General features: G+C 41.1%; 2 long non-coding RNA genes across 6 annotated transcripts; one reads left to right on the top strand and one right to left on the bottom strand.

Annotated features, from left to right (window-relative positions):
* Positions 1–53,455: 53,455 nt before the first annotated feature.
* Positions 53,456–113,945, bottom strand: LOC119869839. 2 transcript variants are annotated; one of them, XR_005354838.1, is made up of 4 exons: positions 113,798–113,945; positions 111,282–111,723; positions 81,298–81,389; positions 53,456–54,506 (listed from the first exon to the last, which is right to left on the bottom strand). It is a non-coding gene; the product is annotated as an uncharacterized LOC119869839 (long non-coding RNA). The 2 variants fall into 2 exon arrangements; XR_005354839.1 differs by lacking the exon at positions 53,456–54,506 and adding an exon at positions 69,877–70,356.
* LOC111098499 lies at positions 94,389–131,972 on the top strand. 4 transcript variants are annotated; one of them, XR_005354835.1, is made up of 7 exons: positions 94,389–94,502; positions 95,396–95,502; positions 120,340–120,387; positions 123,665–123,937; positions 125,297–125,604; positions 127,253–127,443; positions 128,133–128,817. It is a non-coding gene; the product is annotated as an uncharacterized LOC111098499 (long non-coding RNA). The 4 variants fall into 4 exon arrangements; XR_005354836.1 differs by lacking the exons at positions 127,253–127,443; positions 128,133–128,817 and adding an exon at positions 131,030–131,972; XR_005354834.1 differs by having other exon boundaries at positions 125,297–127,443.
* The last annotated feature ends 12,207 nt before the right edge of the window (positions 131,973–144,179 follow it).

Raw genomic sequence — 144,179 nt, 5'->3', positions numbered from 1 at the left:
AAAGTGACAGCTGACTGCTAATGGATACACAGCTTGATGTAGACTTGCACAGAATGCACACAACAGTCCTACAGAGACCAGTACTGTATTACCATCATGCACATTTTACAGGTAAGGAAGTGGATGCATAGCAAGATAAACAGCTTTCCCAGGGGCTCATGCTCAGTAGGTGTTACCAGAATCCAAACAAAGGCTGTCTGACTCCAGAGTCTTTCTCTTCCACTAAACAACCAACTCTTCAGGTGTCACCAGAAGCATCTCCAGTTATCCTTTGCTGGTACTGGCCAGCCTGGAGTTAAGGGAGCCTGGGACAGACAGGTTTCAGATTCTTGCAACTCATCTAAACACATCTTCCTGAACTTTATGAAACACCTAAAAGACAAATGCATTCCCTGGACTAAGGGAAAAATCCCTCAATAGCCCTTGGTCTTTCTGGAGATATATGGAAGCTTTTTAACAGTCACATTAATGCAATCTTTGGGTAATAATTCTCTCACTTAAGAAAACAAATGGGAAAAGGAGCTTTTGCTTATAGTATGTTAAATTACTTTAAATTACTGGAAGCCATTTTGCCAATGGATTTTCCTGGCAAATTTGAATATGAATAAGGACATTTTACTCATTTCCCTGACACTTTCATAAAATACTTTCCAAATGGAATACCAGAAAGCAGAACAGCCTATGTTTTCTTCTCTGATATGGACTTTTTAATGAAATGTAAGCACCACATCATTACTGATCCCTAAAAAAACTTAATAAACTTAAAAAGTTGAGTCTTAACAAACTAATAAAATTGAAAATTAGGTTTTAAAGAAAACTTTGCTTTTTAGCCCCAACCTCATCATTGAAAATTATTATTATTATTATTATTATTATTATTATTAGATTTTATTTATTTATTCATGAGAGATAGAGAGGCAAGAGGGAGAAGCAGGCTCCATGCAGGGATCCCGATGTGGGACTCAATCCTAGGACTCCAGGATCATGCCCTGAGCTGAAGGCAGGCACTAAACCGCTGAGCCATCCAGGGATCCCTCATCATTGAAAATTAAATAAGAAATTCCAAAAGCCAAAATCATGAGCAGGAGGCATCCCATGAGTCTAAATAGAAATGTCTGTTGATTTTCCGGAAATAAAAGCACTCATCACAGAAAGAATTGTGTAGCTATATTATATATGAAAGTAGATTTTATAAGTTATTGGCTAAGACTTCATGACACCAAACCATTTAGACAGTGCATTCAGAGACCCAGTCAGTCAACCACATGTTTGACAGATAAGACAATGAAAACAAATTTCCTTCAAAAGTCACAGCTGCTGAGGCTATACAGATATCAACCCTCACTACCCATCATCATCACTGGTAGTGCACGTTACAAATAAGATGCCCAGGAGGCAGTTCAACACGGTGGTGTAGGAAGACCTTGAAATCCCATTCTCCCATGAATGCACTAAATCTATATTCACATATAGATCAATTTTTCTGAAGAAAAACTGAGAGCTAACCAAACAGCAAATAATAGAGGGACCACATAGAGAAGGGTAGGAAAGGCACAGATATGGTAAAAGTTAGAACCCAATCCCCAACACAGTAGGGAGGGATATCACAGAGAGACTCATGTGAAGACTTATGCGCCCTCAGTCACAGTCTAAAACAAACAGTAGTTTAAAGGCAACAAGATGATAAGTGGACATCTATTTACTACCTGCCAAAAGGGTAGGAAACTGCTGGATTATTCTCCAGGGCTGGAGGCACCTGTGAGCACCAATTTTACATTCTCCCTCCACTGTGATAGTGTGGAAAAGAGAAGGGCCCAGGTACTCTAGCCAGCTTTCTAGGGCCACCTCAGTGTACCCCAGGTCCTTGACCCATACCAGTTCCAGTTGTCCCCCCAAGAAAGCCCCAATGTGGTGCACCCCAGGACTTCCCTGGCCCATGAACACTCTAGCTCCAGCCAAGGCAACTCCAACACAGCACAGCCTGGGAACCCCTGGGTCTGCACCTATCTAGCTCCAGCCAGCCTGCCAAAGCCACCAGCTGCACACAGTCTACATAGAGGCCACTCTACATAAATAAGGCCACTCCTTCAAGACCAGGAAAGGTTGCTGTTTTGCTAAATCATAGAAAAAAGTCACAGAAAGTCAAACAAACATTTCATTTCTTCAAATGAAACAAGATAACCCCCCCAAAAAACCCTAATGAAACAGAGATAAATAATTTATCTGTTAAAGAAGTCAAAGTAATGATCATAAAGATACCCATCGAACTTCAGATAAGAATGGAGAAACACAGTGAGAGGTTCAACAGAGTTGGAAAATAGGAGAAAGAGCCAATCAAAGCTGAAGAATACAATAATTGAAATGAGAAACACACTAGAGGGTATCTGTAGCAGATTAAATAATATAAAATAATAAATGAATAATCTAAAAGACAGGACAATGAAAAGAAAAAAAAAGACAGGACAGTGGAAATCAGCCAGTCAAACAACAACAACAACAACAACAACAACAACAAAAAAGAATATTAAAAAATTAGGATAGTTTAAGGGACCTCTGGGACAACATCAATCATATTATCATATCATGAGGATACTGTAAGAGGGGAAGGAGTAGAAAACTTAGAGAAATAATGGCTGAAAACTTTAACCTGGGGAAGGAAACATATCTGTATCTCGGGAAAAAAGAGTCCCAAACAATATGAACCTGAGGAGATATACCATGATATATTATAATTAAAGTGGCAAAAATTAAAGATAGAGACTCTTAAAGGCACCAAGAGAAAAACAAATAGGTACATTCAAGAGAAACCCCTATAAAACTATCAGCTGATTTTTTCTATGGAAACTTTTTAGGCCGAAAGGCAGTGGCAGGATATATTTAGACTGTTGAAAGGGGGATACCTGGGTGGCTCAGTGGTAGAGTGTCTGCCTTTGTGATCTCCGGGGGGCCTGGGATCTGGTCCCACATCAGGGTTCCTATGGGGAGCCTGCTTCTTCCTCTGCCTATGTTTATGCCTCTCTGTGTGTGTGTTCTCTCAGTCAAAGTGATGGGGGAACAGAGGACTAGCTGAGGACAAAGCATACTGACAAGTCCCTGAAACAGGCAGAGGGATATTCCTCTAAGGACTCAACTGCCTCCATGTTAATACTGTGCTAAGGGCAAAAGGCAATCCTAGCCCGACCCCCAGGATCCTGTGAGTCTACTTTAACATACAAAAATTCCTTTAGAAATTTCCTTTATTTTTCAAAAAAAAAAAAAAAAAAGAAATTTCTTTTATCTCTAAACTCCCAAGATACGTGTTGGTGATCATCCATAAGCACATGGCCCACCCATAAACATCTGAAGGGCTTTATGGCTCAGGTTTTATTAAACGGTAATAAGTGACTCTTTCCTAAATAGCCAGCCCCCTCAAGGTCCTGGAGACCTTGCCTCCAAAATTGCTTGGAGAGGACACTATCCTCAAACCCCTCCCAACTTCCAGGTATATAATCAGCCACCCCTCACAGGCCTGGGGCAGCCGCTGTTCCAGCCCATGCATCCTATTCCCGCGCTTTAATTAAACCACCATTTTGCACCAAACATGTCTCAAGAATTCTTTCTTGGTCATCGGCTCCAGACCTCACCCTGCCAAACCTCACTTATATTCCAAAACTTCATCAATTTTATGAGACCAGCATTACCCTGATACCAAAGGCAGACAAAGACACAGGAAAGAAGGAAGAAGGAAGGAAAGAAGTCAGGAAAGAAGGAAGGGGAGGAAAGAAGGATGAAAGGAAGGAAAAAGAAAAGAAAATAAAACAGAAAAAAGAAAGGAAAGGAAAAGAAAAGAAAAGGAAAAAAAATACAGGCCAATATCCCTGATGAACTTAGATGCAAAAATCTTGAAAAAAAAATAGGCAAACAAAATTCAAGAATACATTAAAAAGATCGTACACCATGATCAAGCGGATTTATTCTGGGGTTGCAAAGATGTTTCAATATTTGCAAATCAATCAACGTGAATCTGCATTTTTATGAAGTGCTCAACCCATTCATGTGCAGATGGCCCGAAGACTAGCAACCAGGGGTCTATACATCTAGTCAATCTGCCAGAGAGGCAGCTCTGGCCTGAACACCTGCCGCTGTGCTATTTACTGAAGTCCTAACTTATTTGGAGACCAGTCCACATGGATTGCCTCTCTCTGCCTTATCCCACCCTGCCTACTCCACCTACTGCTGAGTCTACAACCACTGAAGGATTTAGGATCTTATATTATTTTTGTGTTTGATATTTAAAATATTTTTTCCTCAGTTTTCTCATCTTTAAAAAGAGAGAGAGTGATAAACATAGTGTCTATCTTATAAGGTGTTACAGGGCTTGGACCATAATACATGTTTAATAAATGTTGGCTATTATGTTCCTCTTGTTTCTATCATTTATGAGGAGAAATTTGGAATGTGAGCTTGCTTATCTTTCAGACTTGACATAAGAGATTTGGTTCACAAGTCCACACCCTGATAATCTTCTAGGCCACTCAGAAAGGGCTTGCTAAATATCCAATATTTCAGTAGCCCTTTTATTCAGAGTAGCCAAAAACTGGGGAAAAAAAAATGTATACAAGTAGGAGAATGTTTGAACAAACTTGATATATTCATATAATGCAATATGGCATAGAATTTGTTTTTAAAAAAGATAAACCACTAAAATTAACAACAGATGTTGGCGATGATGTGGAGAAAGGGGAACCCTCTTACACTGTTGGTGGGAATTCAAACTGTGGTGCAGCCACTCTGGAAAACAGTATGGAAGTTCCTCAAAAAGTTAAAAATAGAGCTACCCTAGGACCCAGTAATTGCACTACCAGGTATTTATCCAAAGGACACAAACATAGTGATTTGAAGGGACACATGCACCCTAGTGTTTATAGCACATGCACCACAATAGTCAAACTATGGAAAGAGCCCGGATGTCTATTGATAGATAAATGGATAAACAAGATGTGATTTATATAGATATAGATATAGATATACCACTACTACTAATAGTTCACATATACTAATAACATAATATAATAAATATATATTATACTAATATATATTATATATATATAATAGTAATATTCAGCCACCAAAAAGAATGAAATCTTGCGGGCAGACCTGGTGACTCAGTGGTTTAGGGCCGCCTTCAGCCCAGGGTGTGATCCTGGAGACCTGGGATTGAGTCACATGTCAGGATTGAGCCCCATGTTGGCCTCCCTGCAGGGAGCCTGCTTTTCCCTCTGCCTGTGTCTGTGCATCTCTCTCTCTCTGTCTTTCTCTCTTTCTCTCTGTGTCTCTCATGAATAAATAAATAAAATCTTAAAAAAAAAAGAATGAAATCTGCTATTTGCAGTGACATGAATGGAACTAGAGGGTGTTATGCTAAGCAAAATAAGTCAAAGAAAGATGAATATCAGATGATTTCACTCATATGTGGAATTTAAGAAACAAAACAGATGAACATGTGGGAAGGGAAGGAAAAATAAAATAAGATGAAAACTGAGCTAGAGGAAAACCGTAAGACACTGAACTCGGGAACAAACTAAGAGCTGCTGGAGGGGGGTCAGTGGCGGGGAGGGGTAACTGGATGATGGGTGTTAAGGAGGGCACTTGAGGTAGTGAGCCTTGGGTGGTATGTGCAACTGATAATCGCTAAATTCTACCTCTGAAACTAATTTAAAGAAAGGAACAAACGAATGAAAGAAAAAAAAAGGGTAAGCCACTAACATGTAGTAACATGGATAAATCTCACAAATATTAAGCTAAACAAAAAAAGCCAGACACGTAAGGACATACTGTATGATTCCATTTATGTAAAGTTCAAAAACTGACAAAATTACTCTCTGGGGATAAAATTCAAGACAGTTATTATCTCTGGAGATTAACAAGAAAGAGGCAAAAAAGAGAGCTTCTGTGGTGCTGGAAATGTCTTTCTTATGGTGCTTCTTATGTCTTTCTCTGGGTGATTCTTATATAAATAAAAATTAATTGAGCTTTATGTTTAAGACTAATGCAGTTTGTAAACTTTACCAAATGCACTTTACCTTAATTAAAAATTTTTTAAAGCATAATATGTATTTTAATACCAGTTTTAAGTGAGATTTTACACTCTTTTAAACTTATCAACGTGTGAGCTTCCGCTTCCCTTTGAAGAGGTTGATGATAGAAACAATGCAGAATGACAAAATTTTTTTGTCTCCTCTTCTCCCCCAATTTCTCATTCATTCTCCCTTCAGTGTCTCTAGCCCTCTTTACAAAGCATCAAATTATTATTTCATGTTCATTAATCAGATCATTCCACTGCCTGATTTATCTGACAAAGCACTTTTTTTTCCCCCAAATACCTAAACTAAATTTATCCTTTTCCAATCCTGGCCAATTACTCCTCTTCACACACTGTCCAGCACACACAATGAATTGCTCTTGGCTCAGCGTTGGATGCAGCCTCCATGCAGAAGCTAATTAGGGCATTGCATTTGTTTAGTCTCATGTCAACCAAGATCCACCACAGACCGTCTGATGACTTATAAAATAGCCAAAGTAGTGGGCTTGAAAATTTTGCCTCAGAAATGATTTTCAGTTGGAGTTGAGGAAAGCAGTAAAATTCTCCTTTTATCCCCCACCAAGTTGTATCCCTTTTGACTTAATTTAAAACTTCCCTCATCTCAGGGGCCTCTCTGAAAGAGAGAGTCTGAGCTAGAGTCTCAAAATTGGCCTGTTGGATTGGAAAACAGACCCACCTGACCAGCTGTCTCTGTGATGACAGGCATGGCCCCTGCAGTTCATTCATTTACTCAATCATTCATTCACTCAAGAAATATATATTGAGCATCTACTATACTCAACATACACGGAAAAACACAGAGTATCTGGCTTTGCAGAGCAAATATTCTAACTGGAGAGATGTAAGTGAGATAATTTCATAAATGATAAGTTACGTGACTAAATAAAACTGGGAAGTAGAATTGAGAATGTGCAAGAGGATAGAGACACTTTCTATAAGGTGGTCAGAGAGGGCCTCTTTGAGGAAGCAACATTTGAGCAGAGACTTGGATGAGGAGAATCAATCATCTACACTAGGACTGAGGAAACCATCCGAAGCAAAGGAATAGTCAGTTACAAGAATCCAAAGGTGAAAACACTATGAGTTCTAGGAACAGAGAAAAGGAGAACCTAAAGGGCAACTCCTGACCTTGTCCCATTGCCTGGTCTCCCTACCAGGATCTTCTCCTTTTCAGATATTGAGCAGTGACCCGTGACAGGACCATGGCATCATTGCCTCCAGAAAAACAAACAAACAAACAAACAAACAAACAAACAAACCAACAACAACGACTGAAATATCAGCATCTACCATGATTCCTTTTCCAAAATTCTATTGGAGAAACCCCTCCTCCTCTTATCCCAGTCAGTCTCGGCAGAGATCCCTGCCCTCTGGAGACCAAGTGTAAGGCTCCAATTAGGCTGGCTTATTTCTGCAGGTGCCCCACATAAAAAGAGCTTTCTTTGAAGGAGGTGCTGACTGAAACAAGCTCTAAGGCTGGTCAACACAACAGGGGAGATCAATAAACAAGCCATGAATTAGGATACCTTTGTTAAGACTAACTGTAGATTCACTCTAAGTTATAGGCCCTTTCTGAGTAGAAGCCTTACTGCCTGGAAGATAACATGCTGGGGTTTCACATCAGACATTTCACATAATTAGGATTTCACAGTTCAAACAACTGTTTGATATTTTATTCTGGAAATCAATGCTGTTGGTCAACGAAACAGAATTCACCCAGGGCTGTGGTCATGGACGTATGCTTAGCAAGGATTTGATGACATGACTTGTTCAATTTCTAATTTTTCTCACCAGTTCTCAGGTCTTACAGAGACTGGCCAAAATGACTTTGTGTATTGGAATGAGAGGATTGCAAAAGAAATAGAAAGGTCAGTCTTGGTGTGCAAAGAATATCTAAGCCCTAGGAGGGAAAGAAGTACTGGAAATCAAAGCAGACTTTATAGATAGAGAGATAGCATTAAGAGCATAGACCTTGGGGCTCCTGGGTGGCTCAGTCAGTTAAGAGTCTGCCTTTGGCTCAGATCATGATCTCAGGATTCTGGGATCGAACCCCCGCATCAGGCTCCCTGCTCAGTGGGGAGTCTATTTCTTCCTCTCCCTCTGCCCCTCCCCACCATTTGTACTTTCGCTAGTTCTCTCTCTTTCTCTCAAATAAATAAAATGTTTTAAAATAGAGCATCAACTCTGAGGTCCATATTCTAGCTCTATCCTTTACAAGCTGCATGACCTTATTCGGGTTATATCTCTTTATCTATCTCCCCATCTGTAAACAAGGAACAGTAATAGTACCCACCTGTGATGGTTCTCCCTTTTCCCCTACAGATTGGCCCTCCACCCTTCTCTGCCCAGCTTTCTGTCCCAGGAAGCTTATCTTCCAGAAATGCCTCACTCAGGCTCCCTCAAACTCCAGCTTCCAGTTGTATTGGGCAGATGCAAGACAGTAGCAGAAAGGTGGAGAGTGAGAAGAAAAAGAGGTCACGGTATAGGGTATTTGTTTCTCCTTCCACTCCCTGAAGGTGCAACATGGACAGTCACTGAGTTGGTTGTTTGTTTTTAGGGTTTGTTTGTTTGTTTGTTTGTTTGTTTAATCTGTGACCAAAACTTCTATCATGCAGTCCCTCTTACAACGCTACAGCATTCACTGAAATTTGGTACTTTATCTTCAGGCCAAGAGGATGCTCTAAATTGGGTTCTTTAAGAAGAAGACTTTGAAATGTAGATTCATAATAAGTAGCTTAATGGAAAAAACTCTTAGGATCAACCTCTGTGAGGAAAGAAATGAATCAGGATTGGGCAGAAAGAGTTTGCAGTTGAAGATTTCTGCTGACTCTATGGACATCTCTGAAATTGGGTTGAATCTTCAGTTGTCAGGAAGGGACCAAGCCGCTATCCTTATTCAGAGCAGATATTGGATGCAAATGGCTGTCTTCAGCTAAAGCAATTCCCAGCCACCCTATTAGTTAGTGGCACTGCCATCAGCCAGGGGGATGAGTCCTCCAGGTCTGAACAAGGGACTAGGGCAGAGCATCATGCACCCTACAGAGTGATGACATCTCTCTATCACTGTAAATACCTCAGAGGTCTCCACATAACTTTTTATTCCCTTAACTTAAATCACTGTAAGTAGCCAGTTATTTAAATTCCTTTTGCATTACCATTGATTTCTTGCTGGGACTCAGATGAATACAGCCCCTCATCAACTTGTTGTGACACTTATAAAACGCCTGGCACATATTCAGGACCCATACATATTATTATCCAGAAATGATTCCTAACCATTTTCTGACAGTGAGTGCTCCTGCATCCCCAGGGTTTCCATGAGTTAGTGGCCAGATTGACAAGAAGTCCCTAAAGGTAACCCAGCGGTGGGATAACTTGAAATAGAGAATGTTTTCTTGGAGGAACTGATTTTTTTTTTTAAGATTTTATTTATTTATCATGAGAGAGAGAGGGGCAGAGACATAGGTAGAGAGAGAAGCAGGCTCTATGCAGGGAGCCCGACGTGGGATTCAATCCCAGGACTCCAGGATCATGCCTTGGGCCGAAGATAGGTGCTCAACTGTGGAGCAGCCCAGGTGTCCCAAGAGGAACTGATTTTTAACAGGTTTTTAAGTGACCAAAATAAAAAGTTAAAAGTTATGCTACCAAAACAATGCAGGCACTTCATTTACTCAAAGATGAAATTTAAAAGAAAGACATGTCTCCTGCTCTCACTAAGTTTATAGTCCAGTGGGAAAGACAACATATACCAGGAATCAAGCAAATATGTGCTTTCACGTTGTGGTGCAGGCAATGAAGGAAGTGTGGTGCTTGCAGAGAATAGCAAGGATAAGGGGACTAAATAGACAGGTGGACAAGGCAGCCTGTGAGGAACTGATGTTTAAGCCAAGATAACTGGGCAATATGCTAGTTTCAGGGCCACATGGAGTGACATTGGGGAGGAGAGAGGACTCGGAGGAGTGGGATGAATGTGGGGCTATGATTTGAGGTAAAATCACAGAAAGAGGCAGCACCTTCTAGGACATCACTGGAAGGTTTTAAGCAGGGGAGAGATGTCATCTGATTCATATTTATAAGAAATAATGGTGACTATTATATGGCAAAAGGACTGGAAATAGGCAGAGCAGAGAGATTTGGCAGGTTGTGATTGTGAATCAAAAAAGCAGTGGCAGTGGTTTTGATAAGCATGGTGGCATTGAGCTTGGAGGGAAAAGGACAAGTTCACCATATATTTGGGCTTGATAATTACTTGAGTATGAAGGGAGGTGGAAAAGGAGAAAACAAAGACAATTTCCTGGCTTAAATAATTAAGTGGAGGGCGGTGACATTTACTGAGATAGGAAATGTGGGAAAACAAGTCTGGGAGGAGTCAAAGTCTTCATTTTGCACATACTGACTTTCAGATGTCTCCAGGCAGACATGGCAAGTAGGTAGATATGTGTTTTTTGTTGCTCAGAAGACGCTTCCAGCCTGGCAATGTGGAAGCATCAGTGGTGACCAGAAGGTGTCAAACACCACAAGAATGAACAGTATAAACTACTAAAAGGGTAGAAAAGAAGATAACGAAGAAACATGCTTGAGACCTAACCCAGAGGAATTCAACAGTCAGCAGTTTAGTTCAATACTTACTATTATTTATGTTCAAAGCTTAAATGTTGCTCTATGAATACTTTTATCACACATATTTAATACACATTTTTATTCTTTTAACCATTTTTCTGGGCTACAAACAATTCAAATGTGATTGCCTTATATCTGTCATATTGGAGCCACTCCTGGCAGCCATGCCACATCCACACCTTTCACAGCTGATTATGCCCTTGCAAACCATCATCTTCAGTATGATACAGAAAGCCATAAGGAGTGAGACCAAGAGGAAGATCTCTGTTTCTAGCCCAAGAGGCAGGTTTTTTAGAGATACCCCACTGACCAGAGGCTGCGGTGGTCATTTCTGGCTGAACAGGCCCCCAAAATGGGTGTGTGGCTCAGCATGAGCCTCAGAGCTTTTAACGGGTCAGAGTCTATGGTCCTTCTCTCTGTTAATGTTCCCCTTGCTAACAGCCCCCTGCTTGTCTCAGATGTTCATGCCATATGGTTTCTGGAGGGTTCCTGTAAGGAAGGCCATCTGCTTCTTGTTATAGTGTCATTAGAACAATTATGACAAAGGTGAAATACAAACTTGAGTAAATCAGGACCCTCTGGCTTGTCTTTACCATGGAGGATATGTACTGTCTTCTTGGTGATTTTACCCTCTAACTCCAAACTCCTAACTCCAAGCCAGCCTGGAAATCACCCAAGCCACTTCCAAAATTCAATCAAATGCAATATCAGAACAGGTCCTAGAAATGAGAGGAAAGGCCCTCCCAGGAGCATTTGAAGCCTATATGAGATCTTGCTTAGAAGGAGGCAATAAATGCAAAGAAATAAATTGCAAGTTGAGGACTCTCAAATATCAGTTTGTCAATAATTTAAGATCTAGAATACTATTTAATGCCCATTAATCACAACATTCAGGGACCACCAATTTTCAGATAAAATTAATCTCAGATACAACATCTCTCCAAGGGTTGGGCCTGAGACATGCAGAGGACCTACCCTCTCCAAATGTCTTAGACAAATCAGCTTTTCAGAATGCAGAGGTGAAAAGTTAGAGAAGAGAGTTTACCTTTCTTTCTTACATACCTGAGATTCATAAAACCCTTCTGACCACCCAGGAGGCTTCAGTGTATTAATTCTAGACTGAAATGGAATGATATGCAAAGATATTTCACAAACACCTTGCTAGCATGGCAGGTCTTCCTCCCACTTCAATCTAGTCCGAGACCAAACACTAAAGTTTCCCAACACCCAGGAGCAACCTGCTTACCAAAGGATGAACGTTTGATATGAGGTATTATCTTTTTTAATAGATAGGCAATCAAATCAGGCCTGAATTATCTAGATTTCAAACATTTTAGCATAAAATTAATTAGTTCAGAGAATTATGCAGTAGATAAACACACCAAACAGCCAGGCCTCCCTAATTGCATGTTTACATTTTACACTCAGCTCCCTTCATTATCCCAAGGAGTTGCCTGTAGCATGACTTTCCCATTAAGGGAGAGGAACCCACCAAATGATTTCATTTTTATGTCTGAAGAGCTCTTGATAAACTGACAGTGGCATCGAAGCTCTCCAAATACATTTTATTTTCATTAAATGGCTAATCTAAAGCCAATCAACCAAGACATATACAGAACGGCTGTTCAGAATAAAAATGTGTGGCTCTTCTAGAATGCATGTTAAAACAAATCCACAATAATTATTCGGGCAGACAATCACTATTAAAGAGAATCTGACTTTGTAAATGTAGTTGATGCTGTATTGTGTTCACAGCAATGATGGATAAACTGTAAGCTTGGATCTCTCTCACCAACAGCGCAACATTAAGAATATGGGTGTTTGCATGTTAATTTAATTACTCGTTGCAAATAGGCCAAATATAAAGAGGATTCAAAATCCTAGAGGAATGAATCAAATCTCATTGCCTAATGTAACCTGGCTACTGTTGTGCCAGAATGAACCCAGCAGCACACTAGAGCCAAGCTTAAATCTACAAAGGAAATTAGTAATAAGAAATCATAATCAGAAATGAGATGTCAAACTGGGTGTTGATGGTGCAAATTGGTATATGGTTATATTATAAAGAAGGTGAAAATGTTAGTCCCTTTCGTGTCAACAGATGGGCTCTTTGAACCTGCACACTCAGTGACAAGTCTCCAATGATAACTTTAGTGTTGGTCAGAATTTACAAATAGAGTTAGATTGTTCCCTTTGGGATCCAACTGAAACTCTCCACTTCTGTGATCCCTAACTCAGACATGGTAGAACCAAACACAGAGTACAGAATGATCCTACTTCCCACTTGAACTTGACCACAATGTTCCATTTTTTTTTTCCAACTGTGCGCAGAATAGAACCCAGAATTCCTGGAAATACTCTCACTTCAGTGTCCGACATGAGAGCATTTACTCTGTCTCCAGAGTGGCTTAGGCATTAGTGGAAAAGCTCCTACAGAGTCAGCCCAATCCACCCCTTTCATGACTGTGTTCACCAAACAGGCATGTTTATGAAGCACGTATCCTCTCTAAGAGCAAGTCCCCTCAGCAACAGATCACCCAGAAGGAAAGATGAAGGACAATTATTTCTCCTTCTGATATAGAGTCATCGTCATACTGACAGGCCCAAACACCATTTTACTTGGCTTGTGACCCTGCCGACTTCTTTGCTCTCCGTGGTTGTCTGCAGATGAAATACAGTCAAAGGGAAACTCAGTGGAACAATTAACTCTCCACATACAGGAAATGCTTTGAGGGAAAGTAAAATTGTATAAATAAGCCTTCCCTGCACAGGTCACTCTCCTTGAGCTCAGCAGATAAGCTGAAATGGATTTTCCACCTCAGTATTTGGAAGGAATTATTTATGTTCTGAAATAAAGCTAATGCATGTTATAAATAAAATCTGAATGTGTTTTTCTTCCTGTTTTTTGTTACTTCCCATAAGCCTAGGAAGGCTCTTGCCTGAACCAAAAGCAGTTGGCCCTGAGAATAGGATGAACAGCACGTATGCTCCATGGGCCATCAGCTTGTCCCTTCGAAAGTCATTTGAGGATGCCCTGGTCTTGGTCATGTGAATCTAATCTAAAACTCAGATCTTCTTGTTAAATAATAAATAAAATAAAAAAGTTTTTTGCATAGTAAAAATCCAGATATCGGCCGCCTTTCTTAGGGCTCCTTCTTGGAGGGACTTTGGAGGCGAAGCGCCATATTCTAGGCAAAAATGTCTTCCGAAAAAATAAAAGAATCCGACCGCATAGATAATACCAACTCATCTCCTACTTCTTCTCTATCGTCTTTCTTCTTCTTCTTCTTCTTCTTCTTCTTCTTCTTCTTCTTCTTCTTCTCTTCCTCCTCCTCCTCCTCCTCCTCCTCCCGCCTCGTCCTCTTCCCCCTCCTCCTCCTCTTCTTCTTCTTCTTCTTGAACACTGGGTCCATGTTCTTTCTTGACTACAAATTGCTAGACATGAGTGGTGGGCACCCCTTCAGGTGACCCTGAACCCTCCACATCCAACTGTCTTCCAGTATCAATTATCCAGTGTCAATTAACATTTATCATTACACTTGTCCTACTGTAAAGAAAAAAAGGAAAAGTGACATATTTTTGTTTCCTAATTCTCTCTATTGTAAACAGAAAACCTGACAATGTTGTATGAGTCAATCAAATTGGGAAAGGACGTATTCTTAAAAGGTGAAATGCTGCCCCTACTGTCCTTTTTCATCACTATGTCACTTTCCTGGGGGAAGTGCATGTTTCTGCTGGAGCAGAAATCACAAAGTTTGCACCAACTCAGAATTTAAGGGACATTCACAAACACACAACTTCTAGTCGGAGGTTAGGGACAGAAAGAACCAGGAAAGGTTGGGAGAGGGAGAAATGATTTCTAGCTCGTTTTTTCATCAATCTGGCTTGTCTTAAGCCAAGTCCCCTTTTTCACTCTCAGCTTTGATGTCCTACAGTTTGTATCCAAGTGCATGATGTGGTTCACCACTATTACAATTTCACTATTGGGGCACCTGGGTGGTAAATGGTTGAACATCTGCCTTTTGCTCAGGGCATGATCCTGGGGTCCTGGGATCGAGTCCCACATCAGGCTCCCTGCAGGGAGTCTGCTTCTCTCTCTGCCTGTGTCTCTGCTTCTCCCTGTGTGTCTCTCATGAGAAAATTAAATCTTTAAAAACAAAACAATTTCACTATTTAGCAGTTACTTTCAGCCCATCTTCCAGAAGTGAAATATGGGTCTTCCCAGGTGCAAGGTGAAGATAATGCAACAGAGGGACAGAGAAATGCACTAGAGGATGGAGATACTGAGACTCTTCTCTTCTGCATATGTAGTCTCAGTAGGATTAAAGACTAAACAAATGCAAGAGCGACTTCAGAGGGAGTCCTGATCTTATTTTCCTAATCTGAAAAAGGCTTCCAAATGGAAGAGGCCTCTTGATAGCATTCCTTCACTCTCTCTGTCTCCCAGTCCCTTTCCTTTCCATTGTGTTTTTCCTTCCTTACTCTACCATGGGCCACACAAATCCTACTGATTCCTAACACCTTTTATAAACACTTCATCAAAATCTGGAAGGCTGATATGTTGCCAGAGGGACTTAGGCCATGAATCTCAAAGTCCTAATGATTTAAATTACATTTGCTGACAGTGAAAACAAACCCACATTTCTGGCACTACCAGTAATGAAATCTTCCTTTCAAAGCATATATTCCAAGCCTTGCTAGAATTTACAGATACGAAATCTATTGGATTTTTCCAGATGCTGTAGGAATGGAGACTGGAGAGACTATGAAGTTCAAAAGGGATGAGACTTGTAACTGTTTGTCATGTTATCCAATTCTCTGCTTCTCACAGCAATTTTGGGGGTGGGATCAGGACCCCAAACCATTATTTCAGGCATGAAAATCATCTAGCTATCTCTGGGAACTGAACTACAAAAACTGTATTTGAAAATATTAATAAGGTATACATTATGGTGGTGTATTATGTCTCAAAGAAAAGCAGAAAAAGACATTTGTCAGAGCTTGGTTATAAATTTCTTTCCTCCAGAACATCTTCATTCTATCCACGTATGCAGATAGATCACAGATCTTGGCAGGCCATAGCAGTAGGGAAACAGACAGGCACAACTCAGCACTTCCTAATGACATCAGTGGAAATATATCTGCTAGTTTTTGGCATATAATAAACTATCCCAAAGTTTATTGGCTTGAAGCAACAAATGTTTATCAGTTCCCATCAGTTCTCATCAAACCCATGGTTGACTGGGTAGTTCTTCTGGTCTACATTAGCTTGGCTGATTCCTTCCGGGCTCTCTCATCTGTTGATGGTCTAGGATGGCCTCATTCAGATTGCTGACAGACCAGAGGCCAGGGACTTGAGTTCCCCTCCATGTGGCCCCTTATCCTCCAGCAAGCTAGCTCAGGCTTATTCACATGGTAGCCTCAGGATTCTAACAACAGCAAGAGAAGAAGTTGTAATGCGCAGTCACTTTTCAAGTCTCAGGTTGTATCACTTTTTGGCCAATATCCCATTGGCCAAAGTAAATTATATGGCGAAGGAGTTGCATAATTTGTGGCCGGTTTTGCAGTTTGCCACAGGAAATTCTCAAATCACTTTCTATGGATTCAGAGAGTCAGAAAACTGAAATATGAAGTGTCAAAAAAAATATTCAAAGAGAGAGATAGAAAGGATTGGCAGAGTCTATATCTTGGGCTGGGTTTCCCACAAAACAGACTGAGACAAGGATTTGTGTGCCAGGAGTTTATCTGGGAAGAAATCCCTGATGATGCCTATAGGGAAGTAAGGAAGGGAAGGAAGGGAAAGGGGAAAAGTGTGTTAGTGAGCAGGTTATTATGATTAGCAACTGGGTCTCCGTCCTGTTGGATACCTCTGAGGGATGATGCAGAGAACATGCCTTAGCATTCTCCAACCTGGTGGGTAAAAGCACTGGACTATTTATCCCCACTTTCTATCTGTAATTAATTTAGGGATGTTCCAGAGGAAAACTCCCAAACAATTTTGATCAGTTTGTAACCCAAGCATGTTAATGGTCAACAAAGCCCTCAGGGGAAGAATTTGCAGTAGGAAGTCCTCAAGGTGAGTCAGTGTGCAGGGATCCAGCTGAGACACTGATGCCTCTGCTATAGTGGGATGATGTGAATGACGCTACGGGGTTCACATGCTCGCTCCAGGGCTTACTGGGTGACCTTGAACAGGTTGCCTTATCACTCCACACCTCCATTTGCTCACAACACTGTCCATCTCACAAAACTGTTAGGAGAATTCAGAATCAGAGAATTAGATTCTTCTGTCTAAAGTGCCTAGGACAGTGCTTGGCAACATGCTAAGTGTAGTTAATGCTGTTATTCATATAAATGTTTTTTATTGTGATGTCAAAACCCACCAGAATCTGTTCACTCGGAACAGACCTCAGTTCCAGGAAAGCACTTTAAGAGCCCGGAGGGAAAGAAATTTAAGAGTGCTACTGATGTCTGAGCTGAAAGAATTAAGCTCTGAAGTATAGAAATTAAGACCATTTTTCATTAATGTTTTCTGAAGTGGTGAGAAAGAAGTTGCAGAGCACAGGTAAGTATGCAGGAAAGAAACCTGATATGAGGAGAGAATCTTAAATTTCAGTAAGATTCACCATCTCAGCCCTCACATCCTGGGGCCAGACAAGCTGACTGGATGCAGCATGTGGCACCTGCGCCCCATCTGTATCCTGTGCTGGTTTCCCTGGCATTTCCCCTTGTTCCTTGCTCCCTCCAGGAAAGTATTCCCTAAGGGCTGGATATGCTGCCATTCACACATCTCAGCACTTCGCCCCACTGAACAGCCAAAGCCCAAGAGGCCTTTCACATGCTGTTTGCATTAACTTGGCCTTAGGAGAATTTGTTTGGGATGAGAAAGAAGTCTACAAATAAATCTAGCCTAGACTCGGAATTGGAAGGAAGCACTAAACAGACCATGAGAGGAGCCCGTCCTTTTCAGGGCTCTGCTACCTGAAGTCTTTCCTGCTTCCTCCCCACTCTCCATTCCCAGCCAGACTACTTGGGAACAGAAACCCGAAGCCCCACTTACTGCATTTTTTTCCTCCTTATTTTATTTATTTTATTTTATTTTTTTTATTTATGATAGTCACACACACAGAGAGAGAGAGAGAGGCAGAGACACAGGCAGAGGGAGAAGCAGGCTCCATGCACCGGGAGCCCGACGTGGGACTCGATCCCGGGTCTCCAGGATCGCGCCCTGGGCCAAAGGCAGACGCCAAACCGCTGCGCCACCCAGGGATCCCCTTTTTCCTCCTGTATAACAATATTAATCCCCAGCCCTGTATGCCAAGCTCTCTGCTGAATGACTATGTGGTTGCTATCACTACAACCCTGCTTTACAAATAAAGAAACTGAGGCTCAATGAATTGAAGCAGGCAAATGATCAAGCCAAGATTCAAGCCCAGGCAGACAAATTCTAGCAGACACGTCTCTACTACCGGAACACATTCTACCTTTTTTGACATCGGTGTCTCTTGTGCACCTGCCTTACATCCCAGGGGGTGAGTTGCTTGAAAGCAGCGTCCTTGGAATACTTCAGTGTGAGGGGCACCGCACGGTAATGTAATTGAATCCAGTCTAGTCTTCCACCAAATCCAACATCTCTTATCTGTTATCATTTAATTTTTGCTTGAATAATACCGCAAAAAGATAGACTGTTCCTTGGTGGACAAATTTCATTACTAGGAGTTTCTGCTGTATTCTGAGCTGAGAGTCACTTTCCACTGAACTCAGCATGGCTTCCCCTTCCCCGCGTAAGTCCTTCAGGTACGTGAAGACAGAAACCTTATCACCTCGTCGTTTTCACTTCTCCATTCCAGAAACCTTCTTCATTACTTGGAAGGCATGGCATTGCATCTCTTCTCTATCCTGGCCACCCTTCTCAAAATATCTTCCTGATAACCAATGACATTTTTAGAGCCTGGAGCCCAGAACTGAGTAAGCCAAATGCACTCTGTTCAGAGCATAATGTAATGTTTTCTCAACTGTACCTACCACAATGACCAGACCTCAGAATATGTTTATAAAATCATGGTGTAATATGGATGAGTGGCTGAGCAAATGGCAACCATCCCACCACTAATCTTCTGAGCATGGGGTTTGTCATCAGCAAAATAGGAGTGACAATCTCAGCCTTTTCCACTCTAAAGGTTTGTGTGGAGGAAAAACACAGAACAATATATATGGAAATTGAAAAATACAATTAAAAGTCATGTAATACATCAAATTAATCTGTTCACTGTGAAAATTAGAAGAACCAGACTTGGCCAACAATTTGGGTGGAGAAAGGTAGATACATCCTCCAATAAAAAGTCTTCTGTCTTGATCAAGTCCCAAAGACCTGATCAGCAGTTTGGTGAGAACAACAGCTCTCATTTTCCCCATCCCTGTAGTCAACATAAGTCGTTCTGGCTTCCCATCATCCTCCCATCCTCTTTTTGATAAAATAGTCTCAGTGACCCTCAGGTAACCACCCTTCCCTCACTTTCACTCCATGTCAATCAAGAGGGATTTATCTATCCCCCAACCCCAGAGGAGGACACTGATGGACTTTAGCCAAACAGCATATCCCATTTTCTTGACCATAGTGATTAGTTCTTGGATGGGCACTAGACCTAAATTGGACCAATGAAGATCAACCTTAAAATTCCTTTTCCACTCTCTCTTTTCTACTAAATATGCAGAAGAAGACTATCACCTGTGAAATGGTGGCATCTATGAGGAAAGCCTCCATGAGAATGGAGCCATCAGCAATGAATTTGAGCCAAGAAAGAGAAGAGTAAGTCCTGAGCATAGTGTCTGAGGTTGGATCAAACTATCCCTGAAGTAAGATTAGCTCTGTATTTTTCAATTACACAAGCCAGTGAATTCTCCATATTGCTTAAATCAGCCTGGATTTAAATATGCACCTGAAATCGTAAGAATTCTTCTGGATAAAGTCCTCTATGGCACTACTCACGTTTTCTTCCTTTCTTTTGTGGCTGCTGAAATAGATACATGGGGAATAGGAGCTTAGGCATCCCCAAGGAGTCTGTAAGACCCCACGAACACGGCGCTAATCATGAAGTCCCCTTTCTTATAAAGTGGAGAGAGCAGAATCTGCCTTTCAGAATTGCTTTCTGAGGATGAAAGGAGGCGGCGTGTGTAAATTGCTCTGCACATTGCATGACACATAAGTATCGGCAGTACGTTTTTCTTTTCTTTTCCAAAAGCATAGTTCTACTGTGTCCCCAGCATGTGACAAAGGCTTTGAACCGTAATCACAGGGACTCAAGGGTGCAGAAATATAGTAAGTTACAAGAGTAAAATGAGAATTAGGATCTAATCACAACGCAGCAGCCTACGGGGAGGGTGGGCAAATGAGAAAAGGCCCTTTAGTACAAAGTTACCTTTTCCTGTAGAGTGCCAGTCCTAGCTCCTGGAAGCTAAACAATCTCCATAAAAGGCTGTCATTGCCAGAAAACATCTGTTTGGGGGGGCCTCTAAAAGACTTAGACAATTTTTATAACTTTGGTTTAACCAGCTTCTCCTCCTCTCTTCCAGTGCCCCTGAAAATGCCCCCTTCTACCCTTTCCTAGTTGCAGAAGCACCTAGGAAGTTACCACCACCCTTCAGACGGCTTTAACCAGATAAGGAGACTGAAGAGGTACTTCAGAGCATCTAGAGGGTGAAGAAGCCTGTGTATCCCAGGGTCAGGATGCCAACATTCCTCTGCCTGTCCTTTCCAAATAGCTTTCCCTTCTCCTCAGGAGATACCCGAGTCCACAGATATCACCCCCACACCTCCAGTCTGTCTCAGTGCCCTTCTTTCCTCCAGAAGCCTTTCTGGCTCACAGGACGTATAATAACTGCCCCTGCAAAGATCACTGACCACTTTGCTAGACACCACTTGGCACAGTGAGCTGATAATAGTGTCTAACTTACCTCCTGGGGGCAGAGACCACATCTTCCATGTATTTGTAAAAGTGCCCAGCATTATAGGTACTTGAGGAGTAAATTTTAGGGATCCCTGGGTGTCTCAACAGTTTACTGCCTGCCTTCAGCCCAGGGCATGATCCTGGAGTCCCAGGATCGAGTCCCACATCGGGGTCCCTGCATGGAGCCTGCTTCTCCCTCTCTCTCTGTGTCTCTCACGAATAAATAAATAAAATCTTCCAAAAAAAAAGGAGTAAATTTTAAATATGTCTTAACATCATGGTAACCATAGTCACTACAATTTCAGAGTTTCATCAAATCCCCCCCACATCATCACCATCATCCTCATCATCCTCATCACCACCACCACCACCACTACTACTACTCTCATCACCATACCTACTTGGGCTTCCCAGAAAAACTGCTTTCCTCTCAGCTCTGACTGAAGTATTTTCAGTATTTTCTATTTCCATTTGCTTTGACCCTCTATGGAGAGATCTACTTTACCCAACTACTTCACCGAATCAAACTTCTACAGTTCTACAGGAGATGTTCAGATGTATCATCCACTTAAATCTTCTCTGAGCCCTTCGAAAAAAGAATACTTTCAGTAGCAAGACCTATTTTCTAACTGGGAGGATTTGCTCCTGAAATCTGTATACAGAGGAATTAGGGAAAAGAAAGAGGAGAAATGGAGGAAGGAAAAGAAGAGGGAAATGAGAAGGATATGGAGGATTTTTTTTTCTTGAACATTATTATGTTGATGGAAGGTTAATAAAAGTGCATCATTGGGATCCCTGGGTGGCGCAGCGGTTTGGCGCCTGCCTTTGGCCCAGGGCGCGATCCTGGAGACCCGGGATCGAATCCCACGTCGGGCTCCCGGTGCATGGAGCCTGCTTCTCCCTCTGCCTGTGTCTCTGCCTCTCTCTCTCTCTCTCTGTGACTATCATGAATAAATAAAATCTTTAAAAAAAAAAGTGCATCATTTTTGAGAGTATACTTTTCATCATACACACTTTCACATAGCCAATTATGATGATTCCATCGTATTTGTTTTCATGGGAGCAAATAATAGGCTTAAGTTCTTTTTAAGAAATTATCAAGCAAAAGGGCAGTAATGAGATAAAAGATAATATTCTAGGACATCAGCATCCAAATACTCCAATCTCAGAAATCCAGGACCATAAGCAATTGGGAGCATTTTTGTTAATTGAGGTATAATTGACAAATAAAGTTGTATATATTTAAAATTTACAATGTGATGATTTTATATACATCATGAAATGAATACCAAGATCAAATCAATACATCTATCACCTCACATAATTACCTTTTATTGTTTTGTTAAGAACACTTAGGATCTACTCTCTCAGCACTTTCAAGTGCAGATTACAATATTATTAACTGTAATTACCATGCTGTGCATTAGCTCATCAGCACTTATTCTTCTTATAACTAAAAGTTTGTACTTTTTGACAAATATCTCTCCATTTCCCGTATCCTCTAGTCACTGGCAATCACAATTCTACTCTGTTTATATGAGTTCAATTTTTTGTTTATTTTTGTTCTTGTTTTAGATTATACATTTAAGAGATACAATATTTGTCTTTCTCTATTTTGGCTCATTTTACTTAGGATAATGTCTCCCAGGTCTATCCATGTTGTTACAAATGGGAGGATTTCCTTCCTTTTAAGGATGAATAATATTTTGTTGCATACAAATATCCCATATTCTTTATCCATTTACCCATTGATGGACACCACATTGTTTCCATATCTTAGCTATTGTGAATACTGTAATTAACATGGAAGTGCAAATAACATAGAATACTGATTTTGCTTCCTTCAGATATATTTTCAGAAGTAGAATTGCTGGATCATGTGGTAGTTCTGTTTTTAATATTTTGAAGAACCTCCATACCATTTTCCATAATGGCTGTGCCAATGAACATCCCCATCAGCACTGCACAAGTGTTTCCTCTTCTCTACATTCTCACCACCACATACTATCTCTTATCTTTTTGATAAAAGTCATATTAACAGGTGTAAGATGATATCTCTCATTGTGTTCCAGTTTTTATTTCCCTGATGATTAGTGATGTTGAACACCTTTTTATACAGCTATTGGACATTTCTATTTCTTCTTTGGAAAAAATGTCTTTTCAGATTCTTTGCCTACTTTTAAACTGGATTTTTTTACTATTTAATCGTATGAGTTCCTTTTATATATTGGCTATTACGCTTAATCTTATATATGGCTTGAAAATATTTTCTCCTATTCTGTAGGTTGCCTTTTTCTTTAGTTACTTGTTTTCTTTACTGTACAGAAGTGTTTTAGTGTGATGTAATCCTATTTATTTTTGCTTTTGTTGCCAGTGATTTTAGTGTTATATCTAAAAATATTGTCAGTACCAATATCAAGTAGTTTTTCCTTATGTTTTCTTCTAGTTTTATGGTTCCAGGTTATGAAACTAATCTGTTTTGAATTAATTTTTGTAAGTAGCATAAGATAGGGTTCAGCTCCATTCTTTTGCATATGTATACCCATTTTCCCAACACTATTTATTGAAGTGACTATCTTTTCCCATTTTATAGTCTTGGTACTATTGTCAATCATTAGCTGACCATGTAGATGTGGGTCCATTTCTGAGCTGTCTATTCTGTTTCATTGGTCTATGTGTCTGGTTTTTTTTTCCAATAGCATGATATTTTCATAACTATAGTTTTATAATGTAGTTTGAAATTAGGATGTTAATATGACATTATTTACAATAGCCAACACATGGAAACAACCTGTGTCCATTAGCAGATAAATGGATAAAGAAAATGTGAGACAGATGATAGATAGATAGATAGATAGATAGATAGATAATTGATAGATAGAATACCATTCCTACAGGTTAAGGGCTCAGTCCTATAAGATTGCCCTGCCCCCCAGTTATCAGATACCAATCACAAACCCAGATTGTCACCTGCACTTATGACTGACCAACTATAGAGTGGAGGTTCCAATGACCCCCTCTGTGGACTTAATTAATTTGTTAGAATGACTCACAGAACCCAGAAAATGATTAACTTATGGACTTATTACAAAGAATATTAAAGGATAAAAATCAACAGCCATACCAAGTGAGCATTAGGGCAAGATCCTGAACAAAGGAGCTTCTGTCACCATGGAGTTTGGGGCCTATCATGGCAAAACATGGATACATTCAGGTTTACTACTCTGGAAGCTCTCCAAACCCCATCCTTTTGGGTTTTTATGGAGGTTTCATTACATAGTTAAGATTGATTAAATCATTAGTCTTTAGTGATCAAACTCAGTCTCTAGCTACTCCCTACTCCCTGGAGGTCAGGGGTGGACTGAATGTTCTAACCCTCCAATCAATCACATGGATGTTTCTTTTGACAACTAGCCCCCATACTTAGACACTTTCCAAAAGACACTTCATTAACATATACTCAAGTGTTCATTTCCCAGAATTTGGTGTCTCTCACAACTTCTTGCAAGATACACCCATGAAGGCAAGGGAAACAAAAGCAAAAAATGTATCCTTTGGATAAATACCTGGTAGTGCAATTGCTGAATCGCAGAGTAGTTCTATTTTTAACTGTTTGAGGAACTTCCATATTGCTTTCCAGAGGGGTTGCACCAGTTTGCATTAACAACAGTGCACTAGGGTTCCTCTTTCTCCACATCCTACCCAACACCTTTTCTTTCTTGTGTTGTTGATTTTAGCCATTTTCACAGGTGTGACATAATATCTCATAGTTTTGATTTGTACTTCCCTGAAAATGAGTGATGATGAGTATCTTTTTTTTTAATTTATTTTTTATTGGTGTTCAATTTACTAACATACAGAATAACCCCCAGTGCCCGTCACCCATTCACTCCCACCCCCCGCCCTCCTCCCCTTCCACCACCCCTAGTTCGTTTCCCAGAGTTAGCAGTCTTTACGTTCTGTCTCCCTTTCTTTTTTTTTTTTTTTAAAGATTTTATTTATTTATTCATGATAGTCACAGAGAGAGAGAGAGAGGCAGAGACACAGGCAGAGGGAGAAGCAGGCTCCATGCACCGGGAGCCCGATGTGGGATTCGATCCCGGGTCTCCAGGATCGCGCCCTGGGCCAAAGGCAGGCGCCAAACCGCTGCGCCACCCAGGGATCCCCTGTCTCCCTTTCTGATATCTCCCACACATTTCTTCTCCCCTCCCTTATATTCCCTTTCACTATTATTTATATTCCCCAAATGAATGAGAACATATAATGCTTGTCCTTCTCCGACTGACTTACTTCACTCAGCATAATACCCTCCAGTTCCATCCACGTTGAAGCAAATGGTGGGTATTTGTCATTTCTAATGGCTGAGTAATATTCCATTGTATACATAAACCACATCTTCTTTATCCACTCATCTTTCGTTGGACACCGAGGCTCCTTCCACAGTTTGGCTATCGTGGCCATTGCTACTATAAACATCGGGGTGCAGGTGTCCCGGCGTTTCATTGCATCTGTATCTTTGGGGTAGATCCCCAACAGTGCAATTGCTGGGTCGTAGGGCAGGTATATTTTTAACTGTTTGAGGAACCTCCACACAGTTTTCCAGAGTGGCTGCACCAGTTCACATTCCCACCAACAGTGTAAGAGGGTTCCCTTTTCTCCGCATCCTTTCCAACATTTGTGGTTTCCTGATTTGTTAATTTTCCCCATTCTCACTGGAGTGAGGTGGGATCTCATTGTGGTTTTGATTTGTATTTCCCTGATGGCAAGTGATGCAGAGCATTTTCTCATATGCATGTTGGCCATGTCTATGTCTTCCTCTGTGAGATTTCTGTTCATGTTGATGAGTATCTTTTCATGTGTCTGTTACCCTTCTGGATGTCTTCTTTGGAAACATATCTATTCAGCCTTCTGCCAACTTCTTAATTGGATTATTCGTTTTGAGGGGATATTGATTTTTACAGGTTCTGAATTTTGGATACTAACCCTTTATCCAATATATCTTTTGGAAATATATTTTCCCATTGTGTAGGTTACCTTCTCATTTTTGTTGATGTTTCCTTCACTCTGTGGAAGTTTTTTTTTTAATTATTATTTTGATAATGTCCCAATAACTTATTTTTGCCTTTGTTTCCCTTGCCTCAGGAGACATATCTAGAAAGAAGTTGCTATGGTTGATGTAAAAAAGATTGTTGCTTATGTTCTCCTCTAGGATTTGTATGGTTTCAGGTCTCACATTTAGGTCTTTCATCCATTTTGAATTTATTTTTGTTAAAAAGTGGTGCAGTTTCATTCCTTGTATATTGCTGTCCAGTTTTCCCAAAAGTTTTGTTGAAAAGGCAACATTTTTTTTCTATTGGATATTCTTTCCTGCTTTGTTGAAGATTGATTGACCATATAGTTGTGGGTTCACTTCTGGGTTTTCTATTCTGTTCCATTGATCTATGTGTCTATTTTTGTGCCTGTACCATACTGTTTTGACACTACAACTTTTTTTTGGTATTTTTTTTATTGGACTTTGATTTGCCAACATATAGTATAGCACCCAGTGCTCATCTCGTCAAGTGCCCCCCACAGTGCCCGTCACCCAGTCACCCCATCCCCCATCCACTTCCTCCCCGCCACTATCCCTTGTTCATTTCCCAGAGTTAGGAGTCTCTCATATTTTGTCACCCTCTCTGACTTTTCCCACTCATTTTCTCTCCTTCACCCTATGATCCCTTTCATTATTTTTTATATTGCCCATATGAGTGAAACTATATGATGATTGTCCTTCTCCAATTGACTTACTTCACTCAGCATAATACCCTCCAGGTCCATCCACCTCCAAGCAAATGGTGGGTATTTGTCGTTTCTAATGGAATATTCTATACATAGACCACAGCTTCTCTATCCATCATCTGTTGGACACCGAGGCTCCTTCCACAGTGTGGCTACTGTGGACATTGCTGCTATAAACATCGGGGTGCAGGTGTCCTGGCGTTTCACTGCATCTGTATCTTTGGGGTAAATCCCAAGCAGGGCAATGGCTGGGTCGTAGGGCAGATCTATTTTTAACTCTTTGAGGAACCTCCACATGGTTTTCCAGAGTGGCTGCACCAGTTCACATTCCCACCAACAGGGCAAGAGGGTTCCCCTTTCTCCATATCCTCTCCAACATGTGTTGTTTCCTGTCTTGTTAACTTTAGTCATTTGCTTTGGTGTGAGGTGGTGTCTCATTGTGGTTTTGATTTGTATTTTCCTGATGGCAAGTGAAGGAAAACACAGGCAACACCCTTTTTGAAGTTGGCCACAGCTACTCCTTGCAAGATACATCCATGAAGGGAAGGGAAACAAAAGCAAAAATGAACTATTGGGACTTCATCAAGATAAAAAGCTTCTGCACAGCAAAAGAAACAGTCAACAAAACTAAAAGACAACCCACAGATAGGAGAAGAGATTTGCAAATGACACATTAGATAAAGAGCTAGTATCCAAGATCTCTAAAGAACTTCTTAAACTCAACATCAAAGAAACAAGCAATCCAATCATGAAATAGGCAAAAGACATGAACAGAAATTTCACCAAAGATGACATAGACATGGCCAACAAGCACGTGAGAAAATGCTCCGCAACACTTGCCATCAGGGAAATACAAATCAAAACCACTACAGCTTTGTAATATAACTTGAAGTTTGGGATTATGATGCCTACAGCTTTTTTTTTTTTTGCCTTTAAGAAAAAGCTTTATTAAAATATAATTAATATGCTATAAAATTCACCCTCTTAAAGTTTACCGTCTAGTGCTCTATCATATATTCAGAGTTGTGCAACTATCACCAGTATCAATTTTATTTTATTTTATATTTTTTTTTTTGAGCAGGATAGATTTATTTTTTTAAATTTTATTTAAATTCAATTAACATATACTATATTATTGATTTGGGAGGTAGATATCAGTGATTCATCAGTCTTATATAATACCCAGTGCTCATCACATCACATCACATCCCCTCACTAATGTTCATCACCCAGTTACCCTGCCCCTCCCTCTGTGACCCTCCGTTTGTTTCCTATGATTAAGAATCTCTTAAGGTTTGTCTCCCTCTCTGATTTCATTTCATTTTATTTTTTTCCTCTCTTCCCCTATGATCTTCTGTTTTGTTTCTTAAATTCCACATACGAATGAAATCATATGATAATTGTCTATCTCTGATTAACTTATCTCACTTTCAAGGTTACTTTGGCCATTCTAGGTCTTTTGTGATTCCATACAAATTTTAGGATTGTTCATTCTAGCTTTGAGAAAAATGTTGTTGGTATTTTGATGGGGATTGCATTAAATGTGTAGATTGCTTTTGAAGTTATGGCCATTTAAAAAAAATATTTGTTCTTCCAATTCATGAGCATGGAATGTTTTTCCATCTCTTTGTGTCATCTTTAATTCCTTTCCTCAGCATCTTATAATTCTCAGAGTACAGGTCTTTCACTTCTTTGGTTAGGTTTATTCCTAGGTTTCCTATTGTTTTTGGTGCAATTGTAAATGGGATTGATTCTTTGATTTCTCTTTTGCTGATTCACTTTTAGTATCTAGAAATGCAGTTTTCTGTATGTTGATTTTCTATCCTGTGACTTTATTGAATTTATCAGCTGTAGCAGGTTTTTGGTGGAATATTTTGGAGTTTCTATATAGAATATTGAGTCATCTACAAATAATGAAAGTTTTACATTTTCCTTGCTGATTTAGATGCCTTTTATTTCTTTTTGTTGTCTGACACATGGCTAGGACTTCTAGAATGTGTCGAATAACAGTGGTGAAAGTGGACATACCCATCTTATTCCTGACTATAGGGGAAAAGCTCTTAGTTCTTTCCAATTGAGGATAATATTAGCCGTGGGTTTTTTATAGATGGCCTTTATTATGTTGAGGTGTGTGCCCTCAAACCCCACTTGGTTATTATAATGAATGTTGTACTTTGTTAAATACTTTTTCTGCATCTATTGAAACAATCACATGGTTCTTATCCTTTATTAATGTGGTGTGTCATGTTGATTTATTTGTGAGTATGGAACCACCCTGGCAAAACAGAAATAAATCCCACTTGATTGTGGTAAATGATTCTTTGTGTGTGTGTGTGTGTGTGTGTGTGTGTCTGTTAAATGATTCTTCTAATGTATCACTGGATTTATTTTTGCTAGTATTTTATTCTGAACTTTTACATCTATGTTCATCAGGGATATTGGCCTGTACTCCTTTTTCTCAGTGGAGTCTTTATCGGGTTTTGATATCAAGGTAATGAGGGACTCATAGAATGAATTCGGAAGTTTTCCTTCCTTTTCTATTTTTTGGAATAGTTGGGAAGAATAAGTATTAACTCTTTTAAAATATTTGGTAGATTTTGTCTGTGAAGTCATCTAGTCCTGAGCTGTTATCTGTTGGGAATTTTTAAATTACTGATTCAATTTCTTTGCTGTTTACCAATCTGTTCAAGTTTTTATTTTTTATTTTTTTTATTTTTTATTTTTATTTTTTTATCTTTCTTCCTATTTCAGTGTTGGTAGTTTATATGTTTCTAGAATTTATCCACTTTTCCCGGGTCATCCAATTTGTTGGCATATAATTTTTCATAATATTATCTTATAATTGTTTGTGTTTTTGTGATGTTGGTTGTTACATCTCCTCATCTGTGACTTTACATATTTATGCCTTTTCTCTCTTTTCCTTTTGGTGCAATTGGCTAGCAGCTTATCAATTTTATTATTATATTTTCCCAAAGAACCAGCTCCTGGTTTCATTGGTCTATTCTATTATTATTATTTAGTTTCTGTATCCTTTATTTCTTCTCTTAGCTTTATTATTTCTTTCCTTCTGCTAGCGTTAGGCTTCATTTGTTGTAGCTCCTTTAGATGTAAGGCTAGATTGTTTGAGTGTTTCCATTTTCCTGTATATCCATATTTTTAAAAATTTCTTCTCTAATATCCTGGTTAGCATGTGTTTAACCTCCATGTATTTGTGGGTCTTTCCAAATGTTTTCTTCAGTTGACTTCTAGTTTCAAAGTGTTGTAGTCAGAAAAGATGAATAGTATGACTTCAATCTTTTTGTATTTGTTGAGGTCTGATTTGTGACCTACTACTATGTGATCTGTTCTGGAGAATGTCCCCTATGCACTTGAAAAGAATGCATATTCTTCTGTTTTAAGATGGAATGTTCTGAATATATCTGTTAAGTCCATCAGGTCCAGTGTGTCATTCAAAACCACTGTTTACTTACTGATTTTTCTGTTTAGGTGATCTGTCCATTGATGTAGTGTGGTTAAAGTCCCCTCCTACTATTATAGTATTATCAACTAGTTCTTTTATATTTATTATTACTTATTTTATATATTCGGGTGTTCCCATGTTGGGGGCATAAATATTTACAATGATTAGATCTTCTTCTTAGAAGATCTATTATGACATAGTGCCTTCATCTCTTGCTACAGTCTTTGCTTTAAAGTTTAGTTTGTTTAATATTAAGTAGGACAACTTCAAGTTTCTTTTGACATCTCTTTGCATGACAAGCATCTTCCAGCCCCTCACTTTCAGTCTACAGGTGTCTTTAGGTCTAAAAGTAGTCTCCTGTAGGTAGCATATAGATGGGTCTTATTTTTTTTAATCCATTCTGACGCCCTATGTCTTTTGATTGGAGTGTTTAGTCCATTTACATTCAGAGTAATTTTTTAAAGATTTTATTTATTTATTCCTGAGAGACACACAGAGAAAGGCAGAGACACAGGGAGAGGGAGAAGCAGGCTCCCTGCAGGAAGCCTGATGCAGGACTCAATCCCAGGATCCTGGGATCACGACCCGAGCCAAAGGCAGATGCTCAATCACTGAGCCACCCAGATGTCCCCAGAGTAATTATTGATATCTATCTATCTATCTATCTATCTATCTATCTATCTATTTATTTATTTATCTTTAAAATTTTACTTATTTATGATAGTCACACAGAGAGAGAGAGAGAGAGGCAGAGACATAGGCAGAGGGAGAAGCAGGCTCCATTCACCGGGAGCCCGACGTGGGATTGGATCCCGGGTCTCCAGGATCGCGCCCTGGGCCAAAGGCAGGCGCTAAACCGCTGCGCCACCCAGGGATCCCTGATAGATATCTATTTAGTACCACTTTATTACTTGTTTTTCCTTTCTGGAAATTTTCTCTGATCCTTTCTTGTCTTTGTCACTTTTGGTCTCTCCTTTCAACTCAAAGAGTCCTCTTTAATATTTCTTGCAGGGCTGGTTTAGCAGTCACGAACTGTAGTATTTGTCTGAGAAACTCTCTCTCCTTTTATTCAGAATGGTATCCTTGTTGGATAGAGTATTATTGGCTGCAGATTTTTTCCATTCAGGACTTTTTTTTTTTTTAAGATTTTATTTATTTGTTCATGAGAGACAGAGGGAGAAAGAGAGAGAGACAGACAGACAGACAGTCACAGAGGGAGAAGCAGGCTCCATGCAGGGAACCTGATGTGAGACTTCATCCGGGGACTCCAGGATCACACCCTAGGCTGAAGGCAGGCGCTAAACTGCTGAGCCACCCAGGCGTCCCTCCGTTCAGGACTTTGAATATATCATGTCACCCTTTTCTGGCTTGCCAAGTTTCTTTTGCAAAATCTCCAGCTAGCCTTATGGGTTTTTCCCTTGTAACCTAAGGACTTCTTTTTCTTTTTGCTTTTAAGATTTTTTTCTTTATCACTCTATTTTACATGTTTAATTATAATGTCTTGTTGTTGTCCTGCTTTTGTTGATTTTGATGAAAGTTCTCTGTGTTTGCTGGATATGGATGTTCACTTCCTTTCCCAGATTAGGGGAATTTTCAGTTATTATTTCCTAAAACAAATTTTCTGTCCCCCATCCCTTTCTCCTCTTCTGGGACTACTGTAATATGAATGTTATAACATTTGTGGGAGTCACTGAATTTACTAAGTCTTTTCTCATGTTCTATAAATCTCTCTTTTGCAGCTTCATTATTTTCAATTATATTGTATTCTATATCACTAATTTGTTCCTCTGCTTCTTCCAGCCTGTTCTTTATTGCATCAAGGATGTTTGTAATCTCATTTGTTGTATTCTTCATCTCTGATTTTTTTTCTTTAATCTCTGTGGTAAGGGTCACAGTAATGTCTTTAGTTCTTTTTCTCAATCTCAATCTTTTCAATTTCTCAATCTCAATCTCAATATCCTTATGATTTTTGCTTTAAGTGTTCTATCTGACATGTTGCTTGTATCTGTTTTGCTCAGATCTTTGGCTGTGGTCTCATCTTATTCTTTCATTTGGGATAAATTCCTCCATCTTGGCATTTTTTTTTTTGGTCTAAATATGTATCTTTTTCTCTGTGTTAGAAAAGCCAATTATGTCTCCTGCTTCTGAAAGTAATGGCCTTATGAAGAAGAGGTCATGTAATGCCCAGGGCCTCATGTTTCAGGGAGTATCCCTGGTGTGTGCTGTGTGAGCTGTGCTATTGTGTTTTTGGCTGCTCTATTCTTCAGGCCAGTCCTCTAAAGAGGCTTGTGTTGATTAGTGTTTGGTCCCTGGCCTGGATTCAGCTAGTCATAACTAGGTGTGCTGCTCTGTTTGTGAAATGAGACCAAACACCACTTCCACCAGAACTGAGGTCCTGCAGAACTCTCTGGTCAGGAGACGGTGTCAGCAGATATGGTTTGTGTTGGTCCTCTGGGAAAGGGGCCTGTCATGCTGGGACTGAGGCAAGCTTGACTGAGAAGCGCAGTCCTGCCACAATGTTTGGGGGGTGAGGGGTGGAAATGGGTGGAAGCAAGTTAGGCAACCAGTGTTGGTGGCGTGCTGTTTTCTACAGATGACTCTATTCATGGAGAAAGAGAGTGGAGGGAAATGACACCTATCAGGGTCTTTGTTCATAAAGAGGCATATTTGTGAACACTTCCTCTCAGTTATGTACTCAGAGAATAGTGAATAACCTCCCCACTGTGTGCTTCAGGTGTACTTCAAATTGCTGTGTCCATACTGTCTGCCCCTGGGTTACTTGCCTGCCTTCTCTCCAGGAGCAGCACAGTTCACTCCAACCTCTACCCCAGCCAAGCTACCCCATTAAAACTCCAGGCCTTAAACCCCACTGGTTGCAAGAATTCACATAATTCAGCCCCTCATTTTTCAAGCTAATTGCTTTGGCAAAACATTCTCCTTGTGCATTTCCCTATGTACTCCTCTCTCTCTTTCCTTTCTCTACAACCACAACTCCCTCTCTCCCCTCCATAGCACCTGTGATACGTTTTTCCCCAAAGACCCATCTCCATACTCGTTACCTTCCTTGATGTGGCCTCTCCTCTCCCTTTAGCTGTGGAGTTTGTTCTGTCAGTCTTCAGGTTGATTTCTGGGATATTTAGGGTAATTTGGTAGTTATCTAGTTGTGTTCATGGGATAAGAAGAGCCTAAGGTCTTCCTGTTACACCACCATCTTCCCACTCCTACACTATAAACTAGTTTTGATAGGATGAGATCGTCACCTGTGAGTTGGCACAAGGACACTAGCTGCATAGATTTGGCAGTTTCAGCTTTAGGGAAGGCCCGGTGGTGTGGCATGTCTGTCAGCTGATATTAGCATTGGCAAAATTTGCAGGCATCATCAATGGTCAGGGCTGCAGGTGTCTGTAGCGGCAGCAAGGGCTTGGAGTTTTCAGAGACAAAGACTGGGGACCACTTGAATTCTTTTTCTCCCATGGGGAATTTTTTTTGGCCAAGGGTATTCCTCTTAGCACCAGATCTAGTTTGTGAAAATCCTTACAGCATTGGTGGCATTTATATCAATCCACAACTGCCTGTGTAGCAGCTACAGAGCCAGGAACTAGAGTGTAAGCACTCATGGAGCAACTGTGACTTCAAAGTCTAAGGTTTCTGGCTAGCCCACAGAGGAAATAACATGTGAGACACAAAGATGCATGCCTAACAGTCATGAAGCTAAAGTCTGAATTACAGAAACATGCAGAGCAACAGTGGTTCTGAGTTCTGCGGTGCCAGGTAGACTGCAGCAGTGTTGGCTCTGGTACCTGATACACAGGTGCACGCAGAGCAGCCATGGGGTCAGAATCTGAAATGTGCACAGTCTAGATGCATGCAGAATAGTCACAGAGCTGGAGTCTGGAGCTCAGGTGCACATGAGGCAGCCTTGGAGCTGAGATCTTAAGTGAGGGTGTATGCAGAACAGTCATTGAGATGCACACCAGTGACCACTACAGGTCCTTTTGCTGTGGCTGTGAAAGCTGCATGAATCTAAGGCTATTAGAAGGGCTACTGAGGTCTTCTGCAGAGTAGGCCACTGGGGACCATGATGACACCTGTCATGTGGATGATAGCCTCCACCCCTCATCTTTGCTCCTAGCTATCTTCAGACACCTCCACTACAATGATCTCCCTAGTGATCCTTTCTGTGTGGTTAGTCTCCTTTTTTGCTCTATTTTGTTGCTGTAGGTTCTATTTTTTTTATTTTTAAGGTTTTTCTAAGTTTTATTGAGAAATAATTAAATATATCATTGTATAATTTTGACGTACAGCATGATGGCTTGATTTGCATATGTTGTGAAACAATGACAATAGGTTCAGCTAATATTCATCTTCTAATAAAAAGAAAAAGGGGAAAAATTGTCCTTGTGATCAGAACTCTTTGAATTATTCTTTTATCAACTTTCCTATATATTACACAGCAGTGTTAGCTATAGCCATCATGTTGGACATTGCCTCACTAGTACTTATCTTATAACTGGAATTTTGTACTTTTTGACTACCTGCAGCCAATTTCTCCTTTTCTACACAAGTCACAGTGTTTGTTTTTCGTGTTTTTTTTTTCATATTTCACATATGGTGAGATTATACAGTATTTGTCTTTCTCTGATTTATTTCGCTTAACGTCTCTGCCTTCGAGGTCCATCTATATTGTCACAAATGGTAGGATTTTCTCATATTTCTATGGCTGAAAAAAATATATACTTTATTAAAAAATATATATATATATATACCTTTGGTTGTTTCCATACCCTGGTTGTTGTAAATAATGCTGCTCTGAACATGGAAGTAAAGATCTTTTTGAGTCAGTGTTTTGGTTTACTTTGGATATATTCCCAGAAGTAAAATTGCCAGATCATATGATAGTTTTATTTTTAATTTTTGAAGATCCTCCATATGGTTTTCCATAGAGGCTATATCAATTTACAATCCCACCAACAGTGCACAAAAGTTACCTTGTCTCTATATCTATGTCAGCATTCGCTATACCATCAATTAATATTTGACAAGGGAGCTAAGGATATTCAATGGGGAAAGGATATTCAATGTCTTCAATAAATGTTTCTGACATAATTGGATATTCACACATAAAAGAGTGAAACAAAATTCATAGCCAATACTACTCACAAAAATTAATTCAAAATGAATTCTAAAACACCAAAGTGGATTAAAAACTTAAACATAAGACCTGAACCCATAAAACTTCCAGAAGAAATCACAGAGGGTAAACTGCTTGGCATCTGTTTTGGCAATGATTTTTTTGGATTTGAAGCCAAAAGCACAAGTAAAACAAAATTTAAAAAATTGAATAGACTGAAAAATAGAATATATCAGACTAAAAAGTTTCTGCACAGCATAAGAAGCCATTAATAAAGTGAAAAGACAATGTATAGAATATGGAAAAAATATTTGAAAGTCATATAGCTGATAAAAGGTTAATATCCAAAGAACTCATACAAACCAATAACAACAGCAACAAAAACAAAACAAATAACCCAATTAGAAAATGGACAAAAGACCTAAATAGACATTTCTCCAAAGAAGATATATGAAAGGCCAACAGGTACATGAAAAGATGCTCAACATCACTAGTCATTCAGGAAATGCAAATTAAAACTGCAATGAGATATTAACTCACTCCTATTAGAATAGACTTCAACTTGTTTTCTCATTATGTTCTTAACTAGATTCTTGAGCTCTCTTGGGGTCACTTTCGTTCACAGATAGCTTTCTAAGTCTATGTTTTGTTGGGACATGAAGGCTGGTATCTCCATTTTGTTGACATTACCTCCCAGGGGTGGGAACAGATCTTTTAAATACCTGAACTTAGTGGAAATGACAGAGAGCAAAATACCACCTTTGGCAGGTTCTGAGTCTACTTTCCAACTGCTGTCTAACTATAATTCAAGAACTAGAATTTAGACGCACACTGCCAAGGTGGTCTATAGTCACCTTGACTTTAGAGTCTTCCTGGTAAAAGAAACTATTTAGAGAAATAGGTAATTGATGTGATGTAGAGGACTTACTCTTTTTAGGACTTAGCTCACCAACACTTGTAATCAAATAGCCAAAGAAATCCCCATTTCCAGTCAGAAATGTCCATACTCAGTGCAGCCTGATGAAGCCACTGTCCACTGTCCACTGTCCACTGTCTCACAGCCTGGGAGTTTATCACAAAAGACTGTCAAAAATAATCATGTTAGGAGTGGTCAGGTCAAGCCATATAATTATATATTATATGGTGGTAGTGGTGGTTTGTTGTTGTTTTAAGAAACAAGAAGAAAGAATTCAGACTCAATCTTCAGCTTTTTAACACCTCTTAACAAGTCACTAAATAGAAATTGAAAATACCTGTGACCAACCCAATACTGGCTATTTTGTATCACACAGAGCCAAAGATAGATGCAAAAACCAGGGTGTGCAGCAAGATGCAAGGATTTGCTCAGGGCCTCAAGATTGTAAACACTTAGCCTGAGAGATGATGCCAGGCAGGCAGTGTGACACCATGAAAAGAGCTGGATTCCAAAATGAAGGATTAGTAAAAATCCAGCACATGACAGTTAACTTGACCAGAATCACGACACAATTCCTCATTACAAGAGACGGGAGCTGCCTTTTGCTACAATGAGTATTTTCTATTCAACAAGCACTATTGAACCCTGTTTACTCATTTGTGGAGATACATCCTACAATGACCTTACAGACAGCAAGACTCAAACCAACTTTTTTTTTTTTAAAGATTTTATTTATTCATGAGAAAGAGAGAGAGAGAGAGAGGCAGAGACACAAGCAGAGGGAGAAGCAGGCTCCATGCAGGGAGCCCAATGTGGACTCGATTTTGGGTCTCCAGGATCACGCCCTGGGCTGAAGGCAGTGCTAACCCACTGAGCCACCCAGGTGTCCCAAGACCCAAACCAACTTTACGGACAATGGCATGCTGAGATGTATGCTCCAGGAAAAAGAGAAAATGCCATTGCTTCCTCTGGAAAATAAAAAATGTCAGTAATCCAGAGGGGAAAAATAGAATAGTGGCACAGAACCTATCCAATGTATTACAGTTATGATAATTCTTACTGTGTGGTACTGATACTGAAGTCATCAAAAGAGACCAATGGGATATAATTAACCATCCAGAAGCAGATCTATGTGGGAATTTAGCATGTGATAAAGATGACATTTCAAATTGATAGGCAAAAGATTCAATACATGCAATAATTTGCCATCCACTGCGAAAAGTTAAATTTAGATCATATGCTTGATACCATAAATGAAACTGAATCCTAGATAATTTAATGAGATAAATGCACAAAAACCATATAAGTAATAGAAGAAACTATATTTTTAATGTTTTATAATCTTGAGGTTGGGAAAAAGCATGACATAAAATCCAGGAGCTATAATAGAACAAGACTGAGTGACTTGATGATCATTTGCATATTTTAAGCTTATATATGGCAAGTACACCAATGAAAGTTACCTCTTATTGTCATTATAATATGGTTTCACTTACACATGGAATTTAACAAAAAAAAAAAACGAACCAAGAAAAAAGACAAAACAAACAAAAACCCCAAAAAACCAACCAAACAGCCAAACAACAGCAACAACAACAAAACAGGACTCTTAACTATAGAGAACAAACTGATGGTCATTAGAGGGGAGGTGGGTGGGGGATGGGTGAAATAGGTGAATTCGGTGCTTATCATGAGGAGCACCGAATTATGTATAGAATTGTTGAGTCACTATATTGTACACCTGAAACGAATGTAACACTGTATGGTAACTGGAATTAAGATAAAATTTTAAAAAATGTATAGCTCCGCCAGGACTATCCCAGAGGCAGCTAAGAGTCCAGGCCTCACCCATTCACTGCCCCCACTTCAATGACTGGCAACAGTTTCCTGAAACATTCCTCAAGCATAAAAATTTCCTCCCTGAAATAAGGGTTGGGTAGTAAGAATAGTAGCTTGTGTTCCACCATCCACAAATTATTTTCTCTATTATTACCTCCCTCCCCTCCAATTGCAGCCCTGTGTGGTGGGAAAGCAGGACAGCTACAATCATCTCCATTTCACGGACCAGAAGCTGAGGTCTGACAGTAGGCAGCTGGGCCAGGTCACAGGCTCTGGAGCAGAGATGTGGCTGGACTCCGAAGACCCTTGTTCTGGTTAAAAGCTTCCTTCATTCTACCCCATGTTCTCTCTGGAATGCTTGCTTGCCAATGTTTTTGTGTCTTCAGCAACAAACATCTAAACATTCATGGTCCCAGACATTTAAATGTAAACCAGAACATCTGACAGGAGAATAAGATCATCCCCCCCGACCCCGAGAAACCCAAATAGCAGGTTTCCTACCTCTGCCTTCTAGCTCCACACTTAATTCTATAGGTAATGTTGCTGATAAGCCAGCTCTCAATTAACTTTCAAGAGGAAAGTGTTTTCTTTTCTTTTTTCTTTTCTTTTCTTTTCAGGATTTTATTTATTTGTTTGAGAGAGAGAGAGAGAGAGAGAGAACAGCAGGGGGAACAGTAGAGGGAAAGGGAGAAGCAGGCTCCTTGCTGAACAGGGAGCGGATGCGGGACTCCATCCCAGGACCCTGAGATCATGACCCGAGCCAAAGGCAGATGCTCAACCCGCTGAGCCACCCATGTGCTCTAAGAGAAAAATGTTTCAACAGCATTTCTCGTAGTGAGTGGAAGGGAGGCGTGGGCTGGGGGCTGGGGGTGGGAGCAAGAAGAACTGGTATTGTGCTCACTATTCATCTCTTTGTGTCTCCAAACATTTAATTCCTCTGTATTCACTCTTCATGTAACACTTGAATAGATTCTAACAACTGATGTAACAAGCCGGTTGGGTGTACATATATATTCCCTGTAAGGGTACAGGCAGTTCCACTTAATCTATAATCATTTCATTGAAAGACTCAGTGTCATAAGGTACTATTAACTCAAGTGCTCTATGGTATAGATTCCCTTTATTGTAGGTAATAGAGAGAAACAGTTTCTCACGGATCACTATGGAGGGCCTTTCCTCCTGGAGTGACAGTTATGCATGGTGTCATGAGATGGCATCATAAAATGGGCCATGATCTTGACATAATTGTATTTTATGGATTGTAAAGGGATCTCCTTCCTGGAGCCCACCATTAGCAGCTTTCTCAAGTACGTGGCCATGTCAGAGCAGAATGATTCACTACTGGTTTCTATAAAAACACAGAAGATTGGCCAGCCAGAGAGGTCAGCAGCTCAGGCTCCGGGTCATAGATCTTTACCACTGACTTTGGTCAAGCTATATAATTCCACTGAGATTATTCACTTGCAAACTAGAGAAAAATAAAAGTACCCACCTGTTTATGTTGGGAGGGTTGAATAGGAAAGAGCATGCAACACATAGGAAGCCCTCAGCAAATGTTAAACATTGCCATTATTCTTATTTATTATCCTTACTTTATTTTTTATTATTTTTTATTTTTTATTCTCCTTACTTTAGACTACAAATTTCAGCATACATACTTGACAGGTTAAAAAAAAAAAGAAATTCACATTTTTTTCAGTGGTAAAAGTATAATCCTATTTCTCACCTTGAAAAATTTTACAAAAAAGGAATATATTTCTAAACATTTGTACAATAGATTTTTTTTTTTTACTCAGACAAACCAATAAAATGCCCACAAATGTTGTGTGCTAACTGTCCATCAACCAGCTCCACATTTTTTTTTTTTTATGATTTTTCCCTTCACCATTTCCATCTTTTCTTTGTGAAATGAGCTTCACACTCAGGGCCGGTGTTCTGCAGGCTTACACGTGGGCTAGACATGTTCTACTGGCTCCTCCTCACTCATCATCCTCTCCACTCTGCTTTCTGATGAAGGACTGCAGGCTCCCACATGCTCTGCTTACCAGCAACACAGCAAGGAGGAGACCGAGGTCGGATATAAATCCCAGGGCCCCTTAGCTCAGGCTGAGCATTCCTCAGTGGAGGCACTGCTCCTCTCAGGCAGAGCTGCTCTGCAGAACTCCTTCCAAGCTTCTGTTCATTGTTCCCTCCTTTTCTCTCCCAGGATCAAAAGATAATAAGAGCTCCCCCTGGAGCTGGTCCCATTACCCTACACCCTAGTCACACTAAAATACTCTTTCCTTGAATTATCTAATTATGTTTACTGATGCATTTTACTTTGTTATGTGCCAACAAATTTCTAGTCCTATAATTATGACTCTTTGTTCTTCCCTTTCCTTTTAATATGACCTCTGTTGTATTAATCAGCATTCTTATGGTTGAAAATGGCAAATATCGGGGATCCCTGGGTGGCTCAGCAATTTAGCGCCTGCCTTCCACTCAGGGTGTCATCCTGGGGTCCTGGGATCGAGTCCCCTATCGGGTTCCCTGCAGGGAGCCTGCTTCTCTCTCTGCCTGTGTCTCTGCCTCTCTCTATCTCATGAATAAATAAAATCTTTAAAAAAAAAAAGAAAGTAACAAATATCTAATTTAAGCTCTTCTAATTAAAATAATAATTAGGAAAATACAATCTTTAGACATAAATCCAGAAGCTAAAACAATGTCACAAGGAATATTTCTCTCTCCATTTCTTGTTTCTTCTTTCCTCAGTAATGGATTCTCCCAAAGCAAGTTCATATAGCAGCAAAGATGAACACCAATAACCATGGACTTAACACCATCTTCACAAAACTAATTTTAGTAAAACCACCACAACAAAAGTGTTTCTTGCCTAGGTAGAACCAGCCATACCAGCAGAATTTGGTGAGAGAAAAGTAGAAGTAAAAAAAAAATAAAAGATAAATTTTAAAAAAACACCCGCAGGTTTTAGGTTGAACAAGTAGATTGAGCTGGAGTCTTATGTGGTGTGAGTGGTGTTGAGGAACGAGGCGGGAGAGGTATTCAAAAGCCAAATCCTAAGGCTCCTTAGAAGTTCCATGAAGGAACTGCATTCTTATGAGGGCAATGGGAAGCCCCTTGCACAGTTTGAAGAGATTATTTCATTGTTCCTACTGTGGTTGTTTGACACACATTATTCTGGAGATCTCACTAGAAAGGGGCAAGAATGGTGAGAAGAGGAAACCTGGGGTGAGGGTGTTGATCTACTGCTGCAGGCGGGAATAGTCATACCCTCTGGAATTTCACGTGTTTTGTTGTTTGCTTCTTCTAGTGACAGTAGAGCACTTAATGTCGTCGTACCCTTAGCACCTGAGAACCTGCCCTACTGCTCATATGTTTCCCCAGCTGGGAACTAAGGTGGAGGGAGGTCCTTGCAGTGTCTCCATCCCCATCCCTACATGCAGACCAGAATTCTACCTCCTGGCAAGCCTCACGTGACTCCACTCTCCTACCTGGGCTGACAGTACTTAAACTCCCCCAGGAAACACCAAGAAAAAGATCAAGCACAGCAAGCTACTTGGGGAGGGGAGTAATGCTAATTTATGCTATTTTCAAGCTTCAGTTTCATATTGTATTTTCCTTAACAATTAAATTTCTCTTTTAAGAAAAAGCACATTGGGATCCCTGGGTGGCGCAGCGGTTTGGCGCCTGCCTTTGGCCCAGGGCGCGATCCTGGAGACCCGGGATCGAATCCCACGTCGGGCTCCCGGTGCATGGAGCCTGCTTCTCCCTCTGCCTGTGTCTCTGCCCCTCTCTCTCTCTCTGTGACTATCATGAATAAATAAATAAAATCTTAAAAAAAAAAAAAAAAAAAAAAAAAAGAAAAAGCACATTAATGAAACACTGTGCTTCTGCTCCCAGCAGTCTAATTATCACAACCATGTAATCTGTTAAAAGAGCTGGATTAAAATGTTTGATTTTTAACACACGGCTTTATAGGACAGTTTCCTAAGTGCCCAACACTTGCCAATAGAAAGGGAAAAAATATGGCCTAAGTACTGCCAGAAAATAAGGGCCTTATCCTGCCTTCTTGCACCCTACCCCTCCATCCTTCCCGCAGCAGCAGACCTCCATCAACACTGAGGTCTGCAGCTGGTTTTGGGAGCTCTGCAGCTGGTTTTGGGAACTCCACAGCACTGCCTCGCACCAAGCCCCAGCTCCAGCTGCCACGTGCTCTTATGTGCTCTGCATAATGCAGAGGTTAGGGGCACATGCAAATCAAAATCTTGGCCTTGTTACTTATCTGTCCAGGCTTTAATTGCCCAGAGCTGGTATTTCATATGCATTAACATATTTACACACTTAGGATTTGGAACATAGAGCTGTAGAAGAGTTTGCTATTATTATTATTATTATTAAATTATTATTAAATCTCTGCTACTGTCCAAGGCCTACTCAGAAGAGGTTCTGATTGATCATCTGCTCCATGGTATAAATTTAAGACGCTGATTCATTCTCTTAGAGGAATTTGCAATAAAGTGCTGGTCCTAATAATGGTAAAACAAAGACATTTCAGACTGAAGGAGAGGTGAAGGCCCTCTAAGTTCCTGAGAGAAGCTTCCTAAGGGAGCTCTGTCTGCCCGGCCCCCTGGCACAGAGCAAGCCTGGCCTTAGTCAGAGGCAGCCCGCAGCGGGTTCTCTGATGAGCCAAGTGTTCCAGGGCTAAGGCACCAGCAAGGCAGGGGCTCTGAGGCAGAAAGAGTGAGAGGAGTGCCCCATTCCCATTGATTGTGCAATCAGGAGATCTAGGAAGGAGCTATTTAATTTAGGCACGCATGTACATTTGTATCATCCGTATACACACACACACACACACACACACACACACACCCCTGACCTAGCTCTGAGCAAAGGTGCCCAGAGGAGAAGGAACACTTGTGGGCTGTGAGCATGTAAGCAGGCAGGAGGTTGGGCCCCTTATGTGTCCAGCATCCCGGAGCGTCGCTGACAGCTGTGCACCCAGCTCACTAGCAAAGTCCCCACCCCTAGGGTCTGCAGAGACAGGGTCGGGCAGGGCAAGTGGGAGGCAGGCCAGCCAAGCTCGCCCCGTTCTTGGTGGGCACCGAGACGGAGCAAAGCCCTGGAGCAGAACAGAAAAAAACGTATAGACAGAAAGTTGGGTACTTTTATATTGATGAGCCCAAGCCATGTTAGATCGCTGTTTAGAAAAATGATTTGGTTTTTCTCTCGCTTTTTTCTTTTCATTCAGTGATTTAATTATGAGAAAAATGAATAGTGTTAAAGCTGCAAAAGGCACCAATCGTCCAGGAGGACTGGAAGGGTAAATACAATCATACATTGTAATGAGAGCTCGCAAAGCGCCTTCCAGCCGCTGGTTCAAAGCACTCAGCCATGCTCTTGGAGAGGCAGAAACAATGCAAAAACCTATAATTGCCGTGTCTGTCACAGCATCCGTGTGGAATGCCAAGCAGCACTCCAGCTGCTGGGGTCGGACGGGGGCGAACGACTGCACTGTCTGTGGGCAGATCCCAAGGAGCGGCCAGTCGCTTGTCCCCAGCACCTCTCCAGGCTTCCGTTACTCCCTCCAGAGCTGTTGGCAACACAAGCCACCCAATCCACCTGTTACCGGGTCCTGAACCTGGAGGCAACCGAGGCTGAGGGCAGGTCTTGCTTTTTAGCTGCATCCAAGGGGCCCCAACCAATGGCTTCACGGATGTCATTCTCCCTAAAGCAGCACATTTTGATAGAAGCACACTGTGAACCACATGTACTTCGTTTTGCTTTCCTCTTCTTTTTTTTCTTCAAATTCTTATTTAAATTCAAATTAGTTAAGGGATTCCTCGTGGCTCAGTTTTTTTTTAAGATTTATTTATTTATTAGAGAGAGAGAGAAGGGGAGGAGCAGACAGAGAGAGGGAGGGGTAAAGAACTGGAGTGGCTCGGTCCATTAAGCATCTGACTCTTGGTTTCAGCTTAGGTCATGACCTCAGGGTCGTGAGATCGAGCTCCGAGTGGGGTTCAGTGCTCAGTGCAGAATCTGTTTGAGATTCTTTCTCTCACCCTCTCTCTTCCTCCACTGCTCCTCCCTCTTCTTGCTTTCTCTCTTTTTCTCAAATAAATAAAATCTTTTTAAAAATTTTTAATTAACTTACAATGCGATATTGGTTTCTGGAGTAGAAATCAGTAATTCATCACTCACATCCAACACCCAGCGCTCATCATAACAAGTGTCCTTCATATCCATCACCCATCTGACCCATCAAACCTCTGTCCATCAAACCTCAATTCATTCTGTTGTTAAGAGTCTCTTACAGTTTGTTTCCCTCTCTCTTTTTTTCACCCGTCTCATATACCCATCTGTTTTCTTAAATTCCACATGAGTGAAATCACATGATATTTGTCTTTCTCTAATTTCTCTTAACATAATAAACTATAGTACCATCCATGTTGTTGCAAAAGGCAAGATTGCATTATTTTTGACGGCCGAGTAATACTCCATTGTATATGTACTACATCTTATTTATCCACGCGTCTGTCAGTGGACATTTGGGCTCTCCCCATAGCTTGCCTATTGTTGATAATGCTGTTATAAACATCAAAGTGCATGTGCCCCTTTGAATATGTATTTTTGTATCTTTGGGTAAATACCTAGTAGTGCAATTGCTGCATCATAGGGTAATTCTCTCTTTTTTAAAAATATTTTATTTATTCATGAGAGACACAGAGACAGAGATATAGGCAGAGACACAGGCAGAGGGAGAAGCGGGCTCCATGCAGGGAGCCTGATGTGGGACTCGATCCCAGGACCCCAGGATCACGCCCTGGGCCAAAGGCAAACGCTTAACCACGGAGCCACCCAGGGGTCCCAGGTAGTTCTATTTCTAAACTTTCTAAGGAAGTTCCATATTGTTCTCCAGAGCGGCTGTACCAGCTTGCATCCCCCGTTGTTTCTTGTATTGTTAATTTTAGCCATTCTGACAGGTGTGAGATGGTATCTCCTTGCGGTTTTGACTTGCATTTCCCTGACAAGTGATGTCGAGCATCTTCTCATGTGTCTGTTTGCCTTCTACATATCTTCTCTGGAAAAATGTCTATTCATATCTTCTGCCCATTTCTTAACTAGATTATTTAGTTTTGGGGTGTTGATTTTCATAAGTTCTATACAGATTTTGGATCCTAGCCCTTTACCTGATATGTAATTTGCAAATATCTTCTCCCATTCCATCAGCTGACTTTTACTTTCATTGTTTCTTTCCTTTGCCCTGCAAAAGCTTTTTATCTTGATGAAGTCCCAATAGTTCACTTCTGCTTTTGTTTCCCTTGCCTCCTGCAATATTCCTAATAAAAAGTTGCTACAGCTGAAGTCAAAAAGATTGCTGCCTATGTTCTCCTGCAGGATTTTTATAGTTTCAGGTCTCACATTTAGGTCTTTCATCCATTTTGAATTTATTTTGGGGTATGGTGTAAGAGAGTGGTCCAGTTTCATTCTTCTGCGTGCAGCTGTCCAGTTTTCCTAACATCATTTGTTGAAGAGACTGTCTTTTTTCTATTGGATATTCCTTCCCACTTTGTTGAAGATTAGTTGACCATATAGTTGTGTGTCTACATGTGTAATTTTTAATCTTCTAGTAAGCACATTAAAAACAGTAGAAAAGGGGGCAGCCCAAATGGCTCAGCGGTTTAGCGCCGCCTTTAGCCCAGGGCGTGATCCTGGAGACCGGGGATCGAGTCCCACATCGGGCTCCCCGCATGGAGCCTGCTTCTCCCTCTGCCTGTGTCTCTGCCTCTCCCTCTCTCATGAATAAATAAATAAAATCTTATAAAAAAAAAACTCTCTTAGAAAGATGCTGTGCTGGAGAGTGAGGTACTTTCAGGTGAATCCATTCAGCTAACTTTCCCCCAGCACTGGGACAGATATGCTTCCTCAGTTGGCTTATGTTTTAGGAAACATGCAATATGAAAAATCGGTGTTAATTACTAGTGTCACAATCACTGAAGTGAGATACTTATATCTAGAGGTGGATGAGACCAATCTGAGCAGAGAAATAGTAGGTCCATGACTCTTACTCTCTCCTTACTTGGAAAATGCTCACTGGAGGTCATGGGCACAACTGTCAGGAGTATTTGACCTGTTTTTGTTTTTTTTGTTTTTTTTTTTTTCCTCTCACTCTCTTGCTCTCACATTCTTTCAATTAAATTTTGTCACCTAAACTTTATGCTTGACTTCTTTGCCCAGCTACATATGTGGTCCACTTGTGTATGTCAGTCCCACCTCTTAGTTATATTTCTACACTACCTGCTGTGTCTCCAGAATGTTTGTAGGTGACTACAAGCACTTTGGGAGTGAAGGGAAAGAGTCTTCTCCCAGTCTGGATCCCACTCAACATGCACCCAGTCCAAGGCGCAGAGCAAGGCCCCAAAACCTGCTTATTAGTGAGATCCTCCTGGTACAGGAGCTCTCTGAGGTCGTTCCTTGATTGTTAGACAGAAGAGCATCCAAGACCTTTTCTGGAGATTTGTGCTGCACTCAGCTCAGCTCTGCAGCCTCTTCCTAAGAGTTTTGCCTCTGAAATAATGTGTGTTCTGTCCTTCTGTGAGGGAGGCTGATTAATACCATTCCCTTCCTGTAACATGAGCCCTACCTGATGCAATGTTTCCATCTCAGGCAGATTTCCTGAAGAAGGGATCAGGAGAATGAAGCAGGGCATGGGTAACCATCATACCACCAGGCCCTGCTCTTAGAGGAGGTCAAGGGCAAAGTGAGATCACAAATACCACATGATTTCACTCATACATGGAATTTAAGAAACAAACAAACAAACTGAGAAAAGGCCAGAAAAAAACAGACTTAAATACAGAGAACAAACTGATGGTTGCTGGAAGGGAGGTGGGTAGGGGAATGGCAAAGTAAATAAAGGGGATTAAGAGCACTAAGAGATGTATAGAATTGTATGGAGGGAAGGAGGCAAGATGGTGGAAGGGGGTCCTTGTTTCATCTGGTTCCCCAAACTTACCTAGAGAACTTTTTGTTTTGTTTTTATTGAAGTTCGATTTGCCAACACATATAACAGTCAGTGATCATCCCATCAAGTGCCCTCATCAGTGCCCATCACCATTACCCCAACCCCCCTCCCACCTCCACTTCTGTAACCTGTTGCTCATTTCCCAGAGTTAGGAGTCTCTCATGGTTTGTCTCTCTCCCTAGATAACTTTCAAACCACCTTGAACACCTACAAATTCAACCTGAGATGTAAAGAGAGAAAGCTGGCATGCTACAGAGAGAAAGGTGACCACTTCTAACAAGGTAGGAGGGCAGAGAAGAGGAACAGAGGGGCTATTTCAGAAGATAAACAGCTGGGGAGGGATCCTTGGAAAGCCACTGCAGGAAAGTAGAGCCGTGGACACTCAGGAACTTTACAAATGTGCTCTAGAGAGAGTCTTCCTAACTGAAAAGTGCTCAGTGGGAATATAGGGCAGCATCACAGGAGGGGCAGTGGAGTCTCAATATTCCCAGAGGCACAGTAAGAGTAGGGGCATCCCAGAGAAAGAGCACAGCAAATTGCTGTCAGATTGTGGTAAAGAGCTGGAACTAGCAACCCTCCTGGGGCATCTGGGAGAGGTGGGTCGCACACACAGGCCAACAATTGAGCTCTCTCTGCCCCAGAGCAGCGGACAGAGCAGGCTATCCAACCTTCCCTCCAGGACAGGCAGAGTCAGGGAGGGCACAAGACAGCAAAAGACCTCCTGCCACTAGGCGTCCTTCAATTTGCACAAATCAGTGCCCCTACGCCTGCCCCCAGGAGGATCTAAGCCAGTGGCACTAAGAGACTGCAGTTTGGTAAATGTGGGGAGCTCTTGGCTCTGGGGCTGGAGTTCTGGCCACCACCATTTTTTCTTTCTTCCTCCTTTCACCTGGGAGAGGCAGGGCCTCCAGGGAACAAAGGCCTCACAGTACAAACAGCTTTACAGGGAGCCCAGCAACCTGACAAGGGGTGGGGAACCTGGACCCAGGCACAGACACCTGAGAATCAGCACAGCAGGACCCTCCTCAACAACAGCTGGAAGAACATGGGAACAGAAAGTTTACTGACCAAGCAACATTGGAAAGTTCCAATGTGGAGGGAAAATAGTATATAGAACTCGAGGTTTGTTGTTGTTGTTTTTATGATTCATTTATCTTTCTGGTTAAAAATTTCCAACATTCTTTCTTTTTTCATGCCTTAACTACAATATTGTATCAACGCTTCATTTTAAAGTTTTTTTTCTCCTTTTTGACATATATTTTAACAATTACATATCATAGATAAATTCTTCATTTTTGGATACCTTTCAATATATCCCATTTATTTTTTTAGATATGTAAGTTATGGGGGGGGAGGGTTGTCTTGTTTTGCTTTATAATTGTGGAATTTAGTATCTTCTGACATATGGACCAAAATATACTCAGAACCAAGTGGAGCACCATGTTGGTACACTCTGTGAGATAATATTCTCTCTTCCTTCCCATTCCGCCCCCTTCTTTTATATTGTTTTTGTTTTTACACTTGCTATTGCATATCTATATAAGTTTTGTGGGTTTATATAAATTTGGAATTTAGCACCTTCTAACCTACAGAACAAAATGCACTCACAATGAGGCTCACCCTCTTGGTCCACTTTGTAAGACCATATTCTCTCTCCCACACCACTTCTTCCCCACCATTTTTTAATTTTTATTTTTACTATTTTTTTAATTTGTTTTTCACTTTCATGGAGTTGCTTCTTCTTCTTCTTCTTCTTCTTCTTCTTCTTCTTCTTCTTCTTTTTCTTCTTCTTCTTCTTTTCTATTTCTTTTATTTTCTGGTACCTACCTCTCTGGAATTGTCTAGGGTGTATTTCACTTAGGTTGTGGTTGATATTTTTGATCCTGCTTGCTTGTATAGCCATTCTGCACTGGGCAAAATGACCAGAAGGAAGACTTCACCACAAAAGAAAGAACCAGAAGCAGTATTCTCTGCCAGAGACCTAATGGATATGGATTTATGTAGTATGTAAGAGATAAAATTCAGAAGTACAATTAAAAATTATTGGTGGCTCTGGAAAAAAGCATAAAGTACTCTAGAGATTCTCTTACTGCAGAAATGAGATCTAATCAAACTGAAATGAAAAATACTTGAACTGGTATGCAGTCTAAACTGGGTGCTCAAACTCCTAGGGTTAGTGAGGTAGAAGAGTGAGGGACATAGAAGACAAGTTGATTGAAAGGAAGGAAACTGAGGAAAAAAGAGAAAAACAATTAAGAACCCATGAGGAAAGGCTCTGGGAAATAAATGTTAATTTCAAAAGTAATGATATTCATCTTATTGAGATTCCAGAAGATGTAGAGAGAGAGAGGGCCACAAAGTATATTTGAACAAATCATAGCTGAGAACTTCCCTAATGTGGGGAAGGAAACAGGCATTCAGATCCAAGAGATAGAGAGGACACCCCCAATCAGCCAAAACCAATCAACACCCTGACATATAATAGCGAAACTTGCAAATTTCAGAGATAAAGAGAAATCCTAAAAGTAGCTTGAGACAAGAGATTCCCAACCCATAGAGCATAAAATATCAGATTAACAGCAGACCTCTCCACAGAGACCTGGAGGGCCAGAAAGGGCTGGCATAATATATTCAGGGTCCTAAATGAGAAAAACATGCTGCCAAGAATACTATATCCAGCAAGGCTGTCATTCAGAATAGAGGGACAGATAAAGAACTTCCAGGACAGACAGAAGCTGAAATAATATGTGACCACCAAACTGGTTCTGCAAGAAATATTAAGGGGAATCCTATAAGAGAAAGAGGGAGCCCAAAGAAACAATCTGGAGAAACAGGGACTGTAAAGGTAATACTATGACACTAAATTCATAACTTTTAATAGTTACTCTGAACGTGAATGGGCTAAATGATCCCATCAAAAGACTCAGGGTATCAGACTGGATAAAAAAGCAAGAGCCATCTATATGCCATCTACAAGAGACTCATTTTAGGCCAAAGGCCACCTCCAGACTGACAATGAGGGAGTGGAGAACCATTTACCATTCAAATGGTCCTCAAAGAAAACTGGGGTAGCAATCCTCATTGCAGATAAGTTAGATTATTTTAGATTATTTATTTATTCATTAGAAACAGAGACATAGGCAGAGGGAGAAGCAGACTCCCTGTGGGGAGCTGGATGCAAGACTCAAACCCAGGACCCTGGGATCATGACCCAAAGGCAGATGCTCAACCACTGACTCACCCAGGCATCCTCAGATAAATTAGATTTTAAACCAAAGTCTGTACTAAGAGATGAAGAGGGAAGACCTAACAATTATGAATATTTATGCCCCTAACGTGGGAGCAGCCAAGTATATTGATCAATTAATAACCAAAGTAAAGAGATACATAAATAATAATACAATAATAATAGGAGACTTCAAAATGGCACTTTCAGCAAAAGACAGATCTTCTAAGTAGAAAATCACCAAAGAAACAAGGGCCTTGAAAGACACACCAGACCAGATGTATTTCACAGATATATACAGAGTATGACATTCTAATGCAACTGAATACACATTCTTTTTAAGTGTACATGGAGCTTTCTCCAGAACAGAGCAACTACTGGGTCACAAATCAGGACTCCTGATTATCCCCTGCATATTTTCAAACCACAGTACTTTGAAGGTAGAACTCAATCACAGGAAGAAATTTGGAAAGAAGACAAATACTTGGAGGTTAAAGAGCATCCTATTAAAAAATGAATGGGACAACCAGGAAATTAGAGAAGAATATTAAAAATTCATGGAAACTAATGAAAATGAAAATACAGCTGTTCAAAATCTTTGGGATACAGCAAAGACAGTCATGAGAGGGAAATGCATCACAACACAAATCTCCCTTAAAAAAAATGAAAAAAATCTCAAACACATAAGTTAACCTTACACCTAAAGGAACTGGAGAAAGAATAGCAAATAAGGCCTAAACCAAGCAGAAGAAGAGAGATAATAAAGATTAGAGCAGAACTTAATGAAACAGAGATCAGAAGAACTGTAGAACAGATCAACAAAACCAGGAACTTGTTCATTGAAAGAATTAATAAGATAGAAAAACCCCTAGCCAGACTTAATGGAGAAAAGACTCAAATTAATAAATTCACAAATGAAAGAGGAGAGCTCACAACCAAAACCAGGAAAATACAAACTATTTAAAAAATGTATTATGAGCAGCTATATACCAAAAATTAGGCAATCTGGAAGAAATGGATGCATTTCTGGAAACCTGAAATTACCAAAACTGGAAAGGAAGAAATAGAAAACCTGAACAGGCCAATAACCAGCGAGGAAATTGAAGCAGTCATCCAAAGCCTCGCAAGGAACAAAAATCCAGGGCCAGATGGCTTCCCGGGGCAATTCTGCCAAATATTTAAAGAAGAAATAATATTTACTCTACTAAAGCTGTTTCAGAGGATAGAAATGAAGAGACTACTTCCAAACTCGTTTTATGAGGCCAGCATGACCTTAATCCCAAAACCAGACCCCATCAAAAAGGAAAATTGCAGACCAATATCCCTGATCAACATAAATGCAAAAATTCTCACCAAGATACTACCCAACAGGACCCAACAGTACATTAAGAGGATTATTCACCACAGCCAAGTGGGATTTAACCCCGGGATGCAAGGGTGGTTCAACATTTATTAAACAATCAACGTGATAAATGACATTAATAAAAGAAGAGACAAGAACCATATGATCCTCTCAGTAGGTGCAGAGAAAGCATTTGACAAAATACAGCATCCATTCCTGATCATAACTCTTCAAAAGTGTAGGGATAGAGGGAAATTTCCTCAGTATCATAAAAGCCATTTGTGAAAGGTCCATAGAGAATATCATTCTCAATGGGGAAAATTCGAGAACATTTTTCCTAAGGTCAGGAACACGACAGGGATGCCCCCTCTCACCACTGCTATTCGACATAGTACTAGAAGTCCTAGCCTCAGCAACCAGGCAACAAAAATAAATAAAAGGCATTCAAATTGGCAAAGAAGAAGTCAAACTCTCCCTCTTTGCAGATGACATGATATTGTATGTAGAAAATCTAAAAGACTCCACCCCAAGATTGCTAGAACTCATATAGCAATTCAGCAATGTGGGAGGATACAAAATCAATGCCCAGATATCAGTGGCATTTCTATACACTAACAATGAGACTGAAGAAAGAGAAATTAAGGAGTCAATCCCATTTACAATTGCACCCAAAAGCATAAGATACCTAGGAATAAACCTAATCAAAGAGGTAAAGGATCTATACCCTAAAAACTACAGAACACTTCTGAAAGAAATTGAGGAAGACACAAAGAGATGGAAAAATATTCCATGCTCATGGATTGGAAGAATTAATATTGTGAAAATGTCTATGCTCCCCAGGGAGCAATTTACACGTTCAATGCAATCCCTATCAAATTACGTGGACTTTCTTCACAGAGTTGGAACAAATAACCCTAAAATAAAAAGCTTCTGCACAGCAAAGGAAACAATCAACAAAACTAAAAGACAACCTACAGAATGGGAGCAGATATTTGCAAATGATCTATCAGCTAAAGGGCTAGTTTCCAAGATCTATAAAAAACTTATCAAACTCAACACCCAAGAAACAAACAATTCAGTCATGAAGTGGGTAGAAGACATGAACAGACAATTGGAGGAAGACAATCATATGGTTTCACTCATATGGAAAATATAAGAAATAGTGAAAGGGATTATACAGGAAAGGAGGGAAAATGAGTGGGAAAAATTAGAGAGGGAGACAAACCATGAGAGAATCTTAACTCTGAGAAACAAACAAAGTGTTGCTGAAGGGGAGGTGGGTGGGAGGATGGGATGACTGGGTGAGGGGCACTAAGGAGGGGATCTGATGGAAAAAAATATTGGGATATTATTTTATATTGAGATTTTAAAGTATTGAGTGCTTAATCTTAAGATAAATTGTTAGCAAAAAAAAAAAAAGATAAAATGTTAGCCTTGACATCAAAACTTAAGTCACAGCTCTATAATTTTTTAAAAGATTCTGTTTATTTATTCATGAGAGACACAGACAGAAAGAGGCAGAGACATAGGCAGCGGAAGAAGCAGGCCACATGCAGGAAGTCCGATGCAGAACTCGATCCCAGGACCCTGGGATCACTCCTGAGCTGAAGGCTCAACTGCTGAGCCACCCAGGCGTCCCAATCACAGTATCTATATTAAAAAATAATACTAAAGTGCCTGGGTGGCTCATTCTGTTAAGAGTCTGCCTTTGGCTCAGGGAGTGATCCCAGGGTCTTGAGCATCAGGCTCTATGCTCAGCAGAGTGTGTGTCTTTCTCTCTTAGCCCCTTATCCCCCCCCCCCTTTTTTTCTCTCCCTCCCTCCTCCTCCTCAAATAAAATAAAATAAAATCTTTATATAAGTTAAAAAAATAAAATTGTCACATCACTATATTGTGTACCTGAAAGTAATATGCACTGTTTGTTAATTTATTAAGTAAATAAATAGACAAGTAAAAATAAATACATTTAAAAGTGGGATGGACAGACTGGGAGAATTTAAGGACAAAATTTCTTTTTTTTTTTTTTTTTTAAGGACAAAATTTCTGAACAGATTTTCCTAACTTATTTATATATAGGTTTGAATAGCCCTATTCCAAGTAAGTCAAAGTTCAGCTTCCTCCATCCCTCGCATTACAGCCAAACTAAAACCTATAGAGGGAACTCGTTGGAACATGTCAGTTTTTCTGTTCTATCAAATGGGAATAATACCAATATCTCATAGAATGGTTTTAGGGATCAAACAAAATGTTAAATGCACAGCCAACTGTGCTATGGGCAAAGTCACCTTCTAGGAGAGATGCTAAGAAAAGCAAGCAGGAGCTATGCCTAGAGAGGTAGTTGGTGTGGTATCTAAGAAAGCAGACCTGGGAGTCAGAGCTGGGCTCAGTCCACCCGGGAGGAACCTGGAATGTCTGTTTCTGCCTGTACAGCTTCCATTAAAACCCTGGAAACTTTCCTAAAAGCAGGCACTCCCTTTTCCACTCTTGGTCCATGTATTTGGATATGAGGGGATGTTATAAGTTGTCCTGAGCCCCAGTCCTAGGACTTTCCCATTACATAAGCAAACAAATGCCCTTTCTGATTAAGCCAGTTGGTGATGGTGATCAGGGGTCTTCTCTAACACAGCATATTGTGAAAAGTCATGGTATACAGGGTGGGGCCCAATCATCTAAGACCTTGCATGTCAAGAGAACTGTGCTAAGCACAGAGACTGTGCCAAGCACAGAGAGCTCTATGAATTTGCTCCACCAGTTGTATTCAAATCCTTCTCAGGCTGACTAGTAGGCTGAGCTACAGGCCAACTGGTAGGCCGAGACACAGGCGGACTGGTAGGCCGAGCTAAGGCCAACTGGTAGGCCGAGACACAGGCAGACTGGTAGGCCGAGGTACAGGCAGACTGGGAGGCCGAGACACAGGCGGACTGGGAGGCCGAGACACAGGCCGACTGGGAGGCTGAGACACTGGTGGACTGGTAGTCCGAGACACAGGCAGACTGGGAGGCCGAGACACAGGGCCACATAAGCACTCACCTCACCTTGTTTCCGTCTTGCTCTCCATCTAAGGGAACCAATAAAAGTCCATGGAAAATGTGAACACAGCATGTTCTTGGAGGATTCACACTGGGTCTCCAGAGTTAAGGTGCCTGTGACAAAGGAATCCAAGTTGAGGCTCTAGTCTCACCAGGAGGAGAAAGATCACTCTTATTTTAGCAGTTGCAGAGATTCTGCCGACATGCCAAGTGGCTACTTAGGAAAATATGGGCAACCATAAGCAGTTCTGAGTGTGAAGTGCTCTGCCATGACTACGAGAAGGAGACTGTTTCCGAGCACATAATGACCCCATAAAACAGTGTCTTGTTTCCTCCTGGGAACCTGGTCCATTCCAGGAAGAAACCTATTCCATTTTCAACTCTTGTAATCAGATCTCCTGGGTCGCTGGTGCCAATCACAGCAGTTCTGGGTTTCAGGATGACAAGCACTGGCTGCCTTGGGTTTTTCTTCCCTACCTCTGCTACATTTCATTTCCAACCTCCTGCAAACCAAAGAGGTATTTTTATCAAGCCGTGTTTTATAACCATTTGGGCATTAGAAGGAAAAATCAGTACTGTCATCTTATTGCACTTTCATAAACTTCTGCCATTTCTTTCTGTCCAGAAGAGCTGCATCCTTCAAGCTGGGAATCTTAAAGGTCACATAATCATGTTTCAATGATTTATGTATTTGCCAGAAACACTCCCCTTTAGTCCAGTCTGAACGTATGGAAGGGAGAAAATTGAGAGTTTATTCAGACTCTGGAGGTTTCTCCTCAGTTACATTTCTTGTGCATTATTCCTCTTGTCAGGAAGGCAGGTTTGAAAGCTGCAGGTAATCAAGAAGCCGGCAAAAACCACAGATGCTCGCAAATACCCCTCACTCCAACTTTGCTTTAGAAGCACAGACACCAAGCAGACACTCCAAGTTTAGTTTCAATGCAGGAGAAAGAGGATCTTCAGCTATCTAGGAATATGGTCTCCTTCCTTGGAAAAATGATGAAAGCCACAAGTCTTGTTGTTGTTTTATTTTGCTTTTTAAGAGAGGAGAGTGAGGAGCAAAGGGAGGGGAAGAGGGAGAATCTTAAGCAGCTCCAGACCCAGAGCAGAGTCCAACATGTGGCTCAATCTCCGAACCCTGAGATCATGACCTGAGGTGAAATTAAGAGTCAGAAACGTAATCGGTTGAGCTACTCACATGCACCCAAGTGTATTTTTTTAATATCCTCATGATGTATTATTTTATAACTTGAAATTCATACCTTTTGATACTCTTTACCTCTCTACCTATTTCACACACTCCCCAGCTTCCTTCCACTCTGGTAATCACTATTCTGTTCTATGATTTTGTTTTTTGTTTGTTTGTTCATTTGTGTTACTCTTTAGATTACACATATAAGTGAAATCATATATTTGTATTTCTCTGTTTGACTTATTTTGCTTAACATAATTCCCTCAGGGTAAATCCATATTGTCACAAGCAACAGGATTTAATTCTTTTTTATGACTGAGTAGTTTTCTGCTATATATGTATACATACCACACGTTTTCTATCCATTCATCTATCAACAGATCCTTACATGGTTTCTATATCTCGACTATTTTAGATGACATTGGGCACATTCAGGGTGGTATGGCCGTAGACTCAACTATTTTAAGTAATGCTACAGTGAATACGGAGGTGCATATATCTTTTCAAATTACTGTTTTTGTTTGCTTCAGATAAATACCCAGAAGTGGAATTGCTGGGTCATATGATAGTTTTATTTTTAGTTGCTTGAGGAATCTACATACTGTTTTCCATAGCGGGACACATATTAACATTCCTACTAACAGTGCAGAAGGACCCCTTTTCTCCACATTCTTGTCAGCACTTATTTCTTAGTGTGTGTGTGTGTGTGTGTGTGTGTGTGTGTGTTTTATAAAAGTGATTTTGACAGGTGTGGGGTGTTACTTCTTTGTAGTTTTGATTTGCATTTCCATGATGACTAGTGATGTTGAACATCTTTTCATGTATCTGTTGGCCATATGTATATCTTCATTGGTTAAATGTTCATTCAGATTCTTTTCTTTGCCCATTTTTAATTGATTGTTTTGTTAGTATTGACTTTCATGAGTCCTTCATTTATTTAGGATGTTAGTGTCTTAACAGATATGATTTGTAAATATTATCCCCCATCAGTAGGCTGTCTTCATTTCATTGGTGTTTTTCTTCCATATGCAGAAGCTTTTTAGTTTCATGTAGTCCCACTTACTTTTGCTTTTGTTGCTTTTGGAGTCAAATACAAAAGTTCATCCCCAAGACTGATGTTAACATCAGTAGCTTACAATCTACATTTTCTCCTAGGAATTATATGGTTTCAGATTTTGCATCAAAGTTTTCATCTATTTTGAATTATTTTTTTGTATATGGTGTAAGATAGTGGTCTAGTTTCATTCTTTTGCATGTCACTGTCCAGTTTTCCCAACACCGTTTATTGAAGATACTGTTTTTCCTTCCTGTATATTCTTGCCTCCTTTATCATAAAATAATTGGCCATGTATATGTAAGTTTATTTCTGGGTTCTGCATTCTGTCCCATTGATCTATGTGACTGTTTTTAGGTGAAACTTCCAGACTCATTTTATAAAGACAGTATTACCTTGATTCCAAAACCACAAAGACCCCAGTTAAAAAGAAAATTACAGGCCAATATCACTGATGAACACAGATGCAAATATTCTGAATAAAACACCGGCAAACTCAATTCAACAGGATATTAAAGAATTATTTACCACATTAAAAGAATTATTTACCACAATCAGGTGGGATTTATTCCTTGGCTGCAGGAATAGTTCAGTATTCACAAATCAATGTAATACACCACATTAATGAAAGTAAGGATAAGAACCATAAGAGTTTTTATGAACCATAACATGGATAAGAACCATCAAAAGATGCAAGAAAAGTACTTGACAAAATATAGCATCCATTCTTGATTTAAAAAAAACCTCAACAAAGTAGGGATAGATGGAACATACTTCAACATCATAAGCCATATACGAAAGACTCATATTAATATCATCTTCAATGGGGAAAAACAAGAGCCTTTCCCCTTAGGGGAAAGGGAAAACAAGACAAGAATGTCTACTCTCACCATTACTATTTAACATAGTACTGAAAACCTTAGCCTCAGCAACCAGACTATGAAAAAAATAAAAGGTATCCAAAATCAGCAAGGAAGAAGTCAAACTTTCACTATTTGCAGATGATACGATACTCTATGTAGAAAACCCAAAAAATTACTGGAACTGATACAAAAATTCAGCAAAGTCACAGATACAAAATCAATGTGCAGAAATCTGCATTTCTATATGCCAATAATGAAGCAACAGAAAAAGAAATCAAGGAATTGATCCTATTTGCAATGGCACCAAAACAGTAAGAGACCTAAGGAATACACCTAACCAAAGAGGTAAGCGATCTTTACTCTGAAAACTATAAAATACTACTGAAATAAATGGAGGAAGACACGAAGAAATGGGAATACATTCCGTGCTCATGGATTGGAAGAACAAATATTGTTAAAATGTCAATACTACCCAAAGCAATCTACACATTTAATTCAATCCCTATCAAAATACCACGAGCATTTTTCACAGAGCTAGAACAAACAATCCTAAAATTTTTATGGAACTAGAAAAGACCCTAAATAGCCAAAGAAATCCTGAAAAAGCAAAGCAAAGCTGGAGGCATCATGATTTGGGACTTCAAGCTGTATTACAGAGCTGTGATCATCAAGATAGTATAGTACTGGCACAAAAACAGACACATGGATCAATGGAACAGAATAGAGAACCCAGAAATGAACCACAACTCTATGGTCAATTAATCTTTGACAAAGCAGGAAAAATTATCCGGTGGAAAAAAGACAGTCTCTTCAACAAATGATGGTGGGAAAACTGTACAGCCACATGCAGAAGAATGAAACTGGATCACTTGTTTTAAAGATTTTATTTATTTATTCATGAGATACACACACACACACACACACACACACACACACACATACACACACACACAGAGGCAGAGACACAGGCAGAGGGAGAAGCCAGCTCCATGCAGGGACTCTGACGTGGGACTCGATCCCAGGACCCCAGGATCACGCCCTGGGGTGAAGGCAGGTACTAAACCACTGAACCACCTGGGCTGCCTGAAACTGGATCACTTTCTTACACTATACACAAAAATAACTTCAAAATGGGTGAAAGATGTAAATGTGAGACAGGAATTGAGCAAAATCCTAGAGGAGAACACAGGCAGCAACCTCTTTGGCCTTGGCCATAGCAACTTCTTTCTAGACACATCCCCAGAAGCAAAGGAAATAAAACCAAAAGTGAACTAACTATAGGGACTTTATCTAGATAAAAGGCTTTACACAAAAGGAAACAATAAAAAAAAGCAATCTATGGAATGGGAGAAGATATTTGCAAACGACACATCTGATGAAGGGTTAGTATCAAATATCTGTAAAGAATTTATAAACTCAACATGCAAAAAACAGTGATCCAATTAAGATATAGACAGAAGACATGAATAGACACTTTTCCAAAGAAGACATCCAGATGGCCAACAGACACATGAAAAGATGCTCAGCATCACTCATCATGAAAGAAATACAAATTAAAACCATGATAAGATACTACCTCACACCAGTAAGAATGGCTGAAATTAAAAACACAGGAAGCAACAGGTATTGGTGAGGATGGAGAGAAAGGGGAATCCTTTCGCACTTTTGATAGGAATGCAAACTGGTAGCACCACTCTGGAGAACAGAATGGAGCTTCCTTAATAACTGCCTCTGATGCAGCAATTGCACTAGTAGGTATTTACCCAAAGGATACAAAAATATGGATTTGAAGGGGTACACGCACCTCAATGTTTATAACAGCATCATCAACAGTAGCCAACGTATGGAGAAAACCCAATGTCCATCAACTCATGAATGGATAAAGAAGACGTGAGTTATATATATATATCTCGGATTATCACTCAACCAACAAAAATGAAATTTTGCCATTTGCAATGATGTGAATGGAGCTAGAGTGTATTATTCTAAGTGAAACATGTCAGTCAGAGAAAGACAAATACCATATGGTCTCACTCATAGGTGGAATGGAAGAAAGAAAATAGATGAACATCTATTTCAAGGGGGAAAGAAAAAAAAAGAGAGAGGGAAACGAGCCATAAGAGACTCTTCACAATAGAGAACTCACAGAGTTGATGGAGGGACCTGGGTGGGGGATGAGCTAAATGGGAGATGGGTATTAAAGAGGGCACTTGTATGTAAGTAATGAGTCATTGAACCAATATTGCATTGTATGTTAACTGAAACTTAAAAAATAAAATTGAATGAAATCTTCTAGTTTATATTCTATGTTAAAATATTAATTAATTCTATGAAATTATAAGTATCCATTCCTGAAGTAATCAATGGACTTTGGCCTCCTTAGAAGAAGTGTCTATGGCAATGGAAGTCAATGGCAGTGAGAGCAGATGAAATGGTCTCTAACGACTATTCACTTCGCTCTCTCTCTAAGCACACATATTTTCCAGACAGCCCTGCTTTGTAGGGAGCTGGGTTAACTGCAATAATGATTGATGCTTTCTGAATGAAATCCACCTTTCTAAATGCTTTTATGAATTTCCTATTGAGTTCTCCCAACTACTGTCTCTTACTATCTCATTTTTTTTAGATGACAGTAATGAGGCTTTGGGGGTCCCCAAAGTCACTTAATCAGATTAAGTTTCAATCTGTACTGCATCATCTACTGTTCAATTCCAAAACCTAATGCTCTCAATTAGTATGCCACCAGGTGTTAAAGTTGGTATAAAGTCCCAACATTTCTGACCATGCCACACATCTGTGCCATAGGACTCCCACTGAAATAACTTGAATATAGGCAGCTGATCTAAATGTGAGTTACTGTCCCAAAGACCCCAGCACAATTCAGTTTTGACAGACTTTAAGGAATAGGACATAGAAGTCTGTTAATGTCTTTAGTTTTAGCAACTATGTAAAATAGTCAATGAATGTTGTCTTTCAAAAGTGTTATGCTGAAGACCTGTGCACTTGTTCCAATGGTGTGGCCTTTGTACATGACATTTTAGGACCTCTTCTCTTGACACAGCTTACATACCAGCTTTCATCCTCATAAAAATCAAAATATTATCCCACAGTCAATCCTTCTGTTAAATCAAACACAGCATTATGCAGTTTAGATAACCTTTGTGAGCATTTTGACTATTATCTAATATTAAACCCTCTCTCAAATGATAGATATTTATCTTCATGGATAAAAGGCCCCAAAACAGCCAGTAGGCAATGATATACTTCACAAACTCACTACAAAAATCTATTCGGAGCAAGAGTTGTATGCTAGTTACAATGCTTTGGGGGAAAACCCAACATGGTTTAAGGAATTTTATACTATCTTATGTAGCAAGCAGAATGGTGTAGAGAAGTTCCTAAATTGGGTAATTCAGATGTACAACAGATTATCAAAGACCCAGTTTCCTTCCACCTTAATATTCTGCTATTCTCATCCTATTGGCTTTGACTTCAGCTTGTTCCCTTCATGGCTCCAAGTGTCTGCTTCAGGCATCACATTGTCACCCTCCAATGTACAGAGTCTGGAAAGGGCATATTTCTTCCATATATCTCCGTTTAAGAGCCAAGAAACCTTTTCTAGATGTCTGCAGGCCACCATAACTCCTTCATGCCTCACTGTCTGTGTATATGCCCCATGCTTTCCTAAGCCTGACGCTAGCAAAAGGAATGGAATTAGCATGATTGCCTTAGACTAATAAAGTTCAGACTGTGAGATTGACAGAAGAATTCCTTCCTTAATGAAACCACCATGTGAGAAAAATAAGCACCTAGACAAAAGTGTAAATGAAGATGGGGAAATTATAAGGGTACTGACAGACCACCTATAGTTTCTGCCATAAGAGTCAATAAGAGATTATACAATATCCTATAATTTATAAAAACCTTTAAGGAAGACATCCATGGATATTTAAGTTCTAGGAAGTTTCTCTTGAAATCAGCCAAATTTATGGTTACAACACATAAAGTCCCAGCAATCATCAAAATGAAAGAAGTGATTTAGTCAGGATTACAAGGTGGTAAACAGTAGAAATTGACCGTGGCCAATTTAAACAGAATAAAAAGGTCTATTGGAAGGACATGGTGGAGCTCACAAAACTGAAAGCTGGAAATCCATATCAGAAAAGGACAAGCACCAAGACTGTCTACAGGCTCTGCGGAGAGTATTGGATTGTCTGTGCTTATACTCGGTGCCCAGTGGTTCACCAGGGAAGGGTGATAAGCCCATCAAGATCACCCTCAACAACTGAGAAGTGATTCCTCAATAGGAAAGCAAGAGATTGTTGCAAAAGAAGGGGCTTGGAGACCAGGAGTCCCTGGGATTCTTTTTTTTCTTTTTATTTTATTTATGATAGTCATACAGAGAGAGAGAGAGAGGCAGAGACATAGGCAGAGGGAGAAGCAGGCTCCATGCACCGGGAGCCTGACGTGGGATTCGATCCCGGGTCTCCAGGATCGCGCCCTGGGCCAAAGGCAGGCGCCAAACCGCTGCGCCACCCAGGGATCCCCAGGAGTCCCTGTATAACAAATATTCAATACAAACACCAAAGAGTCTTATATGGGAGGGCAGATCCTAAAGACACTTGACAACAGATCTAATCTTGGGACATGAGAAGATTAAGGTGTCAGGATCAACTAAGCCTTTTTTTTTTTTTTTCCCAGCTCCAGAGACTGACCATCAATTTTCCAGAAATCCTGCTTGGTAGATGCTGTTGAGCCTGGGGTCGCTCCTTTATCAGGCCAGTTCAACTGCACCACTGCTTCCAGCTGGGCTCTTCTTTGGAGAGCTGCTCTTGTCCGGTGGGGTTCACCTCACCCAGAAATGCCAGAGCAGTTGTGCCCTGTCCTTGGATGCATTCATGTCATTCAATGGAAAGCCAGAAGTGAAAAGACCTTTTAAACATTTACTCCCAATGAAGATAAAAATAGAATCTATAGTTTTAAGAATCGATGAGTTAAATTAAATATTTATAATCCTATAGAGATGTTTTCACATTCCAAATAACATAAAGGGCTAAAAGCTAACATTTGGACCCATTTGACCAGCACTGAATGGAGTAATCAAGTAACTGTCACTTTGGGATGCAGCCTAGAAGGCTATCACACATAACTGATCTGGTAGCTATAGCAACCTAGATACATCTCACCCCAACTTTAACCAAATGGTTATTTGAATACGATAAAAATAATTATGGGATTCACTTTAACATCAAGAAACAACAGGTTATTTTTGTTGACTTTGAAAATAGTCTGTAGAAGCTTAAGAAGGGTCGTAAGAAATTGATTTTTATGAGAATAACCTCCAAGGACAGACATTTTCAGAAGTAAAAGTAGGACAATGGCATTTCCTGGTGCCTGACCCATAGCATCTCAGAAGTGCGGAGCATTTAGTACATGCTGAGAGAGACGTATTTGTTAAACATCCCAGGAAACCAATAGAGTTCTCCAACTCCGCGTTCCCTCTCCTCAGTGTAAAAATTCAACTGTTTTGGCATCAAAAAAGAACATCCTGAGTTATCCACTTGGCACATTCACGATATTAATTTTTCAGAGGAAAAATAATTCCCAGTCCTCTTGTTACAATGATAAAGGAGTCTGTTGTTTCAGCTGGAATGGATCCCACAGAAGTTTGATGTTTCTGACTTAGCTAATGGCGCGAGAGGGCAGCAGTTCTTTCTGCTGGTAAAGTAAAGCAACGCTGCCACCATCACTCAGTCGGAGTTGGAGCCGGGCCCCAGAGATCCCCTAGGGCTGCTTGCCAGTGCCAGGAATAAATAATTTCCCCTCTTTATTTGCTGTGCCAAAGAAAGATAATGTAGCACATTCTGTTAACATTTGTCACTGAAGCACAGTCCCCTCAAGGGATAATATGTGGGAGTATCAAGGACCGAGTGTTTCCAATTAATCAGGGCCAGGATTACTCATGCAACAAGCAAAAGGAAATTTTTAATATTTTGGAAATGGAGTGAAAGCAGTAGCCAGGTCTAATTAAAGTGCACTTTCTGCTTTTAATTTACATGGCAGCTTCCATTTTATTAGCCACCTTAATTCCTTCATTTCTCTAAACCTCAGGAACCACCCTAGGAGTTTACACTTGTGTGGGGTGATTGCTTCCCAATGCACTCAGAGAGAGTCCAAAGGCAAGCCTGGTAAAGGAAGAGGAGTTCTGTGGCAAGTCTCCCTCCCTAGTAGACCCATTCTCTCTCTTTCTTGGATTTAAACGTGGCCCTGAATGGCTTCTCTATGCTTTATTTTGTGCCCTGCTGTCTTGTGCATCAAGCATGGTTGTTCATTGTCCAAAGCAGCACCTAGAACTCTGCTGTTGGTTTCAAAGTGCAAACCTGACAGCCTTAGGCTGGGGAACAGCTCTGCTTGGGATTACTCAGGGGCTCAGAGCAGGCTTTTACCTTGTATGCAGCATCCCTTTCCCTGGGGCCCTGGGGAATTGCAGCAAAGTCATGCCACAGCCAAGAAGCTCCTACCAAGAGGCAAACTAATATACAATATCGTAGTCCTGAGCAAACTAAGGATAGATAGGATTTGTTGTGGCTAATTAGTTTTATTACTAATTAGTTATAAAATAAAAGCCCAGGTCCATGGTTTTCAAGGAAATAATTATAATTACAAGTGAAGTGGCATCTCTGAAGGCAAAGTTGTTCATGCAAAAGTAACTACATACCCCACAGCCTGGCTACCGCAGTTCAGGATCTGCCAGGGATCAGCCTTTGGCAATTGGAAGCCCTGTTACCTCCTGGGGTGCCAAACACACGTAGTGGACGATGCACAAATCCATTAGCCCTTGTCTCTCTCTCTCTGAGTTCACAAAAGATATCTCAGAAGGTGAAATCCTTAATACAGAACTGGACCGGGTCCTTGATTGAGCCCCCAGAGTCAAAACACAGCAGGCATCTACAGACGTGTGCAAATGGAAGACCCTGGCCTTGAGAAGGGTATAGAAATTTCAGCCAGTGACCAAGGCCAGGGGCAGGGTCATTTCCCGTGTGACCTATGAAGTTTCCTGAGTTTTCAGGATTGTAAGGGGTGAAAAAAAAGACATACAAGAAAAAAGAAATAAGCTTTTATTTATTTATTTTTTTTGGCTGAGTAAATTTAGACATTTAAAAAATACCCTGACTATAAATATGTGGACTGCAGGAAGCTGAATAACTTAAAATGAATTTTTACTCTTCAGCTGATGCAAGGACTATGAAGAGAGGGAACAAGGGAAAGGATGCCTATAGATATCAATTTGTGACGATACATGGATATCTGTATCTGTATGTGTGCACCTATATAGCTATATGGATATTGATAGATACCCATTTCCGTGTCAGTATAACTGTGTGGATCCTCTCAGTTAAAATTATTGATGCCGCCTCCAGGCACATCTTTAATGATGCCTGCGTTCAAGAACACAGAGGCGCTGTCAAATCTTCCAACGTGAGTACATCACTACGCTGGGTTATAATTTATTTATTTTTATTTTTTGGGGGGGGTTGTAATTTAAAATGAGTCATGGTCATTTATTTTTCTCTCAGAATCTTAGGAGTAGCTCCTTTGCTTTTTATTCGGACCTGGCCCAAAGCTAGTTTTTCTCCTGGTTTTAAGCAGTAACATCAGACCCTTGGACCACTGCTTTACCCCCACAAAGACTCACTAGTTGAAGACTAGCTTCAACAGCCCAGAAGACACCTTGACCCACTCTGGTTGGTTAGAGGTGGCACTGGCTCAGTAGAGAAGGGCACCCAGGGGCCTGCTGGTCTCATGGTTGGCATAAGGAGTTGCATTGACCACACACTGCCCCCAATTAGAGAAAACCCCACATCATTCATTGGAATACAGAAAAGGCAGAAATAAGGACATTGACATTCAGTATCCCCACATATGGGAAAAGGCACAGACTTTGCCCCATCTTCCCTGGACAGAAAGCAACTTCCTTATTGCCCCTTTTGTAATTAGAGGTGATTGCTTATGCTGCACGTGCTCATCATCTAAGGCCTCAGGCCTGATTCTCTCCCAAAGCAAAGTTCGTGAGACTTCCTTGTGCCCCAAACCCACTGGCCCCTTGGCACCAAATCCTCAGTGGCCGCTATCTCTTAACATCATAGAAATCATTGTCTCATTGCCCTATTTGCTCCACCCTGAGATGGGGCAAGGGATCATGACTTCCTCAGGATGCGCCTTCAGGGAGCACAGCCCTTGAGGCAGAGCTCTAAGAATCACCCAAATCCTGCCCGTGCCAGGGACCAACAGAGACAAAGCAGATAAGATTTGCTCTTGGCACGTATCTCTGAAACGTCCCACTAGAGAACACTTTTTAGAGGGGAAAATGAAAAAAAAAAAAAAAAACTTGAAGGTTGGCGTTTAAAATCTGAATATGATAAAGAATGTTGGAAAAACTCATTATCTTTTATTCATAACACTCATCCCATTACCTCAGAGCAGCCAGTATTACCCTCCTTAACATTTCAGTGTCTGGACACAGATCTCCGTGGGGATTTTCGAGTGCCGACGTCAAAGTTTCCAGATGATGTCCACTGGGGTGGCCAGGAGCTAATTTGTTCCCCATGTTTTCATAGATAGACATCTATCTATTAATAATTTGTTCCCCACACCTGCTCACACAGGCTACATTGCAGCATCTGCCACCCATAAGCCTGCCATGGTCCACTCTATTTCCAATCAAATCTCAGATCTTGTCTTTGTCAAGTGTCACCATCCTCCTCCATGTACCACTCCCACCTGCTAGACCTTAGCGAGGTACCACCTGGGAGCTGAATGTCCCAGATGACCCCTACCACTCTTGCTCTACCCTTTCCCTCTTCTTCAAAGTAGGTTTCATCTCTCAGATGGAGATGCACGGCGGCCCACACCAGCCCTGGAGTTCCCTCCCAGGTCACCTTACACGCTCTGACCTCATCTAGAAGCTCTATGGTGTCTATCCTCCAACCACATACACCCCCATGGTTTTGGCCCATATTCCAGAACATGCAAAAAAGGATCATGTAATAACAGAGGAAGTGTGAAATATGGGGGAAGTACGCAGAACCATGCTTATGAGGGCAGAGAAGTACTTCAGGCAATTACATACACTCAAACACACAGACACAACCACATAAAGCCACACACACACTTACACACAGAAACGAACACATACCCAGCTTTCATGGACTCCTTGAGAAGTTTTATTTTTATGACAAGATGACATTCCTCCTCTGAGTCCCTGTATAAGAGATATTTGTCCCTTCTGGCACTTGTTTTTAGCCAAGTACGTAAGAAAATATTATGCTTTCCCAATGCAACTTGTATTATTTTAGTCATATGCCTTCTGAGCCACCTCTTGTCCAGTCATTCTCAATCTAGCAGCTCTTACATATATATATTTAATTTAGATTTAAAAAGATAATAAAATTATGCCTTCTCACTGATGTCAATGACCACTTAGGCTGCATAAGGAATGACCCCTAAGGTCTGCCTCCAGCTGCAGGAAAGAGAATAGGCCTCACATCCTCTTGGTTCCTCTATACACACTACTTTGCTCTACAATGCTGCTCTTGGGATCAACAAATTGCTCTGTTCTCTCAGTCAAAGTGATGGGGGAAGAGAGGACTAGCTGAGGACAAAGCACACTGACAAGTCCCTGAAACAGGCAGAGGGATATTCCTCTAAGGACTCAACTGCCTCGATGTTAATACTGTGCTAAGGGCAAAAGGCAATCCTAGCCCGACCCCCAGGATCCTGTGAGTCTGCTTTAACACCCAAAAATTCCTTTAGAAATTTCCTTTATTTCTAAACCCCCAAGATACGTGTTGGTGATCATCCCCCAAGCACATGGCCCACCCCCAGACATCTGAAGGGTCTCATGGCTCAGGTTTTATTAAACAGTAATAAGTGACCCTTTCCCAACAATAGCCAGCCCCCTCAAGGTCCTGGAGACCTGCCTCCAAAATTGCTTGGAGAGGACACTATCTCAAACCCCTCCCAACTCCCAGCTATATAATCAGCCACCCCTCACAGGCCTGGGGCAGCCGCTCTTCCTGCCCATGGGTCCTGTCCCCATGCTTTAATTAAACCGCCATTTTGCACCAAAGATGTCTCAAGAATTTTTTCTTGGTCGTCGGCTCCAGACCTCACCCCACCAAACCTCACTTATATTCCAAAACTTCATCAGTAATGATGCATCTGTGCATCCAGGCAAAGCCCAGAGTACAATGGCCTATCCAGCCATGGCCTATTGAAGACATGGCCACAAGTTAGAGTAGCGTAGCCATTGGGTCACATTAGAGGACAGTCATACAATTTTGGGCCTCCTTAAATGTATCATCCAATCCAATCAGTTCAAGAGAACTTTTTGAATGTAGAGAAAGCAGACTTTTCATTTTCTACCTGTGTACTTTTAAATCCATTCATCTCAATCCTAGTCCGTCCTGACCATATCTAAAACTCCTCTCCAAAGACTTCCTTTCACAGACCTTCTACAACTTTCTTTTGCATGCAGATTTTGTTCCAAGCCATTTCTTATCAAACATCCAGACTAATTTAGGACAAAATTACCTTCTTTTACCTTTAACAAAAATACATTCCCATTCTTAGATCTTTCTTAAATATCTCCAACTGTTCTACATACAGAGTTGTTTCTCTTATTCTTCATCAGTCTTAATTACATTTAGCAGAATTTTCCAGTCTTAGAAACCTTAGTCTCCAGTGAAAACTAAGTAGTAACCAATTGTGAGCTATTATACCAAAACTCTTTAGATGGCAAATTTATGGTTTTATTAAGCACAAAACATATTTACCAACAGACTCAAATATCCTTAGTTTCTCTGCAATGAGGCACAAACCTATGTCCTAGCACTTTATCCTACTGAAGTGAATCTCAATTACCATCCAACCAAAACTTTAAAGTTGTAGGTTACCAAAAACTTTGAAAGCTGTCTTAACAATTGCTTATGAAAACTTTGAGACAGACAATTAACCATCATTTCATCTTTTTTTCCTAACAAATTGCAGCAGAGATAACATGAGCTTATTTGACCTTTAGCAAACCTTGATAAAATAGAAGTTTCATATTTAACGCTGATAACTTTAAAGACAGGTCTACCTTAAACCAACAAACTTGTTAAATACTGAATATGAGTCACCTGGGCCCACTCTTAAAAGTCACTTTGTCCCCCATTGCCAATTTTTACCTGAGACACTGGTGGGGAAATCTGGAGTGAGCGGTGTTAATTCCAGGGGTGCTCTTCTTTGCTCCTTGACAGAGAGGGTGGGAGCCAATGTGCCAGAGGCACCAAGGATGGTATAGAAGCCAGTTTCGTAGGCTGCACCCAAGGTGGTGCTGAAACAGGAGGGGGAGGGGGTCAGAAGAGGTGAAGTAAAGCCAGAGGCAGAGAAAGGGTTCCTGGTTCTAGAGCTCATCCACTTGGACAGATGAGTAAATGCCATGTTCTTCCACAAACAAGTGAAATGAAGCAGTCCATGTCAGGCTGGAGAGGATAGGGAATTTCCCCAAAACAAAGAGTGTTTCAACAGCAGCTTGGGAATATTCCTTGATGTCTCTGACCTGAGGCGGACTAACCACAGTTGGCTCCAATTATAGCCATTAGCCTGGGAAATGAGTGAGGGAGAAGCCCCCACATCTATTAGGAGGAAGAATGAGAGAGTAAGAGTCAGAGTCCTCTTCATCTGGGATGGCCTGTGTTTCCAACACCCTGGGTTACTTGGAGGAGGCCTATTTAGATAATTATTATCCAACGTCAGGAAGGAGTTTACTAGCCAACACATTTGGGCCATTTCCCTTATTTCCTGCAGAGGCGATCTAATGGGTAGACCCTACCGAGGCCATGCATTGTTAGAAGAGCTCAGTCCTTTCCTAAATTTTGTAATCCTAACTGTCTCTAGTGGGTAAAAAGGCACTCCCAGGGAGAGTCCTTGGGGACTGAAGAGAGGAGGTCCTATGTTCCGAGAGAAGAGTAAAGAAGGTCCATTACTAGAGAAAATCCCCCCTAACTCTCGGGGGACATTCCATGCTCAGGATATGTCAGAGATTCCTGGTATCAAAGAGACCTGAGGCGTCCCCTGAACAAAATTGCAATGATCACTGCAGCCATTAAAGTCCCCTGTAGGAGGGAGACCTGCCCTTGCCCCGCTTCCCCATCACATCCTAGGCTATGGATGGGTTCTGGCATATGGACCAAAATACTGTGCCTTGAAGGTCGTGCTATGAAGGTCATTATTTTGCCTTGCCTTGAAGGCAAAACCTGCCATTTTTAACCCATGGGAACACCAGGAAAGTTTTACAAGGGAATTGCCTAATTTTTTAGTTTATGTATTTATTAGAGGACAAAAACAGAAAACAGTAAAGATAGAAATCCATCATGGCTAAGCGACATTCCAACACATGTAGTCTTTACAGCCAACTTCCCTAAGAAATGGTCTTCGGTTGGGTTTAACTCAATCAGGTACTGGTTTTGGCTGGCTCCCAGTGGAGGTCACACAGCCAGAAGTGGCTAGACCAGAGATGTGGAGGAGATCACATTAGATCAATGAGGAGGAAACCTCACATGGGAATCTTAAGATTGGCTGTCATCCTGGTGACTTAGGTGGCTGTCCCATGCCCATGACAGACAACTTTGTATAAGGACAGGAATACAGAGAAGGCATCAAGTTTCAGGGTCATTACAATTCCAGCCAGGTATGAACTTCTAGCCAAAAAGCAGGCTTTTTCCTCCCAGTAGAGTAGGACAGGCTAAAGGATTACAGCCTGAGCAATCAGCATGAAACTGTTCCAATAAGACCGCACTCCTCGAAGGGCCTCTGGAATGAGAGTAAAGGAAGAGAAGAGGAAAGTACTTACCAACTTTGCACCGAAGCATAGAGTCCAGACGTAAAGACTCAAAGCTTCACGTTGGGCACCAGATGATGAGGTTTTGGAATATAAGTGAGGTTTGGTGGGGTGCGATCTGGAGCCAATGATTAAGAAAGAATCCTTGAGACATCTTTGGTGCAAAATGGTGGTTTAATTAAAGTGCGGGAATAGGATGCATGGGCTGGAACAGCGGCTGCCCCAGGCCTGTGAGGGGTGGCTGATTATATACCTGGGAGTTGGGAGGGGTTTGAGATAGTGTCCTCTCCAAGCAATTTTGGAGGCAAGGTTTCCAGGACCTTGAGGGGGCTGGCTATTGTTGGGAAAGGGTCACTTATTACTGTTTAATAAAACCTGAGCCATGAGACCCTTCAGATGTCTGGGGGTGGGCCATGTGCTTGGGGGATGATCGCCAACACGTATCTTGGGGGTTTAGAGATAAAGGAAATTTTTAAAGGAATTTTTGTATGTTAAAGTAGACTCACGGGATCCTCGGGGTTGGGCTAGGATTGCCTTTTGCCCTTAGCACAGTATTAACATCGAGGCAGTTGAGTCCTTAGAGGAATATCCCTCTGCCTGTTTCAGGGACTTGTCAGTGTGCTTTGTCCTTAGCTAGTCCTCTGTTCCTCCATCAAAAGGAGCCAGGCCCAGAGTCAGCAGTGGGGGTGGGGGATGCATACAATTAAGGCAGAGAAAGCCAAGCAGGGGAAATCAATCCTTAACGTATTTCTTCTATCAGTCTATTCATTCAGTCAACAACTATTTACTGGCATTAACTATGTTCAGGATTGATCTGACCCCTGAGGATAAAGGAGTAAGATAGACAGACAAGGTGCCTGGTCTTGGGGATTCATATTCAAATAGAGGTAGGGACAGAGAACAAGGGGAATAGAATAAATAAGAAGTGGACACAGCATTTTCAGATGACTTCATCTAGAGTTCTAAGAAGTTCTAGGAAGATAATGAAAAAGCAATGTGGGGAAGTAATGGGGAAGGAGAAGCTGTTTTAGATTGGGTAATCAGGAAGGCCTCTCTGCAGTGAGAAGTTACCCAGGTATGTGAGGCAAGAGCATGGATGATAGCCTTGAGTAAGGAATATAATACCCCCAAAATGGCTTTGCCCAAACCCATTCGGTCCAGCTGCCACTTTGTTCAGGGGGTCCCTCCAGGGTACTGTGCTTCCCTTCCTCTGATGAAGCACTGGACCCCTCTGCAGCCCATGGCACCCTGTTGCCACCCTCACTCTCTCTAGATTACTGCAGTGATTACATCTTCTCCAGCTCTGTTTCTTCCTCATCACCAAGCATGGATACCAGGTGTTCAACAGAAATTTACTGAGTGAATGAACCAATGACAACACTGGACTAGAGTGGCATTTCTGTCCTTTAATTGGTAATTATGGCAACTATAACTTTGGAGCACCCTCTATTTGAGGCTTAATTTAGGGTTATATTTCTCCCTTATAAATTGATTATAAAATAAAAGTTAATTTTGTTTTGGAGATTTTTCTGCACCTTTAGGAGATAATAAGATGTAGGTGGCTGCATCTTGTAGCCAAAATCAGTGTTCTATCACTCCCACTGGCCTACACTGACAGGATCTCTGGTACTATGTGGACTTGTCCCCAACATGGCCAGATAGGGCTCATAGCAACATCAAAAGGAAAAGAATAAGTGAACATCAGTGAAAATGATACAGCATAGACCTCTGACAGTTATAGACCTCACTCCTCCATAAAAGCAATGAAAAAATCCTCAAACATTGTCAGAATGAACTTTTTCAGAGCTCTAAAAACTAGCTCAATGCTTGTAGCAACCCAGGGAGCATTTATAAGAGAAAAACAGCTGAATCTCAGTAAGAACAGGGAGCTTTATAGCGTTTTAACTTACCTTAGTCCCACCTCCTTTCCAGCCATGCAATCCCATATATTGCTGCATTGTATTATATTATTTAAAATATCTAGTTTTCTTTTTTTAATTGAAAGGATTTTAATTTTTTTATTTTTTAAAAGATTATTTATTTATTCATGAGAGATACAGAGAAAGAGAGAGGCAGAGACACAAGCAGAGGGAGAAGCAGGCTCCATGCTGGGAACCGGATGTGGGACTCCATCCTGGAACTCCAGGATCAGGCCCTGGGCTGAAGGCAGGCGCTAAACCACTGAGCCACCCAGGGATCCCTAAAATATCTAGTTTTCAACAACAAAATACTTAACATGCAAAGAAATGAGAAAGTATGGCCCATAAATTAAAACAACAACAACAACAAAAAAAAACAATAGAAATTGTCCCCAGGGAAATGCAAATACTGGACTCACTAGACAAATATTTTAAATCAATAATAATTTTAATTTAAATAATAATAATTTAAAATAATTTTAAATGTATTCAAAAACCTAAAGGAAATCAGGTCAATAAATTAAAATATATATAAGAATTATATCAAATAGAAAATATCAATACAGACACATTATGAAAAGGAACCAAGTAGAAATGATAGAGTTGAGAAACACAATAACTGAAAGGGAAATCCACTAGAGCGGCTCAACAGCAGATTTGAGCATGCAGAGGAAGAATTAAGCAAATGTGAAGACAGAGCAATTGAAATTATCCAGCCTGAGATCCAGAGAGGAAAAAGAACGAAGAAAAATAAACAGAACCTCAGAGACGTGGGGGACACTATCAAGTGCATGGGGTTTTATTTGGTTCTGGAATTAGATAACATCTCTATGTATATACTAAAATGTACATTTTTAAATGGTGAATTTTTTAGATTATGTGAATTATATCACAGTAAAAAATAATTTTTAAAATAAAGGAACAAATAGTTCGATTTTACAATACCTGCAAATGCCAAACACATCATAGCAGGTGTGTCCTTTCCTCCCTTGCCACCTGCAAGTCTTCTGGCTTGTAAGCTTGTGCAGTGAAGTCTTAGTTTATTGTTATTGGTTGCATTTTTGCTTTCTATTCTCTCTTTTTATAAATTAGGTGCAAGTATACAATAGGGAAATGTATCCAGAATAATGGCAGTTATACTTTTATTAACATAGTATTGGCAATTACATGGTGCCTTCACCTTTATTTATACTCCTCCCATGAGAAAGAGGAATTTTCTTTTGTTCAAGGCAAGAATCAAAAGCTCAGAGAGGTGTTTGACAGGCCCAGGCTCACACAACTGGTAAATGGTTTAGCAGGGACTTATTTGCCCAGGCCCACAGACTTCACAGCCTAGAGGGGTCTTGTAAGGCTCTGTTTGGACAAGGTGGAGTAGAGAGTAAGCTGCTGTTCAAAGCACAGCAGATTGTGCCAGGAAAGCTGGTTCTAGAGCTCTAAGGATCCAGGTCCTTCCATGGCACAATGTTAAATAGGATATGAAGATGACTTGATAATTATCTAACCCGGGGAGTGGAAGGAATCTTCCCCAAGCCCCATAGCAGTCAGTTCTCAGGGTTTATTATTGAGGGAAAGGTCGGTATCTTACTAATTTTGTGGCTATCATGCCTGCTCTTCCAGAAAAGAGCTTCCCAGCCTTTCCCACTCCCCAGAAACCAATGTGAGTGCCCTACTCTGCTGTAGGGTAAGGTGAGGCACTTGGCAGCTTCACTGAAACAGGATGTTTGGGAATTCCAGAATCACAAAGGGTCTGGGGCCCCTGCCATGGCAACCCTCTTCTAGGTTTGGAATGAAAGTAATCCTTCCTGAGGCGTCTGGATGGCGCAGCTGGTTGTTGATTACGTGCCTGCCTTCCGCTCAGATCATGATCTCTGCGTAATGGGATCCACCCCTGCAACAAGCTCTCTGTTCAGCGGGGCTTCTGCTTCTCCCTCTTCCTCTGTGCTTGCTCTCTCTTGCATGCATGCATGCATAAGTTAATAAACAAATAAAATCATTCCTATTGAAAAAGAATTGGAAAAGAATTTCCCCACTAGCATAACTGGGGAAGACATGTTAGTCCCAGTTTCAGAAAGACAAAATTTCACTCCTACTTTCCAACCCAAGTAGGGCCAGAAACCTAGCAAAATTACATGATGCAACATCGCCATCAGGCGACCAAATGAGGAAAATAGCCAAAGCCTGAAGAAATTGTTTCTAAGAGTAAAATTCTGGGTGGAAGTGCTTGGATGAGAATCATTCCTATCACCCTGATTCTCCTCTTTGTCCATGTGGAGATATCTAAACTCCACATTTTTAACTTTTCTTAGATCACTCAGTTTCTTTCAAGAAACTATGCACAATCTCATCTCAGGGCGTTTGCACTTGGTTTGACCTCTGCTTGGAAGGCATTTTCCTCAGAACTTTTAATAATGCATCATTGTTATCATTCAGATATTGGGTAAAAGTCAGTACCCTCCAAATAGTCTCCTCCATTCATTCCACTTAAAGTGCCACCCCACCCACAGGTCACTTTCTCATAAGACACAAGTTTAATTTTTATTCATAACCTTTTTAACACTGAAGTTATTTATTTATTTATTTATTTATTTATTTATTTATTATCTGCATACCTTCATACCCCACACCTTCCCTACACCTTCATACCCCAGAATGAAATTTCATGAGATTAGGGTTTTATCTGTCTTTATCAACCCACCTTCTGGAACACTGCCTGGATGAAAGGAGTCTCCAATGCAACACATGCAGCTTGGATGGATGGATGGACATATAAAGGGATGGACGGGAAGATGGACAGATGGGTGGGGGGATGGATGAGTAAACAAGTGGTTTCGATGAGAAGACGAGTGGAAGGATGGATGGGAGGATGGAAGGAAGGATAAACTCATAAGGGGAAAGGCCAGCATTTTACACTGAAAGATCAGGTAGTACCACCTCCATTAGCAATTCCATGACCAACATTTGGGTTTTACTTTTTAAGATTCTTTGGCGTTGAATGCAAGGACAGTCTGTATTACTTACATTCAGAGAAAACCTGAAATCAGTTAATTTGGCTTTTTAAAAATTTTTTTAAAAAACCCTCAAGTTTTCTACAAGATGCAGAATTACCCCAGGTATTGTACACAGGCCATACTTTCCTTTAAGCTGCCTCTATGCTCATAATGTTGCTATTGACACGAGTCTTTAAATGAGTCTTTCCTGCATAAATTGAGAGCATTTGAGCTAAAATGTGGATGATCTCCTGCAACTAAAAACTAATGCACATTTGCCTACTGAATGTGACAATTTTTCTAGACTCAAAGGCTTCCCTCCTGAAAGTTTGCTGATGTTTTATGTCTGTGGATTTAGCTTGCAGATGTGGGTTCCTCAATGTACTCTGTCAACAAGGAGTATCCACTTAAATAAAATCAAAGCCTACAGCAAAGTTGCCAGAGGTAGTGTTTTGCAGGGACCTTTTCTCCAGGAGAACTGAAATTAAGCTACTGTTGATGTTGAATTATGCTCTCATTCACATATTAATAGGTTTGGCAGGTCACAGTGGAGGTGACATTGCTCAGGAACTGTGCAGCGTTTCCTCAAATTGTCACACGACTTAAATGATGAACAGGTAGTCTATAGCAACTATGCGGAAAACTTCAAGCTTCTGGTTACATGCTCTGGATAAGTAGGTGGGAAAATTTGCCCTCTGATGCAAATAAAGATGATAGAGCTTTTAGGGTGAATTACATGGTAAATCTGGGTGAAACTTCCCCCCAAGCTAAGAGAAAATGCACTTAGATTTGCTGCCAAGCAGAATTTTCAGGAAAGATTTGGGGAAAGCCACGGAAATTTGCAAAGATGCTATTTAGCCCCAGGAGTGGAGAAATACCCTCCTATCTAGGGACAGGCATCCTAGCTTCACTGTAAGTGTTTGTGAATTTCTTGTTAGCTTATACCCAAAACCATAATATCTGCCAATCCTCCCCCTATCTTCCCAAGTAAATATGAACTGTGAACACACCCCACCTTCCCATGTGTCTTTTCCTTCACTCAACAAACATTTGCGAAGCACCTACTAAGTGTCCGCCTGTCACTGTGGAGAGACAGTCACGGGGGAGAGAGGTGATGCTGAAGTAATACCCAACCCACAAGGTCTAGAGGAGTCACAGCACAGGGGAGACTATAACTAAAAAAGAAAATCTGAAGCACAGTTAAGAGCTCCACCAATTACCCACTATGTATGTTAGGCAAGTAATTTAAACTCGGTAAGCCTCAGTTTCCTCATCTACAAAATGGGGGTAATAGCCCCATCTACCACTTAGGGATGCTATCATCCATGTAAACTCTTCAGGATATGTCCACATTATAGGAAGCACCCAGTAAACTGGAAAATTCAAGAGTTCAGACTGGAGAGAGGGAGGATTTCCAGGGAGGCCTGGTCATATAGCTGGTGAGTAGGGTCAGAAATGCCTCATGAGGGGATTCCTGGGTGGCTCAGTGGTTTAGCGCCTGCCTTTGGCCCAGGGCGCCACCTTGGAGTCCCGGGATCGAGTCCCGTGTCGGGCTCCCCGCATGGAGCCTGCTTCTCCCTCTGCCTGTGTCTCTGCCTCTCTCTCTCTCTCTGTGTCTCTCATGAATAAATAAATAAAATATATATATATATAAAAAGAAATGCCTCATGAGAGTCTGGCTCTTTGATCGAATCATTTCCTGGATCCAGGACTAGGTTTCCTCATTTTTTAGATGAGGAAGTTGGATTAGAGTTGATCCCATCCAGCTCTTATTTTCAGCTGTTTGATCTGGTCACAAGAAAATGAGTAAGATTCGGACTTACAGAGATAAAGGAGGGAAGATATTCCCAGTGGAGACGAGAAGAGAGGATGCTTTAACTTAAAATATCACCCCTGTTGATCTCTATCCATAGAACATTTAATTCAATAATTATTTCCTGGATACCTTCTCTTTCCCATCTTTTCTTACAAGGGCACTAATCCCATCCATGAGGGCTCTATCCTCATGACCTAACTACCAACCACCTCCCAAAGGCCCCGCCTCTAATACTGTCACATTGGGCGTTAGAACTTCAACATAGGAATTTTTGGGGAGACACAGACCTTCAGTTAATAACATACCTCTACTCCCATTAATAACAATAACCAAAAAAAAAAGAAACAAACAAACAAACAAAAACCCCCCCAATAATCTGCAGAGACACTGGCTATAAACAACCAATCCCTATCAGCTGAAAATGGGCCTTTATATCCGACACTGATAGAAGATCCACCGTGGGCCTGATGCTGCCTGTGCCAATACATTATCCAAATGTGTTACCTCATTTGATCTTCAAGACAACTCTATAAGGAAGGTGCTTTATATTATGTTAGAGAAAAAGAAATTGAGGCTTTGGAGCCTTTATATCCAACAAGATTGTGCATCTTGCCCTAGTTCACAGAGCAAGTATAGCTTGAGCCGGGGCTTGCCCTGAGGCCCAGCTTACCGGAGCCTCATTCTTAACCACAATGCTGAACCACCTTCCTAAACCTGAAAAGTGAGCGTGTCACCGAGCCTTTAACTGGGAATACACGTGCCCATGCACTGGCTGACGGCCCCATGCCCCCGCGGGCACCATGAACACTTGATCACTCTGTACTTTTCCAGACCCTAAGAATAGAATATGAAAACATGGTGCTTCTGCCCATAAAAGATGCTGTTTGTTTTCTCAATAAGTAAGATTACTGGGATAACATTTTAGCATACTGACTGAGCATTTTCCCCACAGAACTTTACTGTCTCCCCTTCCTTTGACCCTTCCAAACAAGTAGGTCATTTTCTGTTAGCTGCCAGAGGGAAAGGACAGATGGATGAACGAGAAAGAGCAAGATTGCTGTGGGTGCCTTATCTCCGTCCTTCAGAGCTTCACCTTTTCCACTGTTGGTTCCATAATTGCATTTCTTTACCTGAGAGCTGAATATCAGGGAAGCCCCAAAGTGTTGAGGAAGTAACAGTTTTCCACCGAGTAATGAACAGCTGCCTCCCCTTTGGCCCCCGTGTTCTCCAGTAGGACTAAACCCCAGGTGCCTACAGTGGTTCCTGGTTTGATAACACACTTTGCTGACTTCTCGTTTCACTTCCCCACTACGCTATGGTGCTTCCTGGAATCCACCCCCATATAAACTACGCGTGATCCTTGAGCTGCACGGGTCCACTTATATGTGGATTTTTTTAAATATATGAATACAGTATAGTACTGTAAATGTATTTTATCTTCCTCATGATTTTCTTTCTTTTTTTAAGATTTTATTTATTTGAGAAGGAGAAGGAGAGCGAGAGAGGGAGAGAGCAATGAAGAGCGCAAGAGCAGGGGGAGGAGAAGCAGACTCTCCACTAAGCAGGGAGCCTGATGAGGGGCTCCATCCCAGGAGACTTGGATCATGACCTGAGCCAAATGCAGATGCCCAACCAACTGAGCCACCCGGGCACCCCTTCCTTAGGATTTCCTTAATAATATTTCTTTCCTCTCGCTTACTTATTTATAAAAGTCTAGTATATACTACATATATAGAATAGGTATCGATCAACTTGATGTTATCGTTAAGGCTTCTGGTCAATAGCACTTGAGTTTCATTTAGTTTGGGGGAATTCAAAAGGTATAGATGGATTTTCTTTTTTTTCTTTTTTTTAGATGGATTTTCAAATGCAGGTGGCAGGTGGAGGCACTTCTGACCCCTGCATTGTTCAAGGGTCAACTGCACTTGCACTTAAATCCTGGTCTCAGAGTCTGCATCTCAGAGGAAGCTAGCCCAAGGCAGGAGTGAAGTCTTCATTTTTGAATCTTAAAGTTTAAGCCACAAAGAAGTCCAGGCATGGAGTAATAGCAATCAGAGAAGGGAGTTTTTTGCCCTGAGAACTTAGAAATTTAGAAAAGGTCCTTTGTTGTTGAACAAAGAAACACCAGGACCTTGGGATAGCTGAGAGAGTGTCAGGGAACTATCCCTGTCACAGCCTCCTTAATTCTTGTGCTGATCCAAGTAGAGAGAAAAATAGAAATGCCAGAGATTTGGGGGTTTCCAAGAGAAAGGTGACCTAGGTTGCTTCCTCTGGTGAGAACCAGGATGTCTCAAAAAAGAAATAATATCTGTCTGGGATGTCCAGCCTGACTACCAGGCAGGCTCATAGAGCTCCAGTGAACACAAAACCATCACCCTCAGAGCCCAGAACAGAGCCTTCTCCTACCTTGTGTGGTATTTGGCACAAGACACTTAAGACCCTGAGACAGGGCCCAGACAGGCACGCAGATCACGTATGCTGACTAGGTCACCCTATGTGCCTGTCTCATACCCACTTGGCTTCACCTCTGATTTCACTGCAACTCTGACCCACTTCTGGCTGACAGCATTTTGGCCCAAGTGCACACTACACTTCCTTCATTTCATGTGCCAAACTCCTCCAACACTGCCAGCAAGGGGAGGGTGGAGGCTAGTAAAAGGATAGCCTGGACCAGCAGCATGAATAAGGAGCAGCCAAGAAGTGGAAAGGAGACTTGCACTTGCACACACCCTCAAAACAAGCCTCAACCAATGTAGAGAGAGAGAGAGAGAGAGAGAGAAAGTATTTAAGAAATGGTCAGTGTTTAAATAGTTCTGGGAGGCCTTTCTCCTATTCCTCAAAGTGCCCTGATGGGACTGAGTTCTACTGCCTGCAATGTGACCAACTCAATAATACACCATTCTCTCTGATCCTTCCCCATGTTGTTTATTGGTTGGGATCAGCTCCCAAATAAACCACCTACACACACAGGTCTGCTTCCAGGGGGAACCTATGCTAAGACATGCTCAGAAGAGGCCAAGTAGACAATGGCCACGGTGAGAACCCTATCCCTTAACTCTATAGAAGCCCCTCAGAACTAGACTCAACACCTTGAAAGTGCAAAAACCCTGATTGACTGGAATTTCCATCACCTTTGAGAATGGAAATGCATAAAATAGTTTATTTTTTAAAAAAAGACAAAATTGTGTTTATAGCACATATGAAAAAAATGACCTGCAATCCAACCAGGAAACAAGACTAAATGGCAGTCCTGCTCATCCTTCCCATGAAGGGCCAGTTAGACAGTCTTTAGTGAAGACCTAGAGAACCTACCCTAACTCTTCAATCACAAATGACTCTGAACATGATGAGTTAAGCAGGCTGCACCTGCCCATAGGTGTTCAAGAGAGCATTTGAGCTTGTGTGGCTGAGTTCCTCCACTAGCCCCTGTCTACCCCTACCCAGTTCTCCTGGCCCACTTGACCAAGCCCAGCACGGTGTCTTTCCTTAGCTCACCACCGTGGCTACCTTACCATGCCTGGTACATGGGGAGCTCCACGTGACACTGGGGACACCAAGGCTGCTAATGCTTCTCAGCTTCTCACTTTTACAGGATCCTGGGAAAGAGCTGGTGAGGCCCCAGGACCCTGCAGTCTGATCTGGGGCTTCAGGGTCCTGGTATGGGGCCACCTGCTGACAGAGGTGGAGGGAGAGCTTCCTTCTGTCTAAACTTCGCTTTTTAAAATTTATTTATTTATTCATGAGAGAGAGAGAGAGAGGCAGAGACACAGGCAGAGAGAGAATCAGGCTCCATGCAGGGAGCCTGATGGGGGACTCGATCCCAGGACCCCGGAGTCACACCCTGAGCCAAAGGCAGATGCTCAACCGCTGAGCCACCCAGACATCCCTAAATTTTGCTTCTGAGAACAGTCTTCCCACTGTCCTGTCCCTGCCTGAACACCAAAGGAGGGCCCCAGGTGGCTATATCTTGCCCAATCCCAGATGCCGAGCATTGCCCATTTATGTGGGCATATTGGTGTTGGAGAGCTTGGGGGTCATGAGTGAGAAAGCCAGTTACCTCAGATGTGAATTCTCAAGGCTCCACCCCATTTTCCTGGTCCCAGGTGGCTACTGGCATGAAGAGCATCAGAAGGCAGGACTCTGGGCCAAAGGTGGGGGTAGGCTGGAAGTGTCTGTACAATTACCACTTACCTTCCCTTCACTCAACTCCAATTTGGAGACAGGTCCATGGCTACACCCCTCATGGAAGACATAAGATTGGGTTTTCTGATTAAACTGCATTTCTATATTTTCCGAGAGAGAGAGAGAGAGAGAGAGAGAGAGAATATTTGAAGACATTCTCCAGGTCTATCTGGATGGAAGAGATTTTAAGTTTTAATTTTAATTCCAATTATTTAACATACAATGTTATATTAGTTTCAAGTGTATAATAATGTGATTCAACAATTGGATTCAACAATCCATATCACTGCACTCATCATGGTAAGTACAGTCCTTAATCCCTATCACCTATTTCACCCATGCCCCCACTAACATCCCCTCTGGTAACCATCAGTTTGTTCTCTCTCTTTTTTTTTTTTTTTAAGATTTTATTTATTCATGAGAGGCACACAGAGAGAGACAGAGAAACAGGCAGAGGTAGGTAGGCTCCCTGGGGGAAGCCCAATGCAGGACTTGATCCCAGGACCCCGGGGTCACGCCCTGAGCCAAAGGCAGATCCAAAGGCCATGGAGCCATTCAGGCATACCAAGAGTCTATTTCTTGATTTGCATCTCTCTTTGTCTTCTATTTTTTCCCTTTACTTGTTTGTTTGGTTTCTTAAATTCCACATATGAGTAAAATCATATGGTATTTTTCCTCTCTCTGATTTATTTCGCTTACGTTGTACTCTGTAGCTCCTAGATGGAAAAGATTTTGATTAAGCAAGCAGGTCAAGGGACATTGCTGCTTACACAATGTGCAAATCTGACCAGGTTTTCCCTTTCTCTTTACTTATGTCAGGAGCTTGCATGAGCTAGTGTCCAGAAATCTCCATTTTTACCCAGAAAGGAGTCCTGGTTCCTGGGTGTTTCATATGGCCCCATCACTAATTGAAACAGACCCTGATGGGCTCTGTCAGTAATGGGGTATCAGGGCTTTCCTGCATTTCCATGTAAAAATGGAAAAGATATAGGAGGAAATGATGAATGGCAAATGGCTTAAAGTATTGATGGCCAAATTCTAGGTAATTGAGCCAAAGATGGAGGGAAAAAAATGTTCTTAAAGGTACTATTAACAAAGAGGGAATTTTGGGTTTCCTAACTTCTGTTTCACTTTTTCTTAACCCTGGAGACAAGGAACAGATTTGGGAGATGCTGAGGACTGCCTCCCAAGCGCAATTTCATCTTTGTTTCTTTTTGTTGAGCAATGATTCTGCCGAAGGAAGGGCTAAAGTAACTCAATGGCTCCAAAGGGTGGTTCTACCAACCATTCGTAATTATTTTATTATTTCATTTACCTTTTCAGAGACTGGCTAGAACTAGGTCACATGCCCACCCTTAAACAAATAAATGGTGGAGGATCATGTGACCCAGTTCTCGCAATAGTATGTGAGAGGTCTGCTAGGTTGCTTTTAAGGAAAATTTTCTTTTCTGATACAAAGAAGTACATTTAAAAATCTCTCTTTTGCAGCTGAAAAGTATTGTGTCTATGGGTAATGCCTGGAACAGCAGCAGTCATTTTTGTGTCCTTGATGGTGGAAACCCATGGAATAAGCCAATATGCTCTGGATGGCATAATAGAAACATGAAAAAGCCTGCATTCTTGAAATCATTGTTGAGCCACTGAATTAACTCTGTAACTGCCCTATTTTTGTTTACTTTATCATTAAGAAAACAAGTCCAGTATTGTTTAGATCATTTTTAGTTGAGGTTTCAGTTCCATCTATGATCAGATAAATTCAGAAAAGAGTGGTCTAAATAAAATTGGACAACTTATGACTACCAGTGCTTCAGAACCTAAGTATTAAACACAAATGTGCATATTGAATTTTCAGGAATAAAAATCAAGTAATCAGGCAGCCCGGGTGGCTCGGCGGTTTAGTGCTGCCTTCAGCCCAGGGCGTGACCCCGGGGTTCTGGGATCGAGTCCTGCATTGGGCTCCCTGCATGGAGCCTGCTTCTCCCTCGGCCTGTGTCTCTGCCCACGCCCCCCCCCCCCCCCGTGTCTCTCATGAAAATAAATAAATAAAATCTTTTTTTAAAAAAAATCCAGTAATCTTGCACATCTAGCTTGGGATAGTGCTGGGTTACTGGATTTTCTAGGCCAATGTATTAATTCCCCAAAGCATCTTAATTTCAGTTATATATAATTAAAAATCTATAGCATAATTTAAACAGAAATTCTTATTTTTCATGGAAAGTTTTCTATACTACATTAATTAGAACAAATTATAATTTCTTTTAAAATTAAAAGTTTAATTCACTTTTTAAAATTTACCTTTTAATGTAAGAAACATTATTTTGATACAAATAACATTCAATCACCAAAAATTGGTAATTTAAAATGACTGTTGGAGGAGGGTTAAAGATAATGGAGGAGTAGGGCTACTCTAAGCTTGCCTCCTCCCTCAAACACAGCTAGATAAATATCAAATCATGCTGAACACCCATAAAATCAATCTGAGAACTGAGAGAACAAAGCTGCATGTCTACAAGCAGAAAAAACAACCACTTCATAGAAGGTAGGAATTGTGGAGAGTAGGCCTGGGGAAGAAAAGAGTGATGGGCCATGGACGTTTGGAAAGGAGGGATCCAGGACCCAAAGAGAGGAGTGAAATAAAAAGGGAGAGAGAAAGAGGAAAAAAGAGTAAAAATGTGTGCAGGGGATTACACAAGAAAAACTCTTACCCAAAACAGTTGACTGGGAAAAAGCAGATGGTTGAAATACCACAAGTATTTGTTTTTTGTTTTTTGTTGCTTGTTTTTTTTTTTTTAAGATTTATTTATTTACTTATTTATGATAGACATAGAGGAAGAGAGAGAGAGGCAGAGACACAGGAGGAAGGAGAAGCAGGCTCCGTGCCAGGAGCCCGACGAGGGACTCGATCCCGGGACTCCAGGATCGCGCCCTGGGCCAAAGGCAGGCACTAAACCACTGAGCCACCCAGGGATCCCCTGTTTTGTTTTTTTTATAAATAGCAGAGCACTGAGTCTGAAGTTCTGCAGGTCAGCACCTTTGTCAGAGTTGCACCTGGCAAGCTGAGCCAGGCTCCAGTGGGGAAGGAGGGTGGAGGCTCAGGAGCAGGAAGCATGTTCTGAGGATCTCTTGAGTCACATGGACAGAAACAGACCCCCTGTTTGGGGTGTGGGGTAGAGGTGATACAGCATCTCCAGGGGCAAAAGACCTGGCAAGTGACATTGACCTGCCTCATTACCCAGCATAGGAACAAAGACACAGGCTGAGGGCAGCAAACGTTAGCAGGGGGATTGTGTGGCAATTTATAGTAAACTCTGAACCACTGCGTGGCCATGCAACCATTTTCTGGGAAAAGCTGACACCAACCACAGCTCAGTGAGGCCCTACCCCAGAGGATCAGCATGGGTCCATAATGTAGAGGTCTCTGAAGTTTGGAGTTCTGAAACACAGCCTTGTCTGAGATACAATACAGTAGTGCTGGGCCACCTGGCAGGCAGCTCAGACACAGACAGGATGAAGGTAGGGGTTTACAGAATTCTGGATCCCAGGAAGGGTGATTGCTCATCTGTGAGGTCTACTGAGGAGTGCTAGGTATGAGGTCCCTGCTCTGGAGACAAGAGAGTGGGGAAAAGCCATTTTCATTCCTCACCCACTAGCACTGACCTTACTCAGTGAGACAAACAGCACCACCAAGTGGAGACCAGAGCTGGTTATACCAAGGCCCCATCCTTGTCTTTACAAATGCAGCTCCACTAGGGCAGGCAAGCCTACTGGAGAATCAGAGCAAGAGGCCCATCCTGCAGAAGGTGGAAACAAACCACTCACACACACCAAGTCTAGTGATCATAGAGTGATGCAAAGCTTCAGCTCCAGTGGAAACAGAATCTACTTTCTTTAGATTTAGGAAGGAGAGGGATACAGGAAAGGCAATTTTTAAAAATTTTTTTTGATTTTTAAAAATCTTTTTATTATTTATTTTTTGGATCAAGTTTCTCTTAACAAGCAGACAAAAACACACCTAGGTTCTAACTTCCTTTTTATTATTATTTTTATTTTTTATCTATTTTTATTGTTTGTTGTTTCCTTTACTATTTTTTTAATGTATGCTTTTTTTTGACCTCCAAAATGACAAGGATTCATTCCAAAAGAAAAAACAAGAAGAATTGATGGCCAGGGATTTAATCAAACATACATAAGTAAGATGTCTGAACCAGAATTTAAAACTATAATCATAAGAATACTACCTGGGCTTGAAAAAAGCAAAGAAGACACCAGAGAATCCCTTACTGTAGAGATAAAAGAACAAAAAACTAGTCAGGCTGAAATTAACAATGCTACAACTGAGATGCAAAATCAAATGGATGCAGTGATCATAAGGATTGATGAAGCAGAAGAATGAATCAGTGATAAAGATGATACAATTATGGAAAATAATGAAGCTGAAAAGAAGAGGAAAAGAAAGTTATTAGTTCATGAGTGTAAACTTAGGGAACTCTGATGCCTTAAAGTGTAAAAACATTTGTATCATAGGATCCCAGATGATGAAGAGAGAGAAAAAGGGGCAGAAGGTTTAATTGAGCAAATCATAGCTGAAAACTTCCCTAATCTAGGGAAGGAAACACACATTGGAATCCAAGAAGCACAGAAGACTCCCATTAAGTTCAACAAAAGCTAGCCGTCACCAGGACATATTATAGTCAAATTCACAAAATCCTGAAAGCAGCAAGGGAAAAAAAAGTCCTTAATGCACAAAGGAAGGCAAATAAGGTTCACAGCAGATATGTCCATAGAAATGTGACATGCCAGAAGAGAATAACAGGATGTATTCAACATGCTGAATGGGAAAAATATGCAGCCCAGAATATTTTATCCAGAAAGGCTGTCATTCAGAATAGAAGGAGAGAGAGTTTCCCAGACAAGCAGAAACTAAAGGAGTTCATGACTACTAAACCAGCCCTGCAAGAAATATTGAAGGACTCTTTTTTTGAGGAAGGCAGAACAAAAGCAACAAAGACTGGAAGGGACCAGAGAACATTATCAGAAACAGCAACATTATAGGTAACACAATGGCATATCAATAATCATATCAATACCATATCAATAATCACTCTGAATGTAAATGGACCAAATGCTCCAATCAAAGACATAGGGTACCAGAATGAATAAATAGCAAGACATATCTATATGCTGCTTACAAGAGACTCATTTTAGACCTAATGAAACCTGCAGATTGAAAGTGAGGGGATGGAGAACCATCTATCACGCTAATGAATGTGACAAGAAAGCTGGAGCAGCCGTACTTATATCAGACAAACCAGATTTTAAACAAAAAACTGTAACAAGAGACAAAGAAGAGCATTATGTCATAATTAAGGGGTCTATCCATCAAGAAGATCTAACAGTTGTAAATAGGTATGCCTCTAACTGGGAATGCCCAAATATATAAACCAATAACCAACATAAAGAAACTCATTGATAATAATATAATAATAGTAGGAGACTTCAGCACAACACTTACCATTATGGACAGAACATCTAAGCAGAAAATCAACAAGGAAACAATAGCTTTGAATGACACCCTGGATGGGTTGGACTTAACAGATATATTAGAACATTTCCTCCTAAGGCAGCAGAATACACATTCTTTTCGAGTGCACATGGGACACTCTCCAGAATATTTCACATACTGGGTCACAAATCAGCCCTCAACAATTACAAAATGATCAAGATCATTCCAAGATATTCTCAGACCACAATGCTATGCAACTTGAAGTCACGCATGAGAAAAACTTTGGAAAGACCACAATACATGCAGGTTAAAGAACCTTCTACTAAATAAGGAATGAGTTAACCAGGAAATTAAAGAAAAAACTAAAAAATATGTGAAGTAAATGAAAATGAAAACATGACAGTCTATGGGATTCAGCAAAGGCAGTCTTAAGAGGGAAGTATATTCAATACAGGCCTACCTCAAGAAGGAAGAAAAGTCTCAAATACACAACTAAATCTTATACCTAAAAGTTCTAGAAAAGAAACAGCAAATAAACCTAAAGCCAGCAATTAATAAGTTAATTAATAAAAGGAAATAATAAAGAGCAGAGCAGAAATAAATGATTTGAAACAAATAAAACATGGTTGAACAGATCAATGAAACTAAGAGCTGATTCTTTTAGAGAAAAAATAAGGTTGATAAATGCCAAGCCAGACTTATCAAAAAAAAAAAAAAAAAAAACCAGAGAGAGAAAGAATCCAAAAAAATAAAATCATGAATGAAAGAGGAGAGATTACAATCAACACTATGGAGAATATAGGAAAATATTATAAGAGAATATTATGAAAAATTACATGCCAATGAACTGGGCAGCCTGGAAGAAATGGACAAATTCCTAGAAACCTGCAACTTACCAAAACAGAAACAGGAAGAAATAGAAAATTTGAACAGACCCATAACTGGCAAAGAAATTGAATCAGTAATAAAAAATCTCCCAACAAACAGAAGTCCAGGCCAGACAGTTTCCCAGGGGTTTTCTACCAGACATTTAGAGAAAAGTTAATACCTATTCTTCTCCAACTGTTCCAAAAAATAGAAATGGAAGGAAAACTTCCAAACTCATTCTATAAGGTCAGTATTACCTTGATTCCAAAGCCAAAGAACCCACTAAAAAGCAGAATTATAGACCAATATCTCTGATGAACATGAATGCAAAACTGCCAGCAAGATACTAGCAAATTAATTCCAAGAGTACATTAAAAGAATTATTCATCAGGATCAAGTGGGACTTATTCCTGGGCTATTGGAGGGGCTCAATATTTGCAAATCAATCCATGTGATACACCTCATTAATAAAAGAAAGGATATGGACCATATAATCCTCTCAATAGATGCAAAAATAGCACTTGACAAAATACAGCATCCACTCTTGATATATATATTAAAAAAAACCCTCAACAAAGTAGGGATAGATGGGACATACTTCAACATTATAAAGCCATAGATGAAAGACCCATATCCTCAATGGGGAAAATCTGACAGCCTTTCCCCTATGGTTGGGAACAAGACAGGAATGTCTACTCTCACCATTACTATTTAACATAGTTCTGGAAGCCTTAGCTTCAGCAACCAGACTATGAAAAAATAAAAGGTATCCAAAATCAGCAAGGAAGAAGTCAGACTTTCACTATTTGCAGATGACAGGATACTCTATGTAGAAAACCCAAAAGACCCCACCAAAAAAAATTGCTGGAACTAATATAAGAATTCAGCAAAGTCACAGATACGAAATCAATGTGCAGAAATCTGTTGCTCATTGTTAATGTTAATGTTCATTGATAATGAAGCAACAGAAAAAGAAATCAAGGAATTGATCCCATTTGCAATGAAACCAAAACAGTAAGATACCTAGGAATGCACCTAACCAAAGAGGTAAGAGATCTGTACTCTGAAAACTGTAAGACATTTCTGAAGTAAATTGAGGAAGATGCAAAGAAATGGAAAGACTCATGGATTGGAGGAACAAATATTGTTAAAATGTCAATACTACCCAAAGCAATCTACACATTTAATGCCATCCCTATCAAAATACCACCAGCATTTTTCACAGAGCTAGAGCAAACAATCCCAAAATTTGTATGGAACTAGAAAAGACCCTGCATAGCCAAAGAAATCCTGAAAAAAATAAAACAAAGCTGGAGGCATCATGATTTGGGACTTCAAGCTGTGTTACAGAGCTGTGATCATCAAGATAGTATGGCACTGACACAAATCAGACACATAGATCAGTGGAACAGAATAGAAAACCCAGAAATGAACCCACAACTCTATGGTCAATTAATCTTTGACAAAGCAGGAAAGAATATCCAATGGAAAAAAGACAGTCTCTTCAACAAATGGTAGTGGGAAAACTGGGCAACCACATGCAGAAGAATGAAACTGGATCACTTTCTTACACCATACACAACAATCAATTAAAAATGGATGAACATCCTAAATGTGAAACCTGAAGTGACCTCTTTGACATCAAACATACCAGCTTCTTTTTTTTTTTTTGATATTTCTCCTGAGGTAAGATAAACATAAGCAAAAATAATAAGACTTAATCAAAATAAATAGTTTCTGTACATTGAAGGGGAAAAATCAACAAAACTACAAGGCAACTTACAGAATGGGAGAAGATATTTGTAAATATCTATAAATGTATCTGGTAAAGGCTAATATCCAAAGTATATAAAGTATATAAAGAAATTATAAAACTTATAAAACTCAATACTCAAAAGGCAAAGAATCCAAATGAAAAATGGGCAGAAGGCATGAATAGACATTTTTTTCCAAAGAAGACATCCAGATGGCCAAAGGACACATGAAAAGATGCTCAACATCACTCATCATCAGCAAAATGCAAATAGAAAATACAATGAGATATCACTTCGTACCTATCAGACTGGATAAAATCAACAACACAAGAAACAACAGGGGTGGGAGAGGGTGTGGAGATAGTGGAACCTCTTGCCCTGTTGGTAGGAATGCAAACTGGGGCAGCCACTCTGGCAAACAGCATGGAGGTGCCTTAAAAAGTTAAAAACAGCACTACCTTGAGATCTAGCAATCACACTACTAGTATTTACCTAAAGAATACAAAAATGCTAATTCAAAGCATGCACCCCAGCGGTTATAGCAGCACTATCACAATAGATAAGTTATGGAAAGAGCCCAAATGTCCATGGACTGATGAAAGAATAAAGAAGAATGGGTATAGATATAGATGATGGAGATAGAGATAGAAATATTTTATCACAATATATTACTCATCCATAAAAAAGAATAATTCTCACCATTTGTAATGATATGGATGGAGCTAAAGAGGATTATGTCAAGCAAAACAAGTTAGAAAAATAAAAATACCATACGATTTCACCCTTATGTGAAACTGAAGAAACAAAACAAATGAGGAAAGAGAGATAGAAAAGAGAGAGGCAAATTAAGAAGCAGGCTCTTAATTATAGAGACAAACTAATGGTTACCAGTGGGCAGGTGGGCAGGAGGATGGGGTTAGATAGGTAATGAGAATTAAGAAATGCACTTCTGATGCACCAGGTATTGTATGGAAATGTTAAATTGCTATATTGTACCTGAAACTAATATTACACTGTGCGTTAACTAACTGGAATTGAATAGCAACTTTAAAAAAATTAAAAATGTAATTAAATGTAATTAAAAAATTAAAAATGTAAAATTAATATAGGGAAGCAATCCACATGTCTGTTAATTGATGAATGGATAACCAAATTTTGATATTTCCATACAATGGAACACCATTCAAACATTACAAGGAATTAAAATCTGATACATCTCACAACTTGGATCATCCTTGAAAACCCAGTAGGTGAGAGAAGTCAGATATAAAAAGCCACATATTTATTATTCCTTATACATGAAATGTCTAGAATAGGCAAATCCATAGAGACACAAAACTGATTAGTGGTTGCCAGAGCTTGAGGAGGGATAAACGGGGAGCAGTACCTATGGGGATGTGGTTTCTTTTTTGAGTAATGAAAATATTCTGGAATTAGGTAGTGGTGATAGTATCACAACACTGTGAATGTTCTAATAGTCACTGAATTTTGCAATTAAAAATGATTACAATGGTGAATGGTGGAATGGTTGTGTGAATTTTATCTCAATTTTTAAATTATTTTTTATTTAAATTCAATTTGGGTAACTGTATTGTTAGTTTCAGGAGAATTTAGTGATTCCTCAGTTGCATATAACACACCTGGTGCTGATCACATCAAGATCCCTCCTTAATGACCATCGCTGAATTACCCCATCCCCCCACCCGCTCCCTTCCAGCAACCCTCAGTCTGTTTCCTATAGTTAAGAGTCTTTAAATCTCCTATGGTTTGCCTCTTTCTCTGTTTTCATTTTATTTTATTATTCCTTCCCATCCCCTATGTTCATTTATTGTGTTTCTTAAGTTCCACGTATGAGTGAAATCATCTGGTATCTGTCTTTCTCTAACTGACTTATTTTGCTTGGCATAATACCTTCTAGTTTCGTCCATATCACTGTAAATGGTAAGGTTTCATTCTTTTTGATGGCTGAGTAATATATATATATATATATTATATATATATTACATATATATATGTACAGTCATCACTTTTTCTATAGGATGGTGAATGAAGTTTGCCAATTTTACACTGGATATCAGCAACGAATATATATATTTGTATATATATATATGCCACATCTTCTCTATCCATTCATCCGTCGATGGACATGTAATGTCCTGGCACAAAAACAAATACATTGACCAATGGAACAGAATAGAGAACCCAGAAATGGACCGTTAGCTCTACGGTCAACTAGTCTTCGACAAAGCAGAAAAAAATATCCAATGGACAAAAGACAGTCTCTTCAACAATGCTGTTGAGGAAATTGGGTAGCCACATGCAGAGAATGAGAATTAAGGTAGGCTGGCTTTATTATACAATACACAAATATAAATGGATGAAAGACCTAAATGTGAGACAGAAATCCATCAGAATCCTAGAGGAGAGCATAGGCAGCAATCTCTTTGACCTTGAGCTCAGCAGCTTCTTGCTAGACACGTCTCCAAAGGCAAGAGAAACAAAAGCAAAAATGAACTACTGGGACTTCATCAGGATAAAAACTTGTGCACAGCAAAAGAGACAGTAAACAAAACTAGAAAACAACCTATTGAATAGGAGAAGATATTTGCAAATGGCACATCAGATAAAAGGCTAGTATCCAAAATCTATTGGGAACTTATCAAACTCAACACCAAAAAAAAAAAAAAAAAAAAAAAAAGTAGTCAAGAAATGAGCAGAAGACATGAACAGACATTTCTCAATTTTTAAAAAAAGCGATTAGCAAACCTGACTTTCTCCCTTTTTACACACATTCACTTCTCTCCGCCACTTAATGGATCCTGGCGGTTGTTTTCATAAGAGATAACCATGGGAGAGGAGATTAACTATTACACATTATAAGTCATCTCTCCTTTCCCAATAGGGGCTATTTTTTTTTCTTATTTTTGCTAAGAAATCCAGAAGTCTATATAGTTGTCAGCAAATCATTTTCAGTTTTGCTAATGAAACTAGAGGTCAAGCGTCCACAGTGTCAACAGCGGTCTAAGTGAGTGCCTGTGACTCACCACCCCTCCTCTCGCACATAAATATTTCTTGACTTTTTCATTGTTTGAATAAATGACTACAAGGCAAGAGCTCCTGAGAGGTTGCTGATTAAAGTGCCCTTTATTGTAAAAAACCATAATTAAATAATGCTTGGATTTATCCTCTCTTTGGGGAGACGGGGCACAAAAGATATTAGAATCTCAAATGACACAGTCAGAAAGTCATCTAGTTAATAATACTTTTTTAATTATCACAGCTAGCTGCATTGCAATCATGTCTGCAAGGTTTAGTTGTATTTACAGAAATTAAACTGCAAATCAAGTCGTGAAGCTTTCCCCTCATATGCGTTGTCCAAAGACTGTTAAACAAAATAGAATTTAGAAACAGCAAGGAGCTATAAATAGCCTGCTGTTTGGTGTAGCTTGTCAATCTGTTACCACTTATATATTTTCTCTAACAGCTCTCTAATTAGCGCTCACTTTTGATACTACTGCTCCTAAAATGTTTACATTGGAAATAACAAATTACTGTCTGATTATGCTGGCTACTTTGTTTTACATGAAGTATAAATAAAATCCCACTCATTCTATTAAAAAAAAGTGCAGTATCACTTTTTCTGTAGGATGGCTAATAAAGTTGGCCAGTTTTACACTGGATATCAGCAATGAACTACTTTAATTAAACCCGGTAGTATAAGAATTCATGGCTTTACTTCCTTTAGTAGTGAGTTGCTTGCAAGTATGAAAACTTTGCATAAGTGAAGTCAAAAGATATGATCCTGGGAGAGTAGCAAACTCAGCGTCGGACTTGGAAGTCTCAGAAAAAAAAGTTGTTTTCAAAAGTTTTTGGCTCCCCATCTGCCTCTGTGCACTAATGAACTCAGAATATTTGTGTTTCTACAAAACCCAGTCTGTGTAAACCCTGGAAATCAGTGCTGGGAGTAGTCCGAGCCCGGAGTAACTGTTATTTTGGCCAAAAAAATTCAGGGCAATGCGTCTGATAACATGCACTTCTTTGCAGATTCATTTAAGTTCTTCACAATCCACGGCGTCTCCTTGTGAAATAAGCCAAACCACTCATCAAAACTAATCTTTCTGCCATTGGGACTCCTTTGTCCAAGCTCATGCCGCTCACACTAATGTAAATGTTATTGTTTGTTCAAAATATCCGTGCTTCGGCTACCACAGAGAGGGAAGTCTAGGAGGATTGTGCATCTCGCTCCACTGACACCTGGGGCATCGTGATTTGCTTAGGCTAGTGATCCGACAGGAGCCACTTCCAACAGAACTTGGAGGGTCATCGCATGCAGTGTCATCGTGCATGAAGCCAGCACGTCTCGGATAAAAGCTGCTCTTTCTACCTTGGTCCTGAAACGAAGATGATGCAGGAGAGCTACAGCCAGCCCATGATGGACATGAACTTAAAATGAACTGAAATTTTAGGGGCCATTTTTTCACTGTAGCATTAACGTAGCCTAGGCTGAGTTTAATTATCATGTGCTATTTTAATATTTAGTAAATATCTAATATTGAATGAATGAATGAATAATAGATGGGTGGAATAGAAACTGAAATTATCATTATTAAGATTATGTCTGCATACTCAACTGCAGGTTGTCCATGTTAACAGGAAACTGTTCTATATTTTATTGAGACCAGCTGTATTTTCTGGGCACGAGGCCCACACATCTAGATTTTACTCAAAAAGACAAAGTTGATCAACACTCCACATATCCTCTAATTACCAGAAATTGTAGACCATGTCAGAGGCCAGCTCTCCTCCATAACCTGATCAGTAGTGGCTGTCCCTCCCCCTCATCCTGCCCATGCCTATGCAGCACGTCTACAACATTGTGCCATCTCTTCAATGTGTTTCATAGGCTCTTTTATGACGCAGACAAGGCCAAGTGGCAGGTCCAGTGCATCTGCACAATGAGGGTTATTTGGATTTGGGAAATATTCAGGGCACAACACAGGATGACCTGCCTCCCACATAAGCAATCTCCTGGTTCAGCCTCAACACACACAATTTTGGATCTGCTTGTATGCTAATTATCAGCTGTTCTTGTAAGTACATAAAATATTAACACTCCATATAAAATCCCAATTGCACTGTCCCTAGCAATCTTCATTAAGTGTCACATATTGTGGAAATTGTTCATTCTGGTCTATAAATGCTGGCCTCCATGACTTGCTTGTAGAATTTTGTTGGAAGATTAACTTTAGATTAACTTCAGATTAACTTCAGAACTGACACTATTTCATATCTCCCAAGTCCTCCACATAAGCCATGACTAAGACCAACCTCTCATGAAACCAAAAATTCTGAGGAAAGGAAGGCATTTGTTGAAACTGAACTTCTGTTCAGATAGTCTCTTTTGGCATCCTCTGCCTCAATGGGCCTGGAATGTTGTAGAAATGAAGAGTCCCTTCTTGGTGGTGGTAAAATGGACAAAGATTACTGGTCCCTGACATTCTCCCCAAACAACATCCAACACTCCACAGGAAAGGAGCATCATTTTTTTTTCCTTTTTTTTTTTTATTAAGATATTATCCATTTATCCATGGAGAGGGGGAGGGACAGAAGGGAAGGAGAGGGACAAGCAGACTCCATGCATAGTATGGAGCCTGACATGGGGCTCAATCTCATGACCCTGAGGTCACAACCTGAGCTGAGGCCAAGAGTCGTCTGCTCGACCAAGTGAGCCACTCAGGCTCCCCAGGGCACCATTTTTCTTCTATCCAAATTATCCAGTCTTGTTTCCAATACTACTTTACCTACAAACTACAGCTCCCTGTAGTTAAAAGAGATGAAGTCATAGATGGGCCTGGCCAACAGAGACTTGAAGGCTCAGGTCTCCATCAGTGTAGGATACGTTGAGTTTGAAGTGTCCATAAACTACTTGAACAGCCAATTATCCCTTGGGAAGAAGCTGAATTTTCCTTTACTCTTTCAACAGCTGTCCAATGAGTCCCTCCTATGTTCCTGCCCTGTGCTAGGTACTGTAGAAGAGCAAGAAGCAAACAAGAGAGACATCACAGACCTTCAACTGAGCAAGAATAAAAGGTAAATTTTAAAAATCTTCATACTAAAATCAGTGTTATAATAGAGAAATCATAGGGTGCTATGAAAGTGAGAAGAGCAGCTGTTAACCTAGCCCATAGGATTGTGTCAGAAAAGAAAGATTTCCTTAAGGAGTGATAATTCTTATAAATTTTTTATTAATATCTAGTTTAGGTTAGTGTATTATCAGTTTCAGGGATAGAATTTAGTGTTTCATCAGTTGCATATAACACCAAGTGCCCTCCTTAATGACCATCACCCGGGTACCCCGTCGCCCCCACCCACCTCCCCTCCAGCAACTCTGTTTCCTATAGTTAAGAGTCTTATGGTTTGTCTTCCTCTCTGTTTTTATCTCATTTTATTTTTCCTTCCCTTCCCCTATTTTCATCTGTTTTGTTTCTTAAATTCCACATATGAGTGAGATCAGATGGTATTTGTCTTTCTCTGACTGACTTATTTTGCTCAGCATAATACCCTCTAGTTCCATCCACAGTGTTGCAAATCCAAGATTCCATTCTCTTTGGTGGCTGAGTAATATGCCATGGTATATATATCACATCTTTTTTATCCATTCATCTGTTGATGGACATCTGGGCTCTTTTCACAGTTTGGCTGTTGTGGACATTGTTGCTATAAACATTGGGATGCAGGTGCCCCTTCAAATCACTGTTTGTATCTTTGGATAAATACTAAGTAATGCAATTGCTGGGTCATAGGGCAGTTGTATTTTTAACTTTTTGAGGAATAAGGAGTGATAATTAAGTTAAACACAGAGGATGACTGCAAGGTAGCCAGGTAAAGGGTAAGGAGAAAGGAAGCTTCTAGCAGGAGACATAATAAGTGCAAAAGCCTGGAAGTGAGAATGAGCATGGGGTCAGAAGGAACTGAAAAGAATTGCTAGGTGGAGCACAGAGATCAAAGAGAGAAATGGTGGGAGATGAGGCTGGAGAGTCGATCAGAAGAGTTCTTTGAGCAAATGTTGGGAACACTGGACTTTATAATGAGGCAATGGAAAGTCATGGAAAGAGTTTAAGCAGGGCTCCTGGGTGGCTCAGGAGGTTAAACGTCTGCCTTTGGCTGGGAGGGGATTCCTGGGTCCTGGGATCAAGTCCCACATCGGGCTCCCTGCAAGGAGCCTGCTTCTCTCCCTGCCTCTGTCTCTGTCTCTAATGAATAAATAAACAAAATCTAAATAAATAAAATCTTTAAAAAAATAAATAGTTTAAGCAATAATCAGATTTATATGTTAGTAAATCAGCAGATTTTGGCTATAGTGCAAAGGACAACAAGAGTAGGTATGGGAAGGCCAATTGGGATACTATATTCAGTTATCTATTGCTATATAAGAAATTAATACAAATATCATACCTGCTGAATATCTAGTCAAAGACATAAGAACTAAGTACCAGCATTCTGTAAATAATGATATGACATTAATTACTATGAATTATTAGTTGACTCATAATCAATCTAATTAGTGGATCAATTATCAACAAATGTGAAATATTTATTGATTACTTACTATGGGCCAAGCATGGATCTAAGCAGTTTACATCTAACCTCCCAACAACCTCGTGAGGTGCATCACATCTCTTCAGGAAGCAGATGCACCAAGGTCACTCCACAGAAAAATGGTGGATATATTATGGCAGATGGAGTGTTGGACTTCAGAGCACTGTATTATGACCTTTATGTTCATTATAAACTCAAGCCATACAACAGCCTTATAAGGCAGGCAGTAGACTTATGCCATTTTATAGGCGTGAAATTCATATTCTAAGAGAAGAAATAAATTGCCTAAAGTCATGCCACCCATAAAAGCTGTGATGCAATTCAAACTCAGGTTCTGAATGATTCACAGCCATATGCTCCCAATTGCTATGCTATACTGCATGAAGGCCAAGATATCTTGTTTCCAATATAAGAATATAAATTCTGTATCAGGGTTATACAGTTTATTCCACATAACTTAGCAGCACAGAATTAGTTACAGGAAAACTGAAGTTACTCTACATGAAGAATTCCATCATCACCAAAACTCTCTGAAACTGGAAATAGAGACCACAGCAGTATGAATGCCCCATCACCGATACACGCAGGCTAGGATGACTGGCCTTGTGTTGAGACTGATCAAGAGGGGATTCTTTTTTTTTAAATAAATTTATTTTTTATTGGTGTTCAATTTGTCAACATACAGAATAACCCCCAGTGCTCATCCCATCAAGTGCTCCCCTCAGTGCCTGTCACACAGTCACCCCCACCCCCCGCCCACCTCCCTATCCACCCCCCCTAATTCATTTCCCAGAGTTAGGAGTCTTTCATGTTCTGTCTCCCTTTCTAATATTTCCCACTTACTTTTTCTCCTTTCCCCTTTATTCACTTATTTTTTCTTGTATCAAGAAAAAGTTCAATCAAGGATCTCTGAGGTCATCTCTAACTTTAGGACTTTATGACCCACATGGCTAAAGCCTTTCTTTCAATTCCTCAGAGCTTTGTCCTTTGTACCCTGCACTTCCATAAAATCAAGAAACAATGCAGACTGGAGCATAAAACTAATTTTAATATTTTTTTCTGTTTTTATATCTAACAGAATGACAGTTCAGATGAGATGATCTGAAAACTATAAGGAACTAATCTTCTGTGTTTGACTTTCCAAGGACTAAGGCCAGTCTTAACAATAGCAGGAGTCACTTTTGAACTCATCAGGAATATTTCATTTCTCATCTGTCAATGAGGTGATCCATGTGGCAGAGACCGATTGTGCTGTGAGCAGCATGGTGGACCCGTCCAGTGCAGACTGCGTGTGCCTGGCTCGGGGGTTAGGTTTTGTACTTGCTATACCTTGATTCCTTTAAAGATATTTTGTAGATTTGACTCAAGGAGACCCATGCAGTTAAGAATTCTTTTGCCAAGACCTTGGATGTTAGACACCTGGCTCACTGCTTCTGACAAACAATGTAAACATCCCAAGGGCTGTCAGCCTATGACATGAGCATATCATGCTTTGGACATCATGTTTCTTTCTTTAAAAAAAAAAAGCTTCTTTCTGTCAAACTCATAAGGAGGATTGTTTGCAGCAGAGAATAAGAATAGTTGACAATTTGCATGCGTTCAAGTCAGTGTCTCCTTCTCTTATCCTGTGCAGGCTGAACACAGTCCTTCCAGACTTCTGGGCCCAGGAGAAATCACACTGGACTCTAGAGAAATAGGTCATTCTCAGGAGAAAAGAGAAGTCACTAGATAGAGATTCTCTCATCTCCCATATACCAGTTCTATAATCCTTGCTGCCTCAGTGGCTCTCCTCTTTCTGTTCTCTTTCAATTGAGGAAGAAGTTCTTCCCCCTAAATATGAAAGGCCCACTCCTGGACCTGTGCTATGAACATGAGTTCTTTCATCCTTCTAAGGTACCCCACTGACTCTATTGTTTCCTACCCATCCTGTATCATCTTCGTCATCCCTTTTTTTTGTATACATCTCATAAATATCCAAAAATGCTTTAGTCTCTCCCATATTTGTTTTCAAAAGATTTTATTTATTTATTCATGAGAGACACAGAGAGAAGCAGAGACATAGGCAGAGAGAGAAACAGGCTCCATGCAGGAAGCCTGATGTGGGACTCAATCCCTGAATTTGGATCATGCCCTGAGCCAAAGGCAGACGCTCAACTGTTGAGCCACCCAGGCTCACCCTCTTCCTTATTTATTTATTTATTTATTTATTTATTTATTTATTTATTTTTCCTCTCCCATATTTAAAAAACAAAAACAAAAACCTCTACACCTACCCCTTCAGCATTTGTCCTATTCCTTTGCTTTCCTGTCCATCTTAAAAAAAAAAAAAAAAAGTATTTGAGATATCTACACCATCGCCCCCATCTCCTGTCGCTCCCATTCTCTCTTCGATCTACTCCAAGCTGGCCCCATCATCACAACCCCACCCAAAGAGCTCTTACCAAGGCATTGTTTGCTTCCATGTTTCTAAATCCAATGGCTACATTTTAGTCCCCAGTCACATGGCCTTTTAGAAGAAACTTTTGCCATTTTTCTAGGTCCCATAACTGTGTTCTCCTGGCCTTTATATGTTCTCTCAATCCCTTTCTCTTAGGTGCCCTATCTCCTCCATACAGCTTTACCTATCAAAGTTCCTCAGGGTTTAGCCCTGGCTCTTTGTCTTTTCAAGTAACTTCCTGGGGATTTCTCTCACTCCCAAGGTATCAAACAACCCATATGCAGAATCACAGATGTCTTGTTCACCATAATTCCTCAGTACTTAGGACAATGCCTCACACAAATAGTTTCTTCATTATCTTTGCTCAATTAATTGACTTGAAGCCATATGTTCCAGGTTCATCCTGGAGAAAGGCATAGCAAGCGACAGGAGTAAGACACTGGGTTAGAAGCATGATCTTTGGAGTCCGAGCTTTGCAGTTCCTCTAACTAGCTTTGTGATTTCAGACACAAGTTACTTGTTTTTTTTCCCCCCTTATTTCTAAAATTGTACTAAATTTGATATCTATGTAAAGATTTTTTTCTGAGAATTAAATATACACTAGAGTTGAGATCTCATAACAGACATTTTTCTGTTTTGTTCAATAAATAATCCACATCATATAGAATCTAGGTGTGGCCAGTAACTATGAGTGCATACCAAATCCAGCCCATTGCCTATTTTTGTATTGCCCTAAGGGCTAAGAATTGCCTTTACATTTTTAAGTAGTTGAGAGAAAAGCAGACTATGTGATAAAGATAGTATATGGCTGTAAAACCTAAATTGTTTACTATAAACAACCTGCTGAGAAATGAAACGTTAAAAATATCTCAGTTTTTCTAATATCAAACAGTTCATGTGGTGCTGTGCTGCTTGAAAATGGCTTACTAAATTTTTAATAATTTTTTATCCATTAAGAATAACTTACTCCACTGTTAGTGATTCAAGTACTATGATCCCCTCACCCTTAAGGACAGTGGTTTCTAAGTTCTTAGAGCCTTCTGACCAGTTTTTTTCTAGACAGAAGACCCATATACAGTGAAAGGACATATATTGTTTTTGATAGACAACATCCATATAGCACCCATTCTCCCTTCTTTGGATAATTCTGCCAAAAATTTTCTGTAGGAAATACCCCCTTCCCTTCCTCAGTCCATGAATGTCAGAGGGAATTGACAACACTTGTGGCTGTCGGAGAAGGCATGGGACATAGGACTGACCAGCCAGAGCATCACATTCCCCTGGCCCCAGCAACTGGCTGAAGGACAGACACATGGCTCAGTCAGGGCCAGAGAGAGAAAATAAGCATTTAGTGTGCCTTTTAGGAAGAAAAGCACACTCTCTTTTCCACAAGACTTGAACCTTAAATAATGAGGGGTTTGAGCCCCTCGTAGCCATCTTGCCATTAATGGAATTTGATCATGCAGCTGAAATGGAAAAGAATGGCCAGGAAATGGAGAGAAACTGAGTCCAGTGACATTTTTTGAGCCTCTGGATCAAGAGTTCAACTGACTAGTCTTTTTGGCCATCATGGAACTCAATAAATTCCTTCTTCCACCAAAGCCAGGTTGAATTAGAGCTCGTTGGTTTAAAAAGAAAGGATAATCTAAGTGATGCACCTGTCTGGTGTATTCCTCTTTATTCTATGATTTAATCTAGCCACCTAGATAAGTGGAACAGGTGGCTTTTGAGGGAGCATCATCAAAAAGCAGTCATTCACTCCAGAAACATGGCATAGGAACCATTGTCAGAGATTCAAAGTCTGTAGGAAGCCAGCTGTAGGATATTTAGAGACAGAATTGCAGAATTTAAAAGATTGATGTGACTTAAGACAAGACCATGTATTTAGGGGATCACAAATCCCAAAACACGCAAAGCCAAGATGGGAACAGTAAAAGGGTCAGGAGTGAAAAGAGTAGCAGCAGATGTACAATGAAAAATGACCAATAAAAAAAAAAAAGAAAGAAAAATGACCAATAGCATTCAATGTCAGGGACCCGACATGGAGGGGAATAGTGGGTCCCAGGCTGCACTTGGAGACCCTGCCTCCATGAGCAGCCTCCACTGAGTGTCAGCTGACCACTGCACGTGGGAATGGTGGTTCAAGATGAAAGATTTTATGTGAAATTGGTCTTTGACTGTTGCCAACTAAATTGCTCTTTTAAACTGTGTGATTCTAACGTAATATATTCTCAAGCCATACTCAGGCCATAAATTGCCAGAACATTCATTATGCAGATGGGGGCAAGGTGGTGGCAAGGGAATAAATTAATCTCCCCAATGGACCATGTCTTACTGCAATGATACACAACTACTAGCAAGAGGCAAAGACTAGACTCACATTCTTGTCTCCTGACTTATTCTCTGCATTGAACAGGCTGGAGATGACACTGTAATAAAAGTAATCCTCCACACCTGGAGAACAATCCATACCCCTGGAGAACAATCCATACCCCTGGACAACAGTCCATACCCCTGGAGAATAGTCCATACCCCTGGAGAACAATCCATACCCCTGGAGAACAGTCCATACCCCTGGAGAGCAATCCATACCCCTGGAGAACAGTCCATACCCCTGGAGAACAGTCCATACCCCTGGAGAACAGTCCATACCCCTGGAGAACAATCCATACCCCTGGAGAACAATCCATACACGTGGAGAACAATCCATACCCCTGGAGAACAATCCATACCTGGAGAACGATGCCAGTTTGTGTAGCATTCTCACATAAAGTGAAAATCTAATCCTCATAGAATGTAGGTACTATTCTATTCCCATTTCTACTTCACAGATAATCTGGAAAATAAAGTTCCTGGAGATCGAGGGGCTTTCCTGAAGCTTAGTAAGAAAGTCAGAACTCATGTATTCCCAGGACCTAACTCATCACCTTTCCTTCTAATCATACCGGCTTTTCCTCCTGGGTCCCAGATCTCAGTTGAAACGTAGCACCCATCCCCCTCCTTACCCTAAGACACACACACACAGGCTGATTCTGCTTTCTAAACTTCTCTTTGATCTCTCTTTTATCTCCATTACCATTGCCATCAATTCACACCAGCATCACCACATCAGGCTTTCTAAGCCTCATTATTTTTTATTTATTTATTTATTTATTTATTTATTTATTTATTTATTTATTTATGGATTTTATTTATTTATTCATGAGAGACACACACAGAGAGAGAGGCAGAGACACAGGCAGAGGGAGAAGCAGGCTCCATGCCGGGAGCCTGACGTGGGACTCGATCCTGAGACTCCAGGATCAAGCCCTGGGCCAAAGGCAGGTGCTAAACCGCTGAGCCACCCAGGGATCCCATCTCCTTCTTTTTTTAGAATATTTTATTTATTCATTTGTCAGAGAGAGAGCACATGCAGGGGAGAGGCAGGCAGAGCAGAGAAAGAAGCTTCGCTTCTCTGCTTAGCAGAGAGCCTGATGTCAGACTCAATCCCAGGACCCTGGGATCATAAGCTGAGCTGAAGATAGACACTTAACCCACTGAGCCACCCAGGTGTCCCTCACCTTTTCCTTCTGCTGTCCATACTCTCTATCACAGCCAAAGGGAGCCTCCTAAAATGCTACCCTAGCCTTAGGCCTGCACTATCTTGTCCTGCTTTCATAGCATTCATCCCATCATACATCATTATCTGTGCACTTATCTCCCCCCTTCCCCCCCACCAGACTGAAAACTCTAACAAAGGAAGGATTTGTCATTGTATTCCTGGGACCCAGTACCTGGATCATAGTAGATGCTCAGTGGATGTGGAGGAAAAGAGAAGGGAGGGAAATGGGGGAGGCAGAGAAGGAGAAAGAGAAGAGAAGTCTCCCTTTTAGGGAGACTAAAAAAAAAAAAAAAAAAAAAAAGAGGACTAAAGACTTAAGACTAAAAAAAGTCTCCTTTTTAGACTTTTAGGGGAAGTGAGAAATCCATACAGGCTACAAATGGGGGAGCCATTTACAAGCCTATTCCATGCACTGCTAAAAATATATAAACAGCTGAATGAAGGATTCAACTTGTCAAAGATTAGTCATAATTTCTTGCTATTTTCAAACAAAAACATTGCAAATTAAGAGCATTTGATGCTAATTTCAAAGTTCTCAGTACCACCCCGGGTGAAAATGATGTTACTTTAAAGAAAAACTTGGACACTCTACTGAGACACTCTACACACTTGCTAATTAGCCACTGATTTTATTTTATTATTTTATTTTATTTTATTTTATTTTATTTTATTTTATTTTAATTTTTCTTTTAGCCACTGATTTTAAAACCAGCTGTGCAACAGGAACACAACTAAGCTGGTGTCTGTTTATAGACAAGTGGCCACGAATGACCTTGGTTCTCTTCAAGCTGCCCTCCCCCAGGGCTGAGACATCTAATGAACTGTTATCTGATCATTGTTTATCCAGGAAAAAAATCTATAAGTATCTCCTTTATGTCCATTAAGTTACCCAGTTTTGGGTAACATCCAAAACCAAATATTTATTCTCCCGAGATGTCCATGTCCAGAGAGGGATTTGTTTTCACTATGAAACATGACATTCCATTTGGTCCTAATTCTTTGGCACTATAATTTTTTGGATGCGTTGTTACTGAGTATTTTTGTTGCAGATGGTTATATAACAACAACATTGGAGCCTGGTGCATAATTAGTCATGGAAAAATTGTGTCCAGCTCATGAAATAAAAATCCTTGGAATTGTGGCCAAATATTTCTATTAGCTCCCGAGGCATTTGAGGGTTAGAGACCTGCTCTAAGAGTTCATGAAAAAGCAGAGGGAAAAAGGATGATTTCCTCCCTCTTCGAGGTTCCAGTCTTGGTTCTGCCCCTGACTGGCAAGTTATTCAATCTCATGGAGCTTTAAAAGATCCAATAAGTTACATATATAAAGCTTTTAATTAATTAATTAATTAATTAATTAATTAATTTATTTATTTTATAAAGCTTTTATTCAAATAAACCTGACCAGGACGGATTTCTAACAAATGCATCTCTCCTTAAAATCCTTATCACAGTAACCATTTTGTGCATTTTCCTGAGTTAATTTTTTTAATTTAAATTCAATTACCCAACATATAGTACATTAGTTTCAGCTGTAGAGTTCAATACTTCATCAGTTGCATATAACCCCCAGTGCTCATCACATCACATGCCCCCACCTTAGTGCCTTAGTGCCCATCAACCAGGTACCCCATCCCTTCACCGTCTCCCCTCCGACAACCCTCAGTTTCTTTCCTATAGCTAAGAGTCTCTTATGCTTTGACTCTCTCTTTGATTTAATCTTATTTTTCTCTCCCTTCCCCTATGATCCTCTGTTTCTTAAATTCCACATGTGAGTGAAACCTATAAGTGTCTTTCTCTGATTTTCCTCTAATTTTGCTCAGCATAATACCTTCCAGTTCCAACTACACTGATGTAAATGGTAAGTATTCATCCTTTCTGATGGCTGAGTAATATTCCATTACTCACACACACACACACACACACACAATATATATATAACATATTCTTTATCCACTCATATATCAGTGGACATCTGGGCTCTTTCTGTAGTTTGGCTATTGTGGACATCGCTGCTATAAACATTGGGGTGCAGGTGCCCTTCTGGATCACTACACCTGTATCTTTGGGGTAAATCCCCAGCAGTGCAATGGCTGGGTCGTAGGGCAGATCTATTTCTAACTTCTTGAGGACCCTCACACAGTTTTCCAGAGTGGCTGCACCAGGTCACATTCCCACCAGCAGTGTAAGAGGTTCCCCTTTCTCCATGTCCTCACCAACATTTTTTGTTTCTTGGCTTGTTAATCGTCGCTGGTGTGAGGTGGTATCTCATCGTGGGTTTGATTTGTATTTCGCTGATGCTGAGACGTGTGGAGCATTTTTTTTTCATGCGTCTGTTAGCCGTTTGTATTTCTTCTTTGCAGAAAGGCCTGTTCACGTCTTCTGCCCCCTTTTTGACAGATTATTTGTTTTTTTGGGTATTGAGTTTGATGAGTTCTTTATACATCTTGGATACTAGTCCTTTATCTAATAAGACATTTGCAAATATTATCTCCCATTCTGTAGATTGTCTTTTAGTTTTATTGACTGTTTCTTTTGCTGTGCAGAAGCTTTTTATCTTTTTTTAAAACAATTTTATTTATTTATTCATGAGAGACACAGAGAGAGGCAGAGACAGAGGCAGAGGGAGAAGCAGGCTCCCTGCGGGGAGCCCAATGCAGGACTCGATCCCAGGAGCCCAGGATCACTCCCTGAGCCAAAGGCAGATGCTCAACCAATGAGCCAAACAAGCTTCCCAAAAAGCTTTTTATCTTGGTGAAGTCCTAATAGTTGATTTTTGCTTTTGTTTCTCTTGCCTTCGGAGACTTATCTAGCAAGAAGACGCTGGGGCCAAGGTCCAAGAGGTTGCTGCTTATGTTCTCCTCTAGGATTTTGATGGATTCATGTCTCACATTTAGGCCTTTTATCCATTTTGAGTTTATCTTTGTGTCTGGTGTAAGAAAGTGGTCCAATTGCATTCTTCTAACGTGGCCGGCCAATTTTCCCAGCACCATTTTTTTTGCAGAGACTGTCCTTTTTCCATTGGATATTCTTTCCTGCTTTGTTGAACATTAATTGACCACAGAACTGAAGGTCCATCTCTGGGTTCTCTATTCTGTTCCAATGATCTATGTGTCTGTTTTTGTGCCAGGACCACACTGTCTTCATGATGACTGACAGCTTTGTAATAAACCTTGAAGTCCAGCATCGTGATGCCTCCAGTTTTGGTTTTCTTTTTCAATATTCCTCTGGCTATTTGGGATCTTTTCTGGTTCCATACAAATTTTAAGATTATTTGTTTCAGCTCTTTGAAAAATGTTGATGGTATTTTGATAGGGATTGCATTGAATGTATAGATTGCTCTGGGTAGCATAGACATTCTAATAATATTTAGTCTTCCAATCCATGAGCATGGAATGCTTTCACATCTCTTTGTGTCTTCCTCAATTTCTTTCATAAGTGTTCTGTAGTTTTTAGAGTACAATATTTGATTAATGTCTGTTTTTATAGCAGATTGTCAGTGCCCCACCCATATCCCTTGCATTCTGTGATTTTAGGGAGTTCAGCCAATTTCTGTATCTCAGGTCTTGAGAGGTTTTCTTGGAAACCAAAGGCTACTGTGTAGCCTGCTGAAATGCCAAGAAATTAATAGCCTCTGGCAGAAGTCCTCAACCAACGATCCTCTAAAGATGGTGTGTAAATACCCCAACTGTCTTACCCCTTGGGAGGGAAAATACTGAGGTGTGTATTTTACATATTTTCTCAATTTCCTACAGGTTTAAGCTTCACTGTGCTGTTGACTGTGGCATCTGACTTAAGAGGATGCCCTTTACTGACTGCCTTCCCTTCCCACCTCTGTTTCCTGCATCTACCAAATAGACATTGGGATCTTTGTCTCAGTATTTGCCTCTGGGGCAGCCTGAACTAAGACAGCCTCTTTCCTAGGGCAGTAAGCCTATGATGAGTATAGATGACTTATTCATGACTGTGTCTGGTAATAGGTGTTCAGTCAATAATTCAGGGGAAAAAGAGAGAAAGCGTTATTATTGTTGATGTTGTCAATGTTGTTATTCAACGTAAAATACACAGCCCACCCTTCACTGAGAAGATTCAGCAATACATCTGATTCTTGGACAAAATCAGGTTCTGGGACCTTTGTATTTCACTTAGGGAAAATGAGAAAAGACTTGGGAATCAGGTTTTGAGGAAAGGCTACCAGATGAGAGGTAACGTCTGTCCTGTTTTTCTGTCTGAGTCAGGACTGCAAAGGCAGAGATGACTCGCTCTCTAGTGTGAAAGCCTCCAAGGTTGTCAGCCCTGTGACAGACACTTAACAAGACTTCAGAAAGCATTGACCTCAGCCAGCACACTGTCTCAAGGAGGTAACTCAGAATTAAAGTCAAATCGACAAGCCATTCCTATAATTGAGGCTGAAAGTGGGAGAAGCTGTAGATAGAGTTTGTGGCATAAAGGACAAGCATGTCACCTCAGGAAAAAGTACAAGTCAAGTCAGCATGTCACCTCCCACTGCTGGCTATGCAGAGATTTTAATGAAACATTCTTGGGATTAATCTGCACCAAATGCCTGCCTCACCCAGCTCCTGACAGGGGGCAATTTATAGCTTAAAGAGATGTCATCAACTTTAATAGGCTTCAAATATCACTTTAAAATCACTGACTTCTTACAGGGTCCAGTTTTCAGTACATCTCCTATCTGCCTGTCCATTTCACTTCATTCAGGAATAGTATTGGAGAGCAAAAGAATAAAAAAGCCCTCAAGCTTTAAGGCTAGAAAGGACCTTATTAGACAAGGAACCACAAAATCAAATGTCTATAGTAGCCAGCAGGGAGGATAAATGAATGAAGTAGCTGGTCAGGCTCTGTCAGGACCTGGAGAATGCCTGCTGGGTTCAAGGCAGCAATGCTTTTCAATCACAAGTAATTGTTGCCAGGCAGAAGTTCAGATCCAGTGTGGCCAGATTTTTTTTTTTTCAAAAGAAGCTGTATATCCAGGTTTATAAATGAAAATTTCCCGTCTACTTAATTAAGTACTAATAATTAATTTAATATTTTAACAATAATAAAACCAAGTGATAATGATAAAAAAGAACAAAATTACTGCACATTTAGTAGTCATCTAGAACTCACCTGCTGTGCTGTAAGGGTTGTTAAAGTAGTGACATCTTTACTTTTTTTTTAAATTTTTTTATTTATATATTTTTTAATAATAAATTTATTTTTATCGGTGTTCAATTTGTCAACATACAGAATAACACCCAGTGCTCATGCCATCAAGCGCCCACCTCAGTGCCCACTACCCAGTCACCCCCACCCCCTGCCCTCCTCCCCTTCCACCACCCCTAGTTCATTTCCCAGAGTTAGGGGTCGCTCGTGTTCTGTCTCCCTTTCTGATATTTCCCACTCATTTTTTCTCCTTTCCCCTTTATTCCCTTTCACTATTTTTTATATTCCCCAAATGAATGAGACCATATAATGTTTGTCCCTTTACATTTAAATTGGTAAGCAGTCATTACAGCAGGCCCTCCAAATGACTCCCACCACTACCCTGGCACTCTTTGCCTGCCCCAGAATGTCAGCCTGCTCCATCATCCAGCGACTAAAGGGTTAACATATAAACAACAGGTCACCTGGAGGATCCTGTTTCAGCACCATGGCCAGTGTCTGGTTGACTTGATCAGCATTTGCATTACACTTGTGAGGTATTTTTAGGATCACCTCTCCATAGGGGTTAACAAAACACATAGGCCTGGAAATGGATCCTACCAAAAGCCAGTTTGGGACCCCTGATTTATTCCAATTCCCCTTATTTGATAGTCAAACAAAGGTTGACACAGAAAACATTAAGTTAATTAAAATTAAGAAGCAAATCACTGAGAGACACTGATAAGAGCCCAGAACTCCAAGCTCATAGGCCAGGGCTCTGTCCTCTTCATCAATAGCTATCAAACCCATGGAGGGTATGGATTGTTAAAAGCACAGATTTCTCTTAACTCTTATCTATAGAGAACAAACAATGGTTACTAGAGGGGAAGTGGATGGGGGGATGGGTGAAACAAGTGATGGGGAATTAGAGTACACTTATCATGATGAGCACTGAGTAATGTATAGAATTGTTGAATAACTATATTGCACACCTGAAACTAATATAACACTGTGTGTTAACTATGTTGGAATTTAATAATTTAATTTTTAAGAGAGTGCAACAATAAAAACACAGATTTCTGCCAAAACTCTGGAGTTGGTTGGCTCAGGCATGACTATTTTTCAAAAACTCATCAGATAATTCTGATGATCAGCAGATCTGCAAAACATTGCTGCAAACTGTTACCACTGGCGTACCAGGAAACCTTAGCCACCCAAATTCCTCTGTGGACACATTTGGAAAGCAGGGTAAAGTCCCTAAGGACATATTATTTAAATAAATCTCATTCGAATATCACATAGAAGACATATGTGTGTATGTTGGGAGGGCAAATGGTTTTACGCAAGCCCTTTAGGTCTGTCTTATTGTTATACTGAAGGGAAGAAAATTAAAGGAGGAAATTTTTGAGGTTGGCAATAATTAAGGATCAGAGAAATGGAGATTACACCAGCATCAAAACAGGACTATTACTTACTAGTTATACATCTTCAGATACCTCCCTTAAGTTTTCTGGGTCTCACATTCTCCATCTGTCAAATGGGGATAGCAATACCCAGTAGGCAAAATAATCAGTTTTCAGAGATAAATCAGTCAATTCTGGATTACCCTGCCTATAGACTTCTCAGTGACTGCAGGCGCCTCAACCAGAGAGCCAAGTGGATATGCAGCTTCTGCTCTGCTCACAGGAGCAGCAACACAGGTTTATCAGCCCCTTCCCAAAGCCCAAGTCTAGCCACAAATTGAAGGACAGCTCAGGCCTTTGTGATATCTTCACACCTCTGATTCTTATACTGATGAATCCAGCTCAGGTGTCAATAATTGACACTAGGGCTTTGTCAGCAGCAATGTGTTGTCCGTGAAAGTCTGCCGGCCTACCCACAATGTAATGGTAGAGCTTCCCTTAGTCATAAGACACTTCTCACAGTACTGACATATAGTGGCAACTGTGATGGCCATGATTATGATTGCAAGTGATTTAGAATACCACTCTATAGCCAGACAGATCAAGGGGCAGCTGTGTGACTTTGGATATTATTTCCAAAAGTCTCATCATCAGTGAAATAAAGGCAATAGTGATTATCTCCTATATTGCATTATTACAAGAATTAAATGAACTAATACAGGAAAGGGCTTAGTTTGGTGCCTGACATATAGTATTCAGTAAATGTTCTTTTTGGTGATAAGATTAGTATTAATTTCAAGATTCAACCCCAAGTTTGAGAGAGCCTTGGTAATAACATGTAATATTTGGTGCTAGAACCAGCAGCTTAATGGGTGCCCATGGACTGATGAGAGGCTCACACAGAGCAATGCTCCATCTGGGCCCCTGTGGGGCACACAAGTACTGAGAGGTTTAGGAGCCTCCTTCAAGTCTCTGAGTTCAACAAGGGGTTGTTTGCTATACAGTCTCAGCCCATAGCTACCAACAGCACTCTCTCAGTCTCAAACTCTTCTGCCAGAAAGGTTGCTAGTAACCCAGCCAGCCACCCCTGCTTCTGGAGCTTGGTTAAGTGAAGTCAAGGAGAAGCGCTGAGTTATCTTAAGCTTCTGGTGGCCCAGAAGACTCCAGTAAATGTCAATTGCAGATCCCAGATCTCCACCCACCTCTTCTAGGCAGATCCACGCAATGGGTATTTAGGCAGGCAGCCAACTCTGGATTCCGAAACAAACAAGCTTCATGTTATTTTATCTAAATTTCTAATCTTCCCTGAGAGCTCCAGGGTGCAGCACAGAGCCTGGTAACAAGGAGAGAGGCTGCCAGAAAGAGAACACCTGGACCCAGAGCCCAGTTCTAGCACAAACTCAATGTGTCATTGTAAGAACCAAACAGATATGATTATATAAAGGTCTATAAAGTATAAATCAGGATTGCCGTTATTAACATTTATTATCATTACACGTGTTTTGAACTTTCAGTCATAAAACTCAATGTGCAAAAATGTAACTTTCTATAACTGAACTCAATTTTTTAGTTAAGTTCCCATTTTGCCTGGTGCATAAACTTAATCTAGTTACTTCCACATATACCCATTCTTTGCCAAGTAAATGCAAAAATTTCAGGATTAAAAGTCAGTGTTTTCTCCTACTTACCTTATTTTTCTGGATAGGAGATCTCAAGTATCCCAGAGTGGAGGTGAAAGATAGGGCACTGAATCTTATTGAATCTTGGTAAGGAGGAGGCAGTGGATCCACAGTGACTCTGATCCACACATCTCCTTCAGACCCAAAAGTCCTCTTTATTTCCAAATTTAGATACAAAAGTGCTTTTCTTTGCCACTTAGGGAGGGCTGTCTCAGGCTTTTTGGTAACTAGGCACCAGAGTACCATCCATTTGTTCCTACTGCCAAGTTTGCTGCACCAAATTAGGGTAGGAATGCTTTGGGTATCCCCCTGACACATCTGGGAAATTAACTCCCTTCTGTAGAAGATCCCTTCAAACCCGTTAGATGTCTCCACGGTCACCGGCCAACTCCGGATATCATCCTGGTCATGGAGTCATGAATCCAATAGACTTCATCTCTGCCCTATGGAGCTAGTGACAGAAGACAAATAATAAAGTCAACACATAAATGAATGCAGGATTGCAAATTGAGAAAGTGCTATAAAAATAACAAATATGAGGCAGTGGCAGAAGAAAAGAAGGTTAAGGGGTGCCTACTTATATAAAGTGATCAGAATCAGGTAAGGTGTCTGAGGACATGATAGGTAAGCTGAGACCTGAAGGAAGGGAAGGAGCCCATATGGGAAAATTAGGATTATGGAGAAGGGATGGGACAGACGCTCCAAGCATAGAAACAGATATGGAGAAAAGGCCCCAGGGCTTCCAGGTTTGATATGGTACTGGAATACATGGTCAGGGTGATTGAAACACAATCAACAAACAGGGTCTAAATGTCATGGTGAAGAGTTGGAATTCATCCTAAGAAAAATGCTAACGTCATAGAAACATTCACTGTTAGTTTTTTTTTTTTTTATCATTAAATGATTTTAACCAAGGATGAGATAGATTTTTTTCTTATAAAATATTATGTTGGCAATAATTCTCAACAGTCATAATATGGTCACCCCTTAGACATTTGGAAAGAAGACATTTGGAAACATGTAGGGACATTTTTGATTGCCACAATGATTTGAGTATATACTACTGGCATTTAGGGAAGTCCAGGGAGCTAAACCACCCACAATACACAGGACAGGTCTACTTAATGAAGAATTGCACCCCCAAGTCCTTGTATTCCTAGCAAGATTGAGCAGGTATCTGGCAGCTGTGTGGAAGTGGGGGTAGGACAAACATGTTAGCAGGGACGTAATGAGGATTGCATTGGCATTGTCCAGATGGGAAAAGATGATGGCAAGAGTAGGGCTGAGACCTCGGAGATCAAGAACAGTGAAAAAGTGTGCAAATATGAGCAGACATCATAAACTGGCCACGCTGTTTCCTCTCAAATGAGACACAGTCCCAGAGAGTTTCTCAGTTTGATTCCTGGTAACCATTAGCAATTGTTTCCAGTTAATAGCCGAGGCAAACCTATTTGGAAAATACCTGATTGGGTTGTGATTCAGAGACAGAGCAAATAGGATACAAAGGGAAGAAAATAGGGAGTAAGTCTGGAAAAGGATGTTACCTTAAATGCCCAGATGAGCTCCTTAAATAGAAAGGACAAACATTATATGTTCTCATTCATTTGGGGAATATAAATAATAGTGAAAGGGAAAAGAAGGGAAGGGGGAAGAAATGTGTGGGAAATATCAGAAAGGGAGACAGAACGTAAAGACTGCTAACTCTGGGAAACGAACTGGGGGTGGTGGAAGGGGAGGAGGGCGGGGGGTGGGAGTGAATGGGTGACGGGCACTGGGTGTTATTCTGTATGTTAGTAAATTGAACACCAATAAAAAAAAAAAAAAAAAAAAAAAAAAAAAAGAAAGGACAACAGCTCTTCCCTCTTTTAGAGGATTCCTCCTGGAAGCCCACCAGATTGTTATCTCTCTCTCACTTATCTCTACCAAAACCTCACAGATGCAATTTGAATGTTCTCCACAATTAACAAAAAAAAAAAAAGTCCGTAAAGACTTGCCTATCACTCAGAAAATTAGCTGCCATGCATAATTAGGTTAATTTGGCATGATATTCATCTGAAATGTGAACATGCTATTAATAATGAAAGCAAACATATGGAGCAAATGTCCTTGATCTGCTGAGGGAGCGGCTAAGTCATGAGCTCCACACACAAATTATCACCATGCCTTTCCCAGAAAAGAAGGTGGCATGATTAAAAAGACATCACAGAGGGGCGCCTGGGTGGCTCAGTCAGTCAAGCATCTGCCTTTGGTTCAGATCATGATCTCAGGGTCCTGAAATTAAGCCCCATGTCAGGCTCCCTGCTCAGCTGGGAATCTGCTTCTCCCTCTTCTTCTGCCCCTCCCCCGGGCTCATGTGCACACGCACGCTCTCTCTCTCTCTCAAATAAATAAAAATCTTAAAAAAAAAAAAAGTCGTCACAAAAAAAAAAAAAAAAAGGCATCACAGAGTTCCAGAATCTCAAAAAAGTCTCCACTCAGGGAATTTATCACTCTGTGGAAAGAGCTAGCGTTCAGTTAACCCTTACCACATTTCCTCTCTGCTTCCTAATCAACCCCATCCTTTTGTGGACAGAGATCACAGATGGAGCCCTAGAATGAGGTCAACTCAAGTTTTCCATTTGTGAAGTTGAAAGAAATATAGTAAGTGGGAAATAGGAGATGTGATATACACAGTTTCCTTGTTGAAAATGCCAGATTCATTAGACTCTTTACCAACTGCATCTTTGTTGCATCACAAAGGCTCCTGCACTGTCATGACCCATCCTGGAGGCTTGATGCTCTTCCCCCAGGCAGTGTGGTACTGTGATGCACACTCACAGGTGTAAGCACTCATGTGAACACTTAGAAATCAAGGAAAGTGTTTGAAGCAAGCCTGCCTAAATCCAAGATATTGAAAATAGACCACAAGGAAAGCAACCTGTGTTCTCTCTCTAGCCCCCCTGAATTATCTACCATAGCCATTGGGTCTACCTTTCATACTAAATCATACACAAACGAGGCTTTTTTGGGACACTTGGGTGGCTCAGTTGGTTAAGCATCTGCCTTGGGTCAGATCCTATCTTAGGATCCTGGGATCAAGCCCCAAGTCTGGCTCTCTGCTCAGCAGGGAGTCTGTGTCCCTAACCACCCCCTCATGCCCTCTCTCACATGCTTTCTCAAATAAAATTTTTTTTTGAAAAAAAAAAGACTTTCTCTTAATTTTTCTAAAGGATGCTCTCATCAAGAAAGCTTTCTAATTATAATTCAATCATGATAGAAAATAGAACGGGGGAATCCGTGATTTAAAAGGCAGTTATTCAGTGATTCTTGACTAATAGGTACTAAAGACATGATGCTGGACATGTTTCTAAACCAAAGCCAAGGGGCAAGAGCCCCAACACTAGAGATGTACCCAAGGTCCTGCTGGTCACATATTGGACCTAACCAAGCATTCCTGTGACTACTGAGAGGAAAAAATGGTATAGCTGGGCCAACTGCTCAAGTTTCCACATATTTCTGGATGGTGACGTCATATATCTGAATAGTACAAGACCTGAAACTGACCTTCAATCCAAATTATCCATGCCACCATGCAGAGCTCGCTTGTGGAAGTTTACATAAATTATTTTCCTATTTCAATATATTTGGAGACTTTAGTCTTTCCAGAATCATTTACAAGATGATAGCAGATACCAGTGATGGCTCAATTCCCTCAGTTCACTTGAGGTCACCTGAAAGTGTGACAGATGATTTCCTCCTGTCTCAAGCATTTGCACCTCTCTTCTTCTCTGCCTGAGGACTTTCTCCAGCAACACCAGAGCAACTCCACCAAGTGGGGGTGTAAACTGGATCTGCAAGCATCAGAGCACAAGGGATAATCCTCAACCAATAGTGATAGAAAGGAATAAATGCCTTGATTTCCCTGCCTTCTGATGGACAAGTCCAGGTATATTCCATACAGGTTCTCACAGGGCCCTTGGACAGATGGATCCCTAATAACTCATTCATTTACATACCTCTGTCTCACTTTTCTAGTCATTCACTTTTGTGCCTCCTGAATTCATCTCCAAAATAAAATGTCAACTAAAGTCTTTGAATTAGAGTGTGCTTCTGTAGGAACCTAAACTAAGACAAAAACAGGTAGTTTTAATTATTCCTTAATTAATATGCTTTATAATATAGTACTTTCTTACATATTTGGAAATATATGTGTGTGTGTGTATTATATTCAGGTATGTATATAAAAGTTTTTAGTGAATGAAATCACATTATGTGACAAACACAAATTCAAGAATACACCACATAGATCCCCCTCAAAGAGAGGACCTTTTGTCCCAGATGCCAGAAGTGCTGTCCAGGTCATCTTCCAGTGGTCAGCCCACCCAGAGAATGCTCACATACAGAGGGTGCCTAACTCCCATGCGAGTCCAACACCCATAATGGAGTTCCATGTTTTATATAGGAGAGATTATAAAGAAGAAAACCAAGTGAAAGCCATTGAAACTGTCTCCCCATCAGTAGAAAGAGTAACTCTAAAACAACAGCACATTCCAGGGGTAGGTGAGGAGGTGGATATTGGCCACCCTTAAAGATTCTAAACAATGTAGGGAGGAACGGAAAGGAAAGAAATGATGAAAATTGAAGAGCTTCAAAAACCTGTAGTACAACATCAAACACACCAACGTAAGCATAAGAGAAGTCACAGGGGAGGAGAGAAAGATAGCAAGAGTATTTAAAACAATAATGACCAAAAACCTCTAAAATTTTATGAAAACCTTTTCCCTATATATCTGTGAAACTCAATAAACTCTTACAGGATAAACTCAAAGAAGTCTACAGCTAAAAATAAAAAATAAAAAAAAAGTAGTCTACAGCTGTACACATTATAGTCAAATTGTCAAGAAATAGAGTATATAAATAGTCCTAAGTGGCCCTGGTAATTAAATATTTCAATTCACTGAGGAAACTTGGATTGTTCAATTAACAGAGTTGGGCCATCAGATTAGTGATTCAGAAAAGAAATAATTAAAAGTATTCATGACTCATTCATTTTTTCCAAAATAAATTCTTAATTGATGAAATATTTATATGCAAAAGGAAGAAAGAAAGAAAGAAAGAGAGAAAGAAAGAAAGAAAAGAAAAGAAAAGAAAAGAGAATAAAAGAAAAGAAAAATTTTAAAAAACTAGGAAGAGGTTCTGGTCCAACCTGACAGCCCAGGAGGCTTCTGAACCCCCCACCTCTCATGGACACAGCAACTCTACAGATACATATGGAGCAACTCCCTGTGAAAGGAATCCAGAAACTAACTGGGCAACTGCTACACATTAAATGGAAGACTCCCCACACAGAAACAAAATGAGGAGGGAACCCATGACTCCTTACTACTCCTTGAGGAGCAAAGGTTTGGATCCAACATCTAGCAACCCCAACTTTGAAATCTTCCACCGGAGCCACAGGCCCCAGGACACCTAGCTCTGAAAGGCAAAGAGGCTTGGCCCACGAGACCCCTAAGACTATAACAAAGCAAGAAGCCATTCTTAAGAAGCTCATGAAGGTCAACTGTGGCTATACTCCCCCCACCCCCGGCTCAGACCAAAAGGGCAGACCACAAGACCCACCTCCCAATCTTTCCCTGAAAGAGCCCAATTTGCATACTTCAGAAGTTACTGCAGAGTCAAGCTTCTTGTTTATCACACATCCAGGAGCTGACTGCACCTGAGAGATGAGGGAGATGAGGGAGGCCAGTGGATACTTTCTCTGCACTCCCCCTCTGGCCCAATTCAGTCACTGGTATGTATCTCCCTGGAAGGAGTTTGTGCACATATCTGGTGCCCCCAAAATGAAAAGACATCCTTAGTAATGTGAGAAAATATATCTGCTATAGGGTTAACATCCAAAATATAGAAAGGACTCCTGCAATCCAACAGCCAAAGAAAAAAATCCAATTAAAAAATGGGAAGAGAAATTGAACGTACAAACTTTCAGCTTTAAGATCAATGAGGTCTAAGGATCTAATATAATATATGTTGACTATAGTTGATAACAATTATAAATTGAAACTTTCTAAGAGAGTAGAACTTAAATGTTCTTACCAAAAAAAAAAAAAAAAAGGTAAATATGTGAGGTGATGGGGGTGTTAATTAACTAGATGTAGGGAATCCCTTCACGATGGATAGGCATATCAGATCACCATGATGCACACTTTAAATACCTTAGCATTTTACATAACGTACATTTTAAATATCTTAGAAGATAAATAAACAATAAAGCTGAATTTTCTTAAAGCAATAGGAAAAAACACAAGTAAGTATATTTATTGCCTTAGGAAAAAAACATCAGTTTTGACATGAAAACTAAATGCGATGAAGGAAAATCCTGACAGACTTGATTACATTAAAATTTTAAATTTTGGAGTGACAGAAAGTAAAACTAAAATCAGAATGGAAAACAAAAGATAATATTTGCAACACATGGAATACATAGAAGGCTTAATACATAAAAGTGTTTACTAATCAAAAAGGAAAGGAATTCACAGAAGAAACAAGAAATAAAATAACCAATTAACAAATAACAACCATGGTGACTATCACTTATATTTAAAGACATAAAATTGGGCAGCCAGGGTGGCTCAGCAGTTGGGCCCCTGCCTACGGCTCAGGGCGTGACCCCGGGGTCCCGGGATGGAGTCCAGCATTGGGCTCCTGAGAGGAGTCTGCTTCTCCCTCTGCCTGTGTCTCTGACTCTCTCTGTGTCTCTCATAAATAAATAAATAAATAAAATATTTTTTAAAAAATAAAAAAATAGAGACATAAAATTAAAACAATGCAATGTCATTTCACATGTCAAATTATGTTTTATCTTCCTTAAATCTATGTCAGTGTAGACAAGGATGTGTTTGCTAAATACCTAATAGTGCAATTGCTGGGTCATAGGGTAGCTCTATTATTAACTTCTCGAGAAACTTCCGCACTGTTTTCCAGACTGGCTGCACAGTTCATGTTCCCACCAGCAGTGCAAGAGGGCTCCCCTTCTCCACATCCTCGCCAACATTTGTTATTTCCTATCTTGTTAATTTTCTGACAGGAGTGAGGGGATCTCATTGTGGTTTTGATTTGTATTTCCCTGATGCTGAGTGCTGTGGAGCATTTTTTCATGTGTCTATTGGCCATGTGTACGTCTTCTTTGTAGAAAAGTCTGTTCATGTCTCTCGCCCATTTCTTGATTAGATTATTTGTTTTTTGGGTGTTGAGTTTGATAAGTTCTTTATAGATTTTTGGATACTAGCCCTTTATCTGGTAAAACATTAGCAAATATCTCCTCCCATTCCATAGGTTGCCTTTTACTTTTGTTGACTATTTCCTTGGCTGTGCAGAAGCTTTTTATCTTGATGAAATCCCAATAGTTGATTTTTGCTTTTATTTCTCTTGCCTTTGGAGACGTGTCTAGCAAGAAGTTGCTGTAATCAGTCAATTATTTAAAATTAACCATTTGTTCCTGCTTCTTTAATCTATGCATTATAGCTCTACTATGTCCATGCACTGTGTGGACTATGGAAGATGAGAGGGAAAGGAGAGATAGAGGACTGTTCCCAAAGGGTTTATGATTTTCTGAGAAGGAAAAGACTAAACTGAGTCCGAAAACCCAAAGTCTTGTACCTTCTCTATCTCTGTGTGACTTTGGATATGTTACTTCTTTGTTCTGGGTCATAATTTTCTCTATGGAAAATAAAAATATAGAACTAGATAATCTCCCATTGCTCTTCCAACTCTGATATTCTTTAATTCTTGTTTTCCAGTATTTCTAAGCAACATTTTATATATTCTGTCATTCAGAGATGAAGCTAAAAAAGTAATAAAGGAAATGTTTTCATATTTGTAGTCTATGACACAACTACAGTGATTAACATTTAACGTTTTGAAAAATACAAATGTAATGATCCAAAGGGGCACCTGCACCCCAATGCTTATAGCAGCAATGTCCACAATAGCCAAACTATAGAAAGAGCCCAGATGTCTATCCACAGAGGAATGGATAAAGAAGATGTGGTGTATATAGAGTCTAAATACTTACCATTTACAATGACATGGACAGACCTAGAAAGCATTAGGTTGAGCGAAATAAGTCAATCAAAGAAATACAATTATCATATGATCTCACTCACACATATGTGGAATTTTTTTTAAAGATTTATTTATTTATTTATTCATGACAGACATATATATAGAGAGAGAGCCAGAGACACAGGCAGAGGGAGAAGCAGGCTCCATGCAGGGAGCCCGACGCGGAACTCAATCGCGGAACTCAATCCCGGCACTCCAGGTTCGCGCTGTGGGCCAAAGGCAGGCGCCAAACCACTGAGCCTCCCAGGGATCCCCCATAAGTGGAATTGAAGAAACAAAACAGAGGATCATAGGGGAAGGGAGGGAAAAATAAAATAAGACAGAATCAGAGATGGAGACAAACCATAAGAGACTCTTAGCTATAGGAAACAAACTAAGGGTTGCTGGAGGGGAGGATGGTAAAGGGATGGGGTAACTGGGTGATGGGCACTAAGGAGGGCATGTGATGTGATGAGCACTGGGTGTTATATGCAACTGATGACTTATTGGACTGTACATCTGAAACTAATGATACACTATATGTTAACTAATTGCATTTAAATAAAATAAGTTACTAAAAAAAACAATTGATCCTCACCCAATCGGCTTGAGTTGCCAAGACATATGACTTCCCATTATGATCTGTCTGCACTGGTTATTTTAATGATCAGACCTGATGAATTGCAAGGAATGATACATCCCTTTCAGCATTGTGTCTAAAGTCAAATAGTTAGGCACCTTCAGGCCAAAGATCTCCCTGCATCTTAATGTAATTTCATAATGAGTTTTAGGAAGACTTTACATATAATTTGCTAAACCTTGAGGCCAACGTTTGAATTATTTTCTATCAAGTCCTGTTATATGTCTGGTGTAAAGCATTACTCTAGAATTCAGAAATTTTATCCCCAATCTGAGCTTTCTTACCGTAGCGAGACCTAGACTAGATATTCATTCCTCTTGATGACATTTTTCTCTCTGGCTCTTCCAGAAACAAATGCTGGGACAAAGATTCAAGAGCAAGAATTTTATTCAGAAGGTAATTCCAGGAAACAGGGAAGGTAGTAGAAAAGTAAGATAGAGTAGGAAGCAACCAATAAAAGGTGAGTTAGTGAGCTAATTACTACTTCAGGGAACTAGAGCTTGATTTTTCTGGGGAACCCTAAGAGCCAGTGTAGATCACCCCCTTCAGGGTTATCTACTGGAGGGAAAAAGGGACTAGGGTATTTCTACAGCTACTCAAGCCATCCTTCATTGTTACTGTTCCTGGAGAGCATTAAATTGCTCATTCGGCCTTCTAAAGAGTAAATTCTAGCCTCCAGAGAAAACCCTCAGGCAGTTAGAAGGCTGTACTACGACATAAAGACCTAAGGGGATATTTTGTGAAGAAACAGTTAAATTTCAACTAACAGGAAGGACTGAGTGAGAAGGAATTTTAATCTTGGGAGAGGAATTTAAAGAGCTTTAGATCAAATCCCCATCTCAAGATTGTATTTGTTGCCCAAAATGGCCCACCTACCCATTCACTGACTTCCCCAGATCTCTCAATGCAAAAAGAGACTTAAAAACCATTTCAGGTTAATCAGAAGTAAAATATTTTGCCATAATAAAATCACTGTGGATGGAAATTGGAGCTACTCCATGAAAAGGCGTGTGTGGCTGAGCTCAGAGCTGCCAATATGCACTTTATTGGTGCCGGGAAGAGGTAATTGAAGTGAGCAATTCCTCACTAACAGTGGGTAAATGGGCTTTAGCAGCTATGGCAGGAAGCTAGTAATCACCAGGGGACTCTCTGGGCATGCTCCATGAAAGAGACCATCTGAGGTCATTTGTGAGGATGTGCACCCAGCACTGGGTAGCCTCCACAGAGAGGGTCATGAACTCCACTTGTGAGTTCTCCCATTCCTCCCTGATCTCCATCCCTCCCTGAATTGTGCCAAAGACGCTTTCTCCCTTGTCACCCCTCAACCACAGGGCAGTGAAGGACAGTCCCATTTCTCAAGGTGGTCTCTTCACTTCCAGGGCTCCAAGCCTTAGTCTGGGAGAGCTGTCACAGAAAAATAGAGCCCTAGAGGAAGAGGAGGGGTAGCTGATAGTTCTAAACTAAGAGCAAGGAGGAAATAAAAAATTCATGAACCAAATCATTGGTTCATAACTCGCCTTATGATGCCAGCTTTGGTCCAAGTGAAGGAGAGGGAGTGGAAGGAATGCTAATGGGGCAGCTGTTATTGCTCTGAATAGGTAGGTGGGCTATTCTGGCCACAGGGGTTCTAGGGGTGACAGTCCTTGGCTGACCAATTAGCCACCATCTTCCATTAAGTTGTTCTGTGTTGAGAGGCTCCCTTTTGGACTCTGGTCATGCACTTCATTTGAAAGAAAATCTTCTTGGTAGAGAGGAGGAGACAAGCGTGTGATTTATCAACTACTCAGGGAGCAGCAAATCTGGGCTTCAAACTCCCTGCACATTTTTGACTGCTGTCTGTGCCCGGTGTACCTCATAAAACAGGAGGCAGGAGTCTGCAGGAGAAGACAGGGCAGGCACATTCTGACATTTGATGGAACTTCTTAACCTTCCCATGCGCCACTCAATGATATTTTCACGACGTGCAGAGGTAATTAGGAGATGACTGAGAGGAAGCAACAAAACAAAACAATAGAAGCATAAGCTTTGCTCTTTGAAAGAGGAGAAAAGCTACCAGTCCCATGTGCCAGGGCACGTACAACCACTACTTCCACCAGCAGAGAGAGGCTTTAGTCTAAGCTGTTTCCAAAGGTAAATTGACATGCTCCCTGTGGGGCCTCTGCTTCTGTAACTCCGGGATCCCTGCAGGGCATAACCCCCCAGAATGGGCCACCCACACTTTACAAATCTGCCTTCAGATCCGCTCCTTTTCCTGCCCCTCTGAGTTCGGCATTGGAGGCCTTTCTGTAAGTGAATCTCAACCTGCCATGACCACAACGGCCCCTGATGCTCTCCCTTGTGACCAGCAAGGCTGTAGTCAAAATGAATCACTTTTGGTCCCTTGGAATTACCCTGAACATTCATTTGCCAAGCTCTGGGCTATGTGCTTTTCATTTATTATCTCATGTCAGCTCTTACCTCAATTCGGTGAAGATACCGCCATCGCCTACCAGATTAAATTAATTTCCAGATTAGAAAACCAACTACAAGGGGTTATAATAAATAATAATAATAATTAAATAATAACAATAAAATAAATTGCCTAAGGTGTCAAAAACTAGTGTTAGGGCTAGAATCCGAATCCAGGTCCGTTTACGCCACACCTATGCTTTTAATAATATGATACACTGCTTCTCATGGGAGCCTTTTCCCTTTAATTAATCTGTTTTTCCCAAGTTGTTTAAATATTTATACTCTCTTCTTCATGAGGGTTATCCCTGTGCAGAAACTTGCTGTAGTTAAAATCTTGACGTCATTTTAAATTTCTAAGGGAAGCTACCTTCCCCAGAAGCCTATTGCTTCTCTCAAGAGCTCCCTATCTCCTTCCTTTAAGCAGGAAATATACATGAAACAAGACCTTTAATTAGCCCTCATTATTAGCTCCTACATCCTCTAATAATTATCTTTGGCGATGTCATCTTGAATCCCTCGGGTAGCATGGATACTATGAATGATTAGAGGCTGTTCTGAGAGCTGGCCGTCAGTCTGATTTGTATTAGGCCAATTACTCTAACTAAAATTAAAATTTGTCAAGGATAGTTTGATGATGAGTCTTGGCAGCTAAAGGGAGCCCTTAACGAGCCAAGCAGCACTCTTTGGCAGAAGCACGGTGGTTTCATCTCAAGGTGAAGGTCTGGTTGTTAGTGAAAGTACCAGAGATCAAAAGGACAAACTTTTCAGGATTTGTAGCCTTGGACAGACTCCCTGGCTTGCTGTCACTGGAATCCACCCGGCCAATAAGTGCTTCGTTCTCTCTTGTGGTATTTGGCGGTTCTCAATAAAGACCAAAGTAGAAAACATGGACCCAGGAGCCAAGGACTTTAACGTCCATTTGGTATAACACATCTATTAGGTGCCTACCTAATATCTATTTCCCCCATTTTAACAGAACCCTGGTTTTGTTGAAGCAGCAACATGATCTGCCAAAAACCAATCTTTTGGCCAGACTCCTTTTTGTGAAAGTCAGTCTTATAACGCAGTTATGGCTAAAGAAACCTAAAAGGACGTCTGCTTCAGAGTTTCTGGGGAAAAAAAAGTTTATTTTTTCCTAATAAAAGGAAATGGATATGGTTATTGTTTTCTTTTGTCTTTTCTCGCTTCCTTCCGCTTGGGATACGCATGCAACTTCTGAAAGCGCATCTGTTGTCTTGAAACATGAGGTGATAATGGAAAGGATGAAATCCAACCTAAGGATGGCAGAACAGAGCTGGAGAAGGGCCTGGATCCTTTTTGTCCAATCCCTTGGCTGTTCACCTCCCAATTAAGGTTCTCTAGTTAGGTTTTCCCGTGACTTGCTGCTGAAAGCACGCCCGGTAGGTAGAGCTGGGAAGGTGAACAGAGAAGGATGCCCAGTGTCAGCAGTCCTATCCGAAAACACCATGAGGCGGCGGCTGAGCGTGGAAAGCAGGTGAGACCAGTGTGGGCTATCACGATCCCCTCTGCGAGTGCCTTTAGGGCAATGATCACTCATTAATTCATTCTCAGGGGACAATGGTTATGCTTATGTGTCAGACATTGGCTGTGTGATGCTGTCGATGCAACAATACAACTATTCTACAGTTGATTAAAAACATGAATATTTGTAGATTCAATGTCTACAAAGGGTACAATGTCCTACTCTGGCTGCCACAGCCAGGAGCCTCCTCTACCTAAGCCCCTGAGAAGGTTCTTCTCTGCTGCATGGCATTACCTGTGGTGTGTGCTCATCATTTTATTGAGGATAAAAGCGGAACATTCTGGAATAGGAGGACATCCTGAGGCTACCTGCCAAGGTCAGTGTGTAATGAAGCAGTGAGGCCGCCACTCTCGCCAAACGCTGCTCAGCCTCATCTTTACTTACTTTGACTGACCTTTATGTAATAACTGTGTTTCTAAAAATCTATGTCAAATTGAGTCACATTTTAGATATGCTATGAGGGTTTACTGTTTCACTACTTAAATCAATCTTGAGTCTAAATTTTTCTGAAAGGCGAATATTTCTCTTAATAGATTTGATATTTGAAACCAGATATTTGGGTATCATACTTTCATGCAAAAGAAGTCTGAGGTATTGTCACTAGAGTATTATGCAAAATTCACCTGTGATAAAGTCACTACTGTGGCCCCTAATGCCCACTCTACCTGCAGCCTTCTCTGTCCACACTAAAGGGAACTCATCCTTTTTTTTTTTTGCCTCATTCAGGCAAAAAAAAAAAAAAAAAAAGTGCCATTTTTCTTAATACCTCTTTTTCCTTTACACTCCACATAACAATTCCTTACCAAATACTGTTGGTTCCACTTCCAAAATACACACAGAATCTGGAGCCCCATCTCCCCTGCCACTGGGTTGGTCCTCCTCACACATCTCTCTGCTGCCATACTCACCTCCCTACAGTCTGTTCTCCACCTGATGACCCAAGTGATCCTCTCTTTTTACTTTTTCTTTTCATTTTTTAAGTTGAAGTATAGCGGACACATGTTACATTAGTTTTACATGCACAACATAGTGACTCAACAAATGTATATGTTACGCTCTGCTCACAAGTGTAGCTACCATCTGTCCCCAGACGTCATTACAATACCATTGACTATATTCCCCATGTTGTGCTTTTTATTCCCATGACATATTCATTTTGTAATGGGAAGTCTGTATTTCCCAGTCCCCTTCCTCCATCCTCCTCTTCCCCCACCCCACCCCCGGCAACAAGAAGTTTGTTCTCTGTATTTGTGGGACTGTTTCTGCTTTTTGTTGGTTTGTTTATTTATTTTGTCCTCCTGATCCTTTTAGGGTACAAGTGCGAACAATTAACAGCTGCGCTCAGAGTCCTTCAGTGGCTCCCATCTCACTCAGTGTAAAAGCCGAAGTTCTCCCAATGTCCAAGAAGATCCTGCATGCCCGGGCCGTGTCCTTCCCCGACTGCTGCTCCATCTGCACTGACCTCCCAGCTGCTCCTCAAACTTGCTCAGCTCCTTAGGGTCTATGCACTGAGTGTTATTTCTGTCTGGAATGTTCTTCTCCCTGATATCTTTGGGACTGAATGCTCTTCCTCCTTCTCTCTTTGCCCATGTCATCTTCTGAGATGGACAAGGGCCAAGGTATGGGGGGCAGGTTGGGTAGAAAGGGCTCAAGTATCCTCCATTCTCCTCTTTTTAACCAGAGTAGCTTCAATTTTGTGTGCTTTATACATTGGAGTTTCTTGTAAGATTTGATGTGAACACAGGACTCCACTGCCTTAACAGAAAGCCTGAAAAAAACATCATATTGAAAGGGGAAAAATTGGTGGTTGGGAGATTTATTAGACATGGTTGCTGTAATTCAGATGAGAAATGATAAGGGAGGGACCAGAGTGGTAGTTACATGAGTGCAAAGAAATGAATGGACTTGAGAAATATCTATGGAAGCAAATCCACTAAATGTGTCAATTGATTGGCTGTGGGGCATAAGAAAGAGTGCAGGACATTCTCAGGCTGGGTATGTGGTGATCATTTATATAAAATGAGTGTGGTATTGCACATGGGAAAAGCAGTTGTATTGAGTTTGGGGGATTGGAGACATTTATCAGGAAACTACCAAAAGTCAAGGTGAGCTCAGGTAGGCCTGGAGATACAGGAGTCATTATTAAAAATAAGAATACCTGCCGTGTGTTGAGGGCTGGTCGTATGCCAAGCATTGTGCTAAGCACTTCCATTTCGTAGGGCTATTATAAGGGTTCCGTAAACACTGAGTACATTTATTTCAAGTGGGATCCCTGTTCCTCCCATTCACTACAGTTAGTGTAACGTAGAATGTTGATGAGGAAAGAGAGCTTTCTAGTAGACACCATGGGCAAGGATGCTGCATGACCTCTGGGAAGAACTGGAAGCACACTTTCACCTCCTCCAGGCTGTTCCTCCACCTCCTATCTGTCCTCCTCTCCTGTGCCTCACAGCAGTAGAGCAGCTCACCCTGGGCCTAGTTCATCTAACGGAATACGACCGCTAACAACTCCCAAGCTTGATGTGGGCCAGCACTTTCTCAGCCCCAAGTATGAATTTTTAGGGAAATGATTCAGTTGGCCCAGCTTGTGATGAACCAATCCCCTGCAGCCAGGGGGTAGGGACACGCGGGGAAATCATGTGGCTGGAAGGAAGATAGAGCAACATCTCCCCAACTATGGAGGGGAGATGGGTTATTTCCCAGAAAAGATAAAGAGCTGGACAGACAAATCAAGATGTGTCTCCAACAGGAAGCTGTCATCACCCCATTTTACAGATGAGCAACTGCAGAAGCTACACAAGGTAGTGACATGTCCCAGAGAGAGGAAAACGACAATGTAGGAAGGGACCGGGGAGCTCTGTTTGGGCCTGTGTTTGCGGGATAATTGGGAGACGAGAAGCTGGAGAAGGCGCCGTAACTGTCGTTGCCACACTTGCATCCTCTCAACCTATCCAGGGAGGTGTTCACCGACAGTTCCGGTTCATGTTGGTGGCTCTCTGGGTCTCTGCCTGAGAATGTTCTCTGGTCCCTGGATGCAAGGGGAGCCAGAAGCGCCAGCCAGTTGACCCATGAGGAATGATAAACAGGTACTCGGGCTTCCCCAGCCCCCCGGGGAAACATTCTGCGGGATATTCCAAAAAGTCATCAGAGTTCCCAACGAGGTGAGCCCCAGCTGCCCACAATGGTAACCCGAGCACGACGTAGCTCTTCGTCTTTCTTTTCTTGCTGGTCTTGCTCTCTCATTCCCTCGTTGTTCTTCCTTGGAAGCTACCTGCACTCAAACGGTTGTCTCGGGGTCGGCCTGTGAAGGAGCTGAAATTAGGAGACCATGAGGACGTCTCAAAGACTGTGCATAGAGAGACCAGAATAAAACTCATGAGAAAAGCCAGAGAATGGGGACCAGCAGCCAACACCTGCCTCCAGGAGATGCCCACTCCTCAGACTTGGCCCTGAGGCAGGTGAGCATTTTGGCAGCCGCTGACCAGAGCCATGCATCTCCTGCCGCAGCGATGCTCCAGCAGACAACCTGAAGGGAGCCTTTAATTATGCTCCAGATCAGTCAATAGATCAAATGTATAAATGAGCAGACCACTCTCTCCTTATTATTATGCCACTGCTCCAGTCCTGCCCATAATCTGGGCCCATATCCAGGGTTTTGTTTTGTTTTGAAAACAGCAAAAGAAACAACATGATTTTTCTGTTGGAAAAAAAAAAAGACACTCCATCAAGTTATTTTTATTTCCTGGCTGACAGTCCTTTCGTAATCTCCAGTGGGTAGGAAATTAATTGGGGCTTGAAAATACAATTTTCCATAGGTGATTATTATAAGCCATTGGGCTGCCTCGCAGAGAGGGGACTGCTTCCAATTGCAGGCTAGGAAAATTCAGTGAATTTTTTTGCATTGTCTCTAAGACATCATTTGCCAATTATCTTTGAAATGCTTCACTGGCAGCTCTCCAAAAACAAGCCCTCTCCTTGCTAACGGGAGACATGGGGGAGTTCTAGCCACATCATTTAGAAAGCTTTATATGCACAATCTCCCCTAACACAAGCACTCCCTGAAGGATTGGAGGGCAGCTTCTTGGACTAATAATGATTCCCTGATATCAAAGGTGAATAATTATCTGTTCTTCTTCCTTGAGGAAAGAAGAATGGAAGATAGTAAAAGATCAGAAGTACCTGGAAGAAGAAGAAAGAAAGGAAATAGGGAAACAAGACTATTCCTGTTCCATTCAAAGAGCATTAGGATAGAATCTCTCTCTCCCTCTCCCTCATATAACATTTCCAATTTCTCATCCACATGACATTTCAATAAATTGACTGGGCTCACAGAGTTTGAAGAAACGTATGCATGGAAGTCTTGCCAACATTGGAAGTCAAAGATTTACATACATTAGGTGATTAGGGCTCTACACAGCAGAATATGAAATCAAGTACAAGATGAACAATCATGAGTAGGAAGTATTTCAGAAAAAGGAGAAAGGATTGGGGAGAAGGGTGATAATATCTGGAGACACCTAGTCATGGGAGCACCATGGAGCTTCCACACGCCACATGCAGGCTCTGACAGTTTACTCACTACCTCGCCTGTCCAGGCCCTTGTAGGATAACGCTAACCCCTAGCAAGCTCCTCTGAAAACTGGCTCCTGAAAGGTCTCGTTCCCCTTCCTTCTGGAGAACACTTCTAAGTTAATTTCTTCTTCCCCAAGACATATGGAGGAAGTTCACATGAACCCTCGAGTCTTTTCTTTCATGAGCTTTAACTCTCAAGGAAGATTTTTTTTAATAATAAATTTATTTTTTATTGGTGTTCAATTTGCCAGCATACAGATTAATATCACTCTATACCCAGTTTTTTTTAAAGATTTATTTATTTGTTTGTTTGTTTGTTTATTTATTTATTTATTTATTTATTTATTTATTTATTTATGATAGACATAGAGAGAGAGAGAGAGAGAGGGAGGGAGAGGCAGAGACACAGGCAGAAGGAGAAGCAGGCTCCATGCAAGGATCCCAACGTGGGACTTGATCCTGGGTCTCCAGGATCGCGCCCTGGGCCAAAGGCAGGCGCTAAACCACTGAGCCACCCAGGGATTCCCCTATACCCAGTTTTTCAAAGATATTTTCAAATGAGAGAAAGCAAACATATTTTAGGGTTTAAGCTTGACAAAACCAAAGCTAACTCAAAAGAACTGAAAGCAGACTGAAGCCTGTAGTTGCACACACGTTTTTTTAAAATAATAAATCTATTTTTTATTGGTGTTCAATTTGCCAACATACAGAATAACACCCAGTGCTCATCCCGTCAAGTGCCCCCCTCAGTGCCCGTCACCCAGTCACTCCCACCCTCTGCCCTCCTCCCCTTCCACCACCCCTAGTTCGTGTTTATAGCAGCATTATTCACAAAAGCCAAAAGATAGAAACAGACCAAGTGTCCGCTGAATGGATGGATAAGCAAAATTGTGATATGAGCATGCAATGGAATAGTTTTCAGCCTTAAAAAGGAATGACATTTTGACACATGTCACAACCTGGATGACCTCTGAAGACATTATGCTCAGTGAAATGCTGTCACACTGAAGGACAGATACTGCCTGATCTCACTTCTATAACGTAAGTAGCGTAATCAAGTTCATAAAGACGGAAAGCAGGAGAGTGGTTACCAGGAGCCGGGGAGGGGAAATGAGGATTTGTTGTTTAAACAATATAGAGTTTCAGTTTGGGGTGAAGAGAAAGTTCTAGAGAAGGGCGGTGGCGATGGCTGCACAGTGTCAGCGTGCCTAATGCCATGGAACTGTACACTTAAAAGTGGAAAAATAATTAAAATGGCAAATTTTGTTATGAATTTTTTACCACGATAAAAAAAAAATGTCCAACATCTACTCCGTGGAATCCTATTGACCCTCTGGATCTAGTTCTCTGGTCTGACTGTAATCTGTTCAGACCACACCAGACAAAATGTGTATGAAGCTCCCCTTGGTGCTTTGCCTAAACAAACATCCAGGTGCTCGTCCCACAGCTTCTCATATTTTCTTCCACGTCCCCTGATATATCAAAAATCACAGTCTCCTAAACCACGTGCACTGTGGTTGCACTGTGGCCTAGGCCAGAGCTGGAAGCCCGCAGGGAGGAGGCCGGAGAGCTGAGAACCAGTGTTTGTCCAGAGATGGGTAGAGCTGTACTGAAATTCGAATATATTACACATAAATCCAGAGGAGGAAATGGTTTGCCCAAGGTCACAGGAGAAAATAGATTATTTTAATTAGCACTCAGGAGTGCATTGATCCTAATATCACTCTTAATGACATGCTGGCACCACCTTCCCCATCTGGCCCAGCCTGGACAGAGTGCAGGAGCATATGCTCTCCTGACTGTTTGTTGTCGGAGTCTATGCAGTTGGTTACAAGATTCCAAACGGAAACAAATGGTGAATTCTTTAATAACCTGATCACTTTTAAAAACTGGTCTGACAAGAACCTCCTGACCCACTAAGAAGCTCATACTCCAGACCAGTCACAGTAGCCAGGAGTATCTTTCAGAAGATCCCGGATGATCCAGTGTGGCGGGTGCCTGCCAATACGATGCAAATGCAATGCCGATCAATTGCCAAATGCAATTGGGAAATCCTGCATCTTCTGCAAGACTGACAAAGTCAATGAAAGTAACAAAGGAGACTGCTTTGAATTCCACTTAAATCAATGACGAATGAGGATAAGGCACAGTTAGGGCAGATACTGCGGAAGACAAGACCACAAAATGATGATTTGACCAAAGAGAAAGACGTCTTCAGAAGCTCTCAGGGAAATTGATAACTCTTAAAACTTTTTTGGCAGAGCTTGATCTCCTTAAGATGTTTTCTGTAGTTAGTTATTAGTTAGATATTCAGAAAAATGGATTTGTTCTTTTGTGCGTGACTGTAACCAACAAAGATTGTATAAGACAAATTTGCTTTCAATATTTATTTCGTAAGATAAAGTTTCAAACAAATATTTTGGTTGCATTTAGAGTGCAATGTTCATCCCACTTTAAATAAATTCCCTTTAGGATGTGTTCCAGCGGCCTAGCCTGATAACGTGAGCCTGCTGGGTATGTGCACATGGCAAAGCCCCTGCCTCCTCGAAACATACCGTCAAGACGCGGGCCGAGGTCGCCAGCTACGTGTTGGACAAAGCAGTACACGGAGATATTGTCCACACGACGTCCTTTCTCAGCCACCATTCCCAGGATAGTATTTTGAATTATATTTCCAGGAATGGAAATATTTTTCCTCCCACCCAGTGCCCCTTGTAACAATCATGCCTTATGTATAGGCATGAGCTTTGGTAAAGGGCTTTCCTACTATTATCCAGTTTTAACTTTATACTAATTACCTCGTAAGCGTTTAGAGCAGGAGTTATCAGGCCCAGTAAACAGGTTGAGGTCAAGAAAGGCCCTGCCCAGCAGACCCTGACTGCGTCCCCGAGGCCTCCTCCTACTATCAAGCACCTGCTCCCTGACCTGTTGTTTCCATACTTAAGCCTCCTCTGACCCTCTCCTGGACCCATCGTGTGATATTTGGCTTCCCAGTGCCATTAGGATGGGGACGAAGAGAACCTAACCAGGCAGCAATTCGCCTGCAGTGACCAAGAGGACATTAGGGTTGAGCACTGAATGAGAAGCTAGAAGCCTGGGGTTCAAATTCCAGTCTTACTTTGCACTAGTTGTGTGAGTTTAGAGGGCAGGCTACTTAAACACCTGAGCCACAGTTGTATTTAAATTGAAAAGTTTAAAAAATAAATAAATAAATTGAAAAGTTTTTTGAAATGTATTCTTAGTTCCAGAACAGGCCTAAAGATTCAAATCTCTTCCCTGCCTTGAATTCTGCAAGAGTGTTTGAGGAGCAAAAGAGCTCATGGGAATCTTTTAAACTCTGACCCTACAAAATATGTGATTATTAATTACTGTCACCCATGAATGCTCAATATCTCATTTATGACAAAATAATAAATTCTTCTTTAGGCAAAAGTTATGTAAGAGCTAATCATTTTATTTTATTTAAATTTTTTTTAAGATTGTATTTTTATTCATTCATGAGAGGGAGGCAGAGACACAGGCAGTGGGAGCCCAACTCAGGACTCGATCCCAGGACTCGATACCCCGGGATAATGCCCTGAGCCAAAGGCAGACACTCAACCACGGAGCGACCCAGGTGCCCCAGAATTTGGGATATTTAGAATCCAGAATGACTCAAGTTGTCCATTGCAGTGGTAGCAGTGGCTCAGTTGTTGCTGGCCAATGACAAAGACTACAACTTTCACCCTTTGGGCATCTCTAACTCCTCCAGTCCTACTTATTCCCAAACCTTCATCATACTTCCTATTAAGTTCCTTTTTGCTCAAATTAGTGACCCTCTGTTGTTTGCAAAGTAGGAACTCTAGCAGATCATGAGGATGAGCTGACAGTGGGCCTGAGAGTGCTCATCAAGTATCCTGAGCCTAGGATGTGTTCTAAGTGCTCCCTCATTGCCACTCTTGCCTTTGTATGGTCCAGTCACCCACAATCTACTATCCTTGCTATTTATGTTTGCAACCTAAAGCATATTGAAGACAAACGGTGTCATAGATTTTGCTCCCTTTCTGGGAAATAGGTCCGCTAGTTTCTAATCTTATTATGCCCATTATCTGTCTAGGAACATGATGTACATGGATGGATGTACCTGGTGTATATGGATGATTCAGAGCCAGCAAAGCCCATCTTGACCTCCAAAATCTCACCTGAACCACAACTCCCCAACACAGGCATATAAACATCTCTTCTAGGCACAGAAACTCTATATCTGGGGCTGGAAGGAGCTTTTTTTTTCCCCAAATATTTATACTCATTCATTTTAAAGATTGATTGATTTATTTGAGAGAGTGCATAAATGAGGGGAGCAGAGGGAGAGAGTCTTCAAGAAGACTCCCCACTGAGTGCAGAGCTCCACACGGGGCTCCACGTGTGGTTCCACAAGGGGCTTGATGGGTGGGGAGGCCTGGAGGGGTTCGATCCCACAACCCATGAGATCACAATCTAATGTGGTTGGTTTCTTGCCGAAACCAAGAGTCAGACACTTAACCAACTGAGCCACCCAGGCATTCCTGGAGGGATCTCTTAAAAAGATTTTATGTTTACTCAAATGCTCAAAGAATAAGCCAGGACCAAAGTACTAGCCTCAAAATATTCCTTCAAAGGACTTGAGTGATCAAAGAGGCAGAGCACTCCCAGTACTCCACTTAACTCATTTCATTAATGTGACATAACCCAGCAAAGTGGCAGATTTGCTTTTAAAATTCTGACACTTTGAAGACAAGTGCTGATTACCAACAGTGCAGCCATGAAATGGCACTATGGGGAACAGTTTTTAACATATTTACCTAATTAGCCCATTATAAAGTGTAATGTGATTTCTTGCCTTATCCTGTCATTAGTTTTATGATAATCTTTAAGAAATGACAGCGTCAGAAGGGAAAGGGAAGAGGCATTTTGTGCCCAACTCCATATGCTTCCCAAAAGGCTCACACCGTCCTTGAATTTAACATGGTGCACGTGGAGCACCCCAGAGCTCAGTACAAGGGCTTGACGGCTTTTCAGAATTGTGAGAGAGGCTCCCCAAAGCAATTTGCATGCTCACAAAGATGATGCATAGAACCCAACCGCTGCAGACTCCATTCCAAAATAGCTTTGGAGAAAAGAGCCCTGATGTAGCAGTCAGTAAGGAAAATTAGGTTTCAATCTCAGACGTGTCTTTGACTAGTGAAATGACCCATTTCACTTAACCACTTGAGCCTCAGATGAATCTTCAGTTGCACAATGGTAATAACGATACTCAACAAGCCTACTCATGGGTCTGTATCATTGTGACAAGACCGTGAGGTAATGGATGTGGAAGTACTTACAATAGTGATCACTGATACGTACTGAGTGTTGACTGCATGCAAGACGTCCTTGAGATGATTTCTCAATTGTGCAATTAAAATGATCAAAAACTTTCATTTATTCTGGTTTGAATTTCAGAGACAACTTTCTGAAAGCAACATCCTCAAAGAATTCTTCCCTGATCCCCCCCTCAAAATAGGCATCTTTTGCTACTTTCTCATTGCATCCCTTCTTTTTCTTTTTTAGCTCTCAAAACATGTATAGTTATAATTTGTGGTAAGGATCTGATTTGTTTAATTCCTTTCTCCCCCATGAGACTATAAATTCCATGAAGGCAGAGACTATGTCTATTTTGCCTACTGAATTCCTTAACATAAACCCTACCACATAAACAGTGCTACATAAATACAGAAATGGCAACTACCTGCTTTCTGAAAGGGAGTATTTTCTGGAGCCCCATGCCACAGCCATTATATACATAATAGACGGATTCTCTATATTTAAAAAGAGAATTGAAAAACTAGAGAGTGGCTAAGCTAACACCTTTCATTCCAGGTACTCTGCAACATGGACAGAGCTTCAAAGAGAACTCACCCTATTGACTGAAGACTATACTAGCGGGAGAATCAAATTAATGCTTTTAAGTTAATCATGTTATTTACTACTAATACATCTCACTACTATGCATTGCAATATGTGATATCAGTCATCTTTAAATTAACACAAGGTGTAGGGGCACCTGGGTGGCTCAGTCGGTTAAGCGTCTGCCTTCAGTTCAGGTCATGATCTCGGGATCCTGGGATCCAGCCCACATCAGGCTCTCCACTCAGTGAGGAATCTGCTTCTCCCTCCCCTTCTGTCCCTCTGCCCATGAATGCACACACTCTGTCTCTCAAATAAATATAAATAAATAAATAAATAAATAAATACTTAAAAAAATAGAATTACCACAAGGTTTGAGTAGCCTAGTATTGTCCTTCTTTCATTCACTCAACATGGATTAATCAGTTGCCTGGTATGTGGTCGGTGCTGTGATGGTCCCTGGATAATATTTATAGAAAGAAGGATTAAACCTTATTCTTAGAGTCTTGGATAATAATCTGAGCGCCAATATTGCCTACCTCATACCATCCAATCCCGACCCCAGTGTCCTGAGTGCTCCTGATAAGAGCACTAAGTTTAACATTGTTCTGTAGGAAACACACAGCCCTAATGAAAAAAAAGCTCTGCTCTGGCATGGAGCGGGCAGGTTTGGGTTTGGTCCTACCTCCAACACTGGTTCTCTGAGTTACCCCATCAAATGAATTCCCTCTGCTAGCCTTAAATTCCTCAACCAGCAGTGAAGAACTTGGACTAGAGTTTCTCTAAAGCTCTTTTAGCTCTAGCATCATGACCTTCTCTCTGTCCCCTACACTCAACATTGTGTTTGTTGCAAGTCATCTGTCATAAAGGAAAGCCTGATCCCCCATAAATGGATGAGATGCAAATCAGCACTCCTACTAGGCTGGTAACACTGCCGATCAGAGGGAAGGAGAAGAATTAAAATTATTATTAGTAGTAGCAGCAGCACTAGTAGTAGCTATATATAATGTTATACATAATTAACATGTATTATAATATTATTATGTATACTAATAGCATCATCATAGAAAGATAAAATATTATGCTAAACTGAAAAATACACATGGTATAATATTAAATAAATATCAGAGAGGGAGACAGATCATGAGAGACTCCTAACTCTGGGAAACGAACAAGGGGTGGTAGGAAGGGAGGTGGGCAGGGGGTGGGGGTGACTGGGTGATGGGCACTGAGGGGGGCACTTGACGGGATGAGCACTGGGTGTTATGCTATGTGTTGGCAAATCTAACTCTAATAAAAGACATACCAAAAAAGTGCAGAATTTATAACTACATTAATTCCAATACCGTGAAAGAGTAAATATCACAAGTAGGTATATCGGCCGTATGTTGTTGGCTGTGCCATTGTTGCAAGCAACAGAAACCCATCGGGCTAATTTAAACGGAAAAACAATTATATAGGAGAGTGTTGGGAAATTCACTGAACTGTTCAGGATTTGGAGAATTAAGATTGGAGGCAAATTAAACATTGCCCAAATCACACCGCAGAATGGCTTGCCCCACCCACTGACCCTGGACAGACACTGGACACCACCACCATCACTGCTACTGTTGCTTCCCTAAGAACCATTCTTGCTGAAACTGCCTAAGTGTCCACAGAGAGGGTGCCCCAGGTCCCCTCGTGGGTGTAGGAGCGTCTGCTGGCAGGCTGGCTGTGCCCCAGCTGCGAGGGAGGTGGGGAAGGCAGCAGCTGATGTGTTCATTCCCACGGGAGTGTGCAGGGCCTGTTCCATAAGGAGGGGGAAGGCCCAGGCAGCAGAAGGGAGCCCAGACATGGGCTGGGCCATGGGAACAACCAGCGCGGGTAGGACAGGCATAGAGAGAACGACCAGATGTCACGGGGACAAATAGCAGCATTTATTTGATCGATTAACAGGAACAGGGGAGAAGAGCTGGGAAGACGGTGGAGTAGGAGGAAGCTGAGTTCACTTCATCCTGCATTTTCATCTGGGTTTCAGCCACATCCAAGTCAATAAATCAGACAGCTGGCCAAAGACTAGCAGAACTAACTCTGCAACCAACTACAGAGGAGAAGAAGCCGCATCTGAGAGGTTAGGAAGGTCAGAGGCCGAGGGAGGCTGAGGGAGGCCGAGGGAGGCTGCGGGAGGAGCAAGGTGCGAGGCGCATGGAGAGCCCCAGCATCAGGCACCCCCAGCAGGAAGCTCCCGCGGGGGAGACTAATCTCCATCACATTCGGCTTTAAAAAAAATATCAGAAAGGGAGACAGAACATGAGCGATTCCTAACTCTGGGAAATGAACTAGGGGTGGTGGAAGGGGAGATGGGAGGGGAGTGGGGGTGACTGGGTGACAGGCACTGGGGGGAGCACTTGACGAGATGAGCACTGGGTGTTATTCTATATGTTGGCAAATTGAACACCAATAAAAAATAAATTTACATATTAAAAAACCCCAGAGGGGCTGGAGTCTGTGAGCTTCTATAACCAGTGGAACTTGGAAGCGGAGCTTTAACAGTCGCTGACTCAGCCCTGGGAAGCCAAAAGGCCTGTGAGGGCTGGGTTGCCTCCCTTAAAGAGAGAGCAGCCTGGAGGAAAGGAAGCATAAAACCGGCAGTTTATAGGATGCCGGCGGCCAACAGGAGACAGATCTGTTCCCACTGACTTCTGAGCCTGTTAGGGGACTTCTTGGAGAACCAGCATGTGCCATTTTCCTTCCCACTCCCAGGATAAACACAGGACACCTGCAGGAGGTGGGGCTGTACAGACACTTGCTACCTAACCTGCTAGCAGTGCACCTTGCTCACAGGTTCTCCTGAGGACTCACTCACTCCAACCCTGCTGGCCTCGGACTTAAGCTCAGGTCAAATTTTATTCAAGTCCTGAGGGTACCCTGCCCAAGCACCTGTGCATAGCTGCCACCCCATCCTGCACACATCCACCCTGCTGCACTCAGGTGGGTGCCCCAGGCCGTGTTGCACTCTGTGTCTACCACTAGGTAAACAGCTACCACAGCTGGAGCCCAACGGCCACTCCACACCCATGCCATCAGCCACTGTCACACTCCGTGCCCAGCATTGTGCCCCTAGCCATCCAGGTGCACAGGCCCAGCTTCCACAGGGCTTCAGGGATCTAGCATAGGACTAGTGGCCCAGCACATATTCTGCTAACATAGCCGCTCTGCTGCCCAGTTCCCCAGTGGGGAAGCCCTACCCAAAGCTGGCCTGGCTGGGTCCCACTAACACCATAGAGAGAAAGCACAGCCTACGACAGGCATACTGTTGACTTAATCGAAAGGAAAATTGACTCAGACAAAATAGCAGGATGTAAGCAACAACCTAGGAACCTAGGATATGTCCTGAAGGGCCAGATCCTGGTAAACAGAAGACACTGTGCTGCGAGGCACTCCAAGACCTCTTCTTCATAAAATCACTACATTGAAGAGCAGAAGACAGAGCTGACCTTTTGTTTTAAGTTTTTATCTAAATTCCAGTTAATTAACATGTTAAACTATTATTAATTTCAGGTATACAATTTAGTGATTCAACATTTACATACAATACCCAATGTTCATCATCATAAAAAAGCAAGTACCTTAATTACCATCATCTATTTAACCCATACCTCACCTGCCTGCCCTCTGGTAACCATGTTTCTTCTCTATAGTTGAGAGTCTCTTTCTTTTTTTAAAAATTATTTTTATTTTTATATTTATTTATTTTTATTTATTTAATTTATTTATTCATGATAGACATAGAGAGAGAGAGAGAGAGAGAGAGGCAGAGACACAGGTAGAGTGGGAGAAGCAGGCTCCATGCAGGGAGCCCAACGCAGGACTCGATCCCGGGACTCCAGGACTGTGCCCTGGGCCAAAGGCAGGCGCCAAACCGCTGAGCCACCCAGGGATCCCCAAGAGTCTCTTTCTTATTGGCCTCTCTCTCTCTTTGGTTTCCCTGTGATCACTTGTTTTGTTTTTTAAATTCCAAATTTGTCCAAAGACAAATTCCAGTATGGTATTTGTCTTTTACTGCCTTATTTCACTTAGTACAATACTGTCTAGCTCCATCTACCTCATCACAAATTGTAAGATTTAATTCTTTCTTATGGCTGAGTAATATTCCATTATATCTATGTCTATATTATCCTTATATATATATTCTTGTTTACCCATTCATCAATTGATGCACACTGGGCCATCTCCATAATTTGGGTATTATAGATAATGCTGCTATAAGCATCGTGGTGCATCTATATCACTTTGAATTACTATTTTTGTGTCTTTAGGTAAATACCCAGTAGTGCAATTGCTGGATCCTAGGGTAGCTCCATCTTTAGCTTTTCGAGGAATCTTCATGATGTTTCCCAGAAAAAACAAACAAAAAAACAAAAACAAAAAACAAAAAACAAAAACCCATAATGTTTCCCAGAGCGACTGCACCAGTTTGCAGTCTCACCAACAGTGCAGGAGTGTTCACCTTTCTCTACATCCTTACCAACATCACAGCTGACTCTCCTTTTTTTTTTTTCCACAACTGACTTTCTTAACACAGAGAAACAGACACAGAGAAGGAGACAAATGAGGAAGCAGAGAAATTTATCCCAAATAAAAGAACAGCACAAGACGACAGCCAGAGGTCTAAGTGAAAGAGATAGAAACAACATGCCTGATAGAGAATTTAAAGCAATGATCATAAATATACTCACTGGACACAAGGAAAGATTGGAAGACATGACTGGGACCCTTAACACAGAGATAAGGAATAACATGATACATATACATAAAACCCGAAAGACTCCACCAAAAAAACTGCTAGAACAGATCAATGAATTCATTAAAGTCACAAGATATAAAAATCAATGTACATAAATCTGTTGCATATCAATACACCAATAATGAATCAACAGAAAGAAAAGTTAAGAAAACAATCCCATTTAAAATACACCCCAAATAATAAGATACCTAGGAATAAACCTAACCAAAGAGGTGGAAGGCACGTACTCTGTAAACTGTAAAACACTGATGAAAGAAATTGTAGATGACATAAAGAAATGGAAAGACATTCTATTCTCATGGACTAGAAGAACAAATATTGTTAAAATGTCTATACTACCCAAAGCAATCTATACATTTAATGCAATCCCTATCAAAATACATACAGAATTTTTCATAGAGCTATAGAAAAAACAACCTTAGAATGTGTATGGAATCACAAAAGACTCTGAATAGCAAAAATGATCTTGAAAAAGAAAAGCAGGGCACCTGGGTGGCTCAGTGGTTGAGCATCTGCCTTTGGTTCAGGTCAAAATCCCAGGGAGCCTGCTTCTCCCTCTGCCTGTGTCTCTGCCTCTATGTGTCTCTCATGAATAAATAAATAAAAACAAAAGAAAAGAAAAGAAAAGAAAAGAAAAGAAAAGAAAAGAAAAGAAAAGAAAAAAGGAAAGGAAAGGAAAGGAAAGGAAAGGAAAGGAAAGGAAAGGAAAGGAAAGGAAAGGAAAGAAAAGCTGGAGTCATCACAATTCTGGACTTAAAGTCATATTCCAAAGCTCTAGTAATCAAAACAGTATGATATTGGCATGAAAACAGAGACCTAGATCAATAGGACAGAATAGAAAATAAACTCCTAATTATATGGTCTTTGATAAAGCAGGAAGGAACATCTAATGGAAAAAAAAGACAGTCTCCTCAACAAATGGTGTTGGGAAAACCAGACAGCAACATGAAGAAGAATGAAACTTTATCACTTTCTTACACCATATACACAAATCAGTTCAAAATAGATGAAAGATCTAAATGTGAGACTAAAAACCATCAAAATCCTAGAAGAGAATACAAGTAGTAACTTCTTTGACATCAGTCATGGCAACTTCTTTCAAGATATGTCTCCTGAGGCAAGGAAAACAAAAGCAACACTAACCTATTAGGGCTGCATCAAAATAAAAAGCTTCTGTACAGAGAAGGGAACAATCAACAAAACTAAAAGGCAACCTACGGAATGGGAGAAGATATTTGTAAATGACACATCAGATAAGGAGTTAGTATCCAAAATATATAAAGAACTGATACAGGGATCCCTGGGTGGCGCAGCGGTTTGGCGCCTGCCTTTGGCCCAGGGCGCGATCCTGGAAACCTGGGATCGAATCCCACATCGGGCTCCCGGTGCATGGAGCCTGCTTCTCCCTCTGCCTGTGTCTCTGCGCCTCTCTCTCTCTCTGTGACTATCATAAATAAAAAAATAAAAATTAAAAAAAAAAAAAAAGAACTGATACAGGGCAGCCCAGGGTGGCTCAGTGGTTTAGCATCGCCTTCGGCCCAGGGCGTGACTCTGGGGTCCCAGGATCGAGTTCACGTCGGGCTCCCTGCAGGGAGCCTGCTTCTCCCTCTGCCTGTGTCTCTCATGAATAAATAAATCAATTTTTTTTTTAAAAAAAGAACCAATACAACTCAACACCCAAAAAACAAATAATCCAATGAAAAATGGGCAAAAGACATGAACAGACATTTCTCCAAAGAAGATAACAGACACATGCGAAGATGTCATCCTCACCCACCATCAGGGAAGTGCAAATCACAACCACAATGAGATGTCACCTGACATCTGTCAGAATGGCTAAAATCAACAACACAAGAAACAAGAGGTGTTGGTGAGGTCGGATCCCACAGCTACAGCCAGGCCAGGCTTGGGCAAGCAGCTCACGGGGAGGGAATTACGTTTCTTGATACCAGCCAGGGTTTTTCCCTCTGAACCAGGATGCCTGAAGGTCTCCTCTTGCATTATGTGCTTTGTGTCTGGCATCTGTAGACCTTCCCCACTGCGGTTCAGCCACCAGTGGAAGGGCTGCAACTTGGAAACATCATGAGCAAATCTTTACAGCCCGGACACAAAGAAAAGAGGGTCGGCAGGGGACCCGAGCCCCGGGTTGTGTTCCCGGCTCTCTCACCAACCGATTGCATGGCCTATGCTGCCCTTTGGACCTTCGTTTCTTCATCTGTAAGTAAGGAAAAGGGTAGCCGGGAGCCTCTGCACAAATAACCGCCCGGACGGCCAGGCAAGTGATGTAATGGCCAAGCTGACCTTTGTAGCTCGTTAAATAGAGCAGGACCCCTGATTTACATCTGAATTCTACTTTCAGGACATTTCAGCAGATGAAATTCAGCTGGCAGCCAGCACTTGCCATCCCTGGACTAGAGGGGCACTTGACGGGATGAGCACTGGGTGTTATTCTATATGTTGGCAAATTGAACTCCAATAAAAAATAAATTTATAAAAAAATTAAAAAAAGGAAACTCAGCTGCTTTGGTATTAATACTGTGCTAAGGGCAAGAGGCAGTCTTACTACAGCCTCCAGGATCCTATAAGTCTACTTATTTATTTATTTATTTATTTATTTATTTATTTATTTTTTATTATTTTTTATTTTTTTTCTGTAAGTCTACTTTAAATGATAAAAACTCCTTTGGAAACTTCACCTCTATCCCCCCAACATGCGTGTTGGCGATCACCCTCCAAGCACACGGCCCACCCATCCACATCTGAAAGGGCTCATGGCTCAGGTCTTATTAGATGGTAATAAGTGACCCTTTGCCATCAATAGGCAGCCCCTCGAGGTCCTGGGAACCTTGCTTCCAAAATTCCTTAGAGACTTACACTCTCCCTAAACACCGCCCCCCCCCAACTTGAAAGCATATAACGGGCACCTCTTCCTGACCCCTAGTGCAGCTCTTTCTGCCCATAAGGCCTGTCCCTGTGCTTTAATAAAACCACTTCTTTGCACTACAGCATCTCAAGAATTGTTTCTTGGCTGTTGGCTTTGAACCCTAACAACTTTCCTCCATCAAACCAGGCGCCAGGTCCCTAAACAAGCTGGAGGCGGTAGGGGGAGTAGGATGGTAGAAGCTGCCTTCTTGGTTCACTGGAGCTTCATCTCAGGGCAAAGAGGATCCCACCATACGCCCCGGGGCACCTCTGCCTTCCTCCTGGAGGACGAAGTCTCCCATCTCCCAGGAGTCGCTGCCCTTCCACCACGGCCCACCCATTCAGATCAAAAGGGCTCCACCCAAGTTCCAAAGAGGAGCCTGACCTTCTGCACCCTGAACCCCCCCCCCCCCCCCCAGCCCTTGGGACCGGCTCAGGGCAAGACGTGGGAATCGACAATCCAGTCGGTGAGCCTCAGGGACTGTGCAGCGGGAAACGGGGGCAGGAGATGTTCTTTCTTCCTTCTTCTGAAGCGAAGAGCAAAATGACGATGCTGAGACTGGAATCTATGTCTGCCAGCTGCCAAGAATCCCTCCACCTCATCCTGGGAAGCTGGTGGCTGCCTGGAATTCCAGGACTTACCATCTGCCAGCCCAAGCGTGGGTGGCCCAGGCTCTTGATGGACTTTGGTACGTTAGCTCTCAGCTTTCAGATCCGGAGAGAGGGGTGAGGGGGGTAGGAGCGCTGGGGTAATATTCATGCACACACCACGCACAGATGTACACACACATGCATGTACCCAGATACGTGCATAGCTACGTGCACACGTGCGCACACCCCTCCCCCCATGGCTCCAATTCTGGGAAGCTGAAATTCCATGTTTTACTTACAAATACAAGCTTCCTAAAAAAAGAGAAAGAAAAAAAGAAGAAGAAAAAAAAATAAAATAAAAAAATAAAAAAATAAAAAAAAGAGAAAGAAACACACTTTATTATAAAACTAAGAATTTGAAGTAGTGCCAGCAGCTTCCAGGGTCCGGAGGAGCCATAATCTGGGGCAAAGACAGGAAGGGAAGTGTACAAGGACGGATGAACAGCACCTGTGGATTAGACACCTGACGTCCCGGAAGGAAACAGGGAGCGTGAGATTGGAGCAGGCCTTGTCGTGAAGGAGCGGGAAACGGTGGGGTTTGTTCTGTTTTTGGTTTTGGTCTCAGGTGACCTCCTTGTTTGTGCCGTGGCTGCGGCTCCCCGCTTGGCGCGGGCTCTTGCAGTGCTTCTGGGGCACAGGTGGCAGGGCAGACGCTGCCATTGAGACACAGATCCCCGTCCTCCTCTGTCCCCCAACACTTCATTTTCTTCCTTGTGCAGAGGCTCTAGGGACATCGAGGTTCTGCTGCTGGAGACTGAGCGTGGACCAGAGAGAAGTGGGATGAGGGCCGAGGAGGGCTCCGCTGCTGCTCCAAAATGGGTTTGTGGATTTATCTGAAAACACGGATCCTGGACAAATGATGGGATAATGAGTGAGATGATTACCATCATGCATTGAGCTGTACCTCCCCCCGCCCCCAAAAAAGGTTACCTTGAGGTCCTAACTCCCAGTACCTCACAGTGCTGCCTGTTTTGGAAGTAAGGCCATTGCAGATGCCGTTAGCTGGGATGAGGTCATGCTGGAATAGGGTTGGCCCCCAGCCTGGGGGATTGGACCCTGCGAGAAGACAGCCACCTGAAGTCAGAGGACGGAGGGTACCAGGTGACGAGGGAGGAGGCAGGGATTAGTTATGCAACGTGAGCCCTCCCCGAGGACCACAAAGATTTCAGCAAAGCGCTGGAAGCTAGGAGGTGGGGAGGAGCGGTTCCCCCGCGGATCCCCGAGGGCGCGCGGCCCTGCTAACAGACTCTCCCCCGCGCACTGTGAGGCAATAGGTTTCTGGAATGTTTGAAGCCTCCGGTTCGTGGTACTTTGTTACGAAGGCCCAGCAAAGTATTACAGTGGGATTCTCTTTCCACC

Source organism: Canis lupus, chromosome 1, assembly GCF_011100685.1.
Source record: "Canis lupus familiaris isolate Mischka breed German Shepherd chromosome 1, alternate assembly UU_Cfam_GSD_1.0, whole genome shotgun sequence".
NCBI lineage: Eukaryota > Metazoa > Chordata > Mammalia > Carnivora > Canidae > Canis > Canis lupus.
The sequence above is the reverse complement of the archived record's forward strand: the minus strand, read 5'-3'. Positions and strand labels throughout refer to the sequence as shown.